The sequence below is a fragment of the Phoca vitulina genome, unplaced genomic scaffold (genome assembly GCF_004348235.1).
Source record: "Phoca vitulina isolate PV1807 unplaced genomic scaffold, GSC_HSeal_1.0 scaffold4, whole genome shotgun sequence".
NCBI classification, from domain to species: Eukaryota; Metazoa; Chordata; class Mammalia; order Carnivora; family Phocidae; genus Phoca; species Phoca vitulina.
In genome coordinates, this window is record NW_022589707.1 from 62700633 (window position 1) to 62839517 (window position 138885).

Consider the following 138885-nt stretch of genomic DNA (forward strand, 5'->3'; position numbering starts at 1 on the left):
AAATCAATATTTTGTATTTATATATATTCTTGATATTCACTCATTTGCCAAGCCACCTATTTGACAGAGAATGAGGAAGATATGTTATTGAGTGAATTTGAAGTTCTGCTAAAAGCTTTAGAGCTACTTTTGTATATGATCACTCCTTATAAATAAAAATACATTCCATAATACAAATCCAAATTTGGGAAAAAGAGAGCAGTCATGAAGAATAGATTTTTTTTCTCAAAACTATTTTATTTTGATTCATAGTTTTATGATTTTGGAACAATTTAGTTCATCTTGTATCAAAAGAATGGCTAACCTACTGTCATGTATTCTGAGAATGAATGACACAAAGATAGAATTTTGGTAACTTATGTTTGCTCATAAATTTACACCATCAAACAGAGAATCTCTCTCTTTAGAAAAAATTTTGTTTAAGTCATAAGGAGCTATGCTGTTGAATAAACTTATAAAACTTACATAGTTATAAAGACTAACATCTTGTATTCTCTCTGTATTGACAAATACATGGAGTCATTTTGTTTCTTTTTGCAATAATATAAACTGTACGATCTGCCTAATTGAAATAAAATTTCACAGGTTATCCTCTTACATTATTTTATATTCTCTACATATCCTTAAAGTCTTATTAACATTCTTTATGACCATACTTCAATATAACCCATATACAAATCTAAGCGATTCAAAATATTCATTATAAATCGCAATCTAATTTTTTTCTTTGTCTTGTCTCTGAATCAATATCAGTAATGCTTTATTTTTCCCCCGTCTTTACACTGTTCTATAGTGTATTGACCATTTATCTCTAAAGGACAATAACAGTGTGAGGAATTGATACAAACAAAAGAATAAATGCCAAAGGAGGTGGTGTCTCTACCATGCCTTGCTACTATATAACAGTGTCATCTTGGGGAAAATTGCTTCATCACTCAGGGTCCAAGTTTTCTCACCTACACAAACAAAAAACAATCCAATTCTCATAGATAGGCGCTAAAGGCTCTTTCTGTGTTTTACTGCCAATGAATCCTTTTGGAATAGTGGTTTCTAATCTTTATATTGACTCCTCATCAAATTAGTTCATTGAGAAATGTCCATTGATTCCAATCACATTTCATCTGCCTTAGTTCATTTCCTATGTCTAGAAGTGACAATGAAAGCAAAAATGTGATTTCCAAGTTTGCTAACATGTTCCGCTAAGATTAAACACTGATGTTTCCCTACACAGAATAATTCTTTTCCAAAGAGCACTCATTGTTACATTAACTTAATATGAAACAAGTTTCTAAACTCAGAAAGAACATTAACCAAAAGAAATATTGAAACCATTACTGAAATATTCCATAGTCAAAGAAATAATCTGACAGGATGTTAATACACATTCTGCAATGCATGTAAAGAAGTGTTTAAGAACACTGTAATAAAGATGTTTCTGAGAAAGCTAGGAAAGGAGGGAGGGAGGAAAACAACCTAAGGATCAACACCGATTAACTACTGTCAATCTAATTCCTAACTGGCCTAAATTCCTAAACTTTCAAATTGACAAACTTACTGACTTAAATCCCTATAGTAAAATCTCCAGCCTTGATATCAATGACTATACTGTGATACTGATGCAGAAGGGATAGATTGCCATGTGGCAAAGCAGACACAACTTGAGTTCCTGGCTCCTGATTCCGTTTGCATTGTATCTAGCACATGCACTGTGATCTGCTCTGTATCGTCTTCTGCTCTCAACCTTAATTTGAAAGGCTCTCTACCTTGGTGGGATAGTTATTTCATGTTATTAGTGTGAACATAGTTCTGAGAAATCCCACCAGGTACCTTCGGAGATAGCTTACAGATCCCTACTAGCCTAGCAACTTCTGTTATACTAAATCCAGATTCTGTAAGAAATGCAAATAATGGGAGGAAAGTACAGCAGAGAGTCAGTGTTAAAGGTCATGTTTTTGAATATTTTTTGAATTGGTCAAATTGGGAAGATAGGAAAGTATAGAACATGAAAGACAGGAATATTTAAGTGATTTCTAAAAGAGCATTATGACAAAAAAAATTGCAATTTTCTACGTAATTGAAGCCAGGAAAAGAAAAAAATTCAGCCTCAAGATCTGAGATTACTATTTGACCACAAAACTTGCCCAGGAATGATAATTATAATTGACGTTTATGAAGCACTTTCTATGTGTTCAGACACTTCTCTAAGTACATTGTAAGCATTAATTACTTTAATTCTCCAAACAAACCTATAAGGTGAATGTTTATATTAGCCTTTTATTTTTAAAGATGAAGAGACTGATGCTTGCAGAGGTAATATGGCTTGACCTAAAAATTTCAGTTTTATAGTAAAAACCAACAGGTACACAAAATTCACTTCTTTAAAAGATACTTTATTGTGAATACCTTTGGAATTAGTTTTCTGAAAAAGTTTGTAGTCTCATTATCTACTTAGGAACAAAGAGTTAGAGATACAGCTATCTATAAAAATTATACATACTCTCTGACACACATACATTATTTTCATTTTTATTTATTTCGTTCTTCCAATATTTTGATAATTCTTTGAGATCAATTGCATATATGAGCTCCTTGGGAGAGGAGAACACCATCAGTAAGTTTTAGGAACAATTTGGAATTAAATTTGCTTACTTAGTACTAGAAAGCACTTTTTTTTTCCTTAAGCAGAAATAAACTTAATAAATAAAATATATGAGATATAAGATTATAATTTGATTATAACTTAGAGAAAATTATAAATATGTGTACAAAAAAATTGGAAAAAATAGACCAAAATATTGGAGGTGGTTGTGTTGGGGTGGTGGGACTCTAGCCAATTTTCTTCATTCTACATATTTCTTCCATTTTATTTAATGAATGGTTGTTATCTCTATGATGACAAATATTTAAGTATGGAAATAGAAAATGTAATTACAGAGTGCTATAATCAGAGAGTCTTAGAGTTATAAATATATTATCTAAAATAAATTTCTATAAAGTATGAGCATGCATTATAGAAATTTCTAAGCATTAATATGCATATTTGTTAGATTTGAGATCTTAGAAACAAATGACTTCAAAAGGAAATCTACCTTATTATTAAAATATTAGATATTAGAGCTTGATATTGGATTTTTAATATCCATTTATTGAAAACTTCTTTATGTTGACCTAAATTTTATTTCACTATTATGGTTTAGACTTAAAAATATAGGAACTATCTCTAGGTTAAAAAAACAATCAAAGGGAATGTTTTGCATTCCTTCTTGCATTCATTTTTTTTGATTGTTTTGGAGTGTTTTGCATTCCTTTTTGCATTCATTTGCATGAATGTTTTGCATTTTAGAAGTGTTGCTTTATTCAAGGCACTCTGCTAGCACATCAATAAAAAATGAGTCTTACCCTCAAAAACTCCTGGTGTAGTTGAAGACATGAGACACATAGCCAAATAAAAGTTGAAAAAAATTGAAGACATAAAAGTGAGAGACTTGATTCATTGGTTCATTCAGCACACATTATTGAATACCTACTAGATGATGGGAACACAGTGGTCAACAGGAAGCAGTCTCTGCTGTAGATAACATCATAGTCAAGTAGAATAGCTAGATAGGAAATCCAGTGATGAGGGGACAAATATACTCATTTATCCATCCTTTTATCTCTAGTTCATTTTTAAAGCTTTCACTAAGCATCCTTTGTGCAGCTACCAAAAACACCACCAGAAACAAAAGTGAGGGCTGAAGAAGCATGTCAAAATTAGGTCCTTATGGAGAGGAATTAGGCAAGTAGAATGAAGTAGGCAACTGTTTGTATTTGAAATTATTAGAGAAAAAGATTCAAAGCAATTTTTCTAGGTTTTGAGTGATAAAGGAGATAAATGAAGAACCTCATTGAGCCAGGGACACATTCATGGATGAAGTATTCTCTAGCTTTCGTTTTAAGGGGTAACTTTTAAATTACTATATTCTATTACATTTCAAAGAGATCCCTATTGTGAAGCAACATTTTTAGTAATGCTAATTTAAAGCATTAATATTAATAATGGAATGGCTGAGTCATCTCAATTTTCTTAGCCTATTTTACACAAACAAACAAACAAACAGGAATAAGCTAATTAAAAATAAGTTGATGATGCTCTAGCCTTTGTTTTTTGCCTCCAAAAGGTTTGTAAGTGGCCTAAGAAAACACACTTTTTAAAAATTTTGCTGACATTTACTTAAATACTCGTCTTTTTTCCTAATCACTTGCATCTTTGTAACCACAAGAGAGAAACTGTACAAAACAAGCTAGGATGACGGAGTTAAAGGAAGCACTGGCCTCAGACCGCATCAGGTCCCCTCCTGCCTCGGACTCCCATCAGCTTGGGATCTGTGCACACCTTTGACTCAGTTCAGTCAGCTTCAAACTGGGTAAAGCTGAAGGAAATTGTAAAAAGAAGTACCCTTCTATTTAAAATACTTTACTTTCATAAGGTACATCTTTGACTTCCATCCTTGCCTCTCTCCTTCCCTCTTTATCTTTCTTTTTAAACTAATTAATGATTTATTTATTTTTTGAGAGAGCATGCGTGTGTAAGTGGGGGGATAGGCAGAGTGAGAGAGACAGAATCTCCCGCTGACTCCCCACTGAGTGTGGAGCCCTCCCCGGGGATGGATCTCAGGACCCTGAGGTCATGACCTGAGCCGCAATCAAGAGTCGGACACTCAACTGAGTCACCCAGCACCCCCCCATCTTTCTATCTCTGTCACTCTCTCTTTCTGCCTCTCAATCTCAAACATGCACACACATACATGTATTATGTATAAATACATACACACATGTACATACGTGTATATGTACATACAAACACACACACACATCAAAAAAACAAAGCCATAAACAGATATTTGAGGTTTATTTCTGACACATGTTCTACTTTCTCATTTCCTATAATGCTTAGAATATCTCATCAAAGAAAATTGAAGCCATACTTTCGCTTCTGATGTCAATTTTTAAATGCTTTCGGTGAATACCACCATCTTCAGTTAACACCTCCAAAGTTTTAATAATTCCTCAAAGTGCACATACCTAGTGGTATTATTTCCTCAAGGTCCCTAGGTATATATCCATGTCAATTTAATAATCAATAATCCGTCTTGACTCTTTTTAATGACTCTGGACTTGATGAGATCTGTTTTTGAATTGTTAGAAGCACAGTTTGAAATGTTTCTGATGAATGTTGAGAATGACTTATAGTATGTCGTCCCAGAAAACTGCACTTTTGTTTGCATGGGCAGACTGAAATTTTCTGTTTGAAAATCATTAACATTTTATCAATACTTTCGGTCTTGAAATTAAAAGAACAGCAGGTATTTACAGATATCTTTGCTAGCTCAGAGAATAATGTGTGGTGTGTGTACTCACACAAACACTCCCAATCTTCACTTCTGATAGTCCTTGAAGGACCCAGAGGAACAAAAACTGAAGGAGATAAAGAAAAACTTGATATTCATACATTACCTAAAGCAGTCATGTTATATCCAGTACAATGAAAGAGAATAAATCTTGTATAGTTTCAAATGCTTCACAAATCAATAAATGAATAGCAGCATTGAGAGGTTTAAAGTTGTTTTCTTTTATTTTGCTAGATTTACCACCTAGAGAATTTTTCAGTTGATGAGGTATCTGGCTCCCTCCATGATATGAGTGTTATGCTTTGTACTACTTAAAAAAAAAAAAAAAATCCCTGTTCAGGTACTACAAACATACACACAATGTCTCATTAATATACTTATATTTGGGATATTATCTTGGAACTGTTGTTTAAAAATTAAAAAAAAAAAAAGACTATTGAGGGAAGAGAGGCAGAATTCACTGAAAATTAACAACTCCGGGAAGGTATGTATGGCTTTCTGATTTCTCCAAGTGGAATCAAGCAACATATTCCATTGAATGATTAATTATAACGTCAGTGAAATATAAGGAAAATATCTGGGTAATGCTATACACATTGTTTGCACTTTACATCTAGATAGAGTAAAAAATAACTAATTTAACTGAGTCCTCATATACATCTGTAATCTCACTGACCCATCAGGTTGAATGACATTATTTCCTTTTTCTTTGTGAACCCTCTTTGGCAATTTTGATTTAGGATTGATCTTCATCTCATTTTCTATCTTTATTTTTGGCATATTCGGTAATTTCTGCTTGAGAAATTAAAGGTAATATTCACAACTCTGATAGTTTTCAACAAATGAGAAACAGTTGCTTCATCTTCAGCATTAATAACAATTTGTTCTATCTTTATAAACATACTTAGGAGGTTGTTTGTACTTGAAGACCAGACTATATTGTAACAACTGAATTTGAAAATCTCTTTCAAAGTATTTTTTTTTTTTTAAAGATTTTATTTATTTGACAGAGAGAGACACAGTGAGAGAGGGAACACAAGCAGGGGGAGGGGGAGAGGGAGAAGCAGACTTCCCGCCGAGCAGGGAGCCCGATGTGGGGCTCGATCCCAGGACCCTGGGATCATGACCCAAGCCGAAGGCAGACGCTTAACGACTGAGCCACCCAGGCGCCCCCTCTTTCAAAGTATTTTAATAATAATATAAATTATGGTAATCTCAGCACATTAATTGAATATTTACTAAGTGTCAGGAACTGTTAAATTTATATGCATTTATCTAATCCTCCAACTGCCCTATAATATAAAGACCACCATTCACCTCATTGTACAAATGAGAAAACTGAGCAGTTAGGTAACTTTCCTAGGGTCACACTGCTAACAAATGAAGGAGCTGGAAAATGAATCCAGAAAGTCTAATTCTAGAATCATTGCCCTATTAAATCATTTTATTTAAAATTATTATATTGATGGTAAATATCCATTTTTATTTAGGCTAATTTATGTTAAAGCAATCAGATAATTATGACAATATAAAGAATTCTAAATAAAATGACAACCAAATTTATAAAGATTAAATTCATAGAGTAGATAAAGCAGAGGAAAAGATTGGTATGTATAAGTGAAGACTACAAATCTTTAAAGTCTATAGAAAAGGTCTTCACATAAGATTCGAAGACATCTAGAAGATTATGAATAGCAGTTAATGAGCGTAACTCACATTGATTTAGCATGGTTTAAACTTTTTATTATAAAATCAACATGGTCATTATCTAAAAGTAAATGATACAAAAGATTTACATAAAAATAAAAGTATTTTTCCTCTCAATTCTACAACTCAACTCCCCAGAAGAACCCACTATATATAATTTCTTTTGTACCTTTCTGGATGCTTTTTTGGTAAATGCAAATATATGTTTATGTTAAACATAAATGAGATCAAATATAAATACTGTTATATAGTTTTTTTTTTTTTAACTTAGTGCATCAGGAAGATCTTTCCATATTATCCCATAGAGATTGAGCTCATCCTTTTTAATAGTCAATGCTCCATTTCACGGATTAAAAATAACTATTCTAAACTGTTTCTAAACTTTGCCTGTTTCAAAAACCACTGTAACCAAACATCCTTGATGCTCTACACATGCTGGTACTAGTTAACCCTACAGAAAAATTCCTGGAACTAGATGGGTTAAATTTTTATAGTTCTTGCCCATCAAGAAGATTGTACCCCTACACTCCCACCAACAGGGAAAAGTGCTGGATAATACCAATGCTGGATAATAAGACATTTTAATCTTTGCTGAACTAACAGGTGGGAAAGTTTCTCACATTAATTTGCACTTATTTAATTATGAATAGAGTTAATTAATTATTAATGAGTTAAGTATTTCTTTAATTATGAATGGAGTTTTCCCATATTTGAATTGGTCATTTGTATTTTATTTTGTCCATTTTTTATTGAGTTTTTCATCTTACTGATTTTGTTCTTCGTTTTGTTAAAGGTTTTAGACTATTTTCTGTCATATATGTTGTGAATATTTTCCCTAGTTCCTAATTTATGTTTTGCTTATTTATGTTTTGCTGTGTGTATGTGGTGTAAAGAAATTTTAAATTTCTATTTTGTCTGAATTACCAATCTTGTTTTTTATGCCTCCTGAGTTTGACATGCCTGGAAGGATTTTTTTCTATTCCATCATTATAAAAACATTCATATATTTGCTATTTTTAATGTTTCATGTTTTACATTTACTTATTTTACTTATCTAAAATATATTTACATGTAGGGAATGAAGAAGAACCCAGTTTTTCCCCAAATGGCTTTGCAGTTGTTCTAGCACCATTTATTAAGTAATCCATCTTTTCCCTACCAACATCAGATGCCACCTTTACCCAATAATAAATTCCCATGTGGAGCTGGACTTATTTCTGGATTTTCTATATAGTTATATTGAAATAATCCCTTTTAAAGTTCTCCCTGGGTCAGTATTTTACTCAACAAGATTTCCTTATCTTGGATAGAAAATATATCCTCATTATAGCTACAAGATAGAAAGTAATCCTAAGGGGTCGATGAGTCAGGCTGCCTTCACAGTAACTATATAGAGAGAAGAGTGTGTGTGTGTGTGTGTGCGTGTGTATTTAATATCTTAGATCTTTAAAGTTTTAGTAGCTTGAATATAAGAATAATTTAAAGTTGTCTTTTCTCTATATATAGTTCCATCTGCTCTTAGTTCTTTGTCTTGTAATCTTTCAGAATTCTAAAAAGATGGCAGCACTGTTATGAATTACTATGCTATATTTAAAGTCTTTTTGAAAAATAGAAATAGTAATAATTTATGTACACTAATCATAGTTTATCATATATAATTATTTAATCTTCCCAACTATGTGAAGAAGCATGATAATTATTAATATCATCTAAATTTTATAGGATTGATATCTGTCTCAGAGATACAGGTCATTAATCCAGGACCATGGATTTGGCTAGCAAATAACAAAAAGAGATCCCAAATCAAACCCAGATCTTTTCAGAGTAATAATGCAAAGCTCTTTCCAGTACTTCAAATTTCCTAAGTTTAGAAGCATTTTCAGAGTTTGGGCTATGTACTGGTACTATGATAAGACATTGGGTTATAGAAAAAAAAATCTTCAGTTCTAGCTCCCTATGTTAAGGTGGAATGACTCGTGAAGCCCCTTATAGTTTAGGCAGAGACAAAGCTGTAAATAATGGCTTATCTTGATACCCTGTTTGCAAGTTTATAGTCTCCTCTTCTCAAACACCAGCCATTTCATGTTTTCCTGGTTCTAATGGACAAAAAACATCCCAGTGTCCTGCCCAAGCCTGTCCTCCTTGGACTTACTCTCATGGTCTGATTCATAATTCCTTTTTACTCTCAATGCTATGATTTTACAGCTCTGCATCTTAAAGTGGTCTGCAGAAACCCATGATAATTTAAGAGTGATGCAACACAACACTCTCTTTGGGGCCATTTGTATTTTATGAAAGACTTTTAGTAACTGATTGTTACTTTTTTGTTATAAAAGAAATATATAGGGGCACCTGGGTGGCTCAGTCATTAAGCGTCTGCCTTTGGCTCAGGTCATGATCCCAGAGTCCTGGGATTGAGCCCCGAATCGGGCTCCCTGCTCCGTGGGAAGCCTGCTTCTCCCTCTCCCACTCCCCCTGCTTGTGTTTCCTCTCTCGCTGTGTCTCTCTCTGTCAAATAAATAAATCTTAAAAAAAAAAAAAAAGAAATATATAGTTCCTTTTGGAAAATAGGTAGCATTAGGGGAAACATCACCTATTACCTTTCAAAAAGAGATAAACAATTTTAATCTGTGTGTGTGTATATACACACACACACACACACATATATATACATACACAAATATACACATACAATAGAACAAAAGAAAATGGGCCTTCAAATGGAAAGATCTAGGTTCTAGTCCTGTCTTTAGCACTTACAAGTTGGGTAATAATGGCTATATCTAGCCTTTATGCATATGGTAAAACATGAGCAACTTCCATTTATCTAAGCCTCATTTCCTTATCTATAAAATGAATATATTTCCATTTGCTGTCCCCTTTAAGTGTTGTTGTGAGGTACAGTTAATAGATCATGTATGTAGTAATCAATTGCAAAATATAATGTAGCATAAGATTCAAAGATTCAGAGCAATGCACTCTTAGGGACGCTAATCTTCATATGAATCCTGCTTGTACCTTTCTGATCTCTGTTGGTGTGAGGGATCTACTCTTGGTATGTAGAAAGATGGAGATTGACACAAGCAAATGTGCTAATTATTCTGCAGAAATATTGGACCTTTAAAATAAAAATTCCATCATAACATATAATAACAAAGAAGTTTTCCATCTCTTCCCTTGCACTATGAGTTATAGTTTATTCTGATTATGTCAAAGGTGGGTATAATTCCCCTAAGATAGGTCCTCTTTGTCTTGGCCACAACTGGAACTTACTAATTTTTTTATTAGGCCAGTATCACAGCAGAAATAACCCAGTCAGCAGACAGAGTGGAGCAGATTAGATCTATAGGATGTCAGTATCATTTTTTCCCTGTTTTCAAGGCAAATGAAATCTCTCATGCCTTAGTTTCAATGACTAAGACAAGAAGCTGGCCTTGTGGGTGGAGGTCAAGTGCAATTTGATAAGGACCTTGGTCTCAAAATATATTAAAGACCAGAACATCATATAAAGATTAGGATGAAGTTTCCTGAGCTGTTATAAGAACTAGAGAATGTCAAGTTTCAAGGGACCTTAGATAGCAGCTAATAAAGCCCTTTCATTTTATAGATGGGGAACTAGAGCAGTGCATTGATTAGCCTGAGATGATATAGGTACAGTAAGTGGTAAAACCAGGACAAAAGTATGGATCAGTAATATCACTTGAATATTAATATTTGTAACTCTAGTAGTTATTTACATTTTTTAAGTTTCCTTCTAGTTTTACTTATAAACACTACTTCATGAATACTTAGGGCCCTCCCTAAAATGCCTTCTCCATCTGCCCAGGATACAGAACTGGTTCTACATATGGATTATATACTCAAAGGAAGGAGGAAGAAGAAAGATAGGAATGCTGTATTCTATTGTTTTCATTGTCACTCTCCTTATTTAATTTGAAAGGTCTTTGCTCCTTTGCTTCCAGGATGTCTAGAGCAACATACCTTAATATTGATGTTCTCAGGACATATGTCAATTACTCCTTGTCTTCTTAATCTCTCTGTCTCATTTTTGAATCTGTAAAATGGAAGTAACAGTAGTACCTATCCCATCCATTACTGTGAGAGTTAAATGAGACAAGATATGGAAAGCACTTTGAACATTGCTAATACATAGCAAATGCTAATAACATTAGCTATTATTACCACCATTGTTACTTGCTAAATCCTTTCTTCAGACAGTGTCATTGAGATACCACTTTTTTTAAAGATTTTATTTATTTATTTGAGAGGGAGAGAGAGAGCGCACGAGCACGTGCAAGAGCACAAGAGCTGGGGGAGGGAGAAGCAGGCTCCCCGCTGAGCAGGGAGCCTGACACAGGGCTGGATCCCAGGACGCTGGGATCATGACCTGAGCCGAAGGCAGATGCTTAATTGAGCTGCCCAGCTGCCCCAAGATACCACTTTTTAAGGTATAAGGCTATTCACAGGGCACATGGAAAAATCTGGCTAAATAGCCTCAAAAGAATATTTGAGATTATTTTAAAAGGCTGGTTTAACAGCAGAATAATTTTAAGATCCCATTGAACTTTGTTCCTTATCATTATAATGATATAAGATGGTATAGAGGATAGTATGTGTATGAATAGAACTTTTCTTCTTAATGTGTAAAATTTTATTTGGTTATGAAAGGAAAAAATTTACCGGGAATATGCAAAAACAATCCCATAAATGTGTGACTCTCTCCTAATAATCTTACTGCACAAAGAGATAAAGTTTATTATCTCAATTCTATACGCTGTCTAAGGACTTTTCTACTTCTCTGATTGTATCTGGGCCTTCTCTCCCTGACTTATTAGGCTTTCTAGAGGCTACATTCTTAAATTATAGTTTATTCTCAAAGAGAAATGGAACAGGCTCAGGTCACAATAAAAATGTGTCTATATATTGAATGCTTATTGCATGTGAAATGTTTTATGGACCCACCTCCTTGCAGTTCACATTAACACTGCAAGACAGGCATTATGATCCCCATTTTTCCAAATAAGAAAATGGAGCCTCAGAGAGATTGACTGATTTTCCCAAGGTCACACAGCTCATAAATGCCATAGCAGGGATTCAAACCTTGTTGGTTATTACATGATGCCATGAGGAAACTTTAAGAGGTTTGACTAAAAACAACATTCTAGGGGTGCCTGGGTGGCTCAGTCGTTAAGCGTCTGCCTTCGGCTCAGGTCATGATCCCAGGGTCCTGGAACAGAGCCCACATCGGGCTCCCTGCTCCGCGGGAAGCCTGCTTCTCCCTCTCCCACTCCCTCTGCTTGTGTTCCCTCTCTCGCTGTGTCTCTCTCTGTCAAATAAATAAATAAAATCTTTAAAAAAAATAAATAAATAAAAACATTCTAGAAAATATTACCTTTTAAAACATATATAGAAATATTAAGAATAAACATAAGACAACAATTCGAATGAATGGAAATATAAAAACAGAAGAAATATCTTTTAAACCAGCTGTTCTCTCTCTCTCAGATAAAATCTTTAAAAAAAAATAAAACAAACCAGTTGTTCTCTAAGAAACCTGTGGTTCTTTATTGCAATATTCAGCAGAGTATCCCAGCAAATAAAAACATATATACTTTTACTCTGAGCAGATGTTGTTAGAAAGATTTTTTTTTTCCATTTTAACTTGTATTAACATGAATGATCAGTTTGATCTTCTGTGAAAATAAATTTTTTTTCACATCCTCTGTGGAATATTTGCGACTTCTAATTGTCTTTTGGGATTACGCATACCCCAGTTTCCTTTGAAAGCAGTATTACTTTAAGACCATCCCAGAAGCCCATGTGAGGAGGGGCGTCAGGATCCACATGCAGGTGAAGACAAGTGTCGGCTTTCAGGGTACACAGAGCACTGGGGAGGGGCAGCGTCCTGCAGCACCTGTGTGTCAGGACTTGGGAGTGGACATGTATTTGGAGAGTGTTAATGGTCACTCCTGGCCTTCATGGAGCCTCTGGTGTGCCCTAATATTTTGTTTGTTACATGGCAGGCTTACTGCCTGATTAGTGAGATGCCACTTCCTAAGTACAAAAATCATATGTTGGAAGGAAAGTAGTTATCATAATTTATGTCAGTGTTGCCATTTATTGAGGAAAAAAATTTTATGAGTGCTATTTAGAACCAGATCATTTTCCATGGAATCATATGATACTCTTGTGTATGTAAGGGGCAGCTGTTGCCAAATGCATAGAGCTCTTTAAAGAGTTGCTGAAGAGTCTCTTCCACACTGAGAGCTGCTTTTTAATTAGACTTTTCAGGTTGTCTGTATAAGTCACAGTAATTCATAATATCAAAAATATAATTATCTTAAATATTTTAGGATCTCCAGCTGGATTTAATTAAGCAAGAGGATACCCCCATGTTTATACTCACCAAATGACTGTTGATCCCATGTACATTGCACAAAAAGTCTCATGTTATGTATACTTTTAAGGCTCTGAATTACTTTTATTACAAATTGTGGGTACCATAAACCAAAAGAAATGCTTTTCTAAAATGAGGAAACCATCATGAGGTACTGGGACAATGAAAATATGGGCTGTAGAGTCAGAAAAACTTGGGTTTGAATTTAGACTCTGCCTCTTCCTAAATGGAAGACTTTGAATAAATCTCTTAATCTCTCTGGGATGCAGTGTCTTCCTCAATAAAATGAAGATGCCATGTCTCACACTGGGTTGTTGGGAAGGTAAATAGCATGATGCATGGCCATACCAGGTCTCCAACAGTTTTGAGTTTAAGAAGATCATGAGCACTACCCTATGACTCCTCCCCCTCCCCGATCTCACTTCATTCCCTTCCCTCTTGGAAGCAACTATTATTTATTCTTCTAAAATGTCTACTTATGATCTCCATGATTTTCTTAATTGCATGTGTTTTTGTCCTTAAGCAATAAATATTTTTTTGCCCATCTCGCATATTTTTGCACTTAACTTTCTCTTCTCAGCTTAAGGTCACCTCCTCCGTGAAGTCTTCCCCAGTCCCCCAGGCTCCAGCTCCCTGACTATCCCTGCCACTAGAATTGCTTTTCCCCAACCCATTCCCTGAAATAGAATCCTACCACTCTCCCAATTAACACTCTAGTGGCTCCCCAGTTCTCTTGGTCCAGGCTTAGAGATGAAGGTTTGAAGCAACCTATGCAAACTGCAGTGTTATTCCTACCTTTTCTGAAAAGACTGATTGAAGCTCCCTTGGGAAAGCCCTGTTACTCCTGCTGGATGCCTCCTACTGGAAGGTCTTAGCTCATGTTACTCTGAACAAGGAAAATGTGGAGCAGAGAAATGCTGACCTGCTCTGACTTCAAAATATAGTTTGTAAGGGAAGACACATTTCTGTATCATCCATGTAAATAACTATAGAGTAATCATGACTCCACTCTGAGTTCCACTCTGATGAGGGAAATAATATAAATAAATGCCCTTGCTTATGACAGGGAAATTGATTGGGAGAAAAAAACAACTCAAAAGCCTTTAGAAAATACTTTTGGTTTTGCTTTTGTTTTTTTAAGTTATAGACCATTCCAAATCAGCTCTGAAAATCCCTTCTATATTAAAAAATTAGTAAAAGTATTATAAATATAATGCCTAATTAATATGACTATAGGGAAGCTTTAAGTCAAACTAATGATGTAGGGAAACTATATGTTTTCAGACTATACGTATTCACATGTTCTAAATAGAATTAAATATTACTACTTTTACCATAGAGATTTTTTAGTTTTTTATTTAAACTTTCATGATATACTGATGCCATATATGTAATTTATTTGATGCTAAGTCCTTAGGGACGTAGTCTACAAATGCCAACACTGTTCCTGGAATAAATAAGATTCACTTGATGGGATGATTTCCACTGAGGAAATAAACTAGGAACTTCTGTGTTTGGCAGGAAGTTAATCTCCAAATGTGAGTATTCCAAACATTGCTTTGGCCAAAATCTTTAGAAAGAAAATAAGCCAGTTTCTGCTTTGAAAGCAGTTGACCTCCGAAGTTTTATATTGATTCTAAATTGGAATTTTTTGCTGAGTTGTCTTGAAAGTTTTTTCATTTTGTTTTGTTTTTGTCATACGTACTAAAAGGTCCAAAAGGACCTAGGGCATTAGTTTATTTATATGATATGAGGTTAGGAAGCCTGTTAGCTCTTAAATACCCTATTAGGATCTTCTCTTACCCTGATAACAATATCACATTTCTAATAACGCGAGTCCCAGAGTTGCCAGCAACTCTTGAGAGAATGGCTCCCCAAATTAGATTTTCAGAAATGTGCAGGATAAGACTTATTATTTCCTGCCTAAAAATGAATATCACTGGGGACAATTTAAGAAATTTGGGGAAAAGAATTTTGCCTACGAATCTATAGGCAACATTCTTTTCCCCAAGTCTGTGGGATTCCTCTTTGCCCTGCTTTCTTTCATCTGAACCAACACAGTACTACTGTGCCTTGTTCTGCCCTTAGCTCAGTGTCAGATCTCCCACAGGCAGAGTCCAACTCCTAGAACCAAAACTTTATGCTCTCTCACTAAAACCAAGCAAAAACATTCAGTCTGATTTGCTGAAGGTCATATTTCCTAGGCTGGTGGTTCTGAGAATGATAAATTGATGCCCACTTACCTGGTGTAGATCTTCATTCTGGTTCAGCTGAGTCACAGCCTCACAGTGTGGTCTTTTCCTTTGTGTCCTACTCCGTTTCTGCCACATGGGATTTTTAACATAGAAGTTGGGTTTTCTGTGATCAAGAAAGAGGAATCATAGGATTTTAATATAATTTTGTTCCCTTAAAATAACTAGGTCCTTCATTTCAGTTAAGGATCGTTTTGTTTCTGGGGCTCAGTTGGTAAAGCATCTGCCTTCGACTCTGGTCATGATCCTGGGGTCCTGGGATTGAGTCCCATGTCAGGCTCCCTGCTCAGCGGGGAGTCTGCTTCTCCCTCTCTTCCTCCCCCTGCTTGTGCTCTCTCTCTCTCTCCCTCTCCCATCAAATAAATAAATAAAATCTTTAAAAAAATTTTTTTTAAAGGATCATTTTGTTTCTAAAAATAAAAAAGATACCAAATGCCTCCTCTGACAGAGAAGTTCCATTTTCCTCTCTTCTCTGTTTCTCTTCAGGTAGAGATCTCAGGAGAAGTGAAAGGCAAGAGTAAAATGAAGAGCTAAAAGTTACTTTTAGCTCTAGCCAGACTTCTCCCTGGGAACTTAAGAGGATGTTTCCTTACCAACACCTGGGCCACACCCCGTGAGTCAGAGCCTCGAATGAGAGGCCAGGAAACCAGTGTGCCTTGAAAGTTCCCCAGGTGATTCTAACCTGTATCCAGGTTTGAGAAGCCCTGGAGTTTCCAATCACGACACAATACTGAATTGTGTCCTCAGCTTGCACTTGCTACTACATATTACCTGTGTGACTTTTAATATTGTCTATCCTGTTTTTGTACCTGTAAAAGGGAGGTGGTGCGTAATGACAACTGGTCTATCTTTCTTTCATCATGAAAACCACAAGCAAAAACATTTATCTTCCATATAGCATTTCATTCTGTTTCAAATGTTGTAAATGTGCATCACTGTGTTTAGGACAATCAATATATTGATTCCACTCCATTCACTCTAAAGTATTTAGTTAATGGCTATTATATTATTTTATTTTTAAATTGTTCCTTCATTCAACAAATACCCATTGGGTACATCTCTTGATACTCCCTTATTTAGAATGCCCCCATCACAGAATCTTGGATCCTAGGGCTAAAAGGGACATGTTCCGATTTTCTCAACTAGAAGATGAAAAAACTGAGACCCAGAGGGTATTGCAGCTTATGCAAGACTAGTTACAGTAGACTAAAACATCTAGTTAGTGGCAGAGCTAGAAATAGACCCAAATACTCTTACTTAATCTTTTACCTGAAGTCCTTGAGCCGTATTTTAATATGGCTACCTATTGTTGCATAAAAAATTCCCCTAACATTTAGTAGCTTCAAACAATAAAAATCGTTTATTATATCTCACCATTTCTGTGGGCCAGGAATTTAGACAGGGCATAGTGGGACAACTTGACTTCGTTCCTTGATGTCTGGGGCTTCAGCTAGAAGTCTCATAGGTAGGGGGCTAGAATCATCTGAAGGCTATTTCATTACATGTGTGGCAGCTGATGCTCATACTAATGATCACAAAACCCATACTTGGCTCTTCCATGTGTTATAGTCTGGTCTTCCTTACAGCATGGTGGCTGAGTCCAGAGCAAGTGTCTCAAGAAAAAGAGAGAGCCAAGGAAAAATAGATGAGCTTAGTCATGAAGAGTTACTTCTGCCACACTCTGAGGGCCAGGTCAGTTACTAAAGTACCCAGATTCAAGAGGAGGGACCATAGCCCCCACCTCTTGGAAGAGTGTCCACATCACATTGTAAGAAGATAATGTGGGATGATATATCTATCCTATTGGAGCCACCATCTTTGGGAGAATACAATCTGCCACAAGTCAGAGGTTATTTATGGGAGCCTGGCACAAGTTGAAAACCATGTCCATCACTGTTTTATATAAATGAGGCAAGAGAGCACAACTCCCTCGAGAATATATCTCTGAAAAGCCTAAAGCCAATCATGCTTAAGCAATATATCCCCTCAAAAAACCCCACATATACACAATATTTACCCTCCACATTTAGTGTTCTGATTTTATGCTCTAGCTTCATGCTCTGGCTTATTAATGCTATATAAATGATGGTTAAGTAAGACTCTTGAAAAAAAAAACAATTTTCTCTTTATTATTTTCCATAGCATTTAGAAAATGAGAGGGACTTTAGCTTCATCATATGGACTCTCAAGAAGTCAGGAAATAATTACAATATATCTTGGGCAATTGAGTGGAGTAAGGCTACTAAATGTCTCCTGGAACCTAGAACTTACCCCTCCCGAGCATATATTTTACAACTGCCTCTTTTCTTCTCTGTATCTTTATATAGAATGTAGCTCTCAGAGGGAATTGCTGTGCCTTTCTTACTCAGAGTGGCATTTCTAGTGCCAGCATAGTCCTTAGCACAATATGATGTATGTTAATATATGTCAATATATATACTGAACCATTTTATCTTTCAGAAACATTGCAGAGTATGTACGTGCTGAAAAATATCAAAAGACTTCTTTTTATTATCATTGTAATTTTTTCTTCCTATTTATTCATGGGAGAGAAGTAGAATTTTATTGGCTTTATTTCCAATATGAATAAGCAGGTTCATAGTCCAAACCCACAAAAAACTTATTATATAAAGGTATATTAGAAAATCTCTCATTATTTTAGAATATTAAAAAATATATATATCTGAACATTGAAAGACAGGAATCGTCGACAAACTTTAAACCCAACAGGATATTATTTTCCACTGTGATTAATGCAAAATAACCAGAAAAGTTAAAACATTTTAAATCATCTAATTTGATTTCATGATGGAAAACCTTAGTTTTAGTTTTTATTTTCCAAACTTACTACAATGACATCTTGTTTTGGAAAATAGTCTGTTTTTTTCAGCCTTACTGTTGCTGGTATAGTTGGACAAATACCAACATAATTTAGTAGATTCAAATGGTTTTGACATGCTGTTACCAATTTGGCTACTGACACAAGGAGCCACTGTTGTTATCTTATTCAACCATCTCTCATTATATTGCATATGATAACTTAAATACATGCATAAAGACACAGTATTAAAAAATAAGATGAAAAATCTTTCTAATCCTTTCAATTTGATGTCAAAGTTATTTTGTTGTGTAGGTCCCAGAAGAACATCCTTATTAATTCATCCTTTCTAACCCCTAAACAAGTAGATGTTCCAAGTCCTTTTTGACACTTCTATCAATTTATTTTGGAAATCATTTTCTAATATTTTTAGAATGTAAAACATAGTCCTCAAATTAAAAATGTAGCTGGGACAGAGTCCTTGATTCAAGCATCATTAATTGAATGACCCTTAAGTCAAACCTCAACTGAAGAGTCCTTTAAAACTAACTTAATTCTAAAATACATTCCTAAAGAAGTACATGTATAAAATTTTCCTTGATGTTATAATATAAAGACAATGTTGAAAGCTTTATACATTACTCAATCATGATAACTATTATATATTATATCCTATAAAAATGAAAATCTTGGATCATATTAAATGTTTCTTATCACCTATTTATCAGAGTCCCTATAATTATGGTATACTTAAAATTTAATGACCTGTTTGGGAAAATATCTAGTGTTGTTCATCTATAAATGAAGGTCACAAGGCTTTGTTGATGGCTCATGAACTTCTTTCTTGTAGCATTGATGTTTATGCAATTTTGGTCTATAATCACTGTCCACACTTTCATTCTTAGCATGAACTAATAACATCTTTTTCCTGTCAATTCCGAAAAAGAATATGTATATAATGAGTACACATTTGTGTACACAAACATGCAGTGGAAGACATAAATGGTGGGACAAATTATTCTTGAATTCCTTTGCCACTCAAGTCACCCATAAACTGAAAATGTGAGAACCACGTATCTAATATATAATTCCTAGTTTGTCTGAAATTTTCACTTCATTAATTGATTTACTCTCTCCTGGCACTTATTTGGGCATAATATAAGTGCAATCTATTTGAAGTTAATTCTCCAAATATTCCTGACTGCTGAGTGCACTGGTATGTCAGTCATTTCCTGACTAGTGAGAAGTAGAAAACTCATAGCCAGTTTTTTCTGTATTGAGTACCTAGTTTGTTTAATTTTGAACAAGGGAGCAGGAAAGAGGAACCCAAATTCCCAACTTTTAACCCAGCTCTGTGGAAATTAATATCAGGGAGAGTTTACTACATATTTACTGGGTCCCTGGACTGCAAGATCTTAAGATCTGATACTGAATCCCAGATTCCTACTTTCTCACTGCAAACCTCGCCTCTTATGGTTGGTTGAGTTAATTAATTCAGGTGATGAGAGTAAAGGCCTTAAGCACTGCTCTAGGCACACAGTTATTAGCATACAAATAGCTCAATACAAGGGCAGCACTCTACCTGTGATGCCCTTGATGGACTTTCATTTCAGATTGGGTTAATTAAAAATATTTGAATGACCCTACCCACCAGACCATTCAACTACTATTTACAGTTACTACGACTTTCATTTTGTTTGTCGCTACATGAGAATTCAATGCCAGTAGAAGCAAAATTAAGGAAAACAATTGCATTTAATGCTTTAATTGGAGTGTATTAAAAAAAGCCCACCCTCCTTTGTCAGTCCACATGCCTTCTGGTAGCCACACTTCCAATATATCCAACTGGAAAATATATTACATTTTGCTTTGACTCATTCCTCTCTTTTGTTGACTAAGTACATTGGAGATTTGCTTTTGGTAAAATCCCCAATATATATAACTCTCATGTCAGTATCTGTGCAGTAAATGTACACCTATCTTTCTTTGTGTATATGCCAAATGGCAATAGAGGTTTTAACTGTACGTAGAACTATGCTTCCATAAGATTTCTGAGGGTATCCTATGACAAATTGTAGAACTTGATCCCGGAAATTATAAGTTAGTCAAAAATATAAGTTTTGTGAGATCGGGAGCATCAATTCTTAGCAGATGAAAATTGAGAAGAGGTAGTCAGCTTCGTCTTATCTATGTGAACCATTGCCCAAGGGAATGCAGACTCCATCAGCCTATACAATGATGTAGGGTATGGTTTTTTTGGTTTCTTCCACTTTTCTTTCTCAGTCATTGTTCCTTTCCTCGGGACCTGCTTGAACTTGTAGGCTGTCTCAAACACCCAGTATGAAGGCCCCATATGCGCCCGCCTTACCTGACCATGCCGCTGTCCCTTTCAGTCCTGGCTTACTACCTGCCACCCCCTGTTCTTCATTGCTCTGCCCGCTGCCAACTCTTTGGCTAAATGATTCAACAAACAACTGAGCCAGCTAGATATTTAGTAGCATGTAGTAGTAACAACAGTGTCCTGTTTCTTTCCTACAGGGCCGTTTAGCAATCTTCTTCTGTAGTATAGAGATTTTTTTTTTACAGACATTTAAGGAAACACACTAAGGTATATTAACCACCGCCTCTGTGACTGCTCTTAAAGTCACGATGAGTTGGTAATATAGCCCTAAGTGTGCCCACAAGAAACCCATGTTTCTAGGAGAATGTGGCTAAGAAATTGTGAAATTGGTCTTTAATAAAAACCACTTCAGGTAAACTAAACTTACGAGCCTTCTGACAAAACCTGATTAGCCTCCAGTGTACCCTATCTCAGTTAAGTGACACCCCCATCAGTTATGCTATAAAAGTCAGAAACCTAGGATTTATCCTGCACACCTTCCTCACCCTCACTTTCCCCAATATTTAATCCACAATATTTAGTCAATTTTACCTCCTAAATCATTTCCAAATAGGCAATGTCTCTCCTCTAGAAAATTGCAACCACTTCCTTAACTGGTCTCTTTGCTTCCATTCCCACCCCCTTCCAAATTTTCCTCCAAGTTACCAAGTTGCCTCCAAGTCACCACCCCTCCCTCTGCCCCCATTAAAACACGTTAAAGTCTTTTCCATGGATCTTAGATTATAGAGTCAAAGTTTTCAAGGGACCTGTATGGCATATTAGTTTGCTAGGGCCACCATAACAAAGTACCATAGACTGGGTGGCTTAAACAACCGAGATGTATTTACTCACAGTTCTGGAGGCTGAAAATCTGAGATCAAGGTGTTGACAGGATCCATTTCCTTCTGAGGCCTCTCTCCTCAGCTTGTAGATGACCATCTTTTCCCAGTGTCTTCACATGCTCCTCCCCCTGGGTGTGTCTGTGTCCTCATTGTCTCTTCTTATAAGGACATCAGTCACATTAGATTAGGGCCTACCCTAATGACCTCAGGAAAATTTAATTACTTTTTTAAAGGGCCTTGCTCCAAATATAGTCACATTCGGGGCACCTGGGTGGCTCAGTTGTTAAGCGTCTGCCTTTGGCTCAGGTCATGATCCCAGGTTCCTGGATTCGAGCCCCGCATGGGGCTCCCTGCTCTGCAGGAAGCCTGCTTCTCCCTCTCCCACTCCCCTTGCTTGTGTTCCTGCTCTCGCTATCTCTTTCTTTGTCAAATAAATAAATAAAATCTTTAAAAAATATATATAGTCACATTCTGGAGTACTAGGAGTTAGAACTTCAACATATGCATTTTAGGGGGACATGGTTCAGACCCACAACACGTGGGTTTTGTGTAATCTGATCCCAACTCACTGTTCCAGCCTCGTGTCTCCCCTTAGCTCACAGGAGTCAAATTCATTACATTCCCCCACAGTGTAGCACTTTAAATATTGTTTCAGCCTGACTGAGGGCTCTTTCTCCACTTTGTAGTACTTATTATGATCTTGCATTTATTCTCCCAATTCTTTTGTTATCTGTCTTCTCAACTTCACTCTAAGTGCCATGTTGGTGAGGATCTCATATATTTTTGTTCACTGTATTTCCAAGATCTAGCACACTATATGGCACAAAATAAAAGATCAACAAATACAATTTTTTGTTTGAATAAATGAAATGACTCCAGAAGTTTACTGTGTTCATGTACACGTATAACCAAGCAAACAGAATTTAGCATAAGGAAATGATATACATTTTGAGGTTTCTACAACCCTGAGTAAGAAATCAGAGACTTAACATAGAAATCTCTAGTTGTGGCCAAAATCTGATATCTGTCCCATAATGATATACTTTATCTAGTTCCCACACAGGCAATACATCTGTAATAATTATTAGTAGGGTTATTTGGGACCTCTGGCCATTTGACTAGTTTCTGTTGAAAATCTTATTATCTGTCTGTTTGTCTTAGTTTGTGATTCAGTTTTGTTTTATGCTTTTTTTTTTTTTTTTTTTGCTTTTTTATGATGATATCAGCACCCACCACCGATATGCTTATTAACTGGGCAAAACCACCCTGATGAAGCATTTTGAGGGCGACGCAGCCCTCTGTTTTTGATGGTAGTGCAAGGCACCTGTGTCACTGCACTGTCCCTAGGGATTACGCAATGCCCACAAGGGAAAGAGAAGAGCTATTAAAATAGCTAATAGCCCTGATTGAATGTCTTCTATTTCTTGGCCACAGTCTGGAGCTATCCAGGAATGGATGTCCTCATGATTCTTTCCAAACCATTCCCTGCTGAAGCAAGGCATCTGCTCCTCTCTAAGCAGTGTCGTGGAAGTGAGTTTTCAGTGTTTGGCACGCTGCCCTCCAGAGGGGAGAAGGGGACCTTGCCCCATAGGGAGAGAGAAGAGTACACAATGTATCCTCTAGGTCCTAAGATCCTGGCTACTGTTGGGAATGCCGGAGTTTTCTTCCCTAAGGAAATCCCTCTCTCTCCTCCTTCCTTTGTCCCCGGTCACTGAGTATTGCAGTGCTTAATACTCAATTCTCTATTCAATCATTCTCCATCTTCATACATTTGTAGAGTTCCTGGAAGTTAGAGAGCTTACAGTCCGGTTTCTCAGTGTACACATCCATAGTCCTCATCTTGCCCAAATTCCCACAAGTAGCGGATTGCAGGGCTGGGTCTTGAATCCCTGTCTCCAAACTGGCACTTGCAAGTACCCCTCAGCCCCACCCCAGCCAATTACTTAATCCTTTCCCATCATGTCAGTGATGAACTCGAAATGATACCAGTCATTCGGAGCTGCTTCTTTTTTTCTTCTGTTGTCTTTCTTTTTATTATTTTTATTTTTCACTGTGGTAAAATACACAGAACATAAATTCACCATCTTAAGCATTTTTTTTTAAATGCTTTTCTTTTTTTTCTTTTTTTTTTTTTTTAGATTTTATTTATTTATTTGAGAGAGAGAGAATGAGAGACAGAGAGCACGAGAGGGAAGAGGGTCAGAGAAGCAGACCCCCCGCTGAGCAGGGAGCCCGATGTGGGACTCGATCCCGGGACTCCAGGATCACGACCTGAGCCGAAGGCAGTCGCTTAACCAACTGAGCCACCCAGGCGCCCCATCTTAAGCATTTTTAAGTACACAGTTCTGTGGCATTAAGTACATTCATCCTGCTGTGTAACCATCACCACCATCCATCTCCAGAACTTTTTTTATCCTGCAAAACTGAAACTTTGTACCCATTAAACAGTAACCTCTCCTCCCCATTCCCACTGAGGTAGTATCTCAACTGTGCTCTTGATTTGCATTTCCCTCATGATTAGTGATGTTGAACATCTTTTCATGTGCTTATTGGCCATTTGTATTTCTTCTTTGGAGACATTTCTAATCATGTGCTTTGCTTATTTTTTTAATGTAGTTTTTTGATGGTGTTGTTGAGGGTTGTTTTGTTTAGTTTTGTTTTTTGAACATTTATATAACACCTCTCTCTTCCTGAGAAATGTCATGCTAAAAAAATACCATTTCAAGATATACCATGGGTATAATTTACACAGAGCTGCCAATGGGGCACTTTTTTTTTTTTTTTTTTTGTCCAATATATATCACAAGCCTACTCATTGAACATTTTCAATATTTATCTCTTTTTGGTCTTTTAAAACCTTAAGGACTGTGAGAGATATAGAGGCTTATCTTATTTACAAGTATTATTTGAGTGTCTGCCCAAGATGGCAGATCACAGATTTCACATACAGTGAGAGAAAGGAAAAGATACTGTTGAACAGAGAAAATAATATATGGTTAAAGAATTCCTGCTGGCCTTCTTTGAGTACCAGATATTGCTGAGGTTAGATATTGTAACTATCTTGTGGTCTATTGTTTCGCAGTCAGGCGTTGCCTTTATTTCAAGCACAGATGTTGCAAAATTTGACTATTTTTAGCTACATTTAAGTAATGTTACCATAGCGTTCATTAGGAAAGGCAAATATGAAATGTAAGATAGGATATGTTGTTTTTTTCTCCTGCTGGTGGGAATTTCCAAAGAAGCAAAACAGTGTTAAGAGGTAAAATGGAAAACTTGGGCAATTTTCTATAGTATCACCGAATGTGTTCCACCTTCGTTTGCTGTTGTTTTTATGGGTGTATTATGACTATTCCTCATTGGCCACTGAGATTCATTTCCCTTTATAGTTTAGTAATTACATCTGTGAAATATATTTTTAACAACTAATCACCATCAGGGCACTCTTAAGAGATGTAATTAGAAAGACCAGCAGACATTCTGTCTTAAACGTATTGCTAATTTAGTACTAACTCATTGTTTTTTACTGCAACTTGCTGTTGGTATCATGAATGAAGCTTTAATTATAGAGACTGGACCTCTCTGAAATGGCACTCCCACTTGGTTTAAGTGTCCTCTTTTAATCTGTGGGGTATTCCTTATCAGAGATTATTGTCAAATATTTTTTTAAGTATTCTTCCAGTTACCAGAACACAGACTAAAGGCAGGGCCAAACAAGGTGAGATGAGTATAACTTTCCCTTCCCCGCTGTAAAGCTGTCTTATTCTCAGCTCCAAAGCTACACCACAGGGAACATCCCTATTAGCAACACCAAATAAAACCCAGAACAAATACAAGTTAGTTTATTTTGTCTTCTTTTTTTTCCCTTTTCTATATTCCAAAAGCAATTCCTACATGTTATAAAAGTTAGAAAATGCAGATAAGCAAAAGAAAATCACCTGCAAACCCACCTCCTGGAGAGGTTTTAGTATCATCTTTGCGATGACTCTGCTGTGAAAATTTGTGCAGTTGTACTGCGTGTGTGTGTGTGTGTGTGTGTGTGTGTGTGTGTGTGTGTTTCTAATTATTCACTTTCTCTTTACTCAGAAAAGGATTATTTGTTCCTGATACATTGACTTTGGGCTTCATGTTGTGACTTGCTTAGGTCAATGGGAGGTGACTGAGTAGCTGTTCTTACCCCAGCTGAGCAAAGTTTGAAATGCCATTTTGTAGTTTGGCTCCTCTGGCCTGACAACCCCCTGCCAGGAGAGCAACACCCTCAAGATCAGTGCTGCTCCTTCAGCCTTGGTCACAGAAAAAAAGCAATGGGAAGCAGACACACAGAGGGAGCTTCGGCTGTCCCATAGCTTCATGTCACTTGAGCAAAAAAAAAAAAAAAAAAGAAATCTGTTCTAAGCCACTGAGACTTGGGGGTGGGGGTTTTTTGTTACACAACCAACCTGACTAATATTTTACCTAGCCCCCTAGACTTCGTTTCCACAGCTACAAAATTGCAGTAACAATAATGGTATCTACATAGAAAGGCTACTGAAAGGACTAAGGAAGATAGTATATTGAGAGTGCCTGCTGCATAATAAGAGCTCACAAAATTCATTTTATTTTATTCTTCAAGCCTTTCTTATATGTATATTTACAAAAACAGTGCATTCAATTTGTAGACCTTTTAAAAAGTGTTAATGTAATAAATATCTATATAATAAGGTAATTAAATATTCTAATACAATTTTTAATGGCCGCACAGTGTTCCATGGTGTAGATGTACCAAAGTTTATTTAACAAATCCATTATTTTGAGCATTTAGATTATTTCCAAATTCCACCATAGTAGACAATATTATAATTAATATTTCTATAATTAAATATCAACCAATTTATGATTATATCTGTAGGAAAGAAATCACTGTCAAAGCATCCCTATGTTTTAAGGATTTTGACACATATTGTAAAATTGTTTATAGTTTATAAACTTATGCAATTAATAAAGCAAAACTTTGCCGGAAGATAGTTATATATCCCCATTAGTATAATGCTTATAATAGTTAAGATTTCCTGTGGTAAAATCCCATCAAGCAATTATGTTAAAATGCATGAATCCTTATGTTACAGTATTTGTTCCTGCTTCCACTAAATTGTTTTAGCCAAAAGAGACATATTCTGACTTGTTCTCTAAGCATCTAATATTTATGTTGATACAAGGAAAAATGTGCTGTCTGAGCATGATATTTTCATTGCTCTTAAATGGGGTGCTGTTGAATTTTGTGTCTTTGATAGTATTGTGTGAAAACAGCAAAGCACATTTTACCATAGTACTCATCTATATGACAATCAAATTCTTGTTGTCTTCTTATAATAAAATAGGACTTTTATTACTTTATTTTTCAAGAAACACTGAGTTTTAATTAAAAATAACTTTAAAGACATTTCTGAATGACTATGATAAATATCCTAGTCTTAAAAATAAATCAAGGAAACAGCTTCTAGACTATGTTTCCAATTGTGCTGTTGATTTTGTTTCCTGTTCTAGTAAATACTATCAACAGCACCCCATTTAAGAGCAATGATAATATCATGCTCAGACAGCACATGTAGTAAATATTATCAGCCAACTTTTTAAAAGGACTACAGATTGAATGCACTGTTTTTGTAAATATACATATGTGCACAGAGAAAGTTTACCTTTCCATATATATATATATATATATATATATATATATATATATATATATATGGGGTGGGTGGGCTTGTGCACTCTACAGTGATGTTTGCTGCCCGTTTCAAGTCTTGAATTTGTATATACACAGAGCTCCATGAGAAACATCTCTGTTCTAGGGAGACAAATTAGAATTGAACTGCGATTAATCCAGTGCCACGAACTATGAAACTCCGTGGCATTTAACAAAGTATTAACTGATGGCAGTATAGCAAACCACTCCTAAAAGTGTTGCTTTTTATATTTGAAAGTTCACTTGTTATGTATTTGTTTTAATGGGCTTCTCTTTACACCTTTCTAAATTATTTCAGCATTTTTCTTGCCAATGCTTAATTAAGCTGACTCTAAAATAGCAGTTGATATGGACCAGATGGAAACATTTGGCTGGCTCTATTTCCCACAGTTCTTTGGTTTAGGAGAGCCCTGGGATCAACATTAGCCTCACCACTGATACTGCGCTAAGAAGATCCTTGATGAATTGAGTATTTTGATTTTTATCTTAATTATCTCTGGTTGTACAGACTCTGCATTTAATTCTGATAGAAGGAGAGAATATAGTACTGCATTTTTAAATTACATATTTTAAGAATATTGAAGCAGTTAATCAAGGAGTATTAGTGGTAATCTAGTCCAATATTTACCTTGGTGGCCAACTCTAGAATTAGCATGATTCCACAGAGAGCAACTTTGAAACTGACATTGAAGCACTTGTGAATAATTGCTTCAATACAGTTAAGTTAGAAAAAAGAGCATAAATAATTTACATCTGTCTTTAAGCAATAATCATTCCAAAGTGTGATTATTAGTTTACTTGTATGATTTAGATAAAAGTCAATATAGCCAATATAGTTGACCTAGGAAAATAATATTTGTCTAATGGTTTTGTTTTGTTGGGGGGGGAGGGGCAGAGGGAGAGGGTTGGAGAGAATCTTAAGCAGGCTTCACACCCAGTATGGAGTCCAGTGCTGCATTCAATCTCACAACCGTGAGATCGTGACTGGAGCCAAAATTAAGAGTTGGACGCTTAACTGACTGAGCCACCCAGGTGTCCCATCTAACGATCTTAAAATGAGTAGTCATAAATCTCTTACTGCCTTTTAGATTTGGTCCTTGTGGTTATAATGGATTACTAATGAAAACTAAGAATCCTTATGGGCCTATAACCCTTCAACAAGGAATGTTCATGAAGAGACTCTAAAGGGAAATATATTGTCATTATTTGTAATTAATTATTAAAAATGTATGACAAACTAGAATTCTATAAAAATATAAGGTAAAATATCTATTAACCAAGAGAAAGAATGAAATGTGCTTAACATATTTAACAATCTTCAAATTGTCAATTTAAGAGACAATAAATGTTTACCAAACTTCTATTTATTTCCAAAGCAAAATTTCACATACTTTTTAAAGCACAATTATTTTTTAAAAAGAAAAATTATTGACAACTTATTCTCAAACTGTCATTACTTAATAATTGATTTTAAATGTATGTATTTCTAGAATCAGTGTGAAATATGAAAAGAGCATGGTTTTGAAGAACTGTTTTCAAATTTTATCTCTGCCCCTCAGTGACTGTGAGAACTTAGTACTAAGTCACTTAACATCTGCAAACTTTTGTTTCCTTATGCCTAAAATGGGGATAATGTTTATTTGCATTTGATGTGAGGATAATGTAATAAATATAATTACCTGGCTCTTAGTATGCACTCAGTTCATTTTAGTTTCCTTCCTTCCTTTCCCATCAGTTCTTTTTTAAAAAGTCCATTTTTTTAAATTTTATTTTATTATGTTATGTCACCATACAATACATAAGTCCATTTTAATACATATTTTAATTTGGTTAAAGACTACTATATATTCCTGTGTATCAATCAGCCATGATAATAATAGGTTTTCTTTTTTTTTTTAATTTTTTTATTGTTATGTTAATAATAGGTTTTCTTGATAAACATTAGGTTCCATCTGTATCTTTCCAAAGAGTATCAAAACTTTCCTGAGCCTAAAGCCTTAAGTTCAAAGGTGTGTTGTATTTCACTCCTACAACAGAGCTCCGCTACCTGACTGCTTCCTACCAGCGGTTAGTTCAGGTCCCAGGAAGCCCTGCCCATTAGCTACCTTGCCCAATAGCAACAGCAGAGCAGTGAACTTACGTTAGTCAACTTACATTAGAGAAGAAATTGCCAGTCAAGTTTCCTTTGGAAAGAGTCACAGGTTCTGTTAGAGTAAACTCTTGGTCAACTCAGTTATTCCAATTCACTTCATTGGTATGACATGAATCCTAGCGCTTACTTCTCCAGTGTTTCCTTTAGCTACTATCACTGAATGCAAACCACCAGAAGGAGGCAGGGGAAGTACAAAGAGCTGTCGTAGAAATTCAGTCAGAGATTGGGAAAATATGAATAAAGATTACTTATGGATGGAGATTATCTAGATGCCTTCCAGACACATTCTGAATTCACTGAACTTGGCTGCATGCTTCTCAGTCATTATCCCATCTACATCCCCAAACCAAATCACATGCATTAAGATTACTTCTTTGGTATTTCTAATTAAATGTAGGATTGGCTAAGTCTTATTTTAGGGACCAAAACTTCTTTACATATATAATTTTTAAAAATTGAATTGACAAAGTGAGTCACATGCAAGTTTTCTTTTAATAAAGAAAGTATCGGGGCTCCTGAGTGGCTCAGTCGGTTAAGTGTCTGCCTTCGGCTCAGGTCATGATGCCCCGCATCAGGTTCCTGCTCAGCAGGGAGCCTGCTTCTCTCTCTCCCTCTGCTCCTCCCCACTACTTATTCTCTCTCTCTCTCTTTCTTAAATCAATAAATAAAATTAAAAAAAAAAAAGGAAGTACCAAGCTTTCTTTAATAAAGCAGGTTGCAAAATGTTGGCTTCACCTGAAATATTAAATTGCCACATTGACATTGACTTTGACGCCATCATTTTAGACAAGTTCCTTAGATCACCATCTTGAATATTAGCTGTTAGGTCATGGTGGGAAACAACTGCTATGATGAAAACTATTTGCATCATCATGGCTGACATTGAGGGTTCCAGCTTGGCTGGCCATCCCTGATGTCATTAATCTCACTTAATCTCTGTTTTTCAAGGGAATCCAGCTAATTTTACAGAAACTTTTGAACTGCTTGCACAGCCATGCAAAAAGGATAATTTCCAAGGTACTCAAATTTCAGGGAAATGGACCCTTAAATAATTTAATAGGAAGAAAAGGAAAGCTTTGTAATGATTAAATTATATTTGATAGCACCTTTCTCTATTAGTAAATATATGCTACTAGAACTGGAAAAACAGGAACAGCCTTGTCCCTGGTAAGGTTCTCTGTGAAATATCTTTGTGTAGAACCCCAGAAATGGTGACGGGATTGGGAAGCATGTATAAATAAAGGGGGTACATAAGAGTGGCTTCCACTCAGGCATTCTCTGTAGTACCTAATGGCTCATAAGGGCAAAAAGTGCATCTGACTCAGTAAATACTTGACGAGTGAATTTATAAATACAGTAAGAGCTCTCTGCCTCATTCCACTCCACCTTCATTTCTGCAAACACAAACATACAGAGATACATGCACAGTGAACACCGGGGTTACGGGAGAGAGGAAGGAAGTGGAGAACTCCGGGGCTGGCTTACAGCTGGTGAGCACCAGAGCCTGTGGTTTACAGCCAGCAGTTGTTCTGATTGGTGGGTGTGGAAGTAGCAGCCACTGTTAAGCATTTTGAATGACACCACAGGATATTCCTTTATTTAATCCACTTTATTCAGGCCTGAGCATCTTCCACCCTAAGATATCCTTGAAATCAGAACCAAATGGAATTCCTGAAGGTGATTACGAGGAACCAAACTGGGCAAAAGGATGAACTGCGGTTGTGGTTGACTTCTATCCCAACTAGACTAGACCTTACAGGCTTTACTAGCAGAAGATTGAAGCCAGCTAGAAAAAACCTTTGATGTGAGGCATCCTAGGAGTTTATGGTGTACATTCGTTTTGGGAACGTAATAGGGGTTTAACTGGAGCTCTTCCACCAACCTTCTAACCAATTTGAGGGAAATCATTTCAGTAGGTTTTCATTAACTCACCTGTATAGTGAGAGGCTTTGGGAAATGTGAATTCTAGAGTCTCTTCCAGTTCCATCATCCAATGAAATCAGGCATATCTTTTTCTGAAAGAAGGAGTTTGTCAAAGGTGTATAAGGACACAATAATGTGTAGATAAGGACTAAATCATAAACCCACAATTTTGAATTCCTGTATTTATAGAATGGTTTGATGTGCGTCGGGCAGTGAATTCTACATAAATATTTTAAAGTTTGACTTAAAAGGGTTTATCATTTGAATTAACCAGTATAGCACCTCGCAGGAAGTCTCCTGGGTAAGAGAGAAGGACACTTTTCACATATCAGTATTTGTGAACGTGGACTTTCAAAACAAAGCACCAACATATTTTTTTTTTAACTGGCTGTATTCCCTATGCTGTAATAGCACCAACATATTTAACTCAGTCATCTATTCATCAGAGTTGCAGTAATCTAGATAAGTTGTGGCAAAGTCCTGTCATTTCTATTCCAATATAATAAAGAAATGCTAATAAATCTGCAACATTTGCCTGTAACTACAGTCTTTTCTGCTAATAAGGAGAGAGCAACATACCTTTCATTCACTGAAATCAGTGGAAGTCAACTATTAGCTAAACTTGCCTGTCCCTTCCTTGAGTGTTAATTGCACATTATTATTGGTAAAATAATTGATAACAAGAGCTAACTTAAATGAATTTAGTTAAAGGATCCATTGTTGCAGGACTTCTCAGAACCTTTAGTATCCTAACATAAACATAATTTTTTTTTTCCAGGAAAGAGCACATAGTATTCCACATTTCTCAAACCTTATCCTGGTGAACTACTCTTTCCCTTTTTTCATTATTAAATGAGTAGTCACAAGGATCATATTTTGGAGAACACAATGTGGAAAATGCTGTCTTTGTTTATTTTCTATTGGAGGGTCACGAAGACCCAATATTTATCTAATTGCTCTGCTTTCTCTTTCTCCAAAATGTATTTTTTATATTTTATTGCAATTCAACTTAGAGCCAATGTTGGAGTGAGAAGAACCCTTAATTATAGTCCAGTTGTCTAATTTATAGATAATGAAATTGATGTCCAGAAAGGTGCAGTAACATGCTTAAGAGTCACATGATGAATTTGAGGTTGTTTTGGGATTAGAATATGGATTCCTTATTCCTTAGCCCAAGATTTTTTTTTTTTCCATTACACTGCAATGACTCCTCTTCCCATATTCACCATAGCTGATCTCAACAGAAACCATGAGCTTTAAAGTTATGAGCTTATACAGAAGCAGTAAACATGTTATTTACAATCAGGTGCATTTTGGGATGCCTGGGTGGCTCAGTCGGTTAAACGGCTGCCTTCAGCTCAGAGCAGGATCCCAGGGTCCTGGGATCAAGCACCACATCAAGCTCCCTGCTCAGCAGAGAGACTGCTTCTCCCTCTCCCTCTGTCTGCCACTCCCCCTTGCTTGTGCTCTCTCTCTCTCTAACAAATAAATAAATAAAATCTTAAAAAAAAAAAAACCAATTAGGTGCATTTTAGGTTCTCCATATAGATGACCCTGTTGCCAACTCAAATTCCATTTGTCCAAAGCTGAGTATTTCTTTCATGTCAGATGGCAGTATATATGTAATGACTAAGAACATGAACTTCAAAATCAGCCCAGAGTTTCTTCAACATATTCAGTGATTCCCACATCCTTATCTTTGCTTATGCTGACCCTTTAGACCGGACTATTTTTCTCCCAACCTCTCACATATTGAAGTTAAACTTTATCTTGAGATGGTATTAAAACACACATAATAAGTGCATGATGTGTTTTTAATTAAATTGATTTGAAGCAAATAGCTTCTATCTCTCCTTTCTCTATCATGGCTGCTATTGCAGATCCAGTACTAGAAAGTATTGATGAGGTCACAATGCCTTTTCCTCAAATTAGTCTTAATTAACGAAATCCTATCTAATTATTCATTAATAGTATCCATTTGAGTAATGTCATACTTTTGAACTGCACATGATCCTGAACCACTTCTCCAAGATTTCCCACTGATTAATGTTGCCTAGCCAGCTGCTTAGAGGCAAGCTATCTTTTTCATTCAATAAATGTTTATTGAACACTTACTATGTCAGGTCCTTGACAAGAGTCAAAGAAAAAGTCACTTTTTCCCAATATGACATCATTTTTATTCCACTACCCTTCTCATCTAGATTCTTTTACATGATGTGCCAACCTGTTTACCAAAAACAGCTCCCCAATGCAGAAATACCAGTTTTCACTAACTAAACTTGGAGCTTGGTGTCAGATGAGCATTTTAAACTCACAATGAGGAGCGAAGTCATTCTGCTTTGCTCAATATCTCCACATAGATTGGGTTTATGACAACATTATGTCTTGGCAAGTGAGTTCCTGTAGTAATCAAGAACGATTTTCTAATAGATTGTGTAATCAAGCAGTTATCCAAACAGAAGGCATCGTTAAGGCAACAAACCAGCAGACCCTGTGGTTTCACACAGTGTATTTACCTGTTCACTTGGACTATATCTACAGAAGCTTACTAGATAGATCTGTCTTTAAACAAATGTCAAATTTCAAATTTGAAACAGATTCCAGGCCTTGGGTGACACAAGGCTATATAGCTCTTCTGAGATAAGCAATGCCTTACTCTTTTCTTTCCTGCTCTTTGCCCATACCCCCATCCCACTCCTGTTCTCATAGCCAGGGTATTAGGGGAGAGGTTCTTAACGAATAATGCTCCAAAGGAGCAATTGCCTCTGAGATGCCTTTTATAGCTTTGGGCTTTGTACCAAGGCTGGGGAATATTTAAGACCTCAGAAATTCCACTTTTGCTCCATGGAGAAGAAAAAAAGAAATTTTTAAGTAAAAGGGCAGCTCTTTCTCATGACTTGCAAACTTAATAGACGATGGTGGGTTAGAAATTGCCATTGAGCCAAAAGAGCATTTTCCAAAGTATATTCTGTAGATGGGTTAATAATTGTGACTGCAAAAAAAAAATTTTTTTTTGTTTTTCATAGTCAAACAGGTTTGGAGAATGAAGATTTAAAGTCAAACTAGTGGTTTTGGTATAGGAAAATTAGGTACTTTAAAGTGCTAATGTCTATGGTAGATCTCTAAGAAGAATATAGGAAATGCTTAATTTCCTAAACATTTTTGGCCATGGAAACTTTATTTTATGCTGCTTCTCATGGGATTACTGCTATTCTATGGAATACACTTTTGGAAATGCTGATCTATGAGAATAGACACATTATTTTCAGACATTGACATTTCATATTCTTTCCACAAAAAATAAATAAATAAAAATAATGTAACTTTACATGTCAAGGAAATTTGTTCTCCTTAAATGAAGATTATTCTATTCAATCATCATCATTGAATTAGTGATTTAGTGTGTGTGTATTAATAGAAGTGGTTTCCACTGACCAACTCATCCCTGCAACAAAGGAATACAATTTTCTAGAGATGAGATTAGTGATGAGTGCTCATTTGTGGATTCAGAGCAGGGCAGATTCTCTTGTCCCACCCAGTAATTGAACTACTGTCCAAGGTTATTTCATTTACATGTTCTGAATCACACTCCACAATCAAGTTTTTAGATTCCACATTCATCTGGTTTATATATGGGGCTCCCATAAGAGCTTTTGTTTTTTTGTTTTGTTTTGTTTTGTTTTTTAAAGGTGGCTAAAAGACATCTTAGAAACCACTCCCCTAGTAACTAGACTGCTGGACAGATCCAGGGGGATCAATATGCTTCACATATGGAAGTGTGTTCCTCTCCTAGTCAAGAAGGATTGGCTAAGGAGTCTTTCTATAGACAGGAAAATGGCATAGAGGTGAAGCTCCTTGCCCAAAATAAAAGAAATCATAAAAGTAAATGCAGAAATTAGAATCTCTTGGCTCTATTAGGGCTCTAATTAGGGCTCTTTAGGAAAAGAATAATGTGTGCTGCCTTACCAAATTTTGACCCAACATCATCCCTTGAACTAAGCAACCAACATTTACTGAGCACTTACTGTGTCCCAGATTTCTTTCTAGGTTCTTGGGTGACAAAACCAAATAAGTCCTTCCTGTAGAGAAGGAATAGGGAAAACAACAGGAAGTAAACAAATAAATAATCTAATGTCAAAGTTAAGCTTTGTTCTGGTTTTCTCAGAGTCATCTTCCAGGTATTCCAGATGACTGTCTGATCACAGGCTACCTGTCTCATCTGTACCCAATCCAAATTGAACATTTCCAAATTCCATTTTTATCTCCATTAGCTGCTGTTTGCCTGACTTTGTCCTTTGCTGTTTGGGTGCAGGTTTAACTCCCTAAACCTAAGTCAAAACTGTTCTCCTCAGGGTCATTGAATTCTAAACCTTGCCTATTGGAAATTCCATGTTAGTCTTTCCATGTTAGTCTTTCCCGAGATTCCACCTTGCAGTCTATCCATTCTTTAATCATCCATTCAACTAAGCTATAGGTCTCTGTTAGTTCATTTTGGGTTCTCCACGTCTGTCGTTCTTTTTAACTTTCTTCATTCTTTTTTTTTCTCTTTCCTTGGAAGAATCTTAGCAAAGGTGAATTACTTCATTCTCCATTCTGATTCTACTCTTCTTTGCCATGTTTTTCTCCCTTAAATTCATAAAGACCTGTCTTCCTTCACAATTCTACTTACATGTTCTTTCTGTCCTCTTCACAGATCACCAGGAAATACTTCTCTCAAAGAGAGGCATATCTGCAAAGTACTGTTTAACCCTGGAGAATTACAACTGAACTTTTCTAACTAGAGGCAGGTTTAGTACAGCCCCGATCTGCTATAAAGTTGCACATGGGAAATTTGTTATAGTTCAAAATAATGCAAGATTATTTAAAATTATTGACCTCTCCACTTAATAGGAAAAAGGAAAGGACTTTGTTTCTTGACTAAACCCCTCTGTCATTTCCAAATGTTCACTCTCAGATCCATGTTCATACTATTTTCATTCCCCTTAGTTGTTCGTGGTACAATCGTAAAAGCAGTGTGTGGGGCTTTGAAACCATGGGGCTCTCCTTTCCTACAGCAAAATGACTGTGCAGCCTCATTCACCTTCAGCGGGACAATTCTCCCACAGCCTCTCATGTTCCCCATGGTAATGATACTGTTGAGCCAAAACCTAGCAACTCATACTTTATAAAATATCAAATGACATCAAATATATTACATAGATAGAACAAGTCAATTAACTGCCTAATCACCCCATATTCACCTTCATAGAGAAACTGACTTCTCACTGTGCTTAGCCCTTACATTTGAAACTAATGAGTAGGACTTTCATCTGAAGAAGAGATCTGGCTTTTAATTCTGGCGCCTGTAATGTTCCACACATCCTGCTTCTCTCAGAGGCTAAATCATAGGACCACCATAAGCAGCAGACCTTTAGAAATTCAATGTATGTCTATAATTTCCTTCTTAAAAAAAAAAAAAGCAGGATCTAGTTAAGAAAAGCTGTGTTAATTTCATGAGTACACATAATACATTTCAAAAGTCCTACCTTTCACTCCAGAAATAGGACTCATCCGATACTCAGGTAGTAGTATTTTCCATTAAGGGAGAGGACAAATTAAAAGGTCCTTCTCTTTCCCTTACTTCCTTTCCTGAATTTCTTCACTATCCATCCTTGTACCCATGCTAGCAAGCTGGGAGAAAACTTTAATTTCTCCTTCTTCATTTTCTGATATATAGTACTGATATATAAATGGAATACAACTTACTCTTTTGGGAGCAAATATATCAGGCAAACAATGTAAATGCTAACTTATACCTAGCAGAATACATTAAGTATAAGACATATGATGCAATCATAACCACTCACCCTTAGGTGAAATATTTTCACACAAATCCCACTGATGAAAAAAATACATATATATTTTAAATTTTTCTCTCTTTTATTATCTTCCCTTGGGTAAAATTATCTGCACAGTCATGAAAAACTGTTATTTGTGACACAGCAGCATGTTTCTGACTATTATATGCTTTTGAGAAGGAATGGTGAGCCGTTAGGTGACATACTCAATCCTTGCTATTGAAGAAATTTATTCTTAGTCCCAACTTGAAACTTGTAGAAAATTTTGTAGGAAAGAAAAATACTCAAGGCTCTAAATAAGACTACTTAAATCAAAGTTGGCCTTAAATTACCTAGAGGGCATGACTAACGGTCCTTTACAAATCATAGGTTGTATTTGTTCATGTCCAATGAAGTGATTTCTTTGTGGATGTTTCCATTGAAATTTTCAGCAGTTTTACTGATGCCGCGGGTTAAAGGAAGTCCACATTGGTTGCTCTTGATTTCTCTGAATCCTTTGTTTTGGTCCTGATATGTAAATGTGGCTCCGGAATTTCTTAATAGGAGGACTTTCGACAACAACCAGACACCAGTCATTCCTGGCAGAAAGGAAAGGAGTGGAACACGCAACTGCATTTGCATCACCGGCATATTGCTTCCATACATGAATTTTATGCAGGGTGTCTTGGGACATGATCCTCTCCAAGTCAAATAGAAAAAAGAAATTGATTATAGTCAATATGAAAGCTATGTTTATTAATGTAAATGTCTTTTTTACTTTATATTTTTCTAGGACTTAGAAGATCATCTTCAAAAACCAAAAATGAAGTTCACACTCACACGCCGGTGCTTGGTACTCTTCATCTTTCTAAACGTAAGTAAAACATCATTTAAGCTACGTTAATCAAGAATGCTGAAATAGAGCGTACGATTGATGGGCATTTGCAAGGGTAGACATCTTGCCAAAGCTAAGTTTCACCAGCCAAAAGTTCCTCAAAACTATTATTTTCTTGATATTTTGCTAATAGATCCCCACTCCGAACTTTCACAATTTAGATTACTGTTATGGTTCACTGAGATATGTGAGCTTTGTTTACAGAAATTTAGCATTAACTTGAGACATCTCCACATTATCTTGGAATTTAACATGGAAGGTTAATAATGTTCTTGGGTAAAATGTTTTTGATGTTAGACAGGTGGATTTGAAACAGTTTCTGGGCTCCTGTCTTTTTCAAACATCTGAACTCTTTCGGTCAGGTTATTGATTTTAAATGCGTCTCTCAAAAAAACTGACTAAGAATCTTAAGTCTTAACAGACCAATGTCACTCCAGAACTCTTTCTCTAACCTTTTAAATCATGTCCAAGTTATGTGGTTTTATATTGTTTTATTCCTAAATGGTTAGCAAGTAGTCAGAACTGCAATTATCTTAGAAAATACTACCAGGGCCTATCTATTTGTTTGTTTTGATTTTGCTAACCCACCATCATATCAGCTTCCACAACACATGAAAGAGAGATGAGTAAATTTTACATAAATAAATTAGGAGTTGTCTTGATCCTTATCCTTTCTAGCACATCAGAACAACATTGGCCAATGAATCATAGAGGCAATAAAAATAAGTCAGTACCTGATATTATTATATTCACCCAAACAAAACTTTCCCAGGGTTCCAGGATTTACATTGTTAATTCATGAGTAGTCATAGGCTTACAAGTTTGCATAAACTGTTTCTCTTAACATTATTCAGGGAAAAATATTACTAATATTCCAAAAATGTTCCTCTCATTTTTAAGGGAATTTTTATTTTGTAATGTTATACATCAAATAAACGGTTTATGGGTATGATTGTTAATGTAGCCCTCTTGTATCTACTTGGATATTGAGTATAGTTTATTATGTAATATTGTTGTATTATTTTAATCTTTAGATAAAATACAGTATAATTTACTAAAAGTAATCCAATATTTGGAAATGCAAGTAACTTCATGTCATTGTAAATATAATAAAAACACTTAAACAAGAATATTGTAGGAACTACTAGCATATTTTATTTTGTCTCTAAATGCTCAAGGCTTATATGAGATTCTATAGTGCAGAAATAGTGGTATATTCCATTCGTAATTGATATTGTTATCTTTAGAGCTTAAATTAAATTCTGTGTGATCAATTACATGTAAATATTTCTAAATAATTTTATTTCATAAACCATATAATTATATTAGACAGTGACAGAAGAACAGTTCTAAAGTAGTTACTAAGTTACTAAAGTAACTTACTAGATATGAATAAGACAGTTTGAGTACTACCAGAAAGACTACAGATCATTTCTGATGTGTTAAAAAACTAAAGTAGATCAATTCTATTCAAAACTTTTACCCAATATATCTTAAAATTCAGACATTAGAAGAGTATCATATATTTGAGCCACGGACAGAAATGTCTTCTGGTTTGTGGGCATCTCTTTGCTAGCAAACATACTGCACAGGACACTTTTTTTTTTTTTTAAGATTTTATTTATTTATTTGACAGAGAGAGACACAGCGAGAGAGGGAACACAAGCAGGGGGAGTGGGAGAGGGAGAAGCAGGCTTCCCGCTGAGCAGGAGCCCGATGCGGGGCTCGATCTCAGGACCCTGGGATCATGACCTGAGCCGAAGGCAGACGCTTAACAACCAAGCCACCCAGGCACCCCTGCACAGGACACTTGAGTGGCTTTGTGCTCTCTGCTGTGACAAACAGAAATTTGCTTCTCTACCCTGTATTTGGATCATATATTTGATTTGGAGAATTTTTCCATAAAAAAGTTTTGATAATTATCTCAGTTTCCTTCTAAAACATTCATTGTGTTCCACATGGATACTCCTCCAAGAAAATTAAATTTTTTAAAAAAGTGATATTGATTTTAATTACTATAAAATATTACTTCTTAAATACATTAGTGTGAAAAACCACTACGAGTATATTTGTTGAATTCTATGAAATTGATTTCCAAATGCTCTTTTTTTTTTTTTTAAGATTTTATTTATTTATTTGAGAGAGAGAATGAGAGAGAGAGAGAGAGCACATGAGAGGGGGGAGGGTCAGAGGGAGAAGCAGACTCCCTGCCGAGCAGGGAGCCCGATGCGGGACTCGATCCCGGGACTCCAGGATCATGACCTGAGCTGAAGGCAGTCGCTCAACCAACTGAGCCACCCAGGCACCCCCAAATGCTCTTTAAAGTATCAGTTTGTCACCACATTCCATGAGTCTCAATTTACATTAAGCAAAACCACCCACTCACTTCCTCTCCCTTATCTGCAGTAATGCAATAGGCTTAGAACAGTGCTTGACACATAGTGAGCACTCAAAAATGTAGTGATGATGATGATAATTATAAGAACAATGATGAGGACCTAGAAAAACTAGATTCTTCTGAGAAGCATTTTGTTGTTAACTAAGCTGTATTCCCTCATTTGCTTAGAATTTATCATCATGCAGCAGTTTTGTTGTTTATATAATGCTTAAGTAGGAAGTAACGTAGGACACCAACCATCTGATCCTACCTGGAAGAACCAGGGTTAACAGTGTACAAAGTTCTATTTTATCCATTGCTATTTTGAAAAGTATAAGTAACTGAAACATACAAATAATTCCAACATCTACATTGTCAATATTAAGGATGGTGACATCGATATCCTGTTGGTTATATCAGTTTGTGGATTCTAGAATCATGTTCCTTTTAGAGTAGTTCTGTCTCTGGCAATCATTAAGAATCTTTCCCGTCAACACTGTAGCATGGGTTCCCACATTCATTAGGTTTAAGCCATGGCAGAGATGGGCCATTTCTTAAAGGTCTACACAGAACAGTCCTGTAATTATTTTGTCTCTGTGCTTCTAGAAACCACCTGGATCCCAAAAGTAGGCTGGTTGTCTTACATCAAAGTAGGAGTTGCTTGACTACATGACCATTCAAACCAGATTGCTTTCCACTGGACTCCATGATTAGTGTGCACGAAACCTAGAATGTAAGCCCTGTGAGGGCAGGGACCTTACCAGTCTTGTTCACTGCTGAGTCTCCAGTACCTAGAACAGTACCTGGCATGTGGGAAGCAAAGTACCTATTACCTGAGAGAACCAGCGGTGTTTCAGCTGAGGACGACAGGCATTGGTGGCTGCTTGGTGGTCGTATGTGTGGCGCCATTTACTTGCACCTTTAGGAGTGACATCACATATACGGCGGCTAAACTGCTACATAGGACAACAATTAAGAGGTTGTTTTTTTGTTTTGCTTTGGAAAAATCATGTTAAGATGGCTTGTATGCAAATCTTTGAACACCAATCTTTATCCACAAAAGCAGTGTGCCCTTAATAGCTCATCTCTATCCTCATGTGAGCATAAAATATTTATTTATGCCCCCAAATATATAATATAAACATAATACGATAAGTAAAATATGTTTAAGTCTTTCACATTGCTTGGTAGTCTTATCTAATCACTATGCTTCTGTTTTGTCTCTATATTGCTGAAAACTACACTACCTCCTAGCCATTTTTATTGGTACAAAATCATCAGCAAAAAGTTTATATGTCCAATGAACTTTATGAAATTTTTATATGTGTTATTGTCAAGCAGTAGTAATTCCATTGTTGGAAATATATATATATATATATATATATATATATACATATATATATATAAAATAGTTATCTGTCTATGCCCACATACATAGACAGAATGCCTCAATGTGTATGTTATTTTCAGAAGAAAATCGCTGAAACATTCAGTTACCACTGGAAAAATTCCATCGTCAGTGCTCACACACGAACCAGACAAGGAGCGGACTCAGATCACTATGGCTCATCTACGACAGAAGTTCTAATTTCTCATTCCTTCAGTGTTGAAACAATCTCTATTGAACCAGGCTCCAAACCAAGTTCACTGGAGTTTGTTTCAATATTGCAAGAATGATAAGATTGATGCTACTATCGTCTACATGAACTACACCTGCTCTTTCAGATGGTCATATCTATACTGTTTACTGATGTTAAAACTGCATTAAAACAAATAATGCTGTAATTGAAAAATACAAGCACAGGGTTTTCCTCTTGATATCCTTGCACATAATGCCTCCCCATGGCTTCCAGGAACATTTCTTAACTGGTTGCCCAGTCAATTTAAAGATAGAATTCAGAATATTACTTCTGGAAGGAATGCCAAACTTAAAATAGTCCCTAATATCTAAAATATAAATATTTATATATGACATCACATTCCATCTTCTAATTTGATTTGAATGTGGTGAGAAAATGGCCCATAAATAAATAATATATGAAATGGTAATTCTCGTGTCAATGAAAGATTCTAAGAATAGAGCCACAAAGAATCTAAAATAGATGCACAAGGTTAACCTATAATTAATATCTCTTATTGTGAGGACACAATGATCTATTAAAGACCATGGTTATGTGATCTCTAGTGAGATTATTAACACACACACAGACACGTGCTTTCATACAAATGTAGGCTCATACAATCCAAAATGAAGCCTTAACATGAAATTGCTTCAAAATATGTATTTTTTACTCGCAAACCACATTCCAATTCCTGAAGGAATATCTGAGCATTCAGTGATTGATGATTCTTTACTGTTCACAATTTCTGGTGTCAGAAAATATTTTATAATGTTGGTCTTTCTTGCTAGTCTGTAAGCTCCTTGAGGGCAGGATCTATGTGTGTTTTATTCAGCACTGTATCCTCAGTTTCTAGCATAATGCTTGACTTACTAGCAAATAATAACTATTTGCCAACTGATTGGTCTTGAAATGAGTAAGAAAGGGTCATATGACAACAGAATGATGTTCAACTACATGGGTAAAGGATTTGTACATTTTAAATAATTTCTGTCAGTACATTAATTTCTCTTTTCATTGTCATACATCCAAGAGGCATTAAAATTAGAAATAATCCTAATATTCAAAGAGTAGTATCAGCCATCTTCACAGTGTCCATCTGGAATTATAAGTAGTAAGTATTCACCCTCTTCTGTTTGCAAGCAATTTCTACTTAGACGGCTTGCTGACACCTTCAAAACAAGTACAAAAGAGAACTTACCTTCTTCCCCCAGTAAGGTTTTCCTTTCCCAACTTCTCCCTTCTCAGGGCACTCCCATTTTTTCCATTATGTAGGTTAAAATATCAGAGCTGTTTGACTCTTAACTGTTCTCCCTTCCGTATATTCCAAATACATCTTTTTGTTATTTGGGAAAGTGCTGAGGGCTGTACTTCCCTGCTCCCTCCTGTGGTGATCTAGTCCCTGCCTTGGGCTTCCTGGCTCCCTCCCCAGCTCTGATCTGTGCACATCTGACGCCCAGCACATGAATTTTACTAACACTCTCCTTTTGCAGCCTTCACTGATCAAAAACCTGCATGACATCTTTATTTTATTGTCATGTTGTAATAACATTAGCTAAAATGTATTGAGCCTTTCATTGCACCGCACACTTTGTATGCATTTTCTCAGGGCTCTGTGTTATCTGATCTTCCTTGACTCCATTTCTTACTAACCCCCAAAGATACTCCCCTCCAGGAAGGATGGTTTCCTAACAGTGGCTCACACATGCCATTTCCTACCTCTAGGACTTAGACGCATTCCTTTCCTTCCATCCAGAAAGCCCTCCCTCTCCTCCTGTGCAGGCACTCAAAGTCCAATTCCAGTTCTACCTTGTGTCTATAGTCATCCCTGACTGTTCTTGTTCCATGCCCTTTGTCTGTTCTGAATTGTTGTTGTATTATGCATTGTACCGTTTAGCTTTTAGCACCATGCTATCTTATAGGACAGGACGCCCCGTCTACACAATGACATACGCTGGAAAACAGTGCGGTCCTACTATGAGTAGCCTGACGTATACAGTCCAACTTAATAAAAATGAGTTTGTTTTAGAGACTGTGAGGCATAGAGAAAAGTACAGAACACTATTTCTGCCATCGATACATTTGGGGAAACTTTAATCTTAGAATAATTTAGACAGAATAAGGCCAAATAAAAAGTGTGTTTAACAGGTGTGATAGAAAGAGAGCAAGGAGTGTTCTAACTTCAGAAGAAGAAAAGTCAGTGCAGGCTGAAGCTTGCAGTCTTCTCTGAAAAAAGTCTCTATGCAGAACATGGATATAGAAAATCACGGATTCAGGCACCACCAAAAACATCATGGCCACAAAAGAGATTGAAATCTATGTGAACACAACTTAGGATGATGTGTCAGACGGCGATCATGACCGATGTCAGCCTGCACCAAAAATGCAGAAGCGCCAGGAGAAATATTTAAGATTTCCAGTGATTTTCAGCATTGAAAATAAATAACCCTGTGTAGGTCATCAGCTGATGAAGCCAATTTAAACATATTAAGGCCAATCATCCAATGCAGAATATCTCAGAAGAACAGATTTTGTTTGTTCTATGGAATAACTGGGGTGAAATTTTGTCAGTGTACATAATCTAAGCACAAATTTTAAAAAAGCTGAAATAATCTAATATAAAAGCTCATTTATTGCACTAACATATCTATTTTTAATAGCATGACTCATGATTATTAGAGGTTCCAAAGAAGGCAAAATTGATTTAATATTAGTATTTTTTTTGGAAATCAGTTATTTGTTTTGTTTACTTCTAAACTTTACAGTGATAATAAAAACAATCTCATATGATAAAGAGGTGCATGAGTTTGGGTGGGCACTGTACATTTTCAGTAGTGAATGGGATGAATGCAAATATGAAATTTGTAGGTAGAATTTGTAGATGAAATATAAATATACTTTTTAGTTATGAAGAAAAACATCCTACATGGAGACCATTCGTAATTGTTGCTCATGAAGGAAAATGTTTTCAAACTTTTTGATTGTTTCATTTATTTCTGTATATACCCATTCCCGCTCTGTATAAGTAACTGATTTTTCTTTTTAACGCAGCACCCAACCCCGATTCTTCCTGCCACTTCAAATAACACCTATCCCCCCAATATGGAGTCCGAGCCATTTCTGTACGTCCTAGGACGAAAGAAAATGTCGGATGCGCAGTACAAATGCTATGACCGCATGCAGCAGTTACCCCCATACCAAGGAGAAGGTAAAAAGAAGGATGTATGCAAATATGTGTTTCAAATATCATTAAAGGCTTATTTCCTTCCATGGATAAATACATGTTGACTAATTTTAATATGCCAGCATTTTTAACAGTGGTTCTCAAATTATGGTATCTTTGTGTATTTCATGGTGGAGACATGTCTACTTTCTTTGCCTAAGTTCACCCAACTGGTTTTGGGCTAACAGCTGCACCTATGACAAAATTACTACAATAACTCAGTAGTCACACCTGGCAAAGAGGAACAATACAGGGCTAAGTGATGGAGAGGAACTGGAAAATGACAGGAAGGGAAGTGGAAAATAGAGGGCAGAGAATTAGCCTCAGGTGAATCCTGTCAAAACCCTGTCTTGCTTGGGTTAATTAGGCAGTATCTTCCCTTAACTGTCAATGGGTTGGCAACTCCTGCTATTCCTTCCTCTTTTCTACCCCCAGTTCCCAGAGGAATTAATACAAGCTCTCTCCTAGGCAGGCATTGTTTATCTATCACCTTCTCTAGAATGCTCTATGTGACTGTACAAATATTTTCAGGGCCAAGCACATTCTCTTAGTTATAGAAGGCTATGAGATGGCCAAACATTACTACATCCATTTCAGTTCTCTCCCCTGTCCCCTAAAGCATTTGAAAAGTCCCAACAAGATCATGTACACCCTTGTATATTCTAAGATAACACTGCTTGGTAGGGTGGAATATCGTTTAAGTATATTCTGTTTCTATGCATGGTTTGCCTTCAAATTGTTAAAGTTTTAATTTCTAGTTCCTATTTTTAGCATTTTCCTTTAAACAAAACTCAAGACAATTAAAAGACAGCTACATGTTATTCTTCCGTCTGCAGTAGTTTCAGTGTTTTTTAAGAACCTGAAAAGTCATTAGATGCAGCTCTGCCCAAAGACAAACCATTCCTCTGAAGCAAATGAAACAAGAGAAATACAAAATTTATTTTCAGAGACCAAGTGAGAGCAGCCTCCTTCACTTCAGTCTTAATCAGAGGTTGAACTTTCGTACTGTGATCAGTATTTTAAGATTTCTTTTTTCTTTTCTTTTTCTTTTTTTAAATCTTTTTTCTCTTTTCTATTCTATTCTTTTCTTTCTTCTCTCTTTCTTCTTTTTCTTTCTTTCTTTTCTTTCTTTTTCTTTCTTTCTTTTCCTTCCTTCCTTCCTTCCTTCCTTTCTTAGAACTAACTTCAAAGCCTGAGGCTTATTCTTTTGAGTAGCTTTATAGAGGCAGATCTTCATGTTTTAGGGTAAATTAAATTTTGAAAGGAGTGAGAAACTACTTGGAGCCAATGCTGATAAATACATAAACTGCTCAAACTGAGCATTATTTTAGCCACTAATGAAGTGTGATTCTAAAATAATAAGACTAGTTTTATACGTAATCTATTAACTGTCTACAAATGCATCTCCAATAGGAATTTTGAACAATTGAATTTTAAACCCTTGGATTAAGAATAGAATTATCCTAGGGACCCCTGGATGGCTCAGTCCGTTAAGCATCTGACTCTTGATTTCTGCTCAGGTCATGATCTCAGGGTCGTGGGATTAAGCCCTGAGTCAGGCTCCGCACTCAGCAGGGGGTCTGCTTGAGGATTTTCTCTCTCCCTCTCCCTCTGCCCCTCCCCCTGCTCTTGTGGGTGTGTGTTCTCTCTCTCTCTCTCTCTCTCTCTCTCTCTCTCTCTCTCGCAAATAAATAAATAAATCTTAAAAAAAAAAAAAAAAGAATAGAGCCATCCAAGGCAACCTTTTTTAAGGTTAATGGTTAGTAGGCTGTATATGTTCTAAAGCTATATAGTTTTTTTCAAAGTAAGCCTCTTATCCAGGGGTGATACTGCATATATTTTCACAAGATTTCTTTGCAGCATTTCTGGAGATATTTTAAAGGAAAGATTTTGGAGGAAAGATTCCATACGGATGACATGTGTGTCTTTTGAAGAGCAAATGGAGAAAACCCTATAAAAATGTAAATTTGATTAAGAGTTGGTCAAGTTAATATCTTTGTTTTGTTGCTGCGGCTGTTCTTTTTCATATTTCCATATGCATGTAGAGCGTTCCAGAATAACTATTAAATAGTTAGGTCCTATTGAACACTGTTAAATCCTGCTGATGATTCTGCAGCTTTTTCCAACTTTTTCCAATTTCTTTGTGAATCATCAGGTCCATATTGCAACCGCACGTGGGATGGATGGCTGTGCTGGGATGATACACCAGCTGGAGTACTGTCCCATCAGTACTGCCCAGATTATTTTCCAGACTTTGATCCAACAGGTAAAATATTTCTTTTTATTTCATATTTTGCTATGAAGCTTTTAGAATTTTCATGATTCTGAAAAAAAAAATCAGATATAAAAGATACCTATCTAATCATACTCTACATGTTTCAGCACTTTCTGAAGCATTTCCTTACTTGAAATATCACTGAGTTGTACAAATATTTCAAGCTCTCCTTATTTTTTAGGTCACATTACTGGTCAGATGAGCACATTGGTCTTTAATTCTAAATGAAAGTTAAATTTTTATATATTTTAAATATTTAATATTAAATTTTAATAAAATTTTAAATTAATTTTTTTTAACTCTGTGAAGTTTTACTTAAATGTGGTTATCTCTCAGTTTTCAATTGTCGCACATTTGGTGACTTATGCAAATACTTGATCTAGACTTTGGGTATACAGGACTGATAGAGCACACACAACGGAAATTTTATATAACACTGAAAGTTATATAAAACTGTCATGTGTAAAGGAAACTAAATCAGAAGATAGTAACTCTAGACACTTGCTAGATTTCTGTTCCAACAGTAGATTATTAATATATGTTCAGTAAATATGACTAATGAAGTTACAATGAATGGATCATACTAACATCCAGCTCCATGCCCTGCACAACACAAGCAGTCAACAAATGTGTGTTAAGTAAATAAGTGACACCAAATTCATTTTAGCTATAAAAGTAACATAGGAATACTTCTCATTGAGTATCATTTTTTACTTTTTAAAATATTTTCATATATATTATCTAAATTTATATACTCACACAATATTTGACACAAAATTGCAAGTGAACAAAGTCTCCTGAGCTCTTACCTAACCCTCTCTTTATAAGTAAGTGCAACAGTCTTGGAAAAGCATTTGAGAAACAGTACTTCTAAATCCCCATACATACTTGCGCAGATTGAAGTACTTTTAGAACCTCCTAGGGAAGACATGTTTTTCCTTCAGGCCTCAATCTAGCCATACTGGTATAATTGGAAGTTGGATCAGGATGCATAGGCAGGATAAAGGTCTAGGAGTACCAGCTACCAAATGGAGTAAGTAAGAAGCAAGGGGGCTGATGGGATGTATCTCAGAAACATCAGCTATCCAAAAAGATTAGAGGTCTGGAATCCAAGAGGCCCAGTGGCTAGTGGTCAGGAGCAATGCAAGGAATGTGTAAAGAGATAAAATTTGAGTTTGTATAACAGCCTCAGTCCAGAGACTAGACACATGGGGATCAGGGGGATGGATTTGGATAGGTGTTAGTAGTGACTGATTCTCAATTTGGCTAAGAATCTTGGAAACTTAACAAAATCCTGATGCCTGGTACCACCCCAGACATTCTGAATTAGTTTGGAGTATAACCTGGGCACGAGGATCTTTTAAAGTTCTGCTTGTGACAAAATATGCAGCCAAGATGAAAATGTGTTAAATAATAAAGAAAGTCCAGATAAGAAAGTGGCGGATACCAGAAAAGCTCAACCAATACACTGAGTAGCTGCGGCGGTGGGAGGTGGAGCGCAGAATCAGATGAGACTGATACAATGGAGGAAGGCGGGTACCAGAGGGGTAAAAAGCAGTAGCCAGCCAGCTTCAGGGACTATAGGTGTTGGGTCCAGAAAAACTCTGTTCCAAGAAACTAGATAGAAAATCTGTCCCATTGAAATATTAACTGAGATTAAGAGACTGTAAAGGGACCATACATCTTAGTTATAAAAGAGACCCAGGGGGCACCTGGGTGGCTCAGTCAGTTAGGCGTCTGCCTTCGGCTTGGGTTGTGGTCCCAGGGTCCTGGGATCGAGCCCCGCATCGGGCTCCCTGCTCGGCGGGAAGCCTGCTTCTCCCTCTCCCACTCCCCCTGCTTGTGTTCCCTCTCTCGCTGTGTCTCTCTCTGTCAAATAAATAAATAAAATCTTAAGAAAAAAAAAAAAAGAGAGACCCAGATGCTGAACCTAAGCTACAGGCACACCACTTAAGCCCCAGTTAACAGGTGAGCTTTGTTCCTGAGAGTAGAGTGAGCCTGAGGCTGCAGAGCGTGTTTAAGTTGCTCCAGATGTTGAACTGGCTGGCTGTGGGGCAGGGCTCCATGAAGCTTGTCCTTCCACCTCAAGCTCCAGACCTCGTCTGATGGGATGTGATATAACAGAACACAGTAATCCCTCCACACCTCACAGTGCTCATCTTTCTCTTTCCTTCAGTATCCTTTTGGAAGTGGTTCCATGGAAGAGAGTTAGAACATTCAGTCAGTGGAAGGGAATGCCGAGGTCCTGACAAGAAGGATCTTCATTGCATTATCTGGTCTTGACTAGAAATAGCATTTTGAAAAGAGGAATCAGTGTTTGTTTCATGTCTCATAAGAGATGATGAAAAACAACCTTGCCTTTCAGATTTTTCCAAGGGTTGTTTGGTCAGAGTTTCTACCACATTTTGGGGTCAACCAGCCCATCTGTTTACCTTTGCTCACTGAGTATGAATGACAAGAGGTTAGTTTGCATAGACCAAAAGTGAGAACATCAGTTAAGATAGAAAAACAATCATCAAATGGTAAAATCTAGGCAAGAAAGTTTCCGGAATCCAGATTAGAGCAGAGAAATCAATCTATCCTTGTGTCAGTGTTTAAGAGATGCTTTGGTGCTTCCAACAAGGATGAGATCCAAAGTTCCACCCCAGTAAAACAGAGATAATGAAAATGAGATTACAGGGGACTACTTTAAAAACCAGTTTGGGCCAGCCACTTCTGAAAATTTTCATTGTGCAAAGAGGAAGGTCTGAGTGTCCTGCCCTGCTCAGCACTACTTTCCTGTAAACTCTAACTCAGTGCTGTGTGATGATCATCTTTCTGGCTTTTATTGACTCTTCCCAATAAATGATGCTTCATTCATCTTGACTTGACAACTACATTAGAGATAACTTGATTGGCATAACGAGCTTTTCTACAATAGAGGCTACAAGGCCATTCCAGAGCAGCAATGGGCTCTTGCCAAAGTGGCTATAATTATTGACTAAAAGACAAGGTTTTGGTCAGCAAAACAGGGATTTCCAGGCATAGATCCATCTTATCAGCCTAGTTTTTAGAAAGAACCCTCTCAAGTGGGGGACAAATCCACTTCAAAAGAAAAGCACATCTTAAAAATATCTATATTCAACAAACTTAAATTCGTTGGGATTTCACCATTGACCCAGTGCTATATTTTAATGATAAAACAGTTTAATGAAATGACAGAGATTTCATTTTAGATGAAGTGTTTGGTAAAAGACAGGTCATGATAGAGTGAATAACAGCATTGAAATTCAAAAGAGGCTGGCAGCCTGTAGGAATATGCTAGAATGTAAAAAGCACATTTAACAAGGATGTACTTAAAGCTCTGCCCTTAATGTCAAACAATCAACGTTAATGGCACAGAGCCAAGAAGGTCAACATATGGTTTAGGACCAAGATTCTCAACCCTGATAGCCTTTGGAATTGGTGAGCTTTTTTAAAATGTTGATGCCTGGTTACCTCTTCAGATAAGCAAATTTGAATCTCTGGGGTTTGGGCCTCAGAATTTGTAAAAAGCTCCCCCATGTGGATCTGGAGTGAAATAAGCATGCTGTCCTCTTCATGGGGCAGTCCGAACTTAGAATATTTCAGAGGGAAATACCAAAATGGAGCACATGCAGAGTGGCTCTAGGTTGTGAAGGGACACCAAGCTGTGTAGTGTGAGTAAATGGGGATGTCTGGTTTGGAAAAGGAAGTTAGACCTATCCTTTCTTCAAATTTTGGAAGATTTGCCAGGTGGAGGAGGACAAGTTCTTATAGCCGCAATGGGTAGAACCAGGAAATGCCTAGACCCAGACTTTAGTGACATCGGAACAAAATAATATCTCCTACAGTCTTGTCCGTGATTGGAATGGATTTTTTCAGGAGGAACACCCCTTCCTCCTCCATAGAATATATTTTGCCTTATATAGCTAAATAACTTTGTTTAAAACTTCCTTTTGATAAAATAATAAGCTACTTTCTGACAATAGAAGATAAAATGCTTCGTTACAAACCACTTTTTTAAAATAGCAAATAAGCTTGGAATGGTCATCATCGACATCAATATCAGTTTTTCTATGCTGATTAGTGCTAACCCTTTTTGAAATATTGTTGGTGTCCAATGGTGATTTGTTAAATAGTTTTTGTCCAGTGACTGTCTCAGCAAATTCACAATTTAAAATTTTTCTATTTAACTTTCTAACAAATTGACATTAAGCAATGATGATTCTAATAGGTTTCTTGAAAACATCTTTTGCTTGAAAAATGTGTTTTTTCAGCCGCTTGAAATAATTGTTGGAGTACATACAGACAAATCTACAATTTTTAGTTTGAATCTTGTGTTTAGTTTGGTAGTACCTGTTTCAGTCATACAATGAAAAATTTTGAATTACATTTAAAAACTGCCAAAGATAAAAGAATTTTCATACTAGCCATTAGCATGTTGATTGACTAACCAGAACTACTGATAGAAAATTATTTTAAATATTATCAGACCTCAGTGATATTTCAGACAAGTTTTTTTACATGAATTGTTTTCTTAGCCTTTAAAACAATAATAGTAGCCTCCAAATATTAGTATGTGATTCAGACTTCCACATTTCTGCTAAAACAAATAAACAAACAAAAAAAACCCCCCAGAAGTCATACATAAAAGGGTTATCCATTGGTGTGACAGCTCTTTACCTTTGCCAATGAAGAAAAATGCTTCAAAAATATTTTTCCCAAAAAATTATCAAAAATCAAAAATTTTTGAGGGTTCCAAATACACTGGTAAAATCTGTTTGCATATTATGCCAATTTGGGGTTACTATATGATCTCTGAGGCAATAAACACATTGCAGAGGTACTTTGGAGAACTAGGGAAAGTCTGAATAACTCAGATTAAATTTGGCAAGTGCATTCATTTTAATGTTCACTTGTTCATTATTTCTATTTTATTTAATTCAATTTTTTTTCTTCCAATTGTGTAGCCAATCAGATTCGAATTTTAATACTATCTTGCAGTCAACCAAATTAGTTATGATTCTTTGGGTCACTGAATGAAGTGTAGATAACTTTGCCGCAGGACTATGAAGCTTCATACAGAGCTTAGTAGCCCCGCAATAGCTTTGGAATCAAGTAGACTAGACCTGGATTTGACCCCTGGCCTTTCTACTTGCTATCTGTGGAAGGGGAATTCACTTAACTTCTCTGACCCTCAGTTCCCCCATATGTACAATGGGAAGACCAATATCCATCTTAAAGGGCCATTATTAATGTTGAAGAAGACAATTCTGCAAAGTGCTTAGCACAACACCTGGCCCATAGCAAAGTAGAGATCTTTAATATGCCAATCCAGCCAAATCAGCAAATTTCACTATCACCTAAGAGTTGATTCAAGAAGTAAATAGTGAAGGCTAAATCTATAAATCCCTAATATGCCCTCTGTGGGATCAAGAGAAATGATTCAAATGAAATCTTTTTGAGAAGCATAAAAATGATTCCTTGATACATCCTTTAGTTTAGGACTTCTTTGTTTTATTGGACTTAACTATATGAAATTGCCAGTATTTGACCATCTGACCCACAAAAACTGCAGTTTCATACAGTCAACCTAATAAATACATATTGCATATAAATGAAGAAAAGTATGGTCTTGCCATTTTCACATAGTTCCTATCTAAAATCAGAAACGTAAGGTTCGTTAAAAAATATGAGGCACGGTATAGGTAGCACTTTTTAGTGCGATGGACCCGATATTAAATCCCAGCTGACCCACTCTCTAGTGACTTCAAACTCTATAACCTCTCTCACTCCCTGCTTCCTGCTTATAAAGTGGAGATAGCAACATCGGCTTTACATGGCTTTGCTGAAGATAAAATGAGACAACACATACTAAAACATCTTATAAAATGCATGATTCAGGGTAGTCTCCTTTGACCTATATTCACATTCAAGTTCTATAAAGTGATTAACTCTGTGGAATGGCTTTTAATAAAGCTTTATTTTTCCTTCTTGGTATTTTGAGATCACAATGTAATAACTGTTATGTTTCATTAACAGAAAAGGTTACAAAATACTGTGATGAGAACGGGGATTGGTATAAACATCCTGAGAACAATCGAACCTGGTCCAACTACACTATGTGTAATGCTTTCACTCCTGAGAAACTGAAGGTAGGTTCTATTTCACATTTCGGTATTGGGTGAGAATGCCATTATTTTTACATAGAAATGAATGCATAACTTTAAAATACCTGCTACCAAGAAGCCAAGCTATTCTATAGAAGGAAATCAGATCATGGCCTGTGAGTTCTAGGGATTCTATGAAGTAGCATTAGAGAAAATGACATTTTACTTCTTGGTTGGCACTTGGTATCAAAGAGTTCCATGAGAATCAGGCCATTCATAACGAGGGAAATAGTGTCCATGGAAGAGAGATGGGATTCCCCCTGATGCCAGATATTAGGCAGCATTTCCAGGGACTCTCTAAGATCTCTCTTCTACCGGAAGAGTCCCAAAATTACGGATCTTTTTCCCCAAGTCACAAAGTGACAGTTGCCTCCTATTCCCTGCCCCAAGACGCCCGTTATAGTCTTACTCTCCGGTCTTGAAGGAACCCTTAGAATCTGGCTTCTCATCTACCTGTTGACACACGTGTGGCAGTTTAGTCCGTTCTGATTTGTTGGTATTTGTGTCTTACCGTCTGTTAAATATTCATAATATCATCGCTGCTCGGAAACATTTAAGCCAATGGGAAAAACCCAGATACCTACTCTCCAAGTGCATGAGAAATCTGAAAAAAATCACTAAGCGCACAATCAGCCTCCTCTCCCCACTGTGCTGGGAGAAACGGTCAGTCAGTATTTAACCACACAGGCTATCCCTGAGCAGCCCTGGTGCTACAACGGAAACCTATTGTTTCCTTCAAAGATAGGCCTGGATGCTAAGTTATTACTAAGTTGGAAGCTAAAAGCCCATCAGTGCTTCTGTTTGCTATAGAGCAGATTTAGGAGTATAGAAAATTTTCCTTTTGTTTAAAACAAAACAAGCAAGAACAAAAAGTAAACAAGACGAATAGGTAGCTTAGAGACCAGTTGACTAGAGACCAGAGGAATATCTTGTCACAGACACAGGCTGGGGGCACCAAATCCCATCACCTCTTCACAAATTAGTCACCCCCCTGAGAATCAGATGCATATCTACATCCTAATGGAGAGCTATTTACTTAATAAGATCTGATGGAAATTACATGTCACCAAGCAAGGAATTTCTGAATGAGTGCTGATTATGATTTTACAGAAAAAAATTATAAACCTGTTACCTGAATTGTTACAAAGAGTACAGATCCAAATAAATAATTCTTAGTGCTGCCAGATTTGACCTCACTCTGGCCATGTCTGAGAAAATAGAAATAAAGTACTTTAAGAATAAATGTTCCCCTCCAAGAACCTAACATAATGATTGAAATTCTTTGCACAAATCTTCCAGCTATATACAGGCAAAAAAAAAAAAAAAAAAGGTGGAGAAACCAACTTAGAATTTATTTAAAAAAAAAAAGAAGAAGCACTTCTCAGTCTTAAGAATGACACCAAGAATGGCAACTAAATTATGAGCTGTTGGTTTAATCTTACACATTTAGACAACTTTATTTCAGAAGAATAAATATTTTTTAAAGTATTCTGGAGGCAACTGAAAGAAAATGAATTAAGTTATATAAAGTTTTCTTAGAAATAAAATATACAGAGATAAAAATAAAATAGTGACAGAGGTTAGGGGCATGGCTTGCATATCCAAATAAAAAACAGTATTTTAAATGGCAAGGGGATCTATATGGTGAACTATTTAAAAGGAAGAACTCTTAGAAAGTGCCACTCCTGATTTTGTCTAGTGGTGAAGTTAGAAAAGTAGCCAGAAAATGAATTGGTGGGAGAAAAGACAGGAGCTGAGTATTTGTTTTCTTGCAAAGATTCCTAAATACTTTCTAAGAAAGGGAGTATCGGCTATTTTGAAGTCTTTATCAGCTCTAGCTATAAACCCACTATTCCAACTTGGTCATCATTTCTGCAAGGATAAAAAGGGTGCTGTTAGAAGAGTAGTTTATCAGTGAAAGTGGCAAATAATATGTAAATGCCCCATCAAGTGGTACAACAGCCACAATTCAGGAGACGTTGATTAGTTCATTTTGAAATTCTAATGCCTAGAAAGGCAATATTTTTTTCTGTCCAGCATTAATGCACATCACCAAAAAAAGACTCTGCAGGCTCCAAAAGCCTTTTAGCAGAATCAGTGCTTCCATATCAGGCTCTTCACAAGGAAATTGACAAGAATCAAATGTTGAAGGGTAATGCTTTGTACATAAATGCCACAATTCTCCCAGGAATTAAAAAACTTCATAGAAATTATCCAACTTATCTACACTGCATTTATACCATATGTTATATTGATTATTAAGTGGTATCAGCTTTTGCTTTATGCTTTATGTGGTTTGAGTTTATATTATTAGGTGAATAGAAATTAAAAATTGTTTTGTCTTCCTGACTTAATATCTGGACCTTTATGATATGATACCAGTTATCTTGTGGTTAGTGTTTACCTAGATCATCTTTTCCCGTCCTTTTATATTCAGTATTTCTGCATCCCAGTAGCTAACGATGTTTCTTATAAGCAGCACATAATTGTTTTAAAAATCATTTAGTTTTGACCAAATTATTTTAGAGATGAGGACTACTGAGATCCAGAGGGGGGAAGTGACTGACTTATGAGAGTCACACAAAGACTTAATGATTAGTACTCCAAGTAAAGAACAGCGCTGATGAATCCAGTCTTACGTTCTTCCCACCACATCATGCATATTCTAATATAACTGGTAATCTTATAATATTTAACCTGTTAACCCCAAATACTATGATTCAATATAATTTAATTCTCTGAAACATTTGTTATAATTTTAGTAGATTTTTTTAAAGGATGAGAACAGTTGTTGATTTACACTGATATTAAAAATAGAAACTATTTTCCCTCCTCTATTATCATTTATTTGCCTGTTTATTTTTATAACTGTTTTGTTGTTGTTGCTGTTGTTGTTGTTCCAGAATGCATACGTTCTGTACTACTTGGCTATCGTGGGCCATTCTTTGTCGATTTTCACCTTGGTGATTTCGCTGGGGATTTTCGTGTTTTTCAAGTAAGTACCCTCATAGCATCTGCTTTTTATTTTCTTCTTTAAGGTACTGAAATAAATGGCAAACTGCAAGAGTTAGGGGAAGGGTGGTCTTCTGCAAACCACAAGAGAAATGCAGCACTGGGAGTTATGAAGTAGCAAGGAAAATGAAATTAATTAAAACATGCTTTTTAACACTATCTCTAAGGAAAATAAGATGGATTCAGATAATTTTCAAAGGTAATATGATTCTTCCCAAAATGAAACAGTCCTGTGAGTCCATAGGTACACTGTGTTAACATGTGAAAGGCTCCACTTACCATGGCTAAGGTTGCAGGAGGTACTGAGGAGAGGCTCCTCTTCCTTCTTTCACCCTCATCCTAAAATATGGAGGCCATGGCCAGAAGCTCAAATGCACCTTGTCTAATTATGAGTTTATCATAGGTGGATTTGGCTGGAAGAGAAGTGTGGCTAGTGAGCCCAGAATAGTGTTTAGCCATAGAAGGAAGGTAAGGCTCCCTTCTGGTCCTGACTCACTCAGCTGGGACCAAGGAGAATCTCTGGAAGAAGAGTTAAGTGTCAATGTTTTGCCCTTGCAAACTGAGCATCTTCAACCACAGTTATCTTCTAACACTCTGAAGAGTAAAATCCCAATGAGGTTTCTATTCCGAGGCCATGTCTGTGCACTTGATTGCATTACCTATGGCAAAATGATTAAGTTGGTATAAATATTGATTTTGAAATAACGGAGAATTTAAAACATTGAATCTGTTTTTTCAGGAATGACTTCATCATGCATGTGAGATGTTAATGTATGTTAAATTCAGTCCTAGAAACGTCCTAAATTTAGTGTGATTTCTTTAAATCAAAGGCGGGAGGCACTACATTACCCTTTCATGAGAATTCTGACTAATTTCTATACTACTGGGCTGTCTCCTTCAACTAATATGTTCTTTAGTCGTGGTGGTATTATACAAATGGTCAAGAAAAGCTCCTTCATAGGCTCAGACTACAAATAATCCTCCACACTTTAAAGATGTGATAATGTAACTAAATATATAATGTAACTAAATATCCAGTGATTCATACATAGTATAACAGAATCTTAATTTGATTTTTGTTAAAATATTATCATGATACTACTAAAGAAAATTAAGCCAAGGGGAGAATCACCTGTAAGCACACCCTGAACACAACTACTATTATCATTTTTCCCTTGATCCTTTTTAATCTTTGTCTTCATCTTATACCATTATCACATTAGGTCTATATCTTATATAGTCAAGGTTCTTACTCTGACCAAGCAATGTAACTGAATGCAATTTTTTCTTAACTGAATAATAATAAATAATAGTAAACAAATAAATAATAATTTAAATAATTTAAATTAACATGAGCTCCTTCCATATATGGTTTAACTGGAGAAAGATAAACACAAAGCAACAAGATATAAGGGATTAATTCCTAGAATTAGAATAGAAGAGTATTTTCAATTATAATGATCAGAATGCATCAGAATAAACACATAGCATGATTAATCTTGGAATTTCTATTCATTTTTCAACTGCACTTGACCACGGTGAATAAATACATCATGATGGCTCCCATACAACTTTGATTAAAAAGTCTGTCACTAAAAGTCTAACCTTTAAAATTTTTAATATAGCCATTAAAAAAAATTGAAAGGAAAAAAATTGAAAGAAACAGCCCCCAAATTTGTAATGGTGCAGCTAATAAATGTATGCAGGAGTTTAAAGATAAAAAAATGTCAACCGGACATTTCTTAGTTCTTTATTTCTGCAGTCACTTAAGTAAGTGATGAGATGTGAGAGCCAAATCAGCTAAGAAAATAAGAATATTCCTTCAACACTCATTTCTATATGAAGCCACTGAAGATGTGTGTTTAAAAGTGCAGCACATAAGTAAAGTAAAATATTTCTCAACTCCAGTTAGACCCAGAACAAAATTAATCTGGTTGAACCCTTGAGAGAATTTGGGGGCAGACTGTCTAGAAAGCACCTAATTTTGTCCTACTGTCTCTCAATTCCAAAAGCCTACCAAACAGCAACTTAAATCTTAGGAGGAAAATCAAGTCTTATTGATTTATAATCTGAATACGGTAATGGGAAGACAGAAACTGAAATAGTTTGTTCTCCAGAGTGCACACAACCGGAGACGGTTAGGATATGAAAAACACACATGCTGAGATCTAAAAGCAGTCACATCTGATTTTTATACTTGTTCTTAATTTTATCTTAAACCTACCCAAACTAAAAATATCAAGGGCATCCGTTTTCTTCAAATTAAAGTATGAAAAAAAAATTAAAGTATGCTTCTCAATCTTCAGATTTTTTTCTGTACATTTGCATTTCATAAATATTAAGAGTGAAAAAAATAAAAAAGGTAATTCTGATCTATCACTGGGTTTTATCTTTTAATTACCAATATTTTCCCAGAATTGTTTTCAAATGCTCAACATCACCCTTAAGGTCTTTACTGCATATTACAATGGAAGCTTTTATGATTTATGTGCTTAAATGGTATCATCTGTGTGAAACCTGAGCAAAAATATAATCATCACTCCCTTGCTTAATTCTACATTCCCAGGCTTGAGTTATTCTGCAAAATCTAATCAATTTCATAAAACTTTCATGAAACCAAAATGAGAAGTTACACCCAGCTCCACTTTTGAGACCTAATGCCCCATTCATAATCATCCCATTGAAATCTCACTCTCAACTCATAAAATGTGCCTTATAGGGTCTATAAAAAGGAATAACCCTGCAGGTGTCCCCCTCAAACCAGCAGGCTAAGAAAGCCTGCAGAGGAATTTAAAGTTACTAAATATATGGGAGGCTGTGGAACTGCCACTACTTTGCTGCTAAAAATCTAGGAAATTACTCATATATATACTCATTTTCTTTGCAGGAAAAAAATAGTTAGGAGCAACAATACAGAGAGGGATTAAATAGAAACATCAAATTTATTCAGCAAGACTCCTTACTACTAGATGCCAATAGTAAATGTCAACAAGAGAGTTAAGATGAAGATACCCTTAGGGAAGACTGTCTTGAGAAAGTCACATAAGTGGCCATTTATTTGTGTTTGTTCCCTGACCATTTAAGCAAGTTTGCAATTAAATTCACTTATCCCATCAGTTCCACTTAGAATGTATCAATTGACATTTCTGTGGAATCGTCCTAAATTACTAAAACATCTTACTGTTTTCTCTCAAGAAAGCACCACAATCGAACATTCATTAACATCCATTTTGACTACTTGATACTCACGCCTTACTGATTGTTAAATTTTGAATATTAATTACTCTTGCCTGAAAATGAATAGAGATGTATGTTGGAAGGCAGGGGGTGTCTTTATTGCCTTGCCTTGTCTATGTTACATTACATTAGCCATACCAGCACAAAAGAAGGATTTCCACAGGGACCTCCAGAAGCAATACTGATTCCTCTCTACTCACTCAGTATGCCCTAGTATTCTCTGTCACATCTACATAGTGGATGGAGAGAGAACACTTTATCTTGTACTTGTATAGTAGCCACTATTCTACATCTCTGGTTGCCTTCCTATTGCTCCAGAAAAACCACTAAATCAATGGCACCAAAGATAGCTAGCCTCCTTTCTCCCAACCCAACCCTTGACATGACTGGACACAAAAGATAACTGTCACTCACAGAACAGAAGTAATAGGAAAAGAAGCAAGAACTGGATTGAAAAGGAGTTCCTTAAGGATAAGGATTTTGTGCTAAATCCAAAGGTATAAAGTCTCTTGTCAGAGAGGAAAGATGTATAAGATACTGGGTTTCTAGGTAAAGGAAAGCTACACCTGCTTGTCCCAGTCACAGCAGTTATACCAATGCGCATTTTCACATGCACCAGTAAACTCAAAACAACTTTTACTTGTTTTATTACTTGCTTCTTTCCTTATTTACTTTGAATGTGACTATCATTACAGTCTTGTAAAGAACTGAACATTGCTGTTCCTTATGCTGTGATATCAAACTGGTTTATGCAATCTGCAAAACTCAAGGCAAATATTCAATGCCTCCTCATACAACTACAAGCTCCCCCAAATCACACGCATACATACATAGGCTCCCAATTACTTGAAACATTTTTTAGTGTGGAAGATTTATACCAAGTAAACTAAAACCATGAAAATAACATTTAGTTTTAGCCTTAAAATATGGCATCTTGAGATTCATACCTAAGTAAATCATTATCTCTTCCTCACATATGAGTGACACTTCGGTTGGGCCAAGACAGAAGTAGATTATGTTGTCTTATCCTGCTATTAGAGAATCTATAGTACTTGGGGTTCCCTGTCATTCAAAAAGGAAGCAATGTTCGGTCTATCTAAATACCAATTCTTTTCATCAAGAGGAATGAAGGGGCGCCTGGGTGGCTCAGTCGTTAAGGGTCTGCCTTCAGCTCAGGTCATGATCCCAGGGTCCTGGGATCGAGCCCCACATCGGGCTCCATGCTCCGCAGGAAGCCTGCTTCTCCCTCTCTCACTCCCACTGCTTGTGTTCCCTCTCTCACTGTGTCTGCCTCTGTCAAATAAATAAATAAAATCTTTAAAAAAAAAAAAAAAGAGGAATGAAGTATAGCTAACATCAGGTTTGTGCTATTTTCTACTTAAGACATTTCAGATCTGACAGATCATGTTCATCCAAGCAACAAGACATTTGCATTGAGAACAACTGAACACCTAATTACTTATGTTAAGTTCAGTTAATCTCTTTAGCATCCTATACCTCTCCTTCAGAACAGTTATCCTAATAAGAGTAAATAAACAATTATGTAGCATATAAGGTCCCTGTAAACAGAAGCTGTCTGTTTGGTTCACCCATATATCCCTAGCATCTACCAGAAGGTCTGAATCATACGGTAATGTGTGTTGGATTATTAAATGGGTACACAGTAATATGTGTTGGATTACTGAATGAATTTTAATAAACTTAAAGTACCTCTAACTTGCTTCAAAAAGCTGAGTGTAAATGTCATCAAGTAAGTGTAATAAAATTTTTTAAACTCAATAAGCAGAAATTATATTGAAACTTCAAGACACAGAAACTCATATTCTATACTAGCCATATTCTTCCTTTGGAGCCTAACAGTTTATCTGGCTTTAAACCAGATAATTTTCTCATTATGTACATAATACTGCACTGGATATAGGTTTTCCCTACTGTTGAACAACAGCATAATGTCCAATATTAGTTAGCTAATACCTATAGCAAGAACTTGGCAAATGTTCAGTATGATACAAAGTATAAGATATGAGACAATCTAGCATTTAACGTAATTTTCTGATGTACTGGAAACCTGTTTACTGGTCACAGCTTGAAGAAGAAAACCACTCTTATGTAAAGATTTTTAATTTAAAAACATGAGTATCAAACCCTGCAAGGTATCAGACACTCTTCTAGGTGGACAAAACAAATTCCTTTAGCACCCCCACTCTGGTGAGAGAAAAAGAGAAAATAAGAGTCAATAAACAGATAGATGTTATGTCAGGAGGTGGTGTTAAGAACAAAAAATAATAAAGCAGGGATAAAAGGGCCAGGGTGTAATAAGCTAGCAGCAGAGGAAGTATATTTTTTATTTACACACTAGACTGAGCATTAACCAGTCCTTTAAACTGATGTTGTACACCGGCAGATTATTGAACCCTACCTAGTTAAAAGAAAACCAGGCACGAGAATAGCCGCACTGTTTGATGCATTCATCCATACTCTTTTTTTTTTTAAGTTTTTTTAATTTATTTATTTGACAGAGACACAGCAAGAGAGGGAACACAAGCAGGGGGAGCGGGAGAGGAGAAGCAGGCTTCCCGCTGAGCAGGGAGCCTGATGCAGGGCTCGATCCCAGGACCCTGGGATCATGACCTGAGCTGAAGGCAGACGCTTAACGACTGAGCCACCCAGGCGCCCCCCTCCATACTCTTTAGTTCTGGATAATGTCAACTGTTGTTGGCTTAAGCCAGGCTGAATCCAATAATGAGACCACAGATATTTGCCCCCCAGTGAGAAGAACTATAAAATGCCGTATGACTCTATGGAAAATGGCAGGTCACAGGTTTAACGTAGCAGTTGCAATATTGAAGAGTTTATGCAATATAAATGGGTATGATGTTTCACATAAATAATTTTTTCTTTTTAAAGCCTTAAGTTTGCAACCTACTTTTATAGTACTATTATAAAACCAATTAGGTTTGGTTTATTTAACAGAGCTTTCTGCTGCCAAAGAAAGTAGTACATGGATGTGTGTGTGTGTGTGTGTGTGTGCGTGTGCGTGTGTGTGTGTGTGTGTGTGTGGAAGTTCTTCTCTAAACCCTTCCTGGATATAAAGTTCTGCATTCTATCCCTACTCAACAAGTTGCAAATTTTAAAATATTCTGTATTAACAATTTATTAATAGTTTTGCTTCCTGAAAGTTGAAAGATGTAGCTACAATAATCAAAATATGCTCTAACAGATGCCCTCATTACTTAAATCTACTTTTTACTACAGATAATTGCATTTTCTTTTGATTTGAAATTTAGGAAAGCATTGTAAATAAACCCAGACCATTCTCATATTTCAGCTTTCCCCAGAATTCCCTTTTCAAAATTCCTGGAATCCTAACTTTCTTCCATGAAGATTTTTTAGGAATAGTTACTGTGATCAATCATTGGCATCATTAACTGAATGTTTTAAATTTTCACATTATGTTAAACATTTTTTGACTGGATCAATTATGGTAAATGCAAGATTTTTGTTCATCAAGGATAATCATTCCAATTTTGTTGTAGCCATCCTGCAGGGCTCTCTCCATTTGCATCAAAAAGTGAAATAGAATATTGAAACTAATGTTTATTTATGTGCTCATTCACACAAATACATATGTACAAGCTTATGAAGTGGAGGAGCAAGGAATGAAAAATCCAACAAATTGTTTAGTATCCAAAAGGTGGGAAATGGCTATGCCAACAAGCAGCAGCACTTGGATGGGTTTCATCAGATGCAAACCACAATATGCCTCATAATGAGATCAAATTTGAGCCTATTTAGAATTCTCTGACTGTGTCTCAGCTCCACCATCAGGAGGATGTGGAAAGGGAGAATCACAGAGTTGATTCTAGTTGGAATATGAGAAATAAGAAGATGTTAGAAGAAATGGCAAAAGAGAAGAATGACGGAGACTTAATGAAGTCTGGGATGGGTCGGGGACACAAATTCAGTACTTTGTCAAGGGCAGCCTTGGTTCTGACTTCATGCTCTGTTATCCCATTTGCCACATGATTTCTGCCTGGTTACATCAATGAATATTCAACTTTTCATCTGAAGCACACTCCAAACCCTAATGGCTTCTCTTGTAAGAGTCCTTCTCTTAATTAATTTCACGACATTTGTTATAATTAAAAGTGATTTTATCACTCACTCTTTCAGTTATTGTATGAAGTCACCCTGAGGACTGAAAACTATGAGCTACCGTGACTGGAAAACTGTTTGTAAAAATCAGGCAGAAAAGTGGTAATGAATCTTAAAGATGGGACCAGCCTCACTTATTCCTATAGGTCTCTCACTGATTGCTAAAGGAAATATTACAAATATTACCAAAATATTTTTTTTCCAGGTCCTTCCACATTTTGGCACTGGTTAATGCTTTCTATTACATTTTCTTCCAGGAGCCTTGGCTGCCAGAGGGTGACTCTGCACAAGAACATGTTTCTGACTTACATTCTGAATTCTATGATTATCATCATCCACCTGGTTGAAGTCGTACCCAATGGAGAGCTTGTGAGAAGGGATCCGGTAAGCATTGCATGACTTGCTTGTGATTTATTCTTAAAGACATGGTCCCCATAAATAGTGAACATGCTGCTGTTGTCTGACTTAAACAGCTATTTACGTGTGTGATCGGATTTACTTTTACAGTGGAATTTTGCATAAGGCATGGTGTGTCATTTCTATACAGTTATCGGAAGTAATTGCTATATGCAGTAGTAATGGGTTGGGAATAATTCAGTCATAACCAAATAAGAATTATACAACAAATCATGACTTTTTACTACTACTCAAAAATGTATTCACATCTATGGGAAATTTACTGAGCACATCTTGTGAACATAGGCAGTACGGGGTGTACTAAGGCAGAGCCTCAGGGTGTCACTAATGGGTTACAGGTAAGCCTATATAGGAATCCCCTTAGCGTCCTGGCACTGGGCTGGGCTTGCGCCAGTCAATTGAGCTATGAGTAGCTATGCATTTACTCTGGTAAGCCATATAAATACTGTCTTGAGTTGAAAAAGATTTAAATACCCCGAGCTCACTCACTCTCATCTCCCAGTCTCTGCTGATGATCCCCATTGACTTAGCTTAGCCATAAATCAGAGGGCAAGGAAACCCTGATGGAGATGTACAGATGGGTTTCTCTGGGCCCAGGGCGGTGGGAGCAGGGTGGAGAGTGCATTTGAAAGCATAAACAGAAGCTATCTAGCACACAATGAATGACCAAGGGATATTTTCATTTTTGTTTCTCTGCTTAACTATGTTATGCAAGCATCTGTAGATAGCCTCATCTTTCAAAACTGGCATTTGACAGCTCTGCCAACCCAAAGACAAAAATGCGTGAAATCTGCCCAGAGCATGCATCCTGCGTGACAGTGGCATGGCATGGGAAAGCAGCTTAATTTGGCTTCTAATGAATCCACAGTGTTAATAATTTTTGCAGTGTGAATATATCCAGAAGGATATTATGGGTCATTTTCTAAAACCATGGCATCTATTATCTGAGACAGTCCTATCTTACCTGCAGAATGTGATCCAATGGGTTTATCTTGATGAGTTTTCTTTTTTAATGTCAACTGATTTTAATAAAAATAATTTCATTTCATCTAGTCTTCCCAAGACCCCAGCAAAGAATGGATATTATTCCCATTATTAACTGAGAAAACTGAGGATCAGTGAAGGGACAGGTCTTCTGTACTGTGGTTATTTAGGGGTGGGATTCAAACCCAGACATGTCTCACTCAGAAGCCCACCCTCTCTTCTATATACCACATTGTGCCCTTGCTTTATTTCCTTAGGAAGATGTGTTCTTAAAGAAATGGGCTCAATCAAAAAAAAAGAAATCTTGCCATTTGTAACAATGTGGATGGAACTAGAGAGTATTATGCTAAGCGAAATAAGTCAATCAGAGAAAGACAATTATCATATGATCTCACTCATATGTGGAATTTAAGAAACAAAACAGAGGATCATAGGGGAAGAGAGGATAAATAAAACAAGATGAAATCAGAGAGGGAGACAAACCATAAGAGACTCTTAATCATAGGAAACAAACTGAGGGTTGCTAGAGGGGGGCTGGGTGGGGGGATTGGGTAACTGGGTGATGGACATTAAGGAGGGCACATGATGTAATGAATACTGGGTATTATATAAGACTGATGAATCACTGACCTCTACCTCTGAAACCAATAATACATGTTAGTTGAATTTAAATTTTTAAAAAAGTAAAAAAAAAGAAAGAAATGGGCTGAACCATTCCAAAGTGGTAATTGTCCATATTTGGATACATACATTAGGGAAGCTGACTCCTATTAAGTGGTAGAAGCAATTAACTAAGCATTTCTCAGCAGAAAAGACTCAAATTTTTGGTTTCCCATATCCCATTAAGTGTGGAAATCCTTAAAAAGCTACTACTGTATGGAGGAGGCCAGGAAATGGCACTTTAGTCATTAAAGAATCAATGCAGTGCTCAGTCACAGTATAAAGTATTGTAAATTCTTGAGTAGGCTCTCTCCCATCACTCTTATGGGGGTATCATACCCACGTGTCATTCCACCAGCCCATTCTCTAGAGGCTTGTAGGGTGAAGGGGGCTTCTCATCCATTGTAAGATCATACTAAACCTACAATCTTCCCTAATAGTCTAAATTCAGGATTTCTCTGGATTTGCTATTGAAATACAGAAGCCATTTAACCTTATCCATCAACAAGAAAAATAAAAACTGCCCTGTTTACTTCCAAGAGCTTGTCCTGGAGTCCCAAAAGAAGCATAAAGCTTTTAAAAATTCCCAAGGGCACAATATTGCAAGTGATTGCTCACAGGGTTGCTGCTAACTCTTGCCCTATAACTAACGCCCTTGGTCTCTGCACTTGGCTTCCCTAACTCATCCATTAGTCGACTCATTGCTCTTAACAGTCTCATGAGTTATCATCACTGGATGTTTTCACGTTCATAGGACACTTTAGGGGCAGACATGCCTATATACTTTGCCTGTCACCATGCACAGACTGCCTCCTAGCCACCACCAGGTCAACCCTGCTCCGCCTTGCAGCTTCTCTATTGCCTGGAAACCTATACTAAAGCCTCTAAGCAGATGTCTAGGGACCCAGTTCAACTACTATGCAGCTGATCTCCTGGGAGAATGTAAGTGTGAGCATAGAGGAGCCAGAGAAATTAACAGGAAGCTTTCTTATGGAGGAGTGAGGGTGGCTCTGTTGCACACATTAGGCACTCTCAAAGTGATCTAAGTTTGGAAATCAGGAAAGAAGCTTATCTTTATGGCATGACTAGCACCTGGTTCTGCCAATCAATATATTGTTAACCTAACAGACTTATTACTTTTAGCTATCCAAGAACACACTTCCTAGGGAAAAATTGTAAAATCTTGAAAGGTAGAATTTAATCCAATCAATCAAGTGTTTATTGAGTGCCCCAAACTCAAATTTTAGGCTTTAAACTGAACTGAATTCATAGAATTTGGGGAACATAGCTATTTATGACAATCCCTAGAAATGGACCACACCTCATGTGGAAACGGTTTCCTATGTCTCGCAACCATACATGGGGGGTTCAGCCCTTTGTTTACCTATTTCCAAGTGTTTGCAAGATTTTTTTTAACGGAAAACAAAGGAGCAAAAAGACTGTGTGCCTGAAAGAGAAGCCTCTTTCCTCTGAGGGCAGACCAAATGAGAATACACCACCAATAATAAGCCACTGACAGTGGGAAACAGGGAACGGTCACAATGTGTGAACACCCTGTGCCCTCTTTCACATTTCCAAAAGTCTTTTTATTCCGTTAAGACAAAATTTGGAAATTTGCACCTTTTACCAAATACATATAAATAGTGTCGGCTAAAAAGAAATGGCTACAATGACAAAAATTAAATCATGTTTGTAAGTTGTGAAGCGTAATGCACTTGGCCCCCCAAAACTAGGTCATTTGTGTTTAGTATGTTTTCTATTTGCAACAGTTATTGTTTTCCAGCGAGATCTTCCTAAATCTCTTCTCTAACTCTCCGTATGCAAACAACACAGGGCTGCTCTGTCTAAGCAAAGTTAGTTCAAGAAAGGGCAAGAAAGAACCCTCAAGTAGGACATGTCTTATATGTTATTCATCCTTGAAACTGCTTATTTCCAAAAGAGACACAAGTCTTGAAATCTGTGTTGTAGCTCACCTTGAAAATACATATTCTGTTATAAATGCGTTCATAGAAGCCCAATTTATTAAGTATCATTTCCCATCCAGAAGACTCTGAAAGTGAACTGCAGTTGAAACTATAAATTCAGGCATCAAGAAAGGAGAAATTTTCCCTGTTGTAATATATTTAAATTTATAGGGGATAAACAAGAAGTAGGAAAAGTTTAAGTAGGAAATCCCCATCTTTCCTAAGAGTAAAGTTCTCTACCTCTGAAGAGACAGACAAAATAACATCTCAACACTGAGAATCAGGTCATCAATATATTACTAAGTCACATGCAAAATTATATATTTAAAATTTACTTTAAATGAATTATTTGAAATATTGCATTTTTCTTGAAAAAGTGACATTCCAGAAAACTTAGATTAAGGTTCTCCATAGCCAAGAAGAGTGGAGATAATAAAGAAAAACCCAAGAAAAGGCCAAAAAATAAAAAAAACCACAGTAAATTTTTGAAAAAGGGAAGTTATTGGACATTGTCAATTACAAATATCGATTGAAATTACAACTAACAAAAAATATATAACTGAGGCCATAAATTAAAGCATATTTATCAGCATTCCATTTACCTGTGATTCAGGTATGTGTCTCCTTTAAAAAAATATATATATATATATTTTTAAGACACTTTTTCTCTTAAGCAAACTAAAGGCAGAGTTGTGGATTATTTTTTCATTTTGACCCAGTTCTTAGGTCACTGAATCAGCAGTTAAGAGGCAAAAAGATTTTCCTTCCCAGTGCCCAAGGGAATATATTAAAAAGAAAGTTATTTCTTGTAAAAGGAGGCTGCATCATCCCAAATGCTGTTGCACTGCTTCTATAAGAGTTTATTTAGTTGGGGGCAAAAGAAAACAATGTTCTCACTCCTCAGTAGGGAATCCCCATGGGTTTGTGGTCCCTTTCCCATCAAAGTAGCTAGTTTCTTCCCTTGGAAGTTTTTTAGATAGGCAGAGTCTCTCCTGTAAAACCAAGGGTGAGAATTTCATTCCTTGATATTCTTTTTTAAAAAGTTAAACTCAAAATAACTCATGGCATAAATAAGGGCTGAATAGAGCCTCAGTTTATTGAGTGACGTGAAAATTGCCCATTGTCATTTGTGTCATTTGAGCATTTCATTTCCATAATATCTAAAATTTCATTTTCTTGTTCTATCTGCTTATTTGATGATCTTCATGTAGAGAGTCAGGAGGCAGAATTAAAAGCATTGTTCTTACTGAATCTAAAGGAAGCTGGCAGCATATTTGTCATTTTCTAGAAAGAAATGTCTCTCTGCACTTTTTCTCTGGGTCTAAAAGGGACAATACAGGGAGATTAGTTTTTACTGGGAACCTGGGCACTTTGCACTTCAAAAGCCAAAATAATCCAGTCACATTATCTGTAGCCTCTTATATAAGTAAAGTCAAATGAGTCCCAAGTTGTGAAAAACAAAGTGAATTTCTTCTAATTCTAATTTGTTCGGGACAGATGAGCCATCAGACTATGTCAGAACTTCATCCTAGTCACAGGAAGATCAGTTTGGAATGGATGCCCAGAACTGAGACACCAGAGATAGATGAAACCCAGGGTTGGAAACTGGGTTTCATCTCATACTCAGCCCAGAGGAGGCTGGTGCAAGGGAGGGCATCTCAGTGTGAGAGACGTGACAGGGACAGCAGATTTTTTGAGATGAGAGAGATCAATGCAGATAAAAATATATTGGAATTATCCACTTTAGTAGCTTATGGAAGAAATTAGACTGAGGATGAAAAAGTATGATGGATTTGAGGGACAATGCAGAGAGAATGATGGTAAGGAAATATCCTACTCTGGTCATTTATGCCATTTCACTTTACTTATTCGTCAAAACCAATAAATGGTATTTTAACCAAGATCATATGGTGCAGAAAAGTATGGAGGATTTCTTTATTTCCTTTAAAATGTATTATTTATAATTGGCCATTTTCCCATATGGATTTGATGAATTTTTTCCTAAAATGGCTATAAAACATCAACCCAACCTGTAGTTTCTCTCATCTGGCCAATCTGGGTGGTTCCTCTGCACAGGAAATCAGTGTCTTACAAATGATACCTTGTGAGACGGTTTATGTGGTGAGGCTTCATGTCAACATTTGACATGCAGCTAGGCTATCATGAATTTCTTATAGATTTGTTTTCATTCTCAAAAAGCTTCTACTTGAGATAGAAGGAATTTTGTACTCTCCCTTGGTGGTACATTCTGTTGGTTCATTGCTAGAAAGCCATGGAGCAAGACAGTCTGATATTTGCTGTGCTTAGCTGGATTGCTCCAAATACTATAGCATTGATCCTACTGATCTTACAGGCTCTCATATCCTTAGCTCTTTTACTTACTTACAGATCATTCTGCAATGTTAAGCAATGTACTTAACCTCACTTTTCTAATGTGTAAAGTGCAGATGATAATAGCACCTTCCTCATAGAGTCATTTGTGAGGGTTAAATGAACTGATACACTTAAAAATCTTCAAAACACTGGCACATAACAACTCTCAAATGTTAGCTATTATTATTTATATTATAGTTGCTACCATTGTCGTTAGGCCTTAAGCACTTGCCATTTTCTCATGGTGGCACCTGGTTTCATTTCTGCATTAAACAGCATAGATTTGGAAACTTCAGAGCATTTGTAAAACAAACAAACAAACAAACAAACAAACAAAAAACTGCTTAAATCCAAAAGGGACTAAGTGTAAAAACAGAATGCAGAGAATACTCAGAGGTTAGTAAATAGGAAATCACCAAAAGGGCAGTGGTCTGAGAAAATAAAACTAAGTCAATCATGGCTTGAGAACCTCTAGTGAAGAGTGACATAATATCCTCATTATACCATATAGAGAAAGACCCTTGAGCATAGCAAGCTGTTAATTGTATTTCCGTGTTGCATTCCTAACAGGCTTTTTTTCCATCATGTGTGTATCCTGCTTTTCTGTTTACTGTGGCTTTGTTTTCGGAACACTTCCAGAGTGCTTCCTTTGCCAATTTGTAGATCATCTTCCAACATTCTTATCTTAGATGGGACTTTTATCTCCAGTGCATTTTTTCCTCCTAAACACACCAAATCCCAACTACCGTTCCACAGACTCAAGCTCATTTTCTCTGAGGCTTTATCAGAAATCAGCTCAGGATTGCATGACAGACTCACATTTAATTGAAAATGTTACATCCTTAAATTCCTCTGGAGAAAGACTGCAGTACTTCCTTACAAAGTTATTTAATGCTGACTTTCTGACTGGGGGATTTTTCTCCTTCATTCAGCTAGCTTTAAAGACTGTACAAGTTGACAGTTTTCGAGTTGATATGAGTGCCTTTTGCTCCTTCATTTATCAACTGCACTGGCATCTTGACAAAAAGTACTGTAATTCCTTCTCATGAGGTTTTAGTATACATGTGCATCAAAGTCAGGACTTTCCCCACTGCATTGTGAGTCTACTGGAACATAGATAATTAGGATTATCAGCACTGGAAGGCCAGCGAGTAACCAAAACAGGAATCAGGTACTGAGGAAATTCCTTCTATACCCTAAACCCATTCAGGGTGGCCCGTGGACCAACAGCATCAGGATCCCCAGGTGCTCCCTAGAAATGCAGAATCTCAGGTCCCACGTTAGACCTTCTGAATCATGATCTCTACTACTGGGGCCCAAGAACCTGTGTTTTAACAGGCTCTGCCAGTGATTTTGATGCATCCTAAAATTTGAGAAAATCAGCCCCATAGGAAGATAATTACTGTAGACGCCTTTGTTATTTACATTTGAACTGGACATATTTGGAGGGATGCATTTTAAAATGCTTTCAGGAACTCAGACTCCTGTAAGTAAGCCATAGCCACTCCTTTTAGAATTTAATATCAAAAAGTAGATTAGGGGCACCTTGGTGGTACGAGTTGGTTGAGCATCCAACTCTTGGTTTTGGCTCCGGTCGTGATCTCAGGGTGTGGATCGAACCCCACATAGGGCTCCATGCTCAGCACAGAGTCTGCTTGAGATTCTCTCTCTCTCTCTCTGCCATCTCCCTTCTAAAATAAATACATAAATCTTTTTTAAAAAGGAGTAGATTAAAGGGCATTTTCAACCTTGTAAGATGTATGAAGGGATGGAGAGGAAAAGTTGAGCAATATTCCTTTTTAGTTCTCCATGTATCAAAATAACCCTCTCACTTCAATAGAAGAGAGCTGGGGAAATTACCAACCTAATTGGATGTCAGTCTCATTTAATCCATCCTCCCTGATAGACAAACAAAACGCTTGCCCACAAATTCACGGTGTTGTTTACTCCAGTTCCAAATAATTCGGGGAAGATCATGGAGATGCAGCCTCCATTTCCCAAAAGTTTGTGCCCACACAAAACAGAATGATCTGCACATCACATGGACACAGGAGGCAGAACAAGCCAGAGCCAGAGTGCTGGCTGGTGCCTTGTTGACATTCATACATATGTTGGCCAGCTTTTCCTGGAACATTCACAGAAGAACAAAAACATGATTTCCAGGAACTTATCAGACTCCAACAAAATCGACTAGAAGATCAGAATCCTTTTCGTTTTGGCTTTTAGTTGTGATTAACCTACCTCTCTCCCACAAGGATTTTCTTCTCTACATTTTTACTCATTACTCCTCCCCATCTCCTAGTTCTTCTGGATGGTTGCCTACCAGTTTTCACCTGTAACCAATCCTGGCGGTCTGTGTGGAAGTGACTAGAATGTGGACAAAGTCCTAATCCGAGCAGTCATTCACAGGAGACTGCATTGCCCCTACAGGCCTGACTGCTTTTTCCAAAGGAAACCCCACATTGACTCTGAAAGTATAAAATACCTCTTCCGTTGTACCTGGGCCCAGTATGGCATGTTTCCCTAAAGAAACCGGAAGAAGCCCTTTCCAGCATTTTCTGATTCACACAATATCCTGAGACACCCGAGAATGACACAAAATACTTCTCTGGAGGAGCATTATCGCAGCTCCCCAAAAGTTCTAAAGAGAAAAGTAATCAAAAATCTCCTGGAAAAAAGTAATCAAAAATCTCCTAATAGGAAGATAGAGACCTTGAAGATTTAGAAATATCATTTAGAAATAAAAACACCCCAGAAAAGAAAATTTACACTCCTGTGACTACAGCAAGGTAAATGCTAATCTGAAAAGCAGACGTATGATAGGCAGGAAAAACCTAGGATGAAAACAAGAAGGTGAAAATCTTCACTGAAACCTGAAATTTGAGGGCATGAGGCACCAGGCCAGATATAAGTTACCTTTGAAATAAATATATCACATTCCAGAGAAACATTCTCATTTCTCCCTCTAAACTCTGCACATTTGGAATGCAGTTCAGGGGTTGATATGTTGGGGAAACAGATGACATTCCTAACAGCATGAAATAATCAGTCACCTAATAAAGAAATTGATTTAAAGAATATAAAGTTCTGGGGCGCTTGGGTGGCTCAGTTGGTTAAGCAGCTGCCTTCAGCTCAGGTCATGATCTCAGGGTCCTGGGATCAAGCCCCACTTTGGGCTCTCTGCTCAGCAGGGAGTCTGCTTCTCCCTCTGACCCTCCCCCCTCTTGTGCTCTCTCTCTCAAATAAATAAAAAATCTTAAAAAAAAATATAAAGTTTTGCTTATAAATTGACAAATTATTCTCCTTAAAATGAAGGCCTAAACAGAGAAGCAGAATTGTGGATTTGTGCACTAGGGGTGTTGGGCATTATTAACATTTGCCTATAAAAATAACATTCTCAAATAATCAAAATTATCCTCCAAAATCCCTTAAATCATCTATCAAGTACAATATACATTCCTGTACAGAAATACTTATGCACACAAAAGTTTGAGGATACTTTGGGTTATTTTTCTGGGCAACTTTCTCTGCTGGGAATGCTGAGTTCCTTGCTTTCAAATAGCTTCCAGAATGATAAGGGACCACTTACAAAAGGGAGAAAATGGCAGTGATAAATAACATCACTAATTTTTTGCTAAGTCTTTTTGGAAACTTTCTAAAACTGATATTGTTTTGGAAACTTTGTAAAACTGATATTGTTTTGGAAACTTTGTAAAACTGATATTGTTTTAGAAAAGAAAAGCAATAGAAAAGACAAAAAAAGTGAGTCCTTGGCTCTAAAAATGTAAAATAATTTACCTTCCTTTGATTATATGTCAAAATACTCAGATACCTCATTCTCCCGTAACATGTCTCAAGACAATTCACAACCTCAAATAATTAAGTAAGGGAAATAAAACTCTTCTCAGCATCCCTCATCTCATCAGATCTAGTGTCTCCCATTTTGTTTTGGTCTTACAACTGGGTTCAATAGTGTTTCTAATGAATGAGAAATAAACACACACTTGCCATCATATTACAGAGAATGGGAACACTTGTAAACTTTTTTATGTAAAACCAAAAGCTAATCATGAAAACCCTTCTCCAATAATAATACTTTAAAATGATCCTGAAATCAAAATTCCTTCTCACAGATCGGGGGCAGACTGATGAAGGGCCCATAAAGTAGGACCTTTTTCAATCATTGGAGAGCATGTTTTCTCTGGATTTTCTGTTTTCTAAAGAAGTGCTATTTGGAATGATGGGGTGGGGAGAAGAGATACTGAGTATATTTGACTCACACAAAAGCTTGTTTTCTTTTAATTGAAATGATAAGGGAAGCAGCAAAAGACATACTTTTAAATAGGTCTCATATAAAGATGGCCATTGGAGAAAAATGTTTCAATTGCATACATAAATAGTACTTCAATAGAGAGCATCCATCTTCCTGTCACATGCAGTTGAATTCAGCTGATAAATAAGTCTTGCATCTCTCCTTTATGAGAAAAAAAGTGATTATGGATTTTACATGTAATAAGCTCAAAGGCCTTGAAAAGTTCTGGATGATTTGCATGCAGTGTAAATAATTGAAAAATGTGAACCATTGTGACAGAGTAAAAAGTAGGTATATTATCAAAATTAAACTACCAGGTTTATAGGTGACTATAGTTTTAAATATGTTATTTAACCATTATTTCAAGACTGGGAATGTTTTAAGATAAACTGCAGGCCTCCTGGATGGCTCAGTTGGTTAAGCGACTGCCTTCGGCTCAGGTCATGATCCCAGAGTCCTGGGATCGAGTCTCGCATCGGGCTCCCTGCTCAGCAGAGAGTCTGCTTCTCCCTCTGACCCTACCCCCTCTTGTGCTCTCTCTTTCTCAAAAAAAAAAAAAAAAAAAAAAAAGATAAACTGCAAATCACGAAGATTGGAAGTGTTTTCAGAAAGAAGAATTTGTATGCTCAGCTTGAAGACCGCTGTGCAAAGAGAAGGAACTGCTTTAGCAGGGCTACAGGGCATAAATGACAGGGAATTGTTGGCCTTCTAAAGGTGCCAAAACTTAGAAGAACATGGCAGAGACTCAGGAGGGCACCCCTGCCGGGGATCCTGCCCAGCACTGTAAGTTTTTTATTGATGTCAATAGCCTGACCCCTTCAGACATTTGCGAGAACCATAGGTCTGTTAGGAAAAAAGGACCCTGGAACTTATTTGTCCAATCTTGATTAAGCAGCTCTTGTTTGGATACTTGAGAAATAATCAAATTAGGTATCAAAATGTTTTCAGTTAACAACATTATAAGCACTACCCAAAGCCATGTTCATTTAGATTTAATTGGCACCTACTGCTCACCTATTGTATAAATATTACTGGGTTTAAATCCTGAGGGTCAAGATAGGAGAAACAGCAGAGACAAAAAGATGATCAGGGAGACACATATTTAACAGCAATTACATGTTCACTCAATATGTAATCTAAATGTCCATTAAGTAAAATGTAATAGGGGCGCCTGGGTGGCTCAGCCGGTTAAGCGGCTGCCTTCGGCTCAGGTCATGGTCTCAGGGTCCTGGGATCGAGCCCCGCATTGGGCTCCCTGCTCAGCGGGGAGCCTGCTTCTCCCTCTCCCTCTGCCTGTCTCTCTGCCTACCTGTTCTCTCTCTCTCTCTGTCAGATAAATAAATAAAATCTTAAAAAAAAAAAGTAAAATGTAATAAATTAACCTGGTAAATTTAACCAATATAGACCACAAATCTTTCTTATTCACGGTTTTTAAAAATGTCTTTTCCTTCGAGCAAAATATCTAGAGATTGACTTATCGATTCTTCTTCCCTGGCTCAAGTAAATATGACTTTGCACCCTTCCTTCTGTGTTAGGGTGCCAGTTGAAATCCACTGTTCTACAAAGTCAGGCCATATTGTAGGGGGAAAGATTATAGTCCATGTTATAGATTTACTGGGATCGAGTCTCGCATTGGGCTCCCTGCTCAGCAGTTATGGAATGTGTGTATATTCATGTTTAAATTGTACCTTGACTAATGCACTTTCTAAAAGTCTTGCCATAGATTTCTCAGATCTGAAATCTTAAGGCAGCTGTATTATCCTCGAATGTTGTATAATAAATAATGAAGAAAAAGATGAGAAATTATTTAACAAAGCTAAATGTTCTGTAAATTCAGTAGAAAAATTCATTTCTTATTAACCCTGAACAGCTGACTTAAAACTTCAGGCAAGACTGGTGTCAAGTATTAATTTTTCTGAAAAGCAAAAACAATAAAAAGAATTACCACATTTAAAAAAAAAAACATTTTTAGAAGCTTTAGGGAAACATAAATAATCATGCTTAGTCACTGGAAATCACTCTGAACTTAGAGCAAACTTTAAACTTTCTACTTTAAAACATGACAGGGCGCCTGGGTGGCTCAGTCGTTAAGCGTCTGCCTTCGGCTCAGGTCATGATCCCAGGGTCCTGGGATCGAATCCCACATCGGGCTCCGTCCTCGGCGGGAAGCCTGCTCTCCCTCTCCCACTCCCACTGCTTGTGTTCCTGCTGTCACTATCTCTGTCTCTGTCAAATAAATAAATAAAATCTTTAAAAAAAAATAAAAAAATAAAAAAATAAAACATGACAAACCTAGCAGCTTTGACTTGACAGAATTAATATGGAAGCCGAACCTATTCACCTGCTATTCCATTTTACCAATGAAAGGGAGAAATTGCAAGTATTTTTTGTAAAAGAGAAGAGCTTTTGGTCACATACAAAATCTATTATGTGAATGAAGTATGCACTGGCTTGGCCCTTGCCAAAAATTTCCACTGTAGAAAGCTTACCTTTGGCAGCACTTCTCTGGGCCTTCAAGACTCTTAAGTTTCTTGGGAGTACAGTTGGTGTTTGACCACTTTAATCTTCCAGCCTAATGCCTGCATCCAGTACAAGATTAATAAGTATTTGTTATGCCACATTCCACATCTGTGTTTCCTATGGTTCTCCATCCCCATTCCTTTTTAAGTTCTTCAATCCTTCCACTCTAAGGTTTCTATGAATGATAGGATTAAATGTGTAATCCTTTCCAGAGGTATGGCATTTTAATAAGGAAAACAGTCTTAAGCTAAAGAAATGAAATTATGTGGCATTTCAGACATTATGAAGATGGTGGAGTGAATTCTGGGAGGCAAGATGGTATTCTCTAGCTCCCTTTCAGACCTGGTAACATACCCATAGGGCAAATGGTACCAAGAATGGTTCATTGTAGATTCTTCAATGGCTTAAAGGTAGGATATAGGCTGTGACCTACTGTTGCCTGCATTACTTCCATAGATCAGTGCTGATTTCCTTTCTACTTCTCATCCCAAAATCCTTCTCTTGTCCCCAGTACAGCATAGGAACACCTCAAAACATTGACCACCTGTTCTAAGGTTGGTCTTTTCTAAAAAAACAAAAAATTCCAAAGCAGTTTTCATATGGAGGCACTCTTTCCCCCACTGAATTTTTTTTAAAGATTTATTTATTCAAAAAATGGTGCTGGGAAAATTGGACAGCCACATGCAGAAGAATGAAACTCGACCATTCTCTAACACCATTCACAAAGATAAACTCAAAGTGGACGAAAGACCTCAATGTGAGACAGGAATCTATCAAAATCCTAGAGGAGAACATAGGCAGTAACCTCTTTGACATCGCCCACAGCAACTTCTTTCAAGATACATCTCCAAAAGCTAGTGAAACAAAAGCAAAAATGAACTTTTGGGACTTCATCAAGATAAAAAGCTTCTGCACATCAAAGGAAACAGTCAACAAAACAAAGAGGCAACCCACAGAATGGGAGAACATATTTGCAAATGACACTAGAGATAAAGGGCTGGTATCCAAGATCTATAAAGAACTTCTCAAACTCAACACCCAAAAAACAAATAATCAAGTCAAAAAGTGGGCAGAAGATATCAAAAGACACTTCTCTGAAGAAGACATACAAATGGCTAACAGACACATGAAAAAATGTTCTTCATCATTAGCCATCAGGGAAATTCAAATCAAAACCACATTGAGATACCACCTTACACCAGTTAGAATGACAAAAATGGACAGGGAAAGAAACAACAAATGTTGGAGAGGTTGTGGAGAAAGGGGAACCCTCTTACACTTTTGGTGGGAATGCAAGTTGGTACAGCCACTTTGGAAAACAGTGTGGAGGTTCCTCAAAAATTTAAAAATGGAGCTACCCTATGACCCAGCAATTGCACTACTGGGTATTTACCCCAAAGACACAGATGTGGTGAAAAGAAGGGCCATATGCACCCCAATGTTCATAGCGGCAATGTCCGCAATAGCCAAACTGTGGAAAGAGCCGAGATGCCCTTCAACAGATGAATGGATAAAGAAGATGTGGTCAATATATACAATGGAATATTACTCAGCCATCAGAAAGGATGAATACCCAACTTTTACATCAACATGGATGGGACTGGAGGAGATTATGCTAAGTGAAATAAGTCAAGCAGAGAAAGTCAATTATCATATGGTTTCACTTATTTGTGGAACATAAGGAATAGCATGGAGGACACTAGGAGAAGGAAGGGAAAAATAAGGGGGGCGGAATTGGAGGGAGAGATGAACCATGAGGGACTATGGACTCTGAGAAACAAATAGGGTTTTAGAGGGGAGGGGGATTGGTTAGCCCGGTGATGGGTATTAAGGAGGGCACGTACTGCATGGAGCACTGGGTGTTATACGAAAACAATGGATCGTGGATCACCACATCAAAAACTAATGATGTATTGTATGGTGACTAACATAACATAATAAAATTAAAAAAAAAAAAAGATTTATTTATTTATTTATTTGAGAAAGAGAGAGAATGAGCAGGGGTAGGGGCAGAGGGAGCAAGAGAGAGAATCCCAAGGAGACTCTGAGCTGAGCATGGAGCCTGACGCAGGGCTTGATCCCATGACCCTGAGATCATGACCTGAGCTGAAACCAAGAGTCAGATGCTTAACCAACTGAGCCACCCAGGTACCCCCCACTGAATGGTTCTTAAACACATTGACGCACAATATTTTCTATGCTATACAGATAAGAAGAATTTTCTTAAGTGTGGTTGGGAGATATAATTGGAATAAAATCCACAACTGAACATCAACATTCTGTAGAATTTTGAGGTTGACTTAATTTGTTAGACTAAAGAAAATCTTTGCTCTATAATTCCAATTCCATTTTTAATCAAATTACTATAAAAGCTCTTCATGCCATTTGATGGAAAACATAGATTTGTCTAGTGAGTGTGCCCAATCAAGAAAACTGTAGGATCTCTTCTCTTGATAGTGACATTATTGCTCAACAAATTTTATGTTTTATTGAAACACAAACAGATAAGGAAGACACTAAATGGTGTCTTCTGAAGCCAAAGTGGATAGTATTGCTTTTACTTCTTAGGATACATATCATTCACAGTAGAATTATTTCTTTGTTGCCCATATTAGTGAAGAAAATAAAATAGAGCATAATTCACAAATTCCATATATTTTTGGCTTGGAACATTTGTTGTTTTACTTGGGAGTGATCTAGTTATATTTGAATATAGATTATTTCTTGCAATTTGGGAAATAATTATTCTAAACAAAATTACAGTATTATGACTGCTTCCTGGAAGAATAGTCAAAAAGCTATTTAGCTTATTTGATCTCAGAGTTAATATCTTATTACCTCATGCTGCTAAGCAGAAAACCATCCCAGAATGATGGGAAGGACTAACCTTAGGCAAGAGGACCTCTCTGTTGAATACCTGGTTTACTCCATCCTTGAGGGAAGAGTTATAATCAAGTCAGAGATTATATGACTATACCTTATTCATCTTGATATTCACAGAGTTAGTGTAGTTCCTGGCTCCTAATAGGTGCTCCATAAATGTTTGTTGAATGCAACTGAATGACCTTGAATATCTCAGGCACGTGATTCTTCATTAGGAACCTACATTAGAAACTCCTAAAATATTTTGAAAATACACAAGGGAGATGAGGTCTGGTTATGTATATTTTGTAAGTGATCCCCAGGTGATACTGATAAACAACGCTAGTTATGAACCACTGATCAAAGTGGTGACCAATTTTATAAAAATTTTAATAATCATCTTGATCATCTAGATATATCCAATTATGTCCATGATATATTGGGGAAAAAACTAATAGGCTGGTGATTTTCGGAATTTTTGTGAACTTTTGAGCCATTTATCCTCAGAAAATATCTTACCCTGAACCCAAATACAATTGATCCTCATTATTCAAAGATTCCATATTTACAAATTTGCCTACTTGCTAAAATTTATTTGTAAGTCCAAAATCCATATTCTCAGTGCTTTCATGGTCATTCACAGACATGCACAGAGTAGCAAAAACACTGAGTCACCTGATGTACACATTCCCAGCTGAGGCTGAACAAGGCAACACTCTGTCTTCTTATTTCATCTCTCATAGTGTAAATGTCCTTTTCACAGTCTATTTAATGCCATGCTTTTCACATTTTTGTGCTTTTTGTTGGTGATTTAATTGCTTAAAATAGCCCCCAAGCACAATGCCTAAGTGCTGTCATATTCCTAAGCACAAGTAGGCTATGATGTATCTTACAGAAAAAATAGATATGTTAGATAAGTTTCCCTCAGGCAGAAGTTATAGTGTTGTTAGCCATGAGTTCAATGTTAGTAAATCAACAATATATATTAAATAAGTTATCTTTAAACAGAAACAAATAAAAGTTATGTATTGATTGGTAGATGAAAATATTTTGACCAGAGGCTTATAGGAACCTAAACCTGTATTTCCCCTTGGAGCAATGGCTCAGTATTTGCTAATTCAGTTTTTGCAGTAACTTTGTAGAACATAACTACTGTGAATAATGAGAATTGACTGTCTATAAAACATGAAGCCAAACTGCTCTGGATGACAAAGAGCCACATATTTGCACAGGGCTATCATCTTTATCTTCTCCCTATCCCCTCCTCTACAAGTGGCAGACACCTAAGCATCTACACTGGGATTCTTGACCCAGAAGGTATAGGGCTTTGAAATAAGAGTAGTCTTCAAAAATGAATGCGGAGTATCGACTGAATTTCTTACTTCACCTATATGTTTGAGTTCATGTGCACCTAGCAAGTGTTTGCTTAGCAAATGCAAACTAATATAAAATTAAATCAAATAATTCCAGTCAGGAAGTTATTCAGATAGAAAAAAAAATCAGTGCCTTCCTAAGCCAATTATAAATTATTTTGGATTACCTGATGTTTTGAATTATTTGCACTACTGTTCCACTTTGGTCAGAATCAGAAGTTGCTTCTATCTCTGAAAATGCAATATTTGCCTTCTTGTGGACCCAGCTGGCTTTTCCCTATGTTCTATGAGTCCCGAAAGGACTGAGCACATTGGATTCTCAGTAAATAAATTATTACTGCTATGCATTAAATAGAAATGTGCAGTCCTGAAAAGGTTAGTGCAGCACTGGAAGTCATGTTATGGCTATCATATTTTGTAAAAAAGAAAGCCTGAAATCAGTCAGATTCAAAATGCAATAGGGAGCAACTGGTAAAATAATAATGCAAACAATCATCTCTAATACCTAACGTCTTGAATAGTAAATGTTGTTGTTGTCATTGTTGCTAGACAGAGTTAAGCACAGCTAAATATCCTAGGGTAGTGATCCTCAACCAGGAACATTTTGCTCCCCGGAGTATATTTGGTAATGTCTGGAGACATTTTTGATTTCATGAATGGGCCGGGCTGCTACTGGTGTCTAATGGACAGAGGTCAGGAATACTGCTAAATACCCAACAATGCACAGGACAGCACCCCACAACAACAAAAAAATCATCCAGTCCAAAATATCTGTAGTACCAAGATGAGAAGCCCTATTCTAAAGATGACTACGAAATAATTTAGGGTATTCTGTTATGTAGTTTAAGCAATGATTATTACTATACAGACAACAATATGTAGCTGATCTGATTCCCCCAGAGATGTGGTTCCTACGTCTGCATTGAGTACTAAACAAGGATGCTATTCCTAATCTCTGTGCACCAAACATGTGGATCCCAATGTAGAAGCTAAGGCTCCCATATCACTCACATCAGTTGGGTTCAGCATAGCTCCTGGCTCATATATGAGAAATTTATCACTTGATTCTCTCCTCTCTATTGCTAACGAGACATCACCAACAGATCAATGAACTTTAGGAGCATCATTAACAATTTCTGGGTTATTTGCCTCATTGGCCACAGAAAAAGGGCCATAAAAGTCATGTGAAAAATCCTTGGATGCTCTCAAAAATTATGGGCCTCAGAAACATTGCAGGGAAATCAACCTGTCTAGTCTATATAAGTCCCCAGAATGTAACAGGAAAAGAACATTTTGAGGACAAGGCTTCCATTGCCCTAGATGGCTATTTACCTGTAATACTAATGCTCTATGCACTGTCATTCTGATATGAGGAGACAGAGGGTGGCACGTGTCCACAGATGCTTGGGGAAACTCCCTCGAAGGCTGAATACAAATACTTTGGCTTGTTTTCACATTACCCTCTGTTCACGGTCAATATCTTCCACTGACTTTCTCCATTTCTTTCTGACAGCTGAGCTGCAAGATTTTGCATTTCTTTCACCAGTACATGATGGCATGCAATTATTTCTGGATGCTCTGTGAAGGAATCTATCTGCACACACTCATCGTGGTGGCCGTGTTCACCGAGGAGCAGCACCTGCGGTGGTATTATCTCTTGGGCTGGGGTATGTATTTTTCCAGCTGAGTTTTGAGCCACCTTCACCTCTGTCTGCATATTTACAGTCTTCTAGTCTTTCTGGTCTCAGAAACTGATCAGGGGCCTAGATCTTGTGAGGAATGATGGGACACAGGTGGGGGCAGGAGTTCAGTCTCCAAGAGAGCTTGGTAGAAGCCCTTTAACAAGTTCATATGGATTGTGATCAGCATGGGAGTCAGTGCAGAGAAGGAGGAGTGTGATTATGCATTTCTCCAGGAAACAAACCCAGCTACCAGATGGACAAATGTGCCCCGACTGAGAGATCTGATTAGACCCTCCCTTCAGTTTTATTTATCATCCTGTTTGTAGAACAAAGGAGAGTTTCACATTCTGAATTCTGTATCTCCTCCATCCAGGCACCACTTCCCTTCCTCAAAAACATTCCTTCTTATCAATCCATCAGCAGGACTCCTCCAGTGAAAGGTCAGGAGGTAGAATCCCACCAAACAATAGACATAAAGAACCTCATGGGACTCCAAGTGCAGCCTACCTGACACCACAGTGCATGGCAATGACTTTGAAAAGCCTGTGGTTGGTTGCTTAAACCATGGCTGCTTCTGTACTGGTTGACTAAGGTAGGGTGTTGAGGTCGATGAGGCCACTCTAGAATTTCTCCCCTTCCCCCAGGGGTTGCTAAAGTCTAGCTCATTCTCATGGAAGGGAACTAGGTAGGTAGTGAGACAGGGAGAGGCAAAAAGCTCTGGGACAAAAAAAGCATGCTGCCTTACCAAAAAAAGACACATCCTGTGAACCTCCCATATCAGAGGAGGATCCCGACTGTAGAACCAAAGGCTTGCCCTTATTCTCCACTGATAGGGTGACTATGGCTCTTGGAGCAGAAGCTGTGGATTACTCTCAATTAAGCCTGCTCTTTAATGCAGCATTTTGCAGAGCCCCTAAAAATATTGATAGGAGAGGAAAGAGTTAATGAGGAGAGAAGATAATCCAAAAGCTTTCTGAAAACATCAACCTTTGTATTTAAACCCCTACTCAACAGGCATTGTCACCAACTGTATGGAAATATGTCTGGGAAGTCATGTAAGTGACCTAAAATCTTTCACAGTCTACACCAGGCCTGGCCCTATGCAATATTTGTTTCCAAAACACCCTTCCTAACAGGTATATATGGACTTTAGCAAAACACGTGACCCAAAACCAATAGGACAAAAGTATAGTGGTGGGCTAGTGGGGCAGATATTTGGGGTGTGTCATCGATGAACTGATGATGCTTCGTCTCTTTGGTTGCAAGTAACAGAGAATAAGATTTTCTAATTTAAGCAAAAAGAGAGAAATTATCAGAATCTAGAGTAGCTCATGGAAGTCAAGGGCTGAAATGGACCAAGGCTATTACAAGTGTTGTACACTGGGACTAGAAAACCAGGAGCACTCTCCTTCTATCTTTTGTCTCTGTCTTGTGTGTGTGTGTGTTTTTTTTTTTTTTCCTAAGCATCTGTTTTAACCCTTCTCTTTCTCTACAGACCATAGATCATAGGGTCTCTGCTCCCCCAATCCTAATGGTCAATTAAAGCTACCCCAAATTTTCCTGAGCTCACATTTTTCTGTTCCAGGTACATAAAAAGACTAGGTGCTTGTCTTTAAGTCCTAATTCTGAATAGCAGGACAAGAGAATCTGATTGCTCCAACTGAACTCAGGGGGCCAGCCACTACTCAATGAATAATGGCCACGGACTTTGAGAGGGAGATTATCACATAGTGCAAACATGTCTGGAGATGGGTGACCCATCCAGAAAAAATGGGAGAGGGGTCTTTGCGAACTGGACAACCCATCTAGAATATACCCCAAACCACCTCACCACTGTTCCCCCACAACCCCCTTATTCTGTTACCTTAATGATCTAGCAAGATTAGAAAGCAGGCTTGTGACTGTCCTACAGTGCTGGGTTCTCTTGCTCTTCCTTGACCTCAAAACAGGTCAGAATACAAAGATCAAAATGGCCTTTTATTATTTTTTCTTTTAGCTGCAGCCTTCCACAAGAGGCTGATCTTACCTTTCCCTGACCTTCTCAGCCTCATATGTACCTTGTCAGAGATTTCTTGTCCTCCAAAGCTAATCATACCAGGAATCAACTGAATACAGTTCAATGCCCCCAATAGTAATTCTGATCATCACAATAGTAATGATTGGTGCTGGTCAGATGCCTTCCAACTGAAGACCTGAAAATAACATCCCACCCCTGGCCTGCCACACACACACACACACACACACACACACACACACACGCCATTTCTGTCTGATGTATTTTACTTATTTCCTTTAAAATAAAATCTATGGCATATTTCCTATACTGGTTTTGACTATTCAAAAACATCTCTCTGCCATACTCAGAAAATTTCCCATGGAAGAAAAAGGTTGTAAATTTATTCTTGCCTGTGACATTCAGCAGAGATGAGGACACCCTGGAAGGAACAATTTATAACTACTCTTTCCATTCTGATGCATTGTGAATTAGTTATAAAACTTTTGACATCATCATAGACAGCTCGATGAAGACATCTGCTTAACACGCATAAACAATTCAAAGAGAAAAAGGAACAAGCTGTTCAGCTGTATCAAAAAGAAGGTAATAAAAATAAGTAAAAATATTTATGGGATACCTTAACCTTTCTTAATCAGAAAATACTTAAAACTTTATCAGAATGATTGAAGTGGGATCCTAAGGAACATTGCACTCAGTAAGGTAAGCATGGAATCATAAATTTAAAAGAATGAGGATTTGCACTTCCCTCTAGACAGATGTTTGGAAAGACAGATAGTCAACCGATATAGTTCTAAAATGTAATTATTTCTTAGCAGGCCAGACTTAAATCTATCTTTCTCTACCCCTGCACACACGTGTGTGTGTGCACACGCTCCAAAATTCCACCCAACTCTTCACCATGTCTGGGAACAAAGTTGAGAGACAACCATGATGATGTGTTTTGAAGCAATTGTTCTGTCTTAGAACTTTGGGCAAGTATTATCTTTGGGTGAGAGGAAGACAGTGAAAAGTACAACTGAAATAACTTCTCAAGAAAAATAGTGTCACAGAATCTTTAAAGAATTTAATGGAGCAGGGAAGAAGAAAAAATTTCTACTGGATAATATTTTTATTGTCCTTTTGAAATTATTTTCACACCTAAAAAGTATGATAGGTCCTAAATTTTATGGTACTATGAAATAAGGCATAACCTGTGCTTTGAAAAGAGTCTGAAAGTGGTACGGCAGAAGATTTGGCCCAAGAAAGCTATGTCCTAAGACATAACTTTGTTTGCAGGTGACGTACATCCCATCCACTCATTTCAGCTGTGAATAATACTACCCACTCCAGGATCTGGAACAGATCCTAAAAATTATAAGAGACTTGAGGAACATCACCCTCTGGGAGAAAAGTACCCAGTGGTGCAATTCTTCCCAATAGAAAGTGAAAGAAGGCTTCTTTCGGTAGTTACTCCCTTACAAATCTGCACGGGGCCGCTTAGTAGTTGATTTCTCTCAAATTGAAGCAACTTCAAATAGTGAAGTTTAGTTCTCTGAAAAAAATCATTTATTTTACAACACTCTCCAGATTGATTCTTCACCTTGCTCGTTCTCCTCTTGCTAAATTTCAAAGAAGGAAATTCCCCCCGTGGACTTTTACAATGAACACGTAGAATTTATTTGGTCCCCCTAAAAAAAAAAAAAAAAAAAGAATCCTAGGGAGAAGAGATTATTTTTACCCTCCCCAACTTCAGTGGCAGGAAGGGCCGTTATGGCCCTTGGTGCCTGGGGGATGAGAGGAAGAGAAAGGGTAAACAAACTGCCTCAAAAGCGGTATCATGGCTAGAGCAAGGCAAAGAGCACCGGGAAGGAGCAGATACAGGGTCCGCGCTCCTCTGTACATTAAGGAACACATCTTCCTCTCTACAAAATGATGAGGTGGGGGGGAATCTCCATATGCTTCTTCTGCTGTCTAATTCTAAAACGTATGTTTCAGAATAAATCAAGAGAATGAATTTCTGTTTCTAAAACCCAAGTGGGGAAATGATACGTTAGAACTGCTGTGAATAAAACACAATTATGTTTTGTGTAAAGAGTCTAACTCAAAATTCTCTCAGGCCAAGCATTTAATCAATGGCCCTATTGAATGATATGCTTCATGGGTTAAGAAGCTGAGGTTGTTCTCATGTGAAAACTCAATATTCTGAGGCATTCTCTTTCTGCATATAATTCACAGAAAATAAAAGTGTGGAGGTCTAACTCACTTCTGAGATACATTTCTTAATCCGATGATAATTTTAAAAGCTCTTTCTACAAATGTCTCAAGCAATATTCTGTTGGGCTGGGGTACATCTGAGAAAAAAATCATTTTGCAAGAATCACAACTTTATTCTAGATGACACTTGTAGAATGAAAAATGATTTTAAAAAGAGGTACCCTGACCGAATGCATTGCCGGTAATGACCCCCATCGTTCCGTTTATAAATTCAAAGTTGCTTTTTACTAGCACTTGGAGTTTAGTCAGGGAAGTAGATGCTAAGCTGCCTTCATAGAGGTTCTGCAGGCAGAACTTACAGAGGGTGGGGAATGCAGTTGTGCCCTGAAATATTCTTATGGAAAGAAAACGGGATCAATATATGTGATATAAACAGACAGGAAAACAAAAAGCCTACAAGAAATACTATGAACATCAACAAGGCTTTCAGAGCAATCAGGCTTTTGTCTCCATAAGCTGCCCCAGGTCACTTCCCTCCATGGGGACCCAACTCCTCTCTATAAGAGAGTCCAGTTCACACGCAGTGAAGAGCTTTCTGGTCTCAACTAATAGTCATCACCATCATCATCATCATCATTGTCATCACCATAGACATAACAATGGTATAATGGTCATAGAGTAATAAGGTGCCTACCATCCTGGATAATTTGTAAAAGGCTTTTAATTATCTGGATGCTCTTAATGAAACTCTGAAGACACATGATGTTCTAACCAAGAGACTTTTACCTGGTTTGACCACAAATAGTTTGTGTAAAAACATCAGGGAAGTATCTTGACAGAGATATCACAATTTGCCACTATTTTTGAAAATAAACGACCATTTTCCATGCAATCACAGTTGTAGCTTATGACCAAGAAATCAGGTGTGATTTCTGCTTTTTCACATTTTCAGGGTTCCCGCTGGTGCCAACCACTATCCATGCGATTACTAGGGCGCTGTACTTCAATGACAAGTAAGTATTTTGGTGGTTTTTAAGTGAACATATTTGTAAAGAAAATGCATTTATATTCATGCATTCCCTCCCTCCTTTTTTTCAGCTGCTGGCTGAGTGTGGAAACCCATTTGCTTTACATCATCCACGGCCCCGTCATGGCAGCGCTGGTGGTGAGAATTGCTTTTTATTTATTTTGTTGTTGTTGAGAATTGCTTTTTAAATCCATTGTTAAGTGTTATCTCTTTGTGAAGATTTCTGTAGAGATGGCTCTGTGTCGCATATGTATCATAACTTCAAAATTAGGCTAATATAATGATGATCTATAATGAGGTCATCTGTAACAATTCAATTTGAGGGTCTTCAAATGAGAAAACTAAATTTTATTTAACACAGTTGGGGAAGGGGCATAAGTTCATTTGTACCCCCGCCATCACAAAAATACAGTTTTCTTTAAACAATGCTATACCTACATGCTCCTCATTAAAGGTAAAGACCAAGGGGCTAAAGAATGGTAAGAAGATGTTACTGATAAAGGAAGTGAAAAATCAGAGTCCCTCTGCACCTTTTTCCCTGGTCTCTGCCAAACAAAACCATCTTTCATTTCATCTTTGGTCCGTGAACCATCATCAGAACTACCACGGAGCATGCACTTAAAAGTATTTCAGGCCCTTCACATACATTGCCAGGCTGTTCCTAACAGCAACCCTTCAAAGTAGATACATCAGGACTACTTTAACTCATTAGGAAAACTAGACCCAAAGGTTCAAGTAAACTCACCCCAAATCACATGACTAGTAAGAAGTTGGGTTTGGGGAGAATATGACCATCTGCATCTATTTCCAAGCTCTTTGTTTTTACCCAAGGTTTACTCTATGGTAGCGAGCATGACAACCATCCCATTTATTATTTAGACATTATTTTTCCCACTAACCTCAAAGACAGTGTTTTTTCTTTGGGTAGGAATGAGAAAAATGAAAACAGTCTGAGTCGTATTGAAGAAGTATCCATTAGTAACCCATCAAACCGAGTCATCATCCAGCCTGACTTCCCACTGCTCCAGTCTCTCCAGTGCACACTCGATTTCTTTTACCCTTCTCCAGAGCAGTGATGGACGTACCAGCCCAACTGTCCAGTTATTTCCAATACCTCATAAGAGTTTAATTATTACTAAAGGTCTCTTTCCTTTCTTGAGTTTTGGGGGCAACAATGTTTACTTCTATTTAGGGTAGAAAAATCATTCTAATAACTTAAAAATAAATCATCAATTAAGTTTTAAAAACAACTTTGGTTTCAAAACTAATCTTCACAGTCAAAAGTAGTTTGGGACCTACCAGAATGGCTAATATTAAAAAGTGTGACCATACCAAGTGTTGACAAGGGTAGAGAACAACTGGGATTCTCAACTAGAACTAGAGGGAACATAAAATGAAGCCACTTCTTTGGAAAATAGTTTGGCAGTTTCTTATAAAGTTAAATATATGCTTACCATATCAACAGGCAGTTACTTCTACTCCTGGGTACTTATTCAAGAGACACGAAAACATATGTCCACACAAAGACCTGTATACAAATATTCATAGCATGTTTATTCGTAATAGTCAAATTGTGAAACCATGCCAATTTCCATCAACAATAGAATGAATAAACAAATTATGTGTATTATCCATGTAATGGAGTACTACTCAGCAATAAAAATGAATGAAATGCCAGTATATACAACATGAATGAATCTCACAGATACTATGTCAAACCAAAGAAGCCAGACACGAAAGAGAACATACTGTATAACACTCCACTTCTATGGTAATAGAAATTAGTGGTTGATTGAGGTGGAGGGGGTTGTTGACTGCAAAGGAGCAGGAGAGAACCTTCTGGGGTAATGAAAATGCTCTTTTCTTGTTTGGAGTGGTTGCTACCCAGGTACATACATTTCTCTAAACTTCTTGAATGTAAACTTAAAATCTCCAATTTACTGAATGTGCCTTGTACCTCAATGAAGTTATTTTCTTTAAAAAATGTTATTAGAAAGAAAAGAAGGCTGGGTTAACTGTCTCTACTACATAAACTTTACAGACAAATTCTTCAGTCCTCATTTCACTTTCCATGAAGTGGTCCTGCCTAAGGGGAAAATCTTTGTAATGAAATGACCAGAAAGCAAGATCTAAAAGTGTCATTTATGACTCTCCTTCGTAAAAATCATAAAAATCAAAGTAAAGAATAAACCACCCTCATTGGAATTGAACCTAATATATTTACTTATACAAGAAAAAAATATTTTCTCATTTGGACGAAAAAAAAAAAAGGAAATGTTAATTCAGGTCTGGGGAGCGTCTTTGGTTATACGGATGCTTCAGGCAATGCTGAGCGAATTACACCACCTCACAGGCTGTCTGTCCCGTCCTGTGGGGTGACATCTGCTCCCAGGACGAGATAAACAAGAACCGAGGAAAGCAGGCATCCTTAAGTCGGTCCAACCTGGATGATTTGCTCATAACATCGCATCTTGGCAGGTCAATTTCTTCTTCCTGCTCAACATCGTCCGGGTGCTCGTGAGCAAGATGAGGGAGACCCAGGAGGCGGAATCGCACATGTACCTGAAGGCAGTGAGGGCCACTCTGATCCTGGTGCCCCTGTTGGGAATCCAGTTCGTCGTCTTTCCCTGGAGGCCTTCCAACAAGATGCTTGGGAAGATATATGATTACCTGATGCACTCTCTGATTCATTTCCAGGTAAAGAAGCCAGTGGTGTATTTATTCAACTATTCGCTCAGCTAGTTGACGTAGGGTGAAGCATTTTCCAAGGCCCATCTGTGATTGGCCTTTTCAAATAGATGTAACCTGGAAGGGATACAGCTTCTCTCTTTCTCATTGCCTGTTTCTCCCTTTTTTTTTGAATCTCAAAACTGAGGAAGGAAACAGGGGGAGTATGAGCTTTGAGAACACATCTTTCTGAGGACAAATATTTGTCCAGGGACAGACCCACTGCACAGTACTGAGTACTGAGGACAGAATTTCTATTCCCACTGTCCTTTCAACCTTTCCTTCCCCTTTCCAGTAGTTTGAAGGCCACATTTGTTTTGCCTTCATGAAGGGGAGTTTTGAAGATCAACATAACCAATGCCAATCAGTTTCCCAACCTGGATTGCTAGCATCATAGTCACCAATGCCATGAAAACACAGGGCAGAGAGGCAGATGTTCCTAACAGTCAGAAATGCCTCCACTGGACCCCAAGCTGGAAGCTACATCCCTCTTAAACTAGAATATTCTTAGAGTGAAGCACTGAATATGAGTGCGCTAGTAATCGTCTTTCATCAAACCTTGACTTGCTAGCGCACTCTGGGCTGTCTATTTATATTGATTCCTAAAGAACATAATGCACCCAAAAATAACTTCAGTTCTATTTTTCCTCCTCTTTTTAGGGATTCTTCGTCGCCGTGATCTACTGCTTCTGCAACAACGAGGTAAGCATGCATTTCACATAATACCATCACTCGTTGATATAAAGCCAGCACTTTACAGTTCCCAGAGGGCCTCTGGACACATTTCATTTGCTCTCACTTATGCAGTTGACCTCGCGGGGTTTCGTGACATGCAGGATCATGTATTTTTCCACTACTTCAAGCCGAATCTTATCTATGTTTCTATGGGAGAATTGCAGATATTACCCACACGGGCAGCTATGTTCTGATTTCCTTGGATGGCACCTTAAGGTGGTCAGTCCCTTGAGCAGCAAGAGTGAGAGCTATTCTGGATTCCCATAGAGAGAGAAGTCATGCTGCCATCCCTTTGGAAGACCCAGCTCCTCACTGGGGCGGAGTCAGTATCCAGCCAGTTTGTACTGGTTCACTGCTATCTTGTCCCACTGCTTGGTGCCGGTGTCATACCAAGTCTTTGACATTGTGACAATCCCCTTGAAGTTAAGACCCCAAAAGAATTCTCAAATAAGTAATTTAATATCTGAATATTTAGCTCAGTAAAATCTAGGGATCCATATGGCCAGTGTTGTCAGGGCGGGGTTAGCCAGAGTTCCCTTTCTTCCAATGAAATCTTCTTGCCTGGGACCCCAACTGGTGAAGCAGAAACATGGAGCTGCTTGCTGTCGTTGGGAATGCAAACAGGAGCAGCCACCGTGGGAAACAGCATGGAAGCTCCTTGGAAAATTAAAAATAGAACTATCCTGGGCGCCTGGGTGGCTCAGTTGGTTAAGTGACTGCCTTCGGCTCAGGTCATGATCCTGGAGTCCCTGGATCGAGTCCCACATCGGGCTCCCTGCTCAGCAGGGAGCCTGCTTCTCCCTCTGACCCTCCCCCTCTCATGTGCTTGCTCTCTCTCATTCTCTCTCTCTCAAATAAATAAATAAAAAATCTTTAAAAAAATAAAAATAAAAATAAAAATAGAACTATCCTATGATCTGGTAATTCCACTGCTGGGTATTTACCCAAAGAATATGAAAACACTAATTCAAAGAGATATGTGCATCCCTAATGTTTATTGCAGCATTATTTATAATAGCCAAGATATGGAAGCAGCCCAAGCATCCACTGATGGATGAATGGATAAAGAAGATCTGGTATATACATACAATGGAATATTACTCAGCCATAAAACAATGAAATCTTGCCATTTGCAACATATATGTTAGTTATACTTGAATTAAAAAAAAAAAAAAAGTGGAGCTGCTTAAATTTGTACCAAAGAATATTCAGGGCTTCAAGAAACATGGTTTGTATGCTCCCTCATTTTTTAGGTAAGAAATCTACTCCAGGAAGAACATGTGACTTGCACAATGTCACAATCATAGTTGTATAACCAGGACTAGAACCAAATTTCCTGATTCTTAATTAAATGAACAGACTCTTCCAACTGCACTGTAATATGTCTATGATTCCTCCCTGGAGCTTTGTTAGTATACTTTCTCTAGTTATATACCACATGAATTGCAATGTACAAACATTTTTTATAATTTTACATTGATTCCTAGTAAGAATAATTCTATACCAAGGAAAATCACATTTGGTTAAGAGATCAACAAACATATGATTTTCCTGTTGCTAATTAGAAAGGTTTTCTAACCAGAGTCAATTGATATTTAATTGATTCTCTACTCTTTATTTCTTGAGGTAAACAGGGAGCACCTATAAGATTTTGCTGTTCTGTGACCTATTATTTATCTCCAACCTTGTCACTGCATCACAAGATTTTTGTCGCTCTCATTCTCCTTTTTAATTGGTACATTTTATTCCTCCCTTCATCCGTTCCTCCATAAACTCATCCCATCACTCAGCAGAAATATGCTGTGCATTCACTCTCGCTAGGGGCTAGACTGAAGGCCTGAGATAGGAATGAAAAGACATTCTTCTGCTGCCAGCTGTTAAAGTCTCTTTGTCTTTTTCTTTGTTTGTTTTAAGCATAGCAAAAGCTAAATAAATAAATAGGGCTCAGGGCATCCCATCTTTCTATCAATTTCTGTGAATGTATATCTCTGTTCGAGTTGTTTATATCTTTGAGTTGTTTCAGGTGCCTTACAAATAAATTTTTCCACCTAAAGCTGTATCTATATAGGGCTAACGTAAAAATCAGGTTCAGAAGGGGCATACCTTGAAAACATGAGAGGATTGCAGGCATTTGTAAAAATGCCTCATTTTTAACCATGACGCTGTCTTTGGAGCGTCAGGCATAGGAAGCAAGCCAAGAAGTCCTCCTAACAATTGAATGTTTCTAGTTCATTTGAGTATGATATCTCCGCTTTTCGAAGTCAAGAAACCATCTCCCTTTTAATTAAGATTCTGTTACCGGGGAAAGCTACAAGTGTGATGTTTCTAATAAGACAGAAATTGTGTACTGTGCCAAATGTAACCTCACAGCGCCATGAGTTTTAGGCCTGCGGCTCTCCACCCGGCCTTCTGTGAAGGTGCCGTCTACACCCCACGAGCCCGGCAGGACACGCGGACCTGCGGGATGCCTTTGCAGCTGCAGCCGCCACAGAGCAGTGCTTGGGCTTTGCTGGCAGCACGCTGAGTTTTAGCAGAGGTCTAGGGGGCTGAGATGGCAGTTAGACGGTGCAGATTGACGTTTTCATTTTCATTTTTTACCTGTATGTTATCAGTGATTCCCATTATGAAAATGGATCAGAGAGTCGACAGAGAGACTAGAAGCAGGGAAGGAATTTGGAGAATGAAAGTAGTACGAGTCAGGAAGCACCCATGAGAGCGCGCTTATGGGTCACATATTTCCTACATGTCTTCCAAGAGTGTGGACGTGGACCACCCACACCTCTCAGTAAATTATTAAGTATCTAAGGGACCTCAAAAAGATGACGGTGGCTCTAAAGATGCCCAGTGGTTCCAAGCTGCAGCTTAAAAATTGAGAGAGCACCAACAACACAGTGGATATTCTCCCTTTTCATGTCTCCCGCCATTGTCCATGCGTTGTGGGTAAAATCATTTGTCGATCAAAGTAGCATGATCAGAAAGATCTCAATTTAACAGTAACAGATTGGAGTGGATGGAAACTACAACTACTTTTGTTTGTTGTAACTTATCCTGCTTTAGAGGCCCATCCCACCAGCTTCTAAGAGACAGCAGTCTCTTTCTAGAAAATATTTAGTTCCAAAGCCTTTATCCAAAGGTGCAGTTGGTAGCCCCTGCTGACACTCAGGTGGCTCCCCTCACTTCTGAGGAGCCGAGAGATCCTTTGACTCTGCAGCCTCCTTGGCCAGGCCCCAGCCCTGTTCTGCGACACCAGTTCTCTCTTTCAAGCCACCCGGGGAGCCTGCAGAGTCAGCCTCCTTTCTTCACACTGTGAAGGGCCCGTGAATCCCTTCAGCACATGTCATAGCCATGACTATGAGAAGAGAAAGATTTGCTCTACTGGGGTGTTTCTATCCTTCTTGCTTTATGTTTCTCCCCATTTCCCCAGGTATTTCCACCATGAAGGGGAAATGCAAGGTTATTTGTGTTTCCGTATAGCTCTCTCCTCTTCCTTTCGGGGTTGGAAGGGCTTTGTACTCACCACTGCTCCTTCCAACTGCAGGGGACTCTCCCTATGCCATATCTTGCATGTTCTCAATACTCTGGCTTTTAGTAAAATTCTATTTCCAGAGTAGTATGGTTTTCACTTCATATGCAAAGATAAGCTTTTCTACTTAGAAATTCTTTTTCTCACTCAATAAAACCTGGTTTTCAAAGCTGTTGTCCTAGAGACTCAAGAAAGTCAGCTTTGAGACTCAAAGCTAAGCAATGATTTCTTTTTTCTAGACCAGTATTCTCAAACTTTAATGTGCATCAGAATTGCCTGGAAAAGTTTGTCAAAACATAGAGTGCTTGACCCCTCCCAGAAGAATTTCCTATTCAGCAGGACAGGGATGGGGCCTGAGAATTTGCATTTCTAACAAGTTTCCAGGTGATGCTGATGCTGCTGATCAGAGAACCCACTTTGAGAACCTACTCTAGACAAAATCTAATTTGTTCTTCAAGCAATGAATGACCTTGACTTAATGAATGAGGGAGTTGCAGGGGAATGTTATTTAGGAAATACAATAGTTAAATGTTTTGAAAAATATTAACCTTATTATAGATGCTATTTATTTGTTGTCTTCTAGAACAGGAAAGCTTCTACAGACATAGAGGAGTACGTAGTGAAAAGGAATTAGAAAGCCTTGATCTTATAATCATGAAGTACCCAATTTACCTCAAACTGTAGGGCATGTACATTCTGTAAGATAAAGACCAGTAAAGATAATGCTCCAAAAGGGTGAAAGAAATATCAGTGACAACTTTATGAATAATATTCAGAAGTACCCCTCAGCATCTAATTAACGGGGTTTAATAGGGATTCCGCTTCAGAAAGTCATATAAAAGCATTTAAAGCATACTTCCAGGTGGATTTAAAGTGTTTTTAAAACTTGTGATTTTTAATCTTAAATTTAGATTGCAGCAGGCCAGTTGAGTTGTGGCATCAGCAAGTGAAGGTGTGAGGGAGCAGGTCTGAAAATCTTGCTATCCATTGACTCAAAACTCCCGGGGGTAAATCCCACCTTCCATTCAACAGTATATGACTGCTGGTGCTTATACTGAACTTCAAGAAAACAAAGGCCAAAGATAAAAGCTTTCAAGTCCAACCACGAAGATTCTGACCTGATTTTCTTTTTCACAAATGTAGAAACTGAGGCCCAAATATACCAACCTCATATAGATGGTTAATAATAGAGCCAGATGCAGTAATTATGTCTTCATCAGACCAGGGCTCTATTTTTTTAAAGTTGGCAATAAATAAGTTGATATAATTAGGGAAAATGTAAAGTGATCTGTGTTAATTGCTTTTATAATGAGTAGTGAATCTATATAATTCAAAACTTTGTATGTTATATTTATCACATTGGCAACTCCTAACATTTCTGATGCTTTTCAGGAGCAATGAAAAGTCTCCCTGTTTTTTTTTTTTTCAAACAGATTCAATGCCCTTATTGTAGTGATCAAAGCAGCATCAAGCTCAACCTGTGGTATTGTAGGAGATAATTGCCCTATTAAACTATAATTATTCAAGTGTCTTTTACATCCAGCTAAAGGCCTATTCTTATATGTGTGGTTTACAAATTGAAGCAGACTGCCATCTCCACACAAAAGAATAGATTATAATTCAGGAATGCAATTATAGAAGGCTATCAACATTTCTGTAATAATAATATTAAAAACATAAAATAGGCCTCAAACCCTTTGGCCTCATGCTGGGCAGGATACTTCATTAATATGCATGGATACTCCAATGGGGATTATTTTAAAAGAACAGGTGAGGAGAAACAAAGACTTTTTTTTTTTGGTCTGCTGGGCACTTTTACAAACTCACTCTAAACTTAAACTGTCTGCTTTGGAATGCCTCTAAATATCTGTGTAAGTTTTAGTTCTAAAGACAGTGTTGGTATTTGAGAGATGCTGAATCCACGGAAACTATCAGTTCCTTTTGTCTGGGGACATCGCTTCTCCAAAAATATGCCGAAGCAGTATATTTCCTAATTCCTCAACAGGGCATTTGATGGTTCTAAATTATAAACCTGGCATTTAAAGCATTTAAGGACCTACATCTAATAGACAGTACGACCCAAATAAAACCATGCCATCTCTTGACTAGTCCCAACAGAAAAATAAATTGTACAGAAATCCAAAAGAAATCCAGGAAGTAGCAAGCCCGGGCCATGGAGCACTCTGTGGAGACCTAGTTTAGAATGTATGAGCTCAGAAACTATGTGTGTCATTGAGAGGTCTTTGTATTTTCTTAGCACCACCACCCTCCAAAGAGAATATGACAGAAGAGTTTCATTTTCGTCGTCTGAAGACTTGAGGTCAACATCCTGCCCTAATAACAGTACAGTAATAGCAATAATAACAGTAGCCTCCCTGTATGGTACTTTAAAGCTGAGATGCCACTTTGATATATACTGTCACAATTTAATCCTTCCAACAGCAAGGTGAGGTAGAAGAGTTGTATTGAAGAAAGGAGTCTCAGAGAGGTTAACTATCCTACCCAAGATTACAAGGCTAATGTGAGCAGAGTGAGTTTCTTGACCCAAAGTTCGGTCCTTCTTTTCATGGCATTGGATGAGATCCTGTGAAATGATGCTGTAGGTGGAAAAAGAACAGAAAGGTGGTGTGGTGTTACCCAGTGACAGTCTTCCTTTCCTGCCCAGCTGGTTGCCCAGGCAATACAACAAGTACCTGCTTCTGATCATTTCCAAAAGTAATGACTCATTGGAGCTCAAGAGCAGTTCCCAAAAACATACACCATGGCATGAGATAAGACCTAGAGAAGACCAAGCGACAGTTGTAGATGATCTAACACCCAGTGGCTTATAGTTCACCTCCGGAAGGAATTCAAGTTCTCAAAAAGCAGTGATTCTAAGTCTCATATCAAAACCCAGTGTGTCATGTTTGCATGAAAGAAAATTTTAATTTCTCCATTAGGTTTGCCCCAGATGCTTTCAGCTCCCCACCCTAGTACCACTGGATACCAGTGCACTAATTATGGTCATTAGTGATCACTTTCTTGGCTGAAAGAGTTATGAACTCATTCTAGAATGGATGTTGACAAGCAGTCAACAAGTGTTTGTTGAATAACTGCTATATGCCCAACAGCATGGCACGTTCTGGGAATATAAAAATGAACGAGACACGGTTCCTGCTTTTAAGGATTTCCCCGTACAGGAGGAGAGAGAGACATACCAAGTCATGATGCGATAACGCAGTAAGAGCAATAAGGAATATAGGTTACTGCAATTAGAGCACAGAAAAGAGACTCCTGACTCTTTATCGGGGGTCAAGATAAGTTTCCTAGAGAAACAGAGTTGAGTCCTGAAAATCAAGTCTTGACATCAGTGAAGGGTGGGAGAGGGCCATTCCAGGAGAGGGAGCGGCGTGAGCAGAGAGGCCTGATGGGAAGAAACGATATAGCTGGTGGAGAGAAACAAGCAGTTGGTTAATTTTGGAGAACTTGGGTCAAGGCCGTAAGTGGCTTAAAACCACTCTGGCAGAGAGATGAGCCAACTCAGACAAAAGCAGCAGAGTGATGGGAATTTTCCACTCCTGCCCCTGACAGCAGCTCTGTGCCTGGTGTCTAAGTGCTCTTACAGGACCCAAATCCCTTCTGTATGTGCCTGGCCAGGTGGCTGAAATGGGGGCATTAGGGATAAACCGCTAAAGGACAAAACCATCAGACCAAGATTTCAGGTCACTTTGGGTGTGGACTGCATTCCTCCTGAAGAGAATAACCCTGATCAAGTTCCGCCCATTTGGAGTATGTCACCCTACTGCTGTTTTGAATGGCAGTAGCTGAGCGCAGGAAGCCGGTGTGTGCACGAGCACATTGTTTCAATTAGAGAGAATAAATGGACCTAATCCTTCAGACTTTGTCTTCTCTTTGTGTCCTGACCTCTAGACAGAAATGTCTCAGAGGGTGAACAAACCAGTCAGTGCTCAGTTATTCAGCACTAAATGTAGATAAACTGTCCTAATTGCTTTTCTTCTTTACTGTTTCATTCTTCCTCATCTCTGCCTCTTCCGTTCCTCCAATCCATCCCGTCCCCTCTAGCTATATTACACCTTCCATTTGTACCTCTTCCACGAAGGTGCTTAGGAAACCATAGGAGGCAAAACACTTACATGAATCAATTTTCTTTTTTTTTTTTAAAGATTTTATTTATTTATTTGAGAGAGAGAATGGGAGAGAGAGCACGAGAGGGGGGAGGGTCAGAGGGAGAAGCAGACTCCCTGCTGAGCAGGGAGCCCGATGCGGGACTCGATCCTGGGACTCCAGGATCATGACCTGAGCTGAAGGCAGTCGCTTAACCAACTGAGCCACCCAGGCGCCCATGAATCAATTTTCAACCAGTAAATAGCCCTAATAAAGAACGAGGCCAGATAGGAGCCTGAAGGTGCCAGACTATCATAAGGGAGATACTTGACTCTCTCAAATCCAGCCACATGGACTGGAAGAAGCTTGGAGGTGGGGGGTGGGGGGGCGCGGTCAGGATGGGGAGAGAATAGGAGAAAAAATAGGGAGTTGTTGCTGCTACGCACCAACACCATACGAGGTGATTCAGATAGCCTCAGTAAATCGTACTCATAACTCTGAATTCGTGTCCTGATCTCCTTTTCACGAAGGAGAAAAGTCTAAGAAAGAAAGAAAAAAAAAAAACATGCAGGAAACAAGCTGGGACCCAAACCCAAAGAGTACAGTCTTTGCAGCAGATGTGTCAACACTTAATGCTCTCATCCTGCCGATGCCGTGACCACAAGAAACAAGTCCTCTTTCCAGTTCAGCTCTGAACTTGATGGTCAGCTCTCTACAGCGTGTGCTATGGCCAAGCAGCAAGGTCAGGAGCGGCACGGGCTTCCCCTGCCCTGGTGGGTCCACCACATTCCAACTGTCCGACCTGGACACATTACATCACCTCAGTCCCCGTATGCAAAGTGAAGGGAACAGTAGTCATTAAATCAACAGGATTAAATGAGGTCATACCAGTTGAGAGCTTGGAAAACGGCGCATGGTAAGCCCTCAGTAAACAACAGCGCCGGCTACAGCTTTTCATGCCATCCTCGGTCCTGTGTACATCTTTTGTCAACACAAGGTCCAGCTGCATGGCACACAGCTTAACCATGGCACTTCAAGTTTTGGTCTTGGTCTCTTTTAAATGAAATTAGATAGACACACCTTAGAGAGTACGCCCACACACTCATCACCTCCAAAAAAACACAAAGACAAAACAGAGTGTGTTGCCGCAGTAATTCCAAATGATCAGATTACCAAGTTCCTCTGCCATTTGTCACCTTGAACTTGGTGGCTGCTCTGTTGTATGAAAAGGAACCTCCCAGTGACAAGTTTCATACCCTCTTGTCATCAGTGAATCCTTTGACTGCTTTGCCTTTTTCTGCGTAAACTATTTAAATGATGTGACAAATACTAATAATTATTTGGAAAGATTGTTCTGCTATGATACACAGAAAATGTATTTGCCACAGAAATTATTCAGCCTTCTATCATACATATCGCTTTATAAGATTAATAGGTTGGGCCATCATTTATATCTTCTTTTAGATTCATACAAATTTGATTCTTCACAATTAACTTTTACACACTTTATCTCATGTCATACTATTTCCAGATTCCCCCTCCTGTGCCCCCATAATGGTTAGGTCTTACATTCAAGTTCGGTAGCAAAATAATGAAAGATGTATTAATAAATCGACACAAATATTTTTATATAAAAGCTTGTCTCATGTACTGACTGAACAACAGAAATTCAGAAATGTAGAGTAGATATTGTAGCAATAATCTCCAATTATTTTAGTCTTGCTCAGCTATAGAGGAAAGCAAGAAGTTAGGAAACAACAGGGAAGATGAACTTAATGACTAAATTGAATTCAATTCTGAAGAAAGCTGAGCTCCACAAGCAGTGTCACTGCCCGTGGTGTTCTTTTCTGCTGTGGTTATTGTAGTTTTCATATTTAGAGCTTCCTGGCTTTAGCATCTTCTTCTCTACTGTATAGTTTATCATATTCGTGAAGCAAGTTTGGTAAGTTGGTTTACATATTAGAAGTTTTTCCACAGGAAGAGATTGAAATTTTATGCTTAAAAGCTTCGCACTCCATTAACCAGAGTTTTATCCGGCCCACCCCACCCCAAGCCATGTTGGAGAAAGGAAAATCAACAGTATGAAGTCCTTATCATGAAACCCCTGAACTGTGCTGTGGTTTACATATATGTGTGTGTGTGTGTGTGTGTGTGTGTGTATTTACATGACCAATAATGTGTAGGTTTAGATTAAAGCTTCTGCATTATCAGAGGTGGTAGCAGATAAGAACTTTTCAAAATCTTTTCCTCTGATAGGACACGTATACCATATTGGGTATAAAACCAAGGCAAATTTCATTCATTGGACAGAAGAGCTAAAGAAGACACTTTTTGCTCAAAAGGGCAAACGACCTTGCCAGTGGTAGTTTAGGCAAGCAGCTCGTTTCTCCGACTTGCAAATTATTTCTTCTCCCAAGATGGGATATTCCCCAACCAAAGCGTGTATACTGCACGGTCCTTTGGATCAGAATTACAACTCGGCCTCCTCTAGCCTCTGATAGGCTCCACGAACTGTGCCCATAAGCTTGGTTCGGTCGTTTCTGACGATTATATGACAACAAGGTTCCCTTTTCTCTTCCAGGTCCAAACCACCGTGAAGCGCCAATGGGCCCAGTTTAAAACCCAGTGGGACCAGCGCTGGGGGCGAAGGAACCCCCGCCGCCGCCCGGCCGCCGCCGCCGCCGCCGCCGAAGCCGGGGACATCCCGGTTTACATCTGCCATCAGGAGCCGAGGAACGAAGCCGCCAACAACCTGGGCGAGGAGGGTGCCGAGGTCATTGCTTTGGAAATCATTGAGCAAGAGTCATCCGCTTGAATGTGAAGCTAACGCAGCATCGTGATCACTGAGCCTCCATTTCCTGGGAGACAGACAGACCATGCGTTTAAAGTGATCCCCATCCTCCCAGGAGCTGAGCATATCATTTGTGAAGAATTATTAAGTGAATTTGTCCATAGTAAATCTGGAGAAAGTTATCCTTGGTACTATTGCTGTGGGAGACAGTCTAGGAATGGGGTCTCCCACTGCATTCCCTGTGAACTCCATCTTTCATCCGGGACTGAGATGCAGATGTCAGAGTAATGCAAGCAAAGTATCCAAGAAAAACACAATTAAATTGATCTAGTTCAGAAACAGGGTGCTCCTTGTTAATCTTGAGCCATTTATAACTTTGAAAAATTAAAATCACGGTCACTATTTTTCTTTTTAACTCTAGACTTTGAATTAGAATATTTCTGTATTTGGCTATGGATCTGATTTTTAATTTTTTTATTTCAGTCAATTCCGATGTTACTCAGATGTTTTACCATCCACACAATGTAAACCGCACAAATTACATGACCTCTGCAAGACCAAGTGGCTTTCTAATATAGAGATGACTAAGAAGGTGGGGGGGGGGGGCGGTGGGGAGACCTGCATTTGGCAGGAAGATGTAATGCTTTGAATGAAAAAGAAATTTAGAGTCAATTTGCTCAAAACATTAGATGGGCCAATTTGTTAATTGGTTTATTAATATTGTATGCTCAGTGTGGTTTTGGAGAATCCTGTCCATTGAACAGGCCCTAACTGCCGTGAGGAACTGGCCTTCACATTGAATGTGCTTTGGTCACTGACGTTTATAAATTGGGAGGTCACAAAGAATCCATCACTAAATTTTTCACAAAACTGCCAAAAATATAATTTCTAGTGGAAGAGAATATTCTCTTTAAAGAGAGTTTTCCACTTTCTTAAGCTCCAGGATTTATAAAGCAAATCACTCTAAGGTTTATAAAGCAGATTACCTCTTGCCCTTGGGTGCTATCTAGCAGTAAAAGATAAATTTGTTTAAGACTGGTAATTAAAAGACTCCATATAAATCCATTAACTGCCTTCCACCCAGCTTCAAAGCTTAACAAGATCTCAGTCTTTTCCAGGAAGATTCAGTAGGGCTAATTAGAAATCAGTTTGTAGTTGACCTCTTGTTTGCTGCTATTAGCAAAACAGGAGGAGGAAAAGTAACTGCTACGAGTTGAACCATCTACCAGTTCATTTAAAACAAAAGTAGAGGTTCTTATTAAAACCCAGTATTATATTCCCACATCTCTCCTTACATCCTCAGTTTAAAATCTTCAAAAATCCCTGAATAAACCAGTTCTCATTACTGGCACCTGAAGTTCATTTGTGGATTCGCAGCAGTAATCAGAGTTATCATCATTTGATTTTGTGCTAAATGGGGAAATCCATCGAAACCCTCCAAATCTCAGATCTCATCTATGTCGATGCCACTGCCTTTCAGAGGTGATTTAGTTGTGGAAAAACAAAAAGTCATATTGTTCTGGTTACATATTTAGTGCACCCAAAGAAAATTATATTCCTTCAGTGAAAATGTATTTTGGATACTAAAGTGGCTTATGTCTCCTTTACTGAGTGTAAGGGAGGAACTGAAAAGAAGGTATTTTTCCAATCACAGTGTTTATGTAGTGGTGTTCCTATTTTTGTTTACAAACATGGAAAACAGAGTATTTGAGGCAGCTCTAGTACAAATGTGATAATATATTGCTAAATACTCTAGACATTATTGTGCTATTATAGGGGCTGACGAAACAACACAGCTTACCATAGAATTATACATAGTGCCAAAATGATGTGAACTGCTTACGCTATGTATATGTATAAATTAATACAGAGTATGTTAAAAACAAAAAGATGTATATGTGCATATTTTTCTAAAGAAATATATTCTCATCTTTCATTCATTTATCTTGTCTCCTGCTCATTCCATGTTCATTTTTTCATTTCAGTCATGGGCAGCTAACATCTCATTTAGTTTGGGTAGCAGGAGGGGGAAAGATAATCCAAAAGTATAGGTTAGAAAACCATATGCAAAAACATCGAGGTTATTGTCTTTGTCAGTGTAATCATCTTCCTTCTTCAACTTTACTATAAACTCCATAGCACTGTTCTCATACCCTTGATAATGCAAAAACCACACACAACTGTTGATCTCTACTGTGTAAGTTTTGGAAGCACAGCAAAGAAATCTAGGTCAAGAAGTATCACATCCTTTTATTGGTTCTTGACTTTTTTTTTCTTCATTATTCTGGGACCAGACTTGAACTGTCCAACATCACATCAGATCATTAGAATTGTTACAATCATTGATTTTTAATATAGTCTGGGAGAGAGACTAAGGTGGGATAAAAGGCAACTAATTAAATGTCATTAGAATGCATAAAGGCCACTATTGGAAAGATTTTCAGATCTGGAAAGCATGAAATGGAAAAAATGAGGATTAAATGAGAACTGTGATAGGCTAATAAAGGAGAACAGGAACAATTTGTAGGTTCTGCACACTATTCAACTATTGTCCTCGTGAGAGCTGGAGAACTTTTTCAGAAAAGATACATAAGGGCTACATCTTTCCTTTATGTCCCAGTAGGCAGTACAGATAGATATCATTACCCTTGTGATCTTGAAAAACAAAAGTAATTTTCCATCATACCATAAAACCTGATTCTTCAAGAGGGCAACTTGAAGATGGTCAGTTGCCCACCTGCTTTGATCCCTACTACAAAACAGGCCTTTAGTACACACAGATATCATGGTTCTTGAAAGAGGGAAAGAGGTTGAAAAAGAAATGAGCGAAACACTATCATCATGGAGCTCCAACCTTGCTCGTTCATTCCTTCATTCATTACCATTGATTCAACAGACATTTCATACACTTTTCATTTAGCTCCATGACAAATATTTATTAATAGTAGTTATCATGGCAAAGTTTCTTTGCCGTGGTGACTGCTTCTTTCCTGTGTCAATGGTACAAATCAAAACCTACTAAGTGAACCATTACCCTAAAACCATAACCACTAATATCTTTGGAGTGGGAGAACAAAGGGACCCATGTGGTTGGAACTGGTAGCTGAATGTGACCTTTTCTCCTTATTAGTGCTCAGTAGGACAGCTCAAGTTATAAGAAACATTCTCAGAACAAAATCTCTGCATAAACACTTAGCGAGGACTCATTTTCATAAGAACAAGGTCTAACAGTGATTCTTCCATTGGCTAGACTACCATTCAACTCCTTATTGGGGGGAGTTAACACTTTAGAATTTAAAATAAGGTTATACATGAAGAAGGGAGATCAGAAGCCATATTTAGAAAAGCTATCAGGTAACGAACTATAGAAATGATCCCTGAAAGTATAGTACAGGTAAACTCAGAAGGAAATTCCATTTACTATTTTGAGAGGGGAGACAAGATGCCTCACTCCTAGCTTAAGCTTACATAAAATTGATTTTAGTGAATTAATCCATAGATAATTTACGTGTCTGCAGGGGGGCAAAAGGGGGGAACAATAACTGGAAACATAAAATAAAGAATGATATGTGCTTGTGAGAATCAAGCAAAGTGGAAAAACCACATTTGAAAAGTAAGAACTATCCTTCTGATTATTTTTGTTCTTCTAGACATAGGATTAACATCTGTTTACTACCTGTGAATAATATGAAGCATTGAAGGAGCAAAAACACAGTCTGACTCAGGTCAGGGAGATTTTCTAATAGCAAGTCTTCCTCCATTTGGATTAGTGAGCATCTCTGAAAGATTTCAGAGATTTTCCGTTATCTTAAGCATTGACCAGCCAGGCCCTCAGGTCACTGATCAGACTTACAGAAATTTCCACTTACAGAAATTCAATGCCTTCTCTCTAACTTTCCAGAAACCCTCTTGGCTGACTGACCAGCAATGCCGCTGCATGTCACTGCCATCTCCTCTACTTAAGAGACTTCTTATCTTATTTTAATTTGGAGAAATTGCTTCCAAACAAAATCTCAGAGTATTACAAGTGAAGTGCTGAATAGAAATTCAGTGAAACCAGTTGAGATGTCCTTAATGAGGGGAGGAAAGAAAATACATTCAGAATAGACCAGGAAATCAGTGTCCATCAACCCCTGGCCGACCGGCTACTCAAGGCTAGTGCACCGGTCTCACACAGATGCCCTGCACCCAAACATACACCCAGCTGCAAACCCCTGACATGTGCACACAGCACTGTGGGTGGCTACTGTCAGGGCTGCAAGCATTTCCCTCCTGTGCCCAAGCATGACAGCTTCTGCATGCTGTCATCACAAGAGGGGTACTATCATGGGGGTTAGTGTGATGGAGAGCATCCCTTAAATAGAGATGATTTAAGAAGAAAAAAAGAAAGGAACTCCAATCATGGAAACACCATAGGCAATATGAATAGACTCCTAGACACTAGCTTACTTACTCTTTGTAACAACTGAACCTGTTTTAATCCCCATTTTAGTGATGAGAGAACTAAGTGAAAGAGAAGTTAAATAATGCACCCACCACAGTCACACAATTAGTAGTAAGTGGCCAGGCTAGGATTTGAATCAAGAATACCTGGTGCCTTTGCTTTTTAAATTGCCATCTTGGTTGGGTGGTCGCACCATCCTGCCTCTCAGAGTTAAGACCATTCCCCTCTTAACTCTAAAGGACACCAGATCATTGTCTCCTGTTGACTGAGAGGATAGAGGTTGTTTGCAACATGTTTTTCTTTTGGTCCAAAATTAACTTAATTCGTGCTCCATAGATTCTTTCAAAAAAATGAGTGGTCTTTAGATGAAATTCAGCCTTCTATAGCTTAAAGGGTTTCTTTCTATAGTGATGACTTCTTTTTCTACCCAGGGATTTTTTTTCACACACAGTGCTGGTTTGCAGCTTTTTCATTTCAGATGTGATCTTTGTGCAGACATTTGGGAGACAAAAACATGCTTTGGGAAACTCTCAGTGGACACCCCAGGCCTAACTTGAGGCCCACAGTAGAGCTGAAGAAGTGGAAGGAAGGCTGATCTTAGCACTGTTTGTAATAAGACTTCCACTTACTGATTTTCAAGAATGGAGGCCTGCACAAAGAGGACAATAAAGACCATGAACATGAACTCACCCATGGAACTAGGTATCAGGTGATGAAGAGAGGCAGAGTGGAGAAGGAAAAGGCTCGAGGAACTGTAGGGCCAGCCAAGGGGGCAAAGTAGTTGGGGCTGCCAGCTCCAACTCCAGAAATCAGCCCTGGAGAAACCACAGAAACAGAGGGCACACATGCATTTCAGGAATTAGCATTTAATGGGGGAAAAAAAGGAAAAGGAAAAAAGAAATAAACAAAAATGAAAAACTCTAGGTTTCTCGAATGAGTGGGTACTTTGAGGAGAGAGGAAGGGGTCTAGACAACGGCTGGAGGACAGAGGAAAGAGTTTTATTGTGTTCTGCTCTTCACCTTCTCTGGGCTCTGGGACCTCTCCTACAGCCACAGGCTGATCCCAGGGTCCACAGAATACTCTGAGTGGCACAATAGCCCTAAGGGAGTAAGGAGTTCATGAAAACAAGTAAGTTTGCACTAAGCTGCCACCTTGAGCATCCATTCCTTCCCTGGGGTTCTTCTCCAACCCCACACGTCTGGTGCATTATAACCTGGATGGGGTGGGGAGGGGAGGGTCTTATCCCAAAGCTTCACACCAGCGGCCAGGTGTAAGAGTTCCTGTGGAGTAGCAGCCCAGGAAAGTATCCAGGATACCCCAAGGTGACTTGGTCTTTACCCTGGGACCCACTCCCTTCATTCTCCTTAAATTCACCAGGATCCACAAAGCCACGGCTTGGTCTTTGGCTACTCCCCAAGAGACATTAGAGACCAATTACTCCAAAGTCAGAAGCTCATAGGCCAAGACAATTAGACGTATCAGGAATACAACCATTCCCAAGGAGAGCCAACAAACTAAACAAAGTCTACAATAAGCCAGCATGATTAGGAAAGGCTGATGAAGAATTCCAAATAAGCTTGAAAACATATATTGAAGGACATAAGGAAAGATTATTAGCAATACAGAAAGGAACAAGAAATAATACAAAAGAACCCGGGGGAATACTGTTTATGAACAAATGTAATAGCTGAAATAAATCACTCTATGTGCAATAATTGCAATGAATAACAGTTAATTAGTAAGATGGACACAGCTTTTAAATGAATTAGTAAGAAGATCTGATTAGGAATCTCCCCCAGAGGAAGCAGGAATGAATAAAGAAATAGACAACAGAAAAGATAAAAAATAGAAAACAGAGTTGGAAGTGCCAATGTGTAGACAACAGGAGTCCCAGAAGGAGACCCAAAATATATAAATGGGGAAGGGGAAATATTTGAAGAAATATATTTTTTAATTAATTAAAGAAAGAGACCTCAAATAAGAAAACTCAAGTGTTAACAAATAAATACCCCAAACTAAAATTCTTGTTGATATTGACAAGACTGGGGACAAGATCAACATGATAAGCAAGCAGGCTAAAGCTTTTCTGGGTTTTTTGGTGGGGGGAAGGGGGAGGATAGAGATTGGGATAATTAAGAAAGCAATATGGGTAAATAAACATGAATATGGGTCTTAACATGTGTGAAACAGTCTTAACATAGCATTAATTATAATACAGTGGTTGTGGTCACCAATTAAAACAGAGAATCTCAAATTAAAAAAAATAAAGCCCCACAATGTACAGGCAACAAGAGATACATGTAAGACAAAAAGAAAATGAAAGACTGAAAAAAGATGGGAAAAGTTTTAAAAGAAATAATTGAACAAGAAGATTATAGCCATCATAAATTCACATGCACGCTAAAATATAGCTTTAAAACACATCAATACTGAAAGAACTTCAGGAAGAAATATGTAATTTATCAATTGTAATTGATGATTTTTTAAAAGATTTATTTATTTATTTGTGGGGGAGGGGCAGAGGGAGAGGGAAAGAGAATCTCAAGCAGACTCTCCACTGAGCGCGGGACTTGCTTTGGGGCTCGCCGCGGGGCTTGGTCTCATGACCCTGAGATCATGACCCAAACTGAAATCAAGAGTCAGATGCTCAACTGACTGAGCCACCCAGGCGCCCCAATTGTAGTTGATGATTTTGACACACCTGCCTCAGAAACTGATAGAAATAAAATGTTAGAAGTATTATAAAAATATCTGGAAAATACAATTACCAAACTCAAGCTATTGAAAATATATTAGCTAAGCTCAAGAAACAGGAAATATGCATTCCTTTTGTGTATACACAGAATGTTTACAAAAACAGCCATCTTTAAGATCATAAAGAAAACCTCTATTAATTCCAAATGATTAATACCATTCAGAAGATCTCTGACCATAAAGCAATAAAATTAGAAATTAATAACAAAATTGTAGGTTCAGCAGTCTGATGTTGGAAATAATATTTTAATATAACCCTTACCTTAACAAGAATATTAAAAATTATAGGATGGTGACTGTCTTATATTACTGTCATCTTAGTTTTTAATTATTAATGCTATTTAGCACTACATCTCTAAATTTACAGGACATACTAAAGCAGTTCCTTGAAGGACACTTAAATTTTTTTTTTTTCCAATCTAAGTTAAGCCATCTCCTGCCATAAGCAAAGGGATGGGAGATCAGTATACCGGTCATCATTTGATACAAGTAAGGAAGGTGAGCTTAAGGTCCCATGTACATTTCTGGCCTATGTGCAGAGTCATAGTCCAAACCAGTGCTGTGGGCCTCACTGGGTAGTGGGATGACACTTAAACTTTAGATATATTTATCCAAGAAGAAATAAGATGGTGAGCAACAGAATGAAAGCAGAAAAACTTTCTGCTGTTATATGAGAATTTCCCCTGAGGTGATGGTATTCTCCAAGTACACTATCGGGCAAGCTATCTCAGAAGTCATGGCCCACAAAAGCTTATAGACCAAATTAACATGCTCAAATCATGCAGTTTATCTAATCAAGTGAAAACACTCAGTGAGAAGCCTGGAGAAGGAGATCTTAAGGTAGAGTACAGCAGGATAGACTAACCATACTACCTGAATCCTTAGATAGTGTTCCTCTCTAAGCCATATTCCCTGCTGAAAGCATAGATATGAGGACCAGAGTTGAGGTTTGAGCAAAGAGGCACAGAAGATGGAAGATGACGAGAGCCAACACATAGTGCTTGCACTACCAGGGAAATGCTGGACTAAGTACTCATGACTACAATTGCAGCTTGCCAATTACCATAATTAACAGCTATGGATTTTATCTGTATTTCTTGGGCAGAGGGCACAGGAACTAGAATAGATGTCGCATGTGTGGTATATTTAATCTCATGACTATTGAATGTCTTAGAAGCCTCATGCATATGTAGTATATCATTAATATTGGGGTTTGTATACCTTGGTATCTTTAGTAGATCATAAATACTTGGTGTCTTGTGGTTCCTCCATATCTTAATAGTCTAGGTTAAACACACATATGCTCTATTCAAATTATTCTACATCTAGTATATCTCACAGGTTACTAATCTACTTACTATTCATACCTCTCATTTACTTTCCTTGTCTTCTGTGGAAGAATTGAACATTCCAACTAACTTATAAAACATGTATTACAGAGGGATATAAGTTTCAGAGCAGAAGTCAATAAAATAAAGAACAAAAAAAGAGAAGAGGAACAAAACCAAATATTTGGTTCTTTGAAAAAAATTATTTTAAAAAAGGCCTCTAATGAGACTGATCAAGGAAAAGAGGATGCTTAGTCAAAAAAACATAATAAAATGATGAATAATTAGGACACCACAGATATTATAAAAAGAGTAAGAGCATTATAATATCTATATGTATACGTTCAAAGTACAACCATACACTAATAAATTCGAAAACTTAAATGAAACAACTAAATTTCCAGAAAAAAATACATAAAAATGGACAAATTGGGCAGCAAAAATAGAATACTTGAATAAACAACCCAAAAACCACAGTCTTAGATGGTTTTATAGATAAGTTACATCAAATTTTTGAGGAATTGTTCATTTCTACCATAAAATTTTTCTAAATATACAAGATTTGCCAAAATATATAACAAAGATGGCACCACAAATCAGGGAAAAACAATGATTTGTTTAATAGATGGTGTTGGAAAAATTGGCTCACAACATGGAAAAAAATAAAACTGGATCTCTTATTAATCCTACATAAAAAGGTAGAGTCCAGGGATATTAAATATCTAACTATAAAAGATAAATAAATGCATGTATGAAAAGAATATGTCAGCAAATGGCTTGAGGGCAGGGAAAGATTTCTTAAACAAATAGCATAAACCAAAAGTCAAAAAAAAAAAAAGATGAATTTGCTTACATCAAAATCAAGATACCTCGTCAACAAGGAATAGTGTCCCTTGTCAAATATCTTTAATTGACAAATGATATGATGGAAGATAAAACTGAGTTAATATCTAGAACATAAAAAGAACTTCAGCAAATCAACAAGAAAAATATTAGCATAGAATATGAACAAGCAGGTTACAGAAGAGGTCATCCAAAAGGTTAAAAAGTGTATGTAGATATGCACAGACTCTTTCACAGAGAAGTCCTTACTAGAAAAACAAGGCCACTATTAGACATGGGAACATGACTACTTCCAGGGAGAACCACCAAGGTCTGTAGCTCATCTTGTGAGAGAGGGGAACTTGCAAAGTGGGCATTATTTTTTACTGATCCAAAAGTTTCACAGATGATATATATTTTAGGACCAGACAGGTATGGGGAAAGCAACCCTCCTCCAGTTCATTGGAAGACTAGAAAGAATAGAGAAAAAAATTCTGAAAGACTAGAAAGGAAGCAAAGCCAAAGTTTGGAACTTAGTGACTAGAAAAGCACATAAAAAAAAAGATAACTCTTGACCTGATTTATATGACAACTATAAAGCACTTAATCAACAATGACAACAGAAAACCCTACCAATCTAAACTCAATTAATAACAAGACATAACCTGCCTACCCCTGTACTTGGCATATGTTGAAATAACTGAACCAGAGAAGATACTTTGTGCATTTAAAAAGTGGATAAATCTCCAATCCAGAACAGTATGTTGATGAACTGATAAGCCAATCATCACCTCTCCATTCACACCACCATCTAAGAGTATCTGTCTCCCACCCATGCTTTGGCAGCTATGTTTAGACCACATGATCTCACTGTCTTTGCCACAGCACATTGGGCCATGAGCAGGTAACTAACCTAATCTGAACTAATTAAATTCTATCTCAGGAATCCTAACTAAGAAACATAAACACTATTAATTACGTGGTGATGGACTTTGGAGATATAAGTCCACAAAGATTCTGAGTTAGCAGACATTTTTAGCCAGAAATACATTGATAAATAAGAAAGAGAATCAGGAGAATTCTGATATACTGAGGAAATAGAGACAAAGAACCATGATGAGAGAGAGAGAGGCTAGGAGGGAGGGATGGGGAGAGAGGAAGAGAGAAATGGAAAAAATAGCTGCCTGATTGCTTTCTATCTCTCAAGAGACCTGGCTGTATTTCCAACAATTGGATTCTATAATATTGCCATGTATTCTTACAATTAATCACTCTTTTCCTTGAAATAGTTTCAGTGGATTCCTGTCCAAATATCACAATGTGCCCTAAGATAATTGGCTTCTTAGAACATATGTCTAAGCCCTGAACAAAAGCTTGCCAAGGCTCATTAAATGCATCAGACATACTCTTCTTACTCCTATAGGAATGAATAGTAATGTCATAAAAAATGATTCCTGTCAGAGGGTTTTAGGTAAGAAGCTGAGGGTCATGGAAGCACAGATGGTTTTCATTTCTTCTTCCAAATGATGGTAGCAAGCTTTGTCAGGGAAAGAAGATAAAATGAGAGGATATGAGTGAAAAATGAATTTGGTTTTCTGAATCTTATTACAACAATACATTGAGTCTCTGCTGAGGACCTGCCTGCTCTACCTAAAGGCTGAGAGGATTCTACTGGGCAGAAAACCTACTGGTGAAATAAAAAAAATTTGAACTGAAAAATAAAAGGAGTAATAGTGCCCAGATATAGCTCCACAACCTTCTCTGGAGGACCCCAGTATGCCAAATAAAGTAAACTGAAGAAGAATGGATATGTTTCATGGAAAAGTATCTGGGAGGAAATTCAGAAATAATTCTTATATCCTACAAAGACTATATGACAATGTGAAGTGGGGCAGTAACAAAGTGAATCAGAAATGTTAACACAAATAGAGAAGTACTGTCCCATGGATGTTACAGAAAGTTGGAGGGTCAACAATAGAAAGATGTGATGTCATATATATGTGTGTGTATAATGATGCCAAACATATATATTTTATTATATACATATATTTTAACTCAACTATCAAAGAAATGGAAGACCAGAATAGTATATTGAAAATATATGGAAAAATAATTGATATGCCTATAAAACTAATAATGGACCTAATGAAGAAGGGGGAAAAACTATCTAAAGAAATCAGCATGGTATTCATGAAGCTCTCTGAGATACAGCATATTATGAAGAAATATGCTCAACTAGAACTCTATTTCTTTATTTTATTTTATTTTAGAGAGAGAGAGTGCAAGCACAAGCAGGGGTGGGGAGGGGCAGAGGGAGAGGGAGAAGCAGACTCCCCGCTGAGCAGGGAGCCCAATATGGGGCTCGATCCCTGGACCCTGAGATCATGACCTGAGCTGAAGGCAGATGCTTAATGGACTGAGGCACCCAGGCGCCCCTGGAATTCTTTTTTCTACTAGTGGTTTGTGAGGTAGTTCAGATTAATTCTTCCAGAAAACACTAAAAACTTTGATAAAATATTAAAATTATCTTGTTAAAAACATAAAAATGAAAACAAGAAAAAACCCAAGGCACAAAATTGAAAGTAAATGGAAAATAATAACCCAAAATGATAAGTGCTCTCAGAAGCCACTCACACACTGAGGTCATTTGCTGATGTGAACCTTAATTTTGACAGACAAAGAAGACAGACAACAGAAGAAATTCTTCCCCACAAGAAGCTATCATCTCCAAAAGGCTGAACTGTCAGGATTCAGGATGAGGGTGAATTAAGGTGAAATAATTTATGAAACTACATCCCATCCCCCTCTTCAGGATAAACTAGGGAATCTCAACTCTTGAATTTAGTTTATGTTCTTCAGAAACACTTGTGCTCCCCACTTGTGCTTTAGCAAAAGCAAACTCAAATGTTCTGGCAAACTCAAATGTTCTATTTTTTTTTTAAATGTAAGTGTAAGTTTTGCCAATAGTAAAAAAAATAAATAAATAAAAAATGATGTGCAGCACACAGTCAAAAATGACTAGGCACATAGGAACTAGGTTTCATGCGGAGAACAGGAAAAGAAATAGACTTGCAAAGACACCAGATATTGAAATTGCTGTATGTAGACTATGAAATAATTTTGCTGACTATGTTAAACATATAAAAAAGAATGAAGATATCTACAGAGGATAAAAAATTACAAAAAATATAAATAGTATATAAAAGAATCAAATATAATTTCTGTAATGAAAAATACAATAATATTTGAGAGACAGTAGATGAGTTTCATGGATGATAAGGCAGAGATATAGAGGATTCACGGACTAAAAGAAGAGTGAGAAGAAAATATCTGGCGTTCACACAATTTGATAGAAGAAATAGGTAGAAGAGAAGCTAAGAAATGTGAGAAGGTCTAACATCTGTTTAATCAGAGCTCCAAATAAGATGAAGAAAGAGAATGAATTGCAAGTAGTATTTGAAAAGATAATGGCTTAGAATTTTCCATAAACTTGGAACACATCAATCCACAGACATAAGGAGCCCAACAAAAGCCAAGAAGAGTAAATAAAAAGAAATTCATAGTCATACAGACTAAATTCACAGAAATCCAAAAATAGGAACTCTTAAAAAGCAACCAATGACAATAAACAGACTAACTTCCTAATGAGTGAATTAATTACATCTCAACATTAATAATGGAAGACAGTAGAATGAGAGAATCAATAAGATAAAAATAAAATTAATATCAATCTAGATTATGCACGAATTCAAAGGATCTTTTAAGAATGAAGGCAAAATAGAGAAGAGGCACATCCAGAATGGCAGAGTAAGGACTTCCAAAAATCTGCTCCTCCATTAAAGCAATGAGAACACTGGCAAAAATCTGTCAAAATCAATATTTTCAGAACTCTGAAAATTAACCAAAGGCAGAATTATTCTGGGAAAGTCATTAAGCAACTCAGCTAGAGGCTTCACCCTGGGAAAGGAAAAAGTTGGAGCATACCTCTAATGTTCCAGCTTTTGGGGCCAGGGAATACCCAAGAGACTTGTTTCTGTCTCACGCACCACAGGCACTGATGGGAGCAGAATACTCTAGGAGCCTGAGGGCTGCTGAGAACAAAAGAAAGCTGGGACGGTTGCAGCAGCTCCAGAGAAACTGCAGTACTGCAGACAGACACCAGAGGGAGTCAGAGATCACAAACTCCTGGGGGTGGGGAGGAAGTAAATCCCTCTGATGGAGAATTTATGCACACAAATCCAGAAAAGACACAACAACAGAAAAGGCTTGAGAGGCCCCCAGAATCTCTAGCCAGACTGATTTGGTGGTGGTTTTTCCTGTGCAAAGCCTATTTGTAAAGACTGATCAGTCATTTTCTAATGACACTAAGTCAGGAACTAAATAACAGAGGCCATTCTCAAACACAGGTCTTCTCACTTTAAGTGTCACTATTTTTACCACATCAGCTTGCCTTCATGTGAGAAAGCTTGATATTGTGATAGATGTTTCACATAACATCTTTTTCTTGTTTGTTTAAGGTTTTTTTTAAATTCAAATTCTAGTTAGTTAACATACAGAGCAATATTGGTTTCAGGAGAATTCATATGATTACATACATCACCCACTGCTCATCTCAACAAGTGCCCTCTTTAATACCTTAATACCTATCACCCATCTAGCCCATGCCCCACTTGCCTCCCTCTAGCAACCCTCAGTTTTCTATCATTAGGAGTCACTTATGGCTTGTTTCCCTCTCTCCTTTTTTTCTTTTCCCCCTTCCCATATGTTCATCTGTTTTATTTCTTAAATTCTACATATAGTGAGATCATATTTGTATTTCTCTGACTTATTTTGCTTAGCATAATATATTCTAGCTCCATCCACATTGTTGCAAATGGCAAGATTTCATTCTTTTTGATGGCTGAGTAATATTCTATTGTATATATGTACCACATCTTCTTTACCCATTCATTGGTCAATGGACATTTGGGCTGTCTCCATTGTTTGACTATTGTTGATAATGCTGCTCTAAACATTAGGGTGTATGTACACCTTCGAATCTGTATTTTTGTATCCTTTGGGTAAATACCCAATAGTGCAATTGTTGGATTGTAGGGTAATTCTATTTTTAACTTTTTGAGGAACCTCTAAACTGTTCTCCAGAGTGGCTGCACCAGTTTGCATTCCCACCAACAATGCAACACCACATTCCCACCAACAGCTGTTGTTTCTTTTGTCATTAATTTTAGCCATTCTGACAGGTGTGAAGTGGTATCTCATTGTGGTTTTGTTTTGTATTTCCCTGATAATGAGTGATGTTGAGCATCTTTTCATGTGTCTGTTAGCCATCTGGATGTCTTCTTTGGAAAAGTGTCTATTCATATCTTCTGCCCATTTCTTAACTGGATTATTTGGTTTTGGGGTGTTAAGTTTGGTAAGTTCTTCATAGATTTTGGATACTAACCCTTTATTATATATGTCATTTGCATCACAAAACATCCTTCTCCACTGGCTATTCCTAGTCTGTAAAACTTAGTAGAGATGGCAGAAGACAAATTGCTGACTCTGCTCAGATATTTCCTTGGTGGTTTAGATAAGTATTATGCATCCTGGGTGAGCCAATTTGTGTGCAGAATTTTGATTAGTAAATTCACAATAATTTGAAAATCAGTGGAGATTTAATTTGTAGCTCTGGGGATGACTATTGGCGACTATATTTATAGAGACTGGTATCCAGAGAGCATGATTGAGTGTTTGTCAAGTTCCAAACACCATCATTAAAATGTATAATTATTTTCACACTCAGGATATTCAAAGTCTGCACATTTGTAGGAGTCTTTGCGAACAAAGTATATAAGACATTGGTCTCACAGGCTTATTGCTTATACCATGCATGTATCCATCAGTTTACAGATTTAAAAGCAAAAACAGAAACAGACTGGGCTTGTGGCAGACATTGCGAGTGTTGTTTGGTTCTTCCTTTAGGAAAAGACTGGCTGCCCAGACGTGTGGTGAGCTGGCAGCCACCAGCTGTTAATTCCAGGTCCCCCTTATCTTTTGAGCTGAGCACACACTCAGAGTGGCTCCAGCCAACGACTAAGTGACTAAATGACTCAATTTCTTAAAGTGAAGTCTAGAAGCTAACACATGCAAGAGAAGAACTCAAAACTCAAATTTGATAATTTTTTTTACCACTTTTCGATAAATTTTTTAATCATTTTTCCAATCTTTACAGTTGTCTCACCCCCACTTATTTCAACAACAATTTTTATGACTCATTCATCATTAGCGTTGTTTCAAAGCATTTAACTTAGTTTTCTTAAAGACAACACTCTCTTTTCATATGCTTATTTAGCTTTATGTGATACTTGGTTAAATTATATAACTACAAAAGCAAGAACAACTGGTATCACATGATTTGGGAGCAAGCATCTGTTAAGCAGGTGTCCTTGTCATAGTACTTCTTAAACTTGGACGTGTTTCCAAGTCACTTGGGGAAGGGGGGAGGGTCATTAAAATACAGATTCCTATTCAGCAGGTCTGGGGCTGAGACCTAAAAATCTGCATTTCTTTTTTTTTTTTTTAAGATTCATTTGTATATTCATTTGAGAGAGAGAGAGAGCAAGCATGTGCGTTAGGGAGAGGGGCAGAGGGAGAGGGAAAGAGAATCTTCAAGTAGACTCCCCACTGAGTGTGGAGCCTGACTCGGGGCCTTGATCCCAGGACCCTGAGATCATGACCTAACGCTCAACCAACTGGGCCACATAGGTGCCCCTAAAAATCTGCATTTCTAACAAGGTGATGCCAGGTGATCCCAATGCTGTTAGTCCCTGACCACACCTTCTTGAGTATCTTCTAGCCAGGAGCATTCAGCATGTCATGGGCATCTGCTAGTGTGTTTTACACAAGAAAGGAAGAATACTGTTTCATCTGGAAAATCAGGAGAGTTTCTTCAATAATGACAAATGAGGTTTTACTCTGATCACATGCTATGCTAAGTGCTATACATACATTATTTCATTTTATCCCCTCATACACCCTACCAGGGAAGATATTATTCCCATTTACGGATCACGAAAGTAAGGCTCATCCAGCTAACTTGCTGAATGAAACACAACCAGTAGGTGGCAGAGACATTTTGACTAGGAGAGAGCAGTTATTCTTAGTTCCAATTAAGATTTTGAAAATCAGTTAAATGGAAGAAAATACAACCAGTCTGAAGAGAAAACTACCTCACTTCTTTCTTAGACTATAGTTCAAGGAATTTTCCCAAAAGGAATGTGAAACAAAAAAAAGAATGAACAGTGTTCAAATTCTGAGATTTCTGAACAGATTCTGGGGGAGAGGTAAGCTCATGCCATACTTTATTTACTGAAGGCAAAATCCTTATCTTTATTAATGGAAATACTTTTCATGCTTGAAATTCTGTCATATTTACTAATTTATAATGTTTGTGGATTTTTGAGTGCTCATGAATCAAACATATCACATTAGTCCTTAAAGGGATGCACCATCAAAAATTACAAATAGAAGTATGAAACCAAACCCAAATTGAGTTTTACTGAATCCTAAATATTAAAAAGTTGCTGAATAATCTAGCCCTCTAAAAATCTGGAGGGATGCCTGGCTGGCTCAGTCGGTGGAGCGAGCACCTCTTGATCTCAGGGTCGTGAGCTCAGCTGCCCACTAGGTGTAGAGATTACTTAAATAAATAAAACTTTAAAAATCTGGAAAAGATTCCCTTCTCTTTAGTAAGGACCTAAAAAGAAGAGCCACATTTGTATTTTATCCTATTCTTTGAATCACTATTTTACCATCTACAAGAAAATGAAGCAACACAATAAACCAGTATCATAAGCCAAGAAAGCAGAATCCAGATGTTTTTAAATTTTTCTTCCTGAACAATAGTACAACTAAAAGATATTCTCAATTCCACAAAAATTTTCTACCTTAGTTACATTCATTATTAGCTGACAGAATTTTAAAGAATAAAGTTAACTTCATAATGCACTCTATCAGAAAAGCATTTTGCAGGGGCACCTGGCTGGCTCAGTTGGTGGAGCATGCGACTATTGATCTCAGGGTTGTAAGTCAAGCCCCACATCGGGAGTAGAAATTACTTAATAATAAAATCTTAAAAAAAAAAGTTTTGAGATGGTAATTTCAGTCTGTTATTTATGGAAAGACTTATTCAGCTTGACAAGTATTTGAGTGCCTACTAGTGGTTAAAATATGGCACTGCACCATGGGGCCTCATCTCTTGGAGAAATGAGGGCCCTAAAAACTTGGTTCAGAGTCTGCAATACTCAACCAACTCTCTTGCTCCCTTCAAAAAGCTGAATCACTTGGAGGAAGACGACATAAAAAATGAAATTTAGTATCTATTACTTTAAAAAATACAATTTACCAATATATTCATTTTCTTGAAAAACAAAGATTTCTTTTGGCAAAAAACCACGCTGGAAAAACCTGAGGCGATGGGGAGCCTGTTGAAAGGGTCATCCCAATACCAGTGTTCTCAACCTGGCTCTGTCACACACTATCTCTTGATTTCCTTATCTGAGATGAAGCTCTTTCTGGCTTTATAATTCTAGACTGTGTGAAGAATTTCCTTAGCAACGATAAAACTTCAAAAAATATAAACACAGTGATTGAGTTACACCTAACTTTTGAGACGTTACGTTATGAATCAAAGAAGAACAGCCATAATTATCCAAAAGAGCTATTAAAATACTCTTCCTTTTTCTACTACATATCTGTGTGAGGCTAGATTTTCTTTATATACGTCAACCAAAAACAATGTAATTCAACAGGTTGAATGCAGAAGCAGATATAAGAATCCAGTTGTCTTCATTAAGCTAGTCACAGGGGAGAGACACAAAAATGTAAAATAATACTGCTCTTCTCACTAAACTGTTTTGTTTTGGAAAATATAGTTAGAAAATATGTTATTTATGTTATTATACAATCGGTTCATTTTAAATAAATAGATATTTAATAAATAAATGTAGTGATTGTTTTCATTTTACAGCACACCATACTGAAAGGATAGTTACCAAAAGTTAGCAGAGGTTACCTGAGGTTGGTGGCCTAAACTATTTAGGGATTTTTATTTTCTTCTTTAAATACTTCTGTTTTTTCCTGAATTTTCACAGTAAGCACATATTACTCTTATATTCATAAAATGCCATTTCAAACTTGAAAAATAAATCAAGTGGACCACAGTTCTTTCAATAATATATATTACATAGCATCCATGAAAAATTTCCTCTCTATTCAACCCCAGTAATAAAGTACACATATTATTAATAGCCATTTGTGCCACCATTGAGATATGTTGCATTTTTAATGTGGCTGATTGATATTTCTTTTCAGAAAAACAAATTAATATTAGTATATGTGCTGCCGAAGCGAGCACCAGAAAAACAAATTAAAAGCAGAACACTTTCTTCACTCAGAAGCTTGATATCATGAGAAGAGAATGGTTTCTTCCATCCCCATATACTCACCCAAGGACCCCCAACCCTTCTACTTCCAGCTGTAACTTTACACAAGTTAGCCAATATTTCTACGGATGGGGTGGAGCTATGGTGTGGGTTATCCGCTAACTGCCGCTTAGGACCAAGGCTCTCATCTGTATTCTGCTCTGGGATGCTGAGTCTGGGACTCTAAAAACTACATATCCCAGATTCCTTGGCAGCTGGATTCCTACTAAGATTTGTCAGTAAGAGTCACTGGCTGGTGATTGGAAGGTTTCTAGATTCTCTCAGCATCCCTCCCCAACCTCCTCCTCCACTGCAGGTGACCCTCCAGCTCTAGCTTCCCTCAGCACTCCCTCCCAGCACCAGCTACACTAAGACCCTCCAGAACATCAGCCAGCTGCTCTGCATCAGGGATCCAAGCACTATGCAGTGTGGGCCCCAGAAGCATCAGCACCAGCCACACGGCACACCTCCTGTTGAGTTCTCCGCCTCCGAAGATCCAAGCACCACTGCGTTGTACCCTCACCTCAGAGGTCCAAGCACCAGCTCTAGAGGTGAGCAGGAGTATCTCTCCTTTGAGCCCCTGTGTTCTAATAACTTAACTCTGCCCTGTATCCTCACATCTGTAAGAATGTTCCAAAGTCTGCAATTTCCTGCATCCCTTGTAAGGACAATTCTACCCCCAGGAAGTTCCACTTCCTAAGTGAGTAAGTTCCCAGTTAACTGGGAGAATTGATGTCCCCCACCTACCACAAAAAAAAAGTGTCATTCCTTCCCCAAACCACTAACTTTTGACTCCTCACACTTTCATTCAATTTTCATCTTGGAGGAAAGGAGCCAAGAAACTATAGAAAGACAAATTATGTTACTTAAAAAGACCTCTACTTTAGCATTCCCTAGAGAGTTCCTTAAAGATTTTTCAATCAGTAAGAAATCCCCCTAAGATAATGGTCAAAATACTATGTTTTGGGGTGCCTGGCTGGCTCAGTAAGTAAAGCATGAGACTCTTGATCTTGGGGCTGTGAGTTTCAGCCCCACACTGAGTGTAGAGATTACTTAAAAATATTTTTAAAAAATACTAAGTTTTTTGTGCATATAGTCAACTTTCAGTTGTGACATGACATAGTCACTGAAGTGATAATATACCAGACAGATGCAATGTCCTTCTCTAGGTAAAGAAAGGAATACAATGTATTTTGAGCATTTCCTAACAGATCCAGTACCTGGACCTAAGTATTGCTTCGTGTGCTCTGAGTCTCACAAAGTCCCTTGTGAAAACAGTCCTTTGATTTTTGTGTTTGAAAACTACCTCCTCTTAGACACTAAAAAACTAGCTGGCACAGGACTAAATGTAGTCAATATGCCATACTGTTTGAAATTCCCACCTTGTAAGTCATTTTGTATTAAGACTCTGTGTGAGGAAGACTACTGTCAGATGCAAATTTGTTAACGAGAAAGGTTAACACAATACTAAACAACCATGCATGTAATTATAAATACGTGACAATTTTGAGAAAAGAGAAATTTGGAGGAAAAGAGCAAGAGCCAAGGTCCTGCAAGAATTCTGTGAAGAGCAGGGACCAGGGGGGTATCACCACAGGGGGTCATCTTAAAAATCTTAAAAAAAAAAAAAAAACTTATTTGTGAAAGTATTTCTCTGGATGGATTGGTTTCAGTTTTTAGAGAGTATTGTATCATTTGTACCATTTCAATATTCTTAATTTTTCAGTTTTCAATTTTCAAAAAGTATTTTTCAGTCTAAACATGACCAAAGTTTTGTATAAATGAAAATTAAAAAGTACTTTCTAAAAAGTGAACTTACTTTTTAGGAATACCATATTAGAAATCATCTTGTTTAGAGAGTGCCAAACTAAATTTATTTACCTAACAAATTCCTACAGATTACCTTTTAAAAACAGGATTAAAACTCATTATAATTAACCTTTTGCTTTGACATAGCATCAAAATAACAAAGTGCTTTGCGATTTATATGGTCTTCAATTGCTTTGTTGGGGAAAGAAGCTCTCACATGTATCATACCTAAGAGTGATTATTCTATTCCTGACAATCTGAATTATACAAGTTCATATAATTTTAGAATCTTCAGGCAATGTGAAATAATCAATAAAAATAATTTTACGAAGAATATTATGAATTCAAAAGGGATATAAGTTCTTACTGATTTTTTTAAGAATAAGAAAGTACTCTATGTGCCGTAGTAAATATGAAAAAAAAAAAAATCCCACTGGTTCCATTAAAACAAACAAACAAAAAACAAGCAAAGAAATAAACACCTTCTTATCCATCCAGGCAGCAGAGACAGGCAGAGTAACATCAGTCCACAAAAACCAAAAGTTTTACCAAAAGGAAGGAAACACAGTCATTAAAAAAGGTCTTAAAACCACAAAAAGAACACTCAAAAACAAGAAGCTGTGATGTGATAAGGAAAAGTTATCACCGATGAGCCTTAAAACGTTTGCGAATGGCACCTTCGGATAATGAACAGGATATTTATCAATAGTGAATGAGGACTAAGAAATTATTCATAAAGGAGAAATTATATCAGAAAAATGTCTGTCTACATAGATCTGGCAGGGAATGTTTTTCCTTTTTTAAAAAATAAATAAATCACAGGTCAGTCCCTGCCAAAGAGCAACATTGATTCATTTCATTTAACTGAAGCATTGACTCATTTTTCAGCCAAAAGATTTCAGAATATTCTATGTTCATTACCAAATCGTAGATCAAATATAATAAAAAAGGATTATCACCAAACATCCTCCTAGGAAAGACTTGAGTAGAAAGTAATGTAATTCCTGTGCCTTTGACAAAAAACATATATACTGCAACTAATTTATTCTTCCCATGGATGGTGTAAATAGCACAGTCTAATTTTAAGTGGCTTATTGTTGGCACTCTCACTCAAGGAAGTTTGAAAGTATTTCTGGGTAGACATCACTCAATAACATTCCATGTTGCTAGTTTCCAGTTTATTTAAATCTGGTTTTCTACCTTTTGGTGACTCATCTTGATTTGAGGACTAACCAGCATAAGAAAATTCCTAAATTTGTGTATGGAGTCAAGATGCTTTGGAGCTTCACTCCCCAGTCATTTAATACTCAATGAATGTAAAGCTGACTTCAGATATTGTTATTAACCAGGGATTTTAATTGCAAGTGATAAAAAGCCAACTCAAACCAGCGTGAGGGGAAAAAGGAATGATTGGCTCATATCGCTGAAAAAGCCAAGGTTTAGGCAGAGAAAGATCCAGAAGTTCAAGGTATCATCTGGACTTAGTCTCCCTTTCTCTTCTCTGAGTTTTGCTTTCCTCTGTGTTAGCTTTGTTCACTGGCAGGCCCTCTTCATTTAATAATCCCTGGCATTTCCAGCTTCTCTTTCCCCTTAGTTCCAATTAAAACCCAGAAAATAAGTTTCACTTGCCATGCCTGGATCACATTTCCATGCCTGCAACCAGAAGGGGGATGTGAGTAAGAGTCTGTATGACCCCTCTACAAGGACCAAGGTGGGGTGGTTCCCAAAAGGAAAATCAAAATGCTGTTACTGGAAAAGGAGAGAAGGATCCTGGACAAGCGAAACCTACAGATCTCTCTCAAAAGTAGTCAGGACCCTTCAGCTCATGTAACAAACCCAGTTCTAACTTAATGAGTGGAGACTTTTGGGTCAGAAAATCAAACCATGGGCAGGGCAGGAGAACAGCTGGGCTTCAAGGACTCAAGACACAGTCAGGACCGTCTCTCTCTCCATCTCTGTGCTTCCCTCTGAGTTCCAGCCTCATTTTCTTAGACTGCACTTCCTCCATGCTGGAAACATGGTGACCTACAACTCCTAGTATCTCTTCTCCCAGCCTCACCCAGGAAAGGGTACTGGGCTGGTACCCTCTAAACTCAGACTTACAAATCCTAGGAAAGATCTCTGATTGATCCAGCAATTAGAACAATCACTGGGCCAGGGAGGCCACAACTTTGGATAAAACCATGAAAGCTCCCTCACTGTTGAAGTGGAAAGAATGGTTCCCTGAAGATGAGAGATACAATTCCCAAAAGAAGAGTGAAAGAAGGCAGGGCAAATAGAACAGTAAATGTCCAGATTTGTATCACAGCCCATTACAAGGTTCTATTCTATTATGGTCCCTATACCTTCCATATCTCTGAAAGCAGATATAGGAAATAAATAGACAAACAAACAAACATCACTGTAGTAAATGTATTCTAACGAATGGGTTCTCCAGGGCCTCTTCTGTGTGCCCTGCCTGCAAGGAGTGGTTATCTTCCAGTACAAAGCTGTCTTCTGAAAAAAAAAAAAAAAAAGTTGCCTAAGAGGGAACAAGTATCAGTTTTATTCTGGTACCTATAAATGGACCTGGGTTAGCCTGAAAGTAGACTTGGAATCGATGTGACATATCCTATTTTCCCTTTTTCTTTGGCTGCCGAAAAGCTGACACAAATTCTTCTGTATCATTTCAGTAATTCTCTGGTAAGTGAAACTGCACAGCTCTTTTCTCTCTTCATATGATACCTGATTTATTTTTTATATGTATATTTTACTAACAGACTGCTTTAAATTACTCTTGGAAGCACAACAGGGCATATGTTACAACAAAATACAATATTAAAATACTTTAGATATTTATAAATATCAAATCAGAAAATGTTTTCTAGACCTGACATCTTATTCCTTATAGGCCCAGTCATTCCTATTACAACACAAGTTAGAAGACCTTTCAGGGGTTTCTGTATATCAAGGAAGGTCGAGAAACAAATCCATGGTTCAGTAGAAGCTATTTTACCTCAAGAATATGTATGTGTCAGGGGTGCCTGGCTGGCTCGGTCAGTGGAGCATGTGATTCTTGATCTCAGGGTTGTTAAATTCAAGACCCACATTGGGTGTAGAGATTACTTAAAAATAAAATCTTAAAAAAAAAAAAAAAGGATATGTGTCAAATTTTGATACAAAAAACTCTACAAACTCCCAGTGACACAAAAGGAAGAAGGAACCAAAGAGCCCTTTCTTACCCAATAAGAACCTGAAATTTATGTTGCTCTCCATGGTATGCAAAGTAATCTGGTGAGATGGTCAGTGTCAGAGCTATTGTCATTAGCATTCCTGGTTTTCATTTATGAAAACCAAGGTATAGAGAGGCCCAGCGATTCATCCAAGGCCACAAACCTTTGAACCCATGGCCTGTCCAACTCCAGAGCTCCTTCTACTGCAAGACTCAGGCTTTCCCTTGTCGACTTCCAGGGGCCACTGCAGCTCTCTGGGAAGACTGCACTTTGTCTCAGATTTGTCATCATCGTAATGAAGAAATTCTGGTAAATCATGACTTCCCAAGGCTAAAAATCCTCTGCCAAGTAAACAGTGCCTGGAATTCATTAAGTCATTCAATAATTATTTTTGAATGTCCACTCTCATTCATTCACAATTTATTAGATACTAAGCTCTAGGGGTTCAGCAACAGGTAAGAACGACAGAGTCCCTGTTCTTGAGAACCTTATATTCAAGTGGAATAAGACAAACAGTAGACAAGAATAACAGTAAGTGAAACCTTTCCAATAGTGATAATGCTATGAAAAAGAACACAAAACAAGGAGATGCAATAGGCAACAAATAGGTGGCTGCAGGAGGGTATGATACTTTAGACAGGGTTGCCAGGAAAGCATGTCTAAGGAAATGACATTTGCACTAAGCCCGACTAATAGGAAAGAGCCAGCCATGGGAAGATAGGGGAGAATAGCATTGACAGAGGTCCCGAAGGAGTGAGAGGTTGATATGTGTGGGTAACAGAGAGAACAGTGTGGCTGGATCAGACTGAGCTAAACCAGAGCATCAGCTGAGGCCAGAGAGGTGCACAGGGCACACTCAATAGATGGCATCAGAGAACCAAGCTGGACCATGCTTTCTGAAAACAAGGCAGTGGTCTACTAAGGATATTTTTTCAAAGATGTTTGTATTTATTGTCATTTAAAAAAAAACCTTATAATCATATGAAAATCAAATCCCATAATGCTGTACATTTTAATGTTGTTTTTTTTTAATAATAAGAGATCATGACCTTGAGCACAAACTGTCCCAAGAATCCAAGAAGTGAAGCTAATGTAATAATAGCCTATGGCAGCCTTGGCTCAGGTCTACCTGGGAGACACAGAAGCCATGTAAACCCCAAAGGTGGACTGCGAGGTTTTCTTTCCTCCATTTATGATGATATGGGGCAGTTTACTTGGGAGACTAGAACATAACCTATCTCTTGCTGAAGATGTTATTCTTTGCTGGACATTTTGTGGCTTTTTGGAACTCTTTCCATTTGTACATAATCATCATGAACAATGTTGCTGTGTGAAAAATGGTCAAATCATGCAGGGGAAATAGGCATGCCCCACTTAACAGTGAATAATCTTTTAACTCCAATGGGTGCCTCACATAATAGGGGTGAACTGAACACCAACTGAAATGGAAAAAGCCAGGGGAGGAAAGCCTCACCACAGGCCTGCCCGGAGATTTAGCATCATGGCATTTCTTCGTATGAGCTCTTCTGAACACTTTGCTTTCCATAAGAGAGGTAGTCACTTCACTATCTGAGAGACACAAAGGAAATCCCAGAGAGTATCCCTTTGGGAAAGGACATGATACCCTAACTTTAAGCTTTGAATGAACCCCAAAGGAACTACTTTCAGGAACTGCCGTGGTTTCTCTGTTTCCTCCCAATTTCCTTCTTTAGCCACTTCTCCTCCCACCCATTCAAGACATCCCCTAACCACGAATCTTCAAGGGTCCCTCTTAGGATGTTTAGCAAAGCAGAAGAAAGCATTCTTCTTCCCAAACTTGCAAACCTGTTTTAGAACATGTCCTACATGGGGTGTGGCCCAACTAGATCTGGTTTATTTGTCAACCTAGAAGTTTCCAACAAAGCTTAAGTTCCTATTTTTTCATTTTATAAACCGATTATTAAAAGATCACTAGTTGGGGCACCTGGGTGGCTCAGTCGTTAAGCGTCTGCCTTCGGCTCAGGTCATGATCCCAGGGTCCTGGGATCAAGCCCCACATCGGGCTCCCTGCTCCGCAAGAAGCCTGCTTCTCCCTCTCCCACTCCCCCTGCTTGTGTTCCCTCTCTCGCTGTCTCTCTCTGTCAAATAAATAAATAAATAAAATCTTAAAAAAAAATCACTAGTTACCTCAATAAAATTAATGGTGTTATCAGTCTAAAAATAGACATACATTACCCCCTCTGGCATTGGAAAAATGTGTTATTTTCTGGGCCAGTCATGAGGTTTTTCGTTTTACTCTGAATGGGAACCCCTTTCTGCAGCTAACATAGGAGATGAGGCTCTAGTCAAAGCAAGGATCTTCTGAAATCACCATTCTTTTCCTAAAATTGCTTATTTTATATGCTAAAGTAGTTGCCCTTGGAGACATGAGACCAGAGAAACTAGCCAATATTCATATTTCTGTAGGGTCCAATAGGATATATTAAAACTAAGGAAAAGTTACTACATTAGTCATGGTTCTCTAGAGAAGTAGAACCAGTAGGAGATCTGCACGCATATGCGCGCGCACACACACACACACACACACACACACACACAGATTATAAGGAATTGGCTTAAGTGCTTATGGAAGTCAGCAAGTCCCAAGATCTGCAAGGCGCGCCAGCAAGCTAGAGCCGCTGGAGAGCTGATGGTCTAGTTCCAGTCCAAAGGCCTACAGGCTTGAGACCCAGAAAGAGCAGATATTTCAGTTTGAGTCCGAAGGCAAGAAAAAGCCAATGTCCCAGTTCCAAAGCAGTCAGGTGGGAGAAATTCTCTCCTACTGGAGGGCAGGTCAGCTTTTTGTTCTATTCAGACCTTAACTGACTGCAGGGGACCAGCTTATACTAGGGATAACAATCTGCCTCACTCCATCTACTGATTCAAATATTAATCTAATCCCAAAACGACTTTACAAAAACACCCAAAAATAAGGTTTGACCAAATATCTGGGTACCCCATGGCCCAGCCAAATTCACACATAAAATTGACCATCACATTTACAAATATAACTGTATCTTAAGCCAGATCCCCAAATTAATTGTTTGATGGAGGTTATGGAGCCAGAGGCTTGCCTTTCTCATCCAAAAATTACTGCTACTTTGAGGCCGGACAATTGGTTTCGGGACTTGTTTTGAAAGCATAAACAGGACTATAGTTGTGTTAGTCGCATTATTAACTTAGCTCCACATTCTGTTGTGGCCCCTACTTGTTTTAGGCACCTCTTAACCTTATGCACAATCAATCATTAACTTTGCCTTTTCACCCCTACCCTCTGTGTACCTACTCATTGTAGAAACCTAATGGGGACTGGATTGCAACATTTGTCTTCAAATTATCTGGTGTATCTAATCTTACCAGCTCTTGAATAGAGCCTCACTGTCCAGAAGAATGCATATCTCCTTATTGTTTCAAGGCCTCTCCCCTCAAGGTTTCAAGAAATCCCTTAACACCCTCTCATGTATGTAAACTGTCCCTAGGCTCAACGGGGCAAGGCAGCTTTGGGAGTGATCCCCTGCAATTCTGTTAATAAAGCCTTCTTTTCTTCAAAACCGGTGTCTCAGACATTGGATTACTGTGCCTCAGGTACATGGACAAGTTTGAGTTCAGTAACAACTTTACTCAGGACATTTTCAGAGGGTTAAGTGTGCTCCTCGGAAATACGGGAAGTTCTATGTTACGAATTTTTTTGTCCGATCTAGATTATACCTCATGAAATTTTGTGCAACTGAGATTTATTAAGATTATTTAAAGCTGGGGATTCTCTTTATACTGTCCCTGACTTTAAGAAACTTGTAAACTTCCTTCATGAAGAACCAAACAGCCTAGGGGCGCCTGGGTGGCTAAGTCCGTTAAGTATCCAACTCTTGATTTCCGCTCAGGTCATGATCTCAGGGTCGAGGGATTGAGCCCTGCCATAGGGCTCCATGCTCAGCATAGAGTCTGCTTGAGTTTCTCTCTCTCTCTCAAATAAATAAAATCTTAAAACAAAAAACCCATAAGGTAAAATCTCAAATAACCAGAAGCTTTGATTAAATAGTATTTTCCAATATTTTTTAGAAGAAACAAAACACAGTTAATGAAGCACAAATCATGCCATTTAGTCAAAATGCCAACCCACAAGAGAAGACAGATATAGTTGATCTCTTACACCTATACTGACATGTTTGAATGAGAATTCTGAGAGTGATGACCCTGAGTTACTACAACGTCTTTAATCATTGTCAGACAAATAACAACAAAAACCCCTCAATTATCTACCAATGAGTGTGCATTTACTAGACTGAGATTCTTAGAAATATCTTGTCAATAAATATTGAGCCCAAAGGGTTTGGAGATGCAGTTTGAGTTTTAGAGCCAGACAGGCCTCAGTGATATCAAACGCGATGACATACGGGAGTGTAGCAAGCTATTTAAAACGGTCTTCCTGTTTAGCTGGTTCTCAAAAAACAAATGCTCATGGGGTTTTTGCTTGGTCTCAGGCTCATGCAGGAAAATAAAGCTGACTTTCTGAGAGAGGAAATAATTCCACGGACAGATGAAGGAAGAAATGTCCTCACCTGTGAAAGAGTAGACCATCCCTTTATGTCCCAATTTTGTGCAGGACTCTGGATGGGGATATGAAGGCAAGGAGCTTATGAAGGGTGGCTACAGAGCCCTTAGGTGCTGTGGAGGCCTCTGGGTCTGAGCCTTTGATTTGTACAAAAGAAAGGTAAGTACGTTGTCTCTGAGGTAAACTCAAGTCCGAGGTCCAAGAACACAGACCCAAACTGTGCAGTAGCATCTGTAGTGGCCAAGGTCAACTGATCTTAACCCATTTTCTAGGAGCCACACAAGTCCCTAGAATTACTCCATGGCCTTAGCAGAAACAAGGGCCCCAGGAAACATAACTGAAATCAAACTTCTTAATATCTTGACAAGTGGGAATATAAAAATATTTAAGTTTTTTAACAGCTTTATGAGGCAAAATTGACACAATAAACTACATTTGCAATTCCTTCATAGCTAATGAATTAGAGCATCTTTCCGTGTGTTTATTGGCAATTAATATATCTTTTTTGGTAAAGTATATATTCACATATATTGTTCACTTTTTAATTGGAATTTTGTTTCTTAATTATTGAATTTTGAAGATTCTTAATATATTCTAGATACAATTCCTTAATTAGATATGTGATTTGCAAATATGTTCTTTCAGTCTGTAGGGTTGTCTTTTTTTTTCTTTTAACAGTGTATTTCAAAGTTCTTAATTTTTATGCAGTACAATTTATAAATTTCTTTTATGGATCATATTTATGGATCATCCCCCCCACCCTTGCTTGCTCTCTCACACACACTCTCTCTCAAATAAGTAAATAAAATCTTAATTAAAAAAAAAAAGAAAGAAATCTTTGCCTGATCCAAAGTTACAAAGAATTTTTCCTATGTTTCATTATGGAACTTCAAAAATTTTAGGTTTTATTAAAATTTAGATCTAGGATCCATTTTGAGCTAATTTTTTTTAAAGATTTTATTTATTTGACAGAGAGAGCACAAGCAGGGGGAGCAGAGGCAGAGGGAGAAGCAGGCTCCCTGCTGAGCAAGGAGCCCGATGCAGTCTTAATCCCAGGACCCTGGGATCATGACCTGAGCCGAAGGTAGATGCTTAACTGACTGAGCCACCCAGGCGCCCCTTTTTTGAGCTAATTTTTATATATGATGCAAACTAGGGATCAATTCTTTTTGTTTTGTTTTGCATACAGATATCCAATGGCTCTACTAGCATCATTTGTGGAAAAGACTATCTTTCTCCAATAAATGGCCTCTGTACTTTGTTAAAAATCAATATATAAGCACATACATGTGGGTTTATTTCTGGAATTTCCAATCTGTCCCATTGGTCTATATGTCTATCTTGACAGCACTACTAAACCATCTTGACTACTGTAGATACATATAATAAGTCTTGAAGTCAAAGTGAATAAGACTATTGAGAGCAGACATACTTGCTTTGTTCCCAATCTTAGGGAGCAAGAATTCACTCTGTCACTATTAACTATAATGTTACTTACAGTGTTTTTGTAGATACTCTTTATCAAGCTGAGTAAGTTCTCCTCTATTCCTTTCTCTGACGGTTTGCATCATGAATGATGCATTTTTTTCAAATGTTTTTGTGCATTATCCTTTCTCCACTGAATTGACTCCAATGGAATCAAACTGGAATCAACAGCAGAAAGATAATAGGAAAATCTCTAAACACTTGGAAACTAACCAACATATCTCTAAATAATCTTTATGTCAGAGAGGAATTCTCAAGGAAAATCAAAAGATAAAATGAACTAAATTAAAATATTTCATATCAAAGCAAACAGAAAGAAGAAATAACAAAATCAGAGTAGAAATCAATGAAATTGAAAACAGAAAAATAAAGTCAATGAAATAAAGAGCTAGTTCTTGGCAAAGATCAGTAAGATGGACAAACCTTAACACAAGACTTAAAAGTGAAAAAAGAAGAAAGAATCAGGAAGGTAACAACAGGTATTACTATAGACCCTGCAGACACCAAAGGACTAATAAGGGAAAGTTACAAAGAATTCTGTACATACAAATAAATTTGACAGTTACAAGAAATGAGGCAAATACTCAAAAACACAAACTACTACAACTCACTATGAAATAGATGATCGGAATAGCCCTAAATATGTTAAGGAAATTGCATTTGTAATTTAAAATCTCCCCAAAAAGAAATCTCTAGGCCTAGATTGTTTCACTGAAGAATGAACACTAATTCTAAACAATCTTTTCCATAAAATAGGACAAAATACTTCCTAACTCATTCTATGAAGTTATTATTATCCTGATATCAACACTTTACAAAGTCTAAAAAAGAAAACTATAGGCCAATACTCCTCATGAACATAGACACAAAAATCCTTTTTTTTTTTATTTTTATTTTTTAAAGATTTTATTTATTTATTTGACAGAGAGAGTGAGAGAACACAAGCAGGGGGAGCAGGAGAAGGAGAGGGAGAAGCTGGCTCCCCACTGAGCAGGGAGCCCAATGCGGGGCTCGATCCCAGGACCCTGGGATCATGACCTGAGCCCAAGGCAGACGCTTAACCGACTGAGCCACCCAGGCACCCCAGACACAAAAATCCTTAAGAATATTAACAAATAGGATGTGAGGGCAATCTGGCTGTGACAACTGTCACCCCACTGATGGCCAGGATTGATTCGGCTGATCTGGCCGGCTAGGCTGGTGTCCCCTCTCCCCCTACCTGTGTTTCCCTCCCGAAGCTGCACGCTGGGTTGAAGAGGACGACCTTCTGCGACAGAGAGGGACTAGTCTTCGGTCAAGGGTACATGAGTAGCTGCACTCCCCTGCTAGAACCTCCAAACAAGCTCTCAAGAACATTAACAAATAGAATTCAATGATATATAAAAAGAATTATACACCATGACAAAGGGGGTTTATTCCAGGGATGAAAGGCTGGTTCAGCATTTCAAAAGAAATCAATGTAATCCACACATCAAGGCTAAAGAAGAAATGTGGATTATGTTTCCCTCACTAGCCAGAGGTACAATTACATTACAAACCTGTACAGGCTCTAGGAACATGTCAACACAAAGACACTTCAGGGTTGGGTTTTGGTCTGCCTTATAAGATTCCTAAGACATAAGTGGTCAAGGCATCGAGGCTTGTGCTACCTATTTGCTCTATTGTAGGTTAAAATTACCAACTCATACAGTGACTAAGTCTATTCTCCAATTTACTGACATAGAAACCAGGATAAAGGGAAAACAGAAAAACCAACACCCAATTAAGAGTTAATAATAAGGGTGCCTGGGTGGCTCAGGCGTTAAGCGTCTGCCTTTGGCTCAGGTCATGATCCCAGAATCCTGGGATCGAGCCCCGCATCAGGCTCTCTGCTCAGTGGGGAGCCTGCTTCTCCCTCTCCTGTCTGCTGAGTGCTTGTGCTCTTTCTCTCTCTCTGTCAAATGAATAAATAAAATCTTAAAAAAAAGAGTTAGACTTGTTTTCAGAATAAATCCAAAAGCACCATTTTTTATCAAATTGCATAAAGACTTCTGTAGAGCAAATACAATGAGTCACAGTCCTGGAGGCAGTTTTTTTAAATTTCAAGAACTGATTAATAAAGTGGAGATGATGAGAATGCGGGAAGAACAGAACCAAATTCCTAGGATTCATGGTACCATGGTCAAAAAATGGCCCCTGGGCAATAATAATAACTACTATATATTATCTCATGTTAGGCATTTTACTATGAATTTTACATATTTTATCTCATTTAATCCTCCACAAAATGTGACATTCAATTACTCCAATTTTACAGATAAGGAAACCGAGGCACAAAGAGGTTAAGTAACTTGTCTGAGTTCACCTAGCATGTTAGACTCCAAAGCTGAGTTGCTTAACCACTATCCTATATACTGTCTCCCCCAAAAGAGAACAGGTGTGAGAAAATGGTCAGGAAAAGATACCACAGTCCTATGTCCAGAGACTGAAAGGGAATTCAACTCTAGAAGAACATTTAAAAAAAGAAAGAGAGGAAAAAGAAAAAAAAAAAAAAGAAAGAATAAAGGAAAGAAAGTTTGACTATGGAGTTCCCAGCAATCATTCTGAGGAAGGAGACAGAGTTGTCTGAAGATGATTGGGTGCCTTCTCAAGGAATATTCTGCTCATTTCACTGCAAAAAATAACAAAAGATGAAAAGAAAGATAAGTGCATAACCAGAGTGAAATACAAGAGGGACAAGGGACCTTTCAGGAGGTTAAAGTATAGTATGACCTGAGATAAAAGAAGCTTCAGGACAACTCTAAGGGTTTTTACATATGTATTCCAAGCAGAAAGGAGGAGGAAAACACATCGCTGCTTGAAGCATATGGAGTAATATTAATTAGGTTTAAAAAAAAAAAAGAATGTTCATTGCATTAAGTAAGGGAAACACAAACATGATTAAGATAAATGGAAATCAAACAAACTGAGGGTTGCTGGAGGGGAGGTTGGTGGGGTTATGGGGTAACTGGGTGATGGGCATTAAGGAGGGCACTAGATGTAATGAGCACTGGGTGTTATATGCAACTGAAGAATCACTAAATTACTTCTGAAACTAATAATACACTATATGTTAATTAACTGAATTTAACTTTTAAAAAAAGACAAATGGAAATCAGAGATGGATAATATTCCAAAGTACCCAAACACCTAGAAATTTACATGAATTCAAGTTTTCCTCCTGTGGTGAGAAAGGAACAAGAATTAGCAGAAATTTCTGCACAATTTTATGAATGGCAGAGAGATGTCTGAAGTCTGGAATTAGGTGAGTAACATTCTAATGTATTGAAAGAAATTAGGCTTCCCACACAACCGTGAGCTTACCATAGAATACTTGGCAGAATTAAAAAGTATTAAAAAATAGTTTGTGAGCACTTAAAAAATTTAAAATGTCATCACCAAAAGCCTTTATGTGAGGTTTTCGGTGAGGACAAGAATATAAAAATATTTTCACTTTCCATTTTGAGGGTGTTGCTAGTACTATATTCCCAGCAAAGAATTTCACAAAATTTCATATTACCTTGTAGCCAAACTGCAAAAACATGGGGAAGGTGATGAAAGATAGTGCATTCATGGCTCTTATACACTTGTTCAAAGAGTTCTGATTACTGGAGCTGCCTTGTGCCAGGGCTGAGAGCTCTGTCCTTGGTTCTATCCCACTCACATTCTTGTCCACTTGACTAAGGACCTACAAGAAATATTTCCTTATCACTTGGGCAGCAAAGTAGAACATGCTTCACATTCTAAATGACAGAATCTGGAACCAAAAAATTCCAAATAGGCTGCAACAAGGTCCAAAGTAACAAAATAATATATTTTAGATGAAAATTACTAAGATCTTAAATTGGCATTTAAAACTACTGTACAAATGCTGAAGAGGACAGGATTTTTTTTTTTTTAAAGATTTTATTTATTTGACAGATAGAGACACAGCGAGAGAGGGAACACAAGCAGGGGTAGTGGGAGAGGGAGAAGCAGGCTTTCCACGGAGCAGGGAGGCTGATGCGGAGCTCGATCCCAGGACCCTGGGATCATGACCTGAGCCGAAGTCAGATGCTTAATGACTGAGCCACCCAGGCGCCCCTGAAGAGGACAGGATTTTAACAACACTGAATAAATGTAAGATCTTTAGTTGACCAGAACTCTCAAAGTGAGTTGACATTCTGCTTGTGATCTGGTTATCAGTCAATGTGGCTACTGGTGGCGTTAATGGAGAGGAGACAGACACTTTTTTTTTTTATCAACCAATAATCTTTACTTTTTAAATTAACATATAATGTATTCTTGGTTTCAGAGGTAGAGGTCAGTGATTCATCAGTCTTATATAATACCCAGTGGTCATTACATCACGTGCTCTCCTTAATGTCCATCACCCAGTTACCCCATCCCTCCACCCGCCTCTGCTCCAGCAACCCTCAGTTTGTTTCCTATAGTTAAGTGTCTCTCATGGTTTTTCTCCCTCTCTGGTTTCGTCTTATTTTTTCCTCTCTTCCCCTGTGATCCTCTTGTTTTGTTTCTTAAATTCCACATATCAGTGAGATCATATGATAAGAGTCTTTCTCTGACTGACTTATTTCATTTAGCATAATACCTTCTAGTTCCATCCACATCATTGCAAGTGGCAAGATTTCATTTTTTGATGGCGGAGTAATATTCCACTGTGTGTGTGTGTGTGTGTGTGTGTGTGTGTGTGTATACATACCACATCTTCTTTATCCATTCATCTGTCAATGGATATCTGGGCTCTTTCCATAGTTTGGCTATTGTGGACACTGCTGCTATAAGCATTAGGGTGCAGATACCCCTTCGGATCACTATATTTTAATCTTTGGGGTAAATACCAAGTAGTGAAATCGCTGGATTGTAGGGTAGCTCTATTTTCAACTTTTTGAGCAACCTCCATACTGTTTTCCAGAGTAGCTACACCAGCTTGCATTCCCACCAACAGTGTAGGAGGGTTCCCCTTTTTCTGCATCCTCACCAACATCTGTCATTTCCTAACTTGTTAATTTTTGCCTTTTCTGACTGGTATGAGGTGGTATCTCATTGTGGTTTTGATTTGTATTTCCCTGATGCCGAGTGATGTTAAGCATTTTTTCATGTGTCTGTTGGCCATTTGGATGTCTCCTTTGGAGAAATGTCTGTTCAGGTCTTCTGCCCATTTCTTGATTGGATTATTTGGATGTTGAGTTTGATAAGTTCTTTATAGATTTTGGATACTAGCCCTTTATCTGATATGACAGACGCATTTCTATATTCTCCCTGATTACAGCGCACAACAGAAGACAATGAGAGTAGGTCACATGGAGTGCAGTTTCAGATCCAGGAAGATCTCTGATAATCCGAGCTTGTGAAAAAGTGAGTTACCTGTTGCTGGAAATTCTTAGGAAGTAGCTAGGACTGAGGAGGAATGCTGTAAAGGATATCCTCCCATGTGAATACCCACAGGTTATGGACATCCATAACTTTCCTAGTGGAAGGTTGCACTAGGTGACCTCTAAGCTCCTTACTAGCTTCAAAAGTTAGATTTTACTCTAGAAGCTTCTCAGCACTTTGTCTTCTTATTCCCTGGGGCTACATATTGAGATCACTGCTGCCGAGCCCATATGCTGCCTCCAACACAGATTCACTGGATCCTGGGTGAACAGGATGTTACTGGACTTCGGGTTTACAAAAGACTCCTGGACACTTCCTGCCTACTCGTGACTTTCCCAACTCTGCAGATCCACTGTGGACTCCCCAAGTCATGGTGAAGAGATCTCTGTCTTTTTTCTGCATGCTCAATTGTTACCTGTTTTTACTATTTTTGACTCTCCAACTCACCTTGCTAGATGCACAATCCTCGTGTGATTCTGTCACTGCTACATCTTCCTATTTCAAATTCTACAGTTCTGTCATTTATGCACTGTCCCTGAAGCTTAGGGAACAGCAGCTCATCACACCAACTGGGCAATACCTGCCCACCCAACCCCTGTACAAAGTGTTCTATGCCACCATCATTTTGATTACATCATGATCTCTTCCCAAAGTTTCTCCTCATAATCTCCTGAAGATGAAATCTAAGAGCTAAAAAAGCAAAAGAAGAGTCAAAGAAAAAAGAGGAGGATTTAACTTCTAACAAAAAAACCCCAAAATATATTTTGGCTTAAAATGAAAAAAGCAGCCATCAAAATGCCTTAAACCACAGAAGCCAAGTTCCTATTATTCTGGTTAAATACCAGCCAAACAACACTTCAAATTGCCAACATGTTGAAAACTGCTGTAATGTGCTCATGGTGAGCAATGGAACTTCACTTATGAGGATCACCTTGGCTTTTCTCTACAAGATGCTTAGAAAAGCATTTAAACCAGCTTC

At 37.6% G+C, this 138885-nt stretch overlaps 1 protein-coding gene across 1 annotated transcript; it reads left to right on the forward strand.

Moving 5' to 3' along the window:
• Window positions 1-38219: 38219 nt before the first annotated feature.
• On the forward strand, window positions 38220-102647 carry CALCR (calcitonin receptor). The gene is made up of 12 exons (XM_032401254.1): window positions 38220-38270; window positions 45339-45495; window positions 47666-47776; window positions 53828-53940; window positions 56859-56950; window positions 64617-64743; window positions 83338-83491; window positions 88669-88729; window positions 88815-88881; window positions 91222-91440; window positions 92131-92172; window positions 102414-102647. Exons 1-12 carry the CDS (start codon window positions 38220-38222, stop codon window positions 102645-102647), a joined length of 1428 nt encoding a protein of 475 aa, XP_032257145.1.
• Window positions 102648-138885: the final 36238 nt, after the last annotated feature.

Excerpts from the sequence above, each read along its gene's own strand:
- CALCR (XM_032401254.1), top strand. The coding sequence starts at position 38,220 with ATGAAGTTCACACTCACACGCCGGTGCTTGGTACTCTTCATCTTTCTA. Across the intron at positions 47,777-53,827 it reads TCCAGACTTTGATCCAACAG|AAAAGGTTACAAAATACTGT; the intron begins GTAAAATATTTC and ends TTTCATTAACAG. Across the intron at positions 91,441-92,130 it reads ACTCTCTGATTCATTTCCAG|GGATTCTTCGTCGCCGTGAT; the intron begins GTAAAGAAGCCA and ends TCCTCTTTTTAG.